Genomic DNA, 141,527 nt, shown 5'->3' with positions numbered 1-141,527 from the left:
ACTTCATCAAACCATTTTACCTGGCTAAAGGCCACAGACAAATATTCTAGCATGCAAGAATTCAGGGAATTTCAATCCTGTGAACGCCTTCCAAAAAAGCATCAGGCAATAAATTCTAGCCAACTGAGAGATTAAATGGAAAAAACTAGATAAAAGGATTGGTTGTGAGTGTTGAATCCACTGTAATGCAAGACAAAAGCTAAAACTGCTTCAGGAACCCACTCTAGTATTCTTGCCTAGAGAATCTCATGGACAGAGGAGCCTGGTGGGTTATAGTCCGTGGGGCCGCAAAGAGTTGGACATGACTTAGCAACTAAGCTACAAATGTTAAAAACCATGAGAATGTAATGAAAGATCAGAATAGGAATGATAGAGATAGAAGAGAGAGCAGAGTAAATATGAGTAGGCAGATATACAACTTCTATAGTTGGAGTATCAAAAATTATTTTTAAATCAAAGAATAAATACATAAAGGAAATTAGTAAGAAAATTAATAATAATAGTATGACTCATGAAAATCAGTTGGTGAAGAGGAAGAGAGAAAAGAGAAAATACACTTTTTTAAATAGTTGTTCTGTCACTAAGTTGTGTCTGATTCTGCAACCCCATGGACTGCAGCACGCCACACTCCCCTGTCCTTCACCATCTCCCAGAGTTTGCTCAGATTCACATTCACTGAGTCAGTGATGTGACACCTTCTAACCTGGGGGGCTCATCTCCTGGTGTCATATCTTTTTGCCTTTTCGTACAGTTCATGGAGTTCTCACGGTAAGAATGCTGGAGTGCTTTTCCATTCCCTCCTCCAGTGGACACGTTTTGTCAGAACCCTTCACTATGACCTGTCCATCTTGAGTGGCCCTGCACAGCATGGCTCAGAGCTTTATTGCGTTACACAGGCCCCCGCACCACAACAAGGCTGTGATCCATGCAGGGGTTTTTTAAACTGATGTTCAGTTAATTTGCAATATTGTGTTAGTTGCAGGTGTACAGCAAAGTGATTCAATTATACATATATATTCAGATTATTCTCCATTATCGATTATCACAAGATATTGAATATAATTCCCTGTGCCATAGAATAAATTCTTAATGCTTATCTATTTTATGTATAGTAGTGTATGTACTAGTGTATATCTGTTAATCCCATATCCTCGTTTACCCCTTCCCTCCTGCCCTTTTCCCTTGGTAACCATAAGTTTGTTTCTATGTCTGTGAGCCTGTTTCTGTTTTGTATATGGATTCATTAGTATTATTTTTTTGGATTCCACATAAAAGTGATATCATATACAGTAAGTCCCCTACATGAAAACAAGTTCTGTTCCAATTTGTTCATAAATCCAATTAAGTTAGCCTAGGTACTCAACTTGGAGAAGGCAATGGCACCCCATCCAGGATTTTCCAGCCTGGAAAATCCCATGGATGGAGGAGCCTGGTGGGCTGCAGTCCATGGGGTCGCTAAGAGTCAGACACGACTGAGTGACTTCCCTTTCTCTTTTCACTTTCATGCATTGGAGAAGGAATTGGCAACCCACTCCAGTGTTCTTGCCTGGAGAATCCCAGGGATGGGGGAGCCTGGTGGGCTGCCATCTATGGGGTCACACAGAGTTGGACACGACTGAAGTGACTTAGCAGTAGCAGCAGATACTCAACTAACACAACTAGCTATATACTACTGTACTGTAATGGGTTTATAATACTTTTCACACAAATAATAAAAAACACAAAAAACATTTTTAATCTTACAGTACAGTACCTTGAAAAGTACAGTCGTACAGTACAATAGCTGGCATACAGAGACGGGCATCAACTGAACAGGTAAGAAGAGTTACTGATTGAAGGAGGGAGAGAAGGTGGGAGATGGTAGAGTGGAATGATCATCAGCCATAGGGGACAGAGGTCAATCTGCAATTTAACTCACGCTTTACATGATTGGACATGTGATGCACATTCTAATCTTTGAAAGTTTGCAATTTGAAGGTTCATATGTACTTACTGTACTACTTTTTCTCTGACTTACTTGGTATGACATACTCTAGGTCCATCTATGTTGCTGCTATTTTATTCTTTTTACGACTAATATTCCATTCTATATACATATAAACCAGAAAGTATACTATATGAATGATTGCTAGTAGAGGGAGTCAACTCTAAATAATAAAGCACTGAGTAAATTATTTGAAGCTATGGTTATAAAGATAATCAAAAGGACAATAAACAAACTATAAATCTTTTCTATTACCAGAAGAGATACACATAAAAGAGGAAAAAGAAGCACAAATAATATAGCAAAACATGATAATAAAAATTGTTAAAACAAGAGGACAGTATTAAGAAGATAAAACTAGTACCTAACACACCTTTCATATGAATAAATAAAATAACACAAATTTATGGACTGAAAGCAAAAGATTCTCAGATTGGATCACAAAGCAAAACCAAGCTATAAATGATGGATCAATAGATATACCAATGACAGAGTAATTGCTTCATATTGTCTTTCTTCCAACTTGCTTGCACTCCTGCCTTCCTTCCCAGTAATTCAGCACAAAAGCCCATAGATAGAACCCAGCAAGATAGACATCTGCATGGGCTGGGGCTGGGGATTGCTGGAAAGCTGAACAAGATTTTGGAAGTGGAGTGAGATGAGCGTGTCTGCCCAAGGGACAAGTGTGGAGGAGGAAGTAGTGGCCCAGATGGGGTGTCAGAGCCCAAGGAGGGTAAGGAGGGACCTCCCTGCTGCAGGGCGACTGAGCCTGTATTCTGTGGAGCCAAACTGGAGTTGGAGGTAACACTGACAAATTATATATATATATATATACACACACACACATAGGCTTCCCTGGTGGCTTAGTGGTAAAGAATCTGTCTGCCAATGTAGGAGACACAGATTTGATCCCTGAGTTGGAAAGATCCCCTGGAGAAGAGCATGGCAACCCACTCTAATATTCTTGCCTGGGAAATCCCATGGACAGAGGAGCCTGATGGGCTACAGTCCATGGGGTCACAAATAGTCAGATACAACCACCACCAACAACAGCAGCAAAATACATACACATATATGTGTGTGTGTGTGTGTGTACATGTGTGTATATACACATATACATCTAGCTGTAAAATATGTATTGTGTGTTATTTGTCTGCATGAACATACATCCATACATCCATAAGTACACAGATGCATACATACAAACATGCACACATCCTCTACCTTTAACCAATGGGAAGGCCTGGAAGCAGCAACATCCTAGGAACAATGAGAGTACCTACAGTCTGTATCTTTGTTTCTAAGTATCATTAAGAGGACAAAAGTCCTTGAAGAAATGGCTGATACCAGGGCTGGGGTAGAGAGAGTACACGATGAGCCGAAATGCATTGCTGTGCCAGAAACTAAAAAAGTGCTCAAAGAATGATGGAGACGTGTCAGAAGAATACACAGGCTAACCAAAAGGGCGGCTTAATCCCCTTACTGTCAAACTGTCTCAGACTAACCAAGTTTAATGCAAAAGAAAAGCACTATAAAGGATTATAATTATAATAATCATCATAATAATAACAAATAATTATAGCAACAGGATTATCATTCATTGGCTAAATAGAAAATCATGACTCCATAGCGATATAAATAAATGAATAAATAAATGAGGAAGTAAGAAACTCAGCTATTTTCCTTCCAGCAGAATAGCAGCTAATGACCAGAGAAAGAATGATTGAACTAGAAAATCACTATTTGGCAACCGTTACAGGAATAAAGAACTCAGCCAAGAAACATCAATGAATGTGAAAACTAATTGGTAAAAGTTTGATGAGGAATATGATATTTACATAGCCTCGAAGTAACTTGTCACAAAATATTTATTCATTACAAAGAGGAAAAAGAGTAAATCCCCAACCGAGAAATCTGATGGACACCACATTAATCAGTGATCAAAGTTAACATCACAAAAGTGGGCCAACTCGAATTTTGTCCCACCTGATAGAATGTGAATATGAAGAGTATAGTGTCACTTCTTGATATTCCTGACAAAAAAAAAAAAGAAACTTAATCTGATTACAAGGAACATTCTGCACAACTGGTCTGTAATCCTCAAAAGTGAAAATGCCATAAAAATCAAGGAAAGACTGAGGAACTATGACAACTAAATGATCTGCAGAATCTTGGACTGGATCCCTTTGTCATAGAGGACATTACTGGGACAACCAGCAACATTTAAATAGGTCCTATGCTACTCACAGATACAGAGAACAAACTGGTAGTTACCAGTGGTGGGGGGAGCAATATTGGGGTTGGGTAGTGGGAGGTATAAACTATTGTGTGTAAGATAGCTGACATTTCATAATAACTGCAAATGGAAAGTAACCTTCAAGATTGTATGAAAGTGTTTAAAAATTAAAACAAATCAATGAAATAAAATAAATGAGACCTGTGGTTTAGATGGTAATAAGATATTAATAATACATCAAATGTTCATTTTCTAGGGACCCCTCCTAGGCTGTTGGTGGGAATGAAAATTGGTATCACCACTATGCAAAACAGTATGGAGGTTCCTTAAAAAACTGAAAATAGAGCTACCATATGATCCAACAATCCCACTCCTGGGCATATATTCAGAGAAAAACATACTTTGAAAAGATACATGCATCCTGGTGTTCACTGTAGCACGATTTACAATAGCCAAGACAAGAAAGCAACCTAAATGTCCACTGACAGATGAATGGATAAAGATGTGGTATGTATATACAGTGGAATGCTACTAAGCCATAAAAAAGAACAAAACAATGCCAATTGCAGCAACATGGATGGACCTAGAGATTATCACACTAAGTGAAGTGTCGGACAAAAACAAATATCATATGTATCACTTGTACATGTAATCTTAAAAATTATCCAAATAAATTTACTTACAAAACAGAAATAGACTCACAGACTTAGAAAATAAACTTATGGTTACCAAAGAGGAAAGGTAGGAGAAGGCATAAATTAGGAAGTTGAAATTAACATATATGCACTGCTGCTGCTGCTGCTAAGTCACATCAGTCGTGTCTGACTCTGTGCGACCCCATAGACGGCAGCCCCCAGGCTCCCCCGTCCCTGGGACTCTCCAGGCAAGAACACTGGAGTGGGTTGCCATTTCCTTCTCCAATGCATGAAAGTGAAAAGTGAAAGTGAAGTTGCTCAGTCGTGTCTGACTCTTAGCAACCCCATGGACTGCAGCCTACCAGGCTCCTCCATCCATGGGATTTTCCAGGCAAGAGTACTGGAGTGGGGTGCCATTGCCTTCTCCGAACATATATGCACTACTTTATATAAAATGGGTAATCAATAAGAACCTACTGTATAGCACAGGATACTCTACTAAATACTTTGTAATAAGCTATAGGGGAAAAGAATCTGAAAAAGAATAGATATATATATCTGTATATCTAAATAAAGTTGCTGTACAACTGAAAATAATATGACATTGTAAATCAACTATACTGCAATATAAAATTTTAAAAAATTAATGTTAATTTTCTGATTTTAATGGTTGTATTGAGGTTATGATGAGGATGTCCTTGTTTGTCAAATTACACAAAATTCAATAGAAAAGAAAAGAAGTAACTCAGAAATTTGTTGTTCTTCAGTCACTCAGTCGTGTCCAACTCTTTGCAACCCCGGATTGCGGCACACCAGGCTTCTCTGTCCTTCACTAACTCCCAGAGCTTGCTCAAATTCACGTCCATTGAATTGGTGATGCCATCCAACCATCTCATCCTCTGTCGCCCTTTTCTCCTCCTGCCCTCAATCTTCCCTAGCATCAGGGTCTTTTCCAATGAATCGGCTCTTCACATCAGGTGGCCAAAGTATTGGAGCTTCAGCTTCAGCATCAGTCCTTTCAATGAATATTCAGGTCTGATTTCCTTTAGGACTGACTGGTTGGATCTCCTTGCAGTCCAAGGGGCGCTCAGGAGTCTTCTCCAATACCACAGTTCAAAAGCATCAATTCTTCGGTGCTCAGCCTTCTTAATAGTGCAACTCTCATATCTGTACGTGACTACTAGAAAAACCGTAGCTTTGACTATATGGACATCTGTTGACAAAGTGATGTCTCTGCTTTTTAATATGCTATCTAGGTTTGTCATAGCTTTTCTTCCAAGGAGCAAGCATCTTTTAATTTCAGGGCTGCAGTCACTGTCTGCAGTGATTTTGGAACCCAAGAAAACAGTCTCTCACTGTTTCCACTGTTTTCCTATTTGCCATGAAGTGATGAGACTGGATGCCATGATCTTAGTTTTTTGATATTGAGTTTTAAGCCAGCTTTTTCACTCTCCTCTTTCACCTTCATCATGTGGCTCTTTAGTTTCTCCTCACTTTCTGCCATTAGGGTGGTGTCACCTGCATATCTAAGGTTATTGGTATTTCTCCTGGCAATCTTAATTCCAGCTTGTGATTCATTCAGCCTGGCATTTCACAAGATGTACGCTGTATATAGGTTAAATAAGCAGGGCGACAATATACAGGCTTGATGTATTCCTTTCCCAATTTTGAGCCAGTCCATTTTTCCATGTCCAATTCTAACTGTTGCTTCTTGACTTGCATACAGGTTTCTCAGGAGGCAGCTATGGTGGTCTGGTATTCCCATCTCTTTAAGAATTTTCCATTCATAGAAAAAAAAAAAGAATTTTCCACAGTTTGTAGTGCTCCACACAGTCAAAGGCTTTAGTGTAGTCAATGAAACATAAGTAGATGTTTTCCTGGAATTCCCTTGCTTTTTCTATGATCCAACAGATGTTGGCAATTTGATCTCTGGTTCCTCTGCCTTTTCTAAATCGAACTTGTACATTTGAGAGTTCTTGGCTCATGTACTGTTGAAGCCTAACTTGAAGGATTTTGAGCAATTTTGAAATATTGAAAGTCAAAGGATGGGCAAAAGCACATAAGAAAATTTTTCAAAGCAAAATATTGATCTTAATATCAGATAACATTTATATCAATACAAAGACATTAAATGAGAAAATTATTTATATGAATAAAGTTTATAATTCACAAAAAAAAATCTCACAGACACAAATGTTTCTGCACCTTCTAAAAGAGCACCAAAACTTGAGGACAAGCAAAACTAGTGAGATTGGAAAGGCTCTAATTACCTGTCTCAGTCCTCAAAAGTCTAGTAGAGCAGGAAAATACGGCTATGGAGTATCTAAGTAACTTAAATAAGAAGATAGAGCTAATTTATTAGTCTTGGAAAGAGCATATTTCTTCATTTCAAAACCTCAAAAAAATGCATCAAAAAGTATATCATGATAAATAACCACAACAATAATTATGACTAGCATTTCTATAAACCTTAAAAATGTGTCTGGCCCTGTTCTAAGCACTTTACAGATTTCAATTTCTTTAGTCCTCATAACAATTCTATGATGAAACTCGAAGCAGAGACGTTAAATAAGGTCATGCAGCTAGTACATGGTGAACTGGGGTTTGAACTGAGTCAGTCTGGCTCCAAGTCCACATTCTTAGCCAACACCTTAATAAACTCTAAAATGTGGAAGCAATGCAAATGGACATTCTCTCATCATAAGACTGTAAAACTAGAAATTAAGAATAGAGCTAGATAATCCCCCTTAAAAAATTTTTATCCAAGTGGGAATTTATAACCTTCTTAAACAGCTATTGATTTAAAAGGGAAAATAAAAGCAGAACTACTTAGTATCTAAAATGCAACAGTAATAAAATACTACATAGCTGAGATATTGCTAAAACAATATTCTTAGGAAATTTCAAAACCTTAAATATTAACATTCATTAAAGAAAAGATCAAAATACATTACTTGAGCAACCAACTCAAAAAAATTAAAGAACAAACTGAATTTAACGACAGTATATAGAAGAAATTAGTAAAATCAGAAATTAATTAAATGGGACTTCTCTGGTGGTCCAGTGGCTAAGACTCTGCACTCCTAATGCAGGGGGCCCAGGTTCAACCTCTGGTCATGAAAATAGACCCACATCCTAATCCCACATGCTGCAACTAAAGATCCTACATGCCGCCACTAAGACCAACCAAACAACCAAATAAATAAATGAACAAAATAAATATTTATAAAGAAACAAAATCTTTTTTTTAAATTAATTAATTAAATGGAAAAAAGTTATAAAACCTAAACTTAAAAAAAATCCAAGAGCTGATTATTTAGGGGAAAATAGATATACCATTCAGAGAAGGCAATGGCACCCAACTCCAGTACTCTTGCCTGGAAAATCCCATGGACGGAGGAGCCTGGTAGGCTGCAGTCCATGGGGTCGCGGAGAGTCGGACACGACTGAGCAACTTCACTTTCTCTTTTCACTTTCACGCATTGAAGAAGGAAATGGCAACCCACTCCAGTGTTCTTGCCTGGAGAATCCCAGGGACGGGGGAGCCTGGTGGGCTGCCGTCTATGGGGTCGCACAGAGTCGGACATGACTGAAGCGACTTAGCAGCAGCAGCTGCAGCAGAACATTGATTTAAAAACCCAAAAGAGTGCCCATGAAGGGAGTGGGGAGAAAAAGAAAATACAGACCAAATTCTCTTACTTTCAAACACTGAAAATCCTAAGTGAGGTATTACCAACAGAATCTAGCTGAAAGTAGAGTCCACTCTTGTTGTTTAGTCACTCAGTCGTATCCGACTCTTTGTGACCCCATGGACTATAGCCCCCCAGGCTCCTCTGTCCATGGGATTTTCCAGGCAAGGATACTGGAGTGAGTTGCCATTGCCTTCTCTAAGGGATCTTCCCTACCCAGGGATGGAACCCACACCTCTTGTGTCTCCTGCATTGGCAGGCAGAATTTTTACCACTGAGACACCAGGGAAGCCCAAGTTGAATTCATACCAGGGGCAAAAAAAAAAAAATGTTTCAGGGACTTCCCTGGTGGTTCAGTAGCTAAGACCCTGCACTCTAAAAGCCAGGGGCCCAGGTTCAATCTGTGGTCAGGAAACTAGATACCACATACTGCAACTGAGACTGGCACAGCCAAATAAATAAAAATAATGAATATTAAAAAGAATGGTTTAATAATAGGAAATGTACGAATGTAATCATATAAACCAGAGATCAATAAAGGAAAGTGTATGGCTATATCCCAAGAATTCTACATTGGAATTTGACAAAAATTCAACATTCATGCTTTTTAATGATGATATTATCATTTAAATGATAATACCAGTAATAAAATCACGTTCAAAAATTTTGCCACAAAAATTTCTACTTAGAAAACAATCATGGAAGAACTATTCAAATAATTCAATCTAAGAAGATGAGTTAAGAGATATAGCAAATGAAAAACCATTAAATAATTGTTTAAAGGACTAAGGAAAATTCAAAAAGAGTCTCATAGAACTAAATTTATAATATCATAGAACTAAAATTCAAGACAATATCAACATGGTGAAGTGTGGGGAGAGAGAAAAGGGAGAGAGCAGCATGAAATATTTGTCTGATTAGACAGAAAAGATAGATTTTCAGCAGGCTTCCCCAGTGGCTCAGCAGTAAAGAATCCACCTGCAATGCAGGACCCCCAAGAGATGCAGGTTCAACCCCTGGGTCAGGAAGATCCCCTGGAGGAGGGCATGGCAACTCACTCCAGTATTCTTGCCTGGAGAATCCCATGGACAAAGGAGCCTGGCAGGCTACAGTCCATGGGGTCGCAGAGACTCAGACAGGACTTAGCACGCATGCACACATAGATCTTGAGCACCTCATTCTTCTTGTCAGTGTTTCAGCAACTTCCCCACTTTCTTTCTCCCCTGGTGTTGAAGGTAGAGCTCAAAGTTGGGACAGAAAAGTGGAGGAAGTGAGTGCTGAATTGGACGTAGTATTGAACCGCTAATGCCCCAGGCCAGAAAAGTGAAGTCGCTCAGTTGTCTCTGACTCTTTTCAACCCCATGGACTGTAGCCTGCCAGGCTCTTCCATCGATGGGATGTTCCAGGCAAGGATACTGGAGTGGGTTGCCATTTTCTTCTCCAGGGGATCTTCCTGGCCCAGGGATCGAACCCAGTCTCCCGCACTGCAAGCAGACTCTTTACCATCTGAGGCCAGAAACCACCACCCTAATAACAGACACACACACACACACACACACACGTACTCAAAAGAATAGGCTCTCTGCCTCCCAAAATTCTTATCAAAACAAAAGCTTGAGATTTGCTTACAAGCCATCGTCCTGTCTGCCAAAGAGCATGACAGGAGATGTGATCCTCAACATCTCCAAGTCAGAATGGCCCTAGACACTGGCTTTAAAAATGTGAATTCCTGGCTGCATCCCAGACTTATTACATGCAAATGAAGGGGAAGTTTCCCAGTGGACCCTGTGTGCACTGAAGTTCAAGGCTAACCAGCCTAATGCTGCTATCCTTCTAGAAATGGCAATCTCCAATAAGCCACTACCCCTGACCCAAGAGGGTGTCAGAGCCTGAAAAACAGGAACCCTAGAGATCCTTGGAGATCCCTCAGGACACTTCCTCTCCCTGCTGGAGAGGAGAACGAGGCCTAGAGAGGGGGAGTGGCTGGCCAAGGGCCATACAATGAAGTCATGGCAGATTGACCCGTGGACTTGGGTGTCCCGACTAAGAGCTAATTTTCAAAAACAAAATAGGCTTTTCCAAGTTTATAAGATTCACTCCAGTTACATCAGCTGACACTGGCAGGAAAGATGATCAGGAAAGCATCTCAGCAGGCCCTGTAGAGTGCTGTGCTGGGACCAACTGGGGTGGGCTGTGAGCCCCTCCAGCTGCTCCGGCGATACTCGGAGTGCCGAGACATCAGCCCCAGGATGCGTATGTCAACCTCCCTCTGTCTCATTGGCATCTCTCTGCCTCCCTCTTCCTCCTATGCAACTACCACTTTTACAGAGTTTTCATTCTATCCACCTCACATTCAGAATTCACTAAGAAGGATCTCGTTGACTTGGCTAGAGACCATCCTGTATGGAGCACCAGAAGTGGACACGTCTCTCACCCAGGTATCCTCAGAAGCCGTTGGTCTTCCTTATGTCCAGGCAGGTGTTAGCTCTCTCTGGATAAGACCCAGGCTTCCTCACCAAATATGAGTGGCCAGAGGAACAGGGTCATCTGATGCAGTCGGGAACTTGTGCGTTAAGAACCACTGTGACCTCTTTTCTCAGAAGGAAGCTGCAGGCCTGGCACCTGGACTTCACTTCGGTCCATTGTTCCCCTGCCTGTGAGCCCTTAGGCACACAGGACAAAGCTCCAGCTAGAAGGGACAGGTGGCAGAGGGTGGAGGCTTCTCTGGAGCCTTGGGGTAGGATTGCCAAGCTTGGCCAACAAATTACACAACACCCAGTTAAATGTGAATTGAAGAAAAATGATAAGCAACTTTTTAGTATGAGCTGGTCCCATGCAATATTTGAATATATACTTACACTAAAAAAATTATTCACTGCCTATCTGAAATTTAACTGAGCAACTTGCATTTTATCTGGCAATCCTATCTAGGAGAGCAGGAATCCCAGAAGTTTTGCTCACTGTTGAAGCTCAAGTACCTATCACATACAATTCTTGTTGGAATATTCAATTATTGAAGAAGACCTCTCAGAGGTCCCTCCCTCCCCACTAACAGCAAACATATCCTCCAGGGGCCAACTTTGAACAGACAAATTGACTCATTCAATTTATCAAACTGGAGCACTTAGCAAGTGTCAGGATCAGTGCTAAATAAATTGAGATACAGAAATAAACTATGTCTCCTGTCCTCAAAATGATAATTGACCAGTGGGAGCAATCGATCAAAGCAGAGAATTACAATCAAGTGTGATAAATGCTAGACAACAAAGGCCATTGAGCCAGGGCCGGGCAATTTTGCTCACCACCGTATTGCCAAAACTTTTAACACAACAGCCACTCAAGAAATAGTACTGGAATGGAATCACAAAAAGACAAAGATGTGAACTTTATCATGGGGACCACAGAGGCGTGGCGATTAACCGAGGGAATCGTCATGGTGAGAAGGTGGGGTTCACTCGAGGGAGGAGGTATCATTAATGTGGATTATGGTATAGGAACACAGCTGGCAGAGAAAGAAGGAAGAGCATTCCTGACAGAGGGACAGCTTGAACAAGAACACTCCAGTGAGCGAGGAATAATTCAAAGGGCCAAGAGATAAAGTCAGAAAGGTGGAGCACCTTGAACACATGCCCAGCGCGTTTGGACTTTGCCCTATGGATGGTGGATGGTCATTAGACACTTTTGAGTAGGGAAGAGGGCTTAATCAATCCTCCAGCATTAGCACCAGAGTGGAGACAGACTGGACGCCAGAAGGGCAGTGAGGAACAGTGAGAATTAGCCTAAGCTGGAGATGATGGAGGCCCGAACCTGCCAATGATGAAGTGTGTTAGGAAACAAGCCCACAGGGCTACAAACGTGTGCTGGAGAACACGGTGAACACCCTCCTCTGTCCCTGGCCTGTTCCCAAGTGCCCTCTAAGAGGGGAGGTGGCCCATCAGCAGGGGAAACTGGGGAGGAACGGGAGGTGGGAGGCAGCCCAAGACAAACTGCCTTCACTTCACAGCCTCGCTTAAGGAGAGAGCAGCACCCAAGCCATTGCAGGGGGACTGCTAGCCCCCTGGGCTCTTCCCTCCTGCAGCCACAGAGACGAGAAGGCCCTGGCTGACACAGCTCACAGCTCTCTGTGGTCCACAGGTTCACCTTACACTCTGTGGGACCCCCACATGCCCAGCAAGCCATGCTTCCTGCTGAGGACAGGAAGTTCAGTCACAGGGACAGCAGCCCTCAGCTTCCTGGACATGATCCAAAAACAGGCTCCAGAGGGATCATCAAATCCTCCAGCCAGAGGAGGGCACAGGAGGTCAACCGGTTCAGTCCCAGGCCCAGGAACAGGCCTCAGGCCCTAGGCGCATCCCCCACCACCTCTCCAGATGCTTCTCTGGGCGTCCTGCTATTCTATCTTGTCTGCTTCTAGAACTACCAGCCCCTGTATGTATAAGACATAGGGTCTAGAGTGAGACGAACATAGGTTCAAATTCACCCAGATGTGTGACCTTGTGTAAGTTGCCTCACCTCCATGAATGTGTTTTTTTGTTTGATAAATAGCATATATTTTAACAACCATCATGATTTAAATAAAAGATCCCATATACACACACTCAAGACAATGTCTGCATATAGCTGGAATCCCTATAAAAGCCTGGCCCTGGGACTTCCCTGGAGGTCCAGAGGTTAAAAATTTGCCTTCCAATGCGAGGGATGTAGGTCCAATGCCTGGTGGGGGAACTAAGATCCCATATGCCATGGGGCAAATTAGACCTGTGCACCGCAACCGGAGAGCCCATGTGCCACAGCTGTAGAGTCCACATACCACAACTGGAGAATCCACACGGCGCAACAGAAGATCCCGCATGCAACTAAGATCCTGCAACTAAGACCCAGTGCAGCAAAAAAAAAAAAAAATCCTGGCCCTTCCTTTCCTGAATGCCTGGGGAGTGTTCATTTGTAGCCCCAGAGGATAGCCTAACCCTTTCTTTATTCATTCACTCTGCTCGTCTAATCTGTCCCTACTTTCCTGGGGAGATAGATATTAATTTAATGATCGCTTAAACAAAAATAAAATTCTACCAGTAATAAGTACCGTGAAGGAGGGAAACTCACACCCTGGTAGTTACTGTGAACATGTTTTTTTGTTTGATAAATAGCATGTATTTTAACAACCATCATGATTTAAATAAAAGATCCCATATACACAAAATCAAGACAAGGTCTGGCATATAGGGAGCCTGGGGCTGGCTCCCTTGGCACATTCCAGGCCAGGGGGAGTGCTGGCACCTTGCTTTCCTGTTAACTGGTTTCCCAGAAGTTCCAGTTCCCCAAAACAAATGTATTCAGAATAGGGAAATGGGGAGGGGAAACCTGGTTTGTTCCCAGGTCCAATGCTGAACCAGGTTCCCAGAGCCAATCCCTGACCTCAAATAAATAAGGCCCCTGCCAGGCAGCAGCCTCCTCAGCAGCACCAAGCAGCCTGCCCAGGGAAAACGGATGCTGCTACAGCCCCACCATGAAATTCCTCTGCGTCCTGCTTCTGGCCAACTTGGCCGCCACCTCTCTCGCCATCCTTAACGGTGAGTCTGGCTTCCATCAACCTCCCCCTGGCCCCTGGGGTCATTGAGCCATGGCTGGAGAGACCTCAGTGCTCCAAAGGCCTTTCCTTAATCCTTGTGATGTGTTGTGTGAAGAGGTCGGGAGATGCGATCAGAACCAAACATTCACACCTGGATAAACTTAGGGACAGAGGCAGGGGGCTAGGACACATGACCCCAGGAATCCCGCACCCTAGAAAACCTGCGGCTGGGGCCAGAGGGCCAAACGGAACCCAAATCAGGGCAGACTACGGGTCAACAGAGATTCAGATTAGATTCCAGGTTCAGATGATGCTGGAAACCCCCGGTAGAGTCACTACCCCACCATGGAGCTTTCTACTTTCCTCTGTACAGTGAGGCCAACATACGTTCAACAGCTATTTATTGAGCACCTAATGTATGCCAGACACATAGTTCTGGATGCTTGGAATACACTCTCAAAATACAGAGATCTCAGTCATCATTGAGATTACACCCTAGCGGAATAAACCAACAGTAAGCACATTTACGGAGAAGGCGATGGCACCCCACTCCAGTACTCTTGCCTGGAAAATCCCATGGACGGAGGAGCCTGGTAGGCTGCAGTCCATGGGGTCGCTAAGAGTCAGACACGACTGAGCGACTTCACTTTCACTTTCCACTTTCATGCATTGGAGAAGGAAATGGCAACCCACTCCAGTGTTCTTGCCTGGAGAATCCCAGGGACGGGGGAGCCTGGTGGGCTGCTGTCTGTGGGGTCACACAGAGTCGGACACGACTGAAGTGACTTAGCAGCAGCAGCAGCAAGCACATTAAATAAAGGCCAGTGTGTTAGAAGTGCGAAGGAAAACATAAAATATGGTAAGGGAGAGAAGAATGCTGGGGCAAAAGGGGCTGCATAAGAGCATCTCACATGTTAAATGTCTTCAGACCTTCAGAAAATTTAACCGTCTTATTTTTCAGAGCCAGAAGATGAAACCCACCTGGAGGCTCAGCCCACTGATGCCTGTAAGTCTCACACTGGCATCCTTTAAAGTAAGTCAGTGGTGGTAAAAGATTGTTCAGTGAGTGACGAACAACGACAAATTCTCCATCTGAGAAAGAGGTGGAGCAAAGAGAACCCTTTCTGATGTTGAATCTTAATCCTTCCTACAGCACTAACTGGCCAAGCTCTAGGGGCCAGAAGCTCTTTGAACAGCACTTCATGCTGGTTATTCATTGGAGATGGGTATGGGGACTACATCTCACACCTGAATGCTAGCAGGTGAGGAATTTCAGCTCACCCTGAGGTGAGGATGCTTCTGGGGCTCCTCGGTCCCAAGCTCCCTATCCCACAAAAATCTTGAACATTGCAGGATTCTGCTTTGTGGATTATCCATAAATATGGTTTAGTCTCAGGCTAACTTCCTACACACACACACACACACACACACACACAATTTAAGCGGCAAAAGCCAGAGAAGGCAGACTCAAGCAATACCCAAAATTCAGGGAAAAAAAACTGAACCCCCTCCTATGTGCTAGACAATGGGACAGGTATTTACATAATTATCCTCTTTTCATTAGGAAGGTAAATTTGCTAAAAGTGCAGTTCCTAGTCAAAGGCATCCAAAACCAGGTACTTGTGGATTTGGATGCTGGCATGGGACACCAACCCTGCTCTATGATAACTGGGCAATGACTCAACCCTGGTGGCCACCAGTGTTAAGGGAGATAACAGAGCACTCCTCATGTGCTCTTTCTCTGCCCTCACCTCCTCCATCATCTTGTTCCCAGCTGCTCAGTTCATCAGAAACCTCCAGATCTCCAATGAGGACCTTTCTAAGGAGCCTTCCATCTCCAGAGAAGATTTGATTTCCAAAGAGCAAATTGTGATCAGATCTTCCAGGCAACCACAGAATCAGAATCCCAAGCTGCCTCTGTCCATAGTCAAGGAAAAACATCTGAGAAATGCTGCCCTTGGATCAGAAGAGACTACAGAACACACTCCCAGTGATGGTAGGAGATGGGGAACGTGGGAAGGGGCTGGGCAAACAGTAAGCAGCAAAAGGGGGTGGAAGTGGTTAGGTTAGAAAGAGAAAGGAAGCTGTAGCAAAAAGGAATGAGAGAGGAATTGAGAGAGTAGCATTGAAATATATACGGTACCATACATAAAGTGGACAACTAATGGGAAGTTGCTGTACGACACAGGGAGCTCAACCTAGTGCTCTGCGACAGCCTAGAGGGGTGGGATGCAGTGGGAGGTGGGAGGGAGGGAACATATGTGTACCTATGGCTGATTCATGTCGATGTATAGCAGAAGCCAATACAACCTTGTAAAGCAATTATCCCCCAATTAAAAATAAATGAAAAAAATTTTTTTAAGAAATGAGAGTTAAAAGCAAGTCAAAGAACCCATTAGTTGCCTTTGTTGCTGGAGTGTGGGGGAGCAGTGAGGGTGAAGGGCAATAGCTCTACCCTGACTTTTCTCTCCCGTTATTCCCCAGCATCCACCACAGAAGGAAAACTGATGGAGCTCGGTCATAAAATCATGACGAATCTGGAAAACACAGTGAAAGAAACCATAAAATATCTGAAAAGCCTATTCTCTCATGCCTCTGAAGTCGTGAAGCCGTAGTAAGGGGGATGCCCACAGCCCAGGTGGGCCGCCGCAAGTGCCTGCAGCACCCGCACCTCTTGCCCCATCACCATCTTCTCTTAGCTCCTCAAGTCCTTTATTAAAGCATTGCATCCCAAGCCTGGCTCTGTGTTGGCTTTGTAGCACCAGGAAAGAAGGCCCAAGGCCCCCACTCTACCAGGATTCTTCCTTTAGTCTACCCATTCCTTTGATTGTAAACTCCTCCTCCTCCACCGGCTTCCCCAGTGGCTCAGTCAGTAAAGAATCTGTCTGCAATGCAGGAGACCTACGTTCAGTCCCTGGGTGGGGAAGATTTCCTGGAGGTGGGCATGGCAACCCACTCCAGTATTCTTGCCAGGAGAATTCCATAGACAGAGGAGCCTGGCAGGCTATAGTCCATGGGGTTGCAAAGAGTTGGACACAATTGAGCAACTAACACACACTTACTTACTTCCTCCTCAGTTTACAAATGTGTTCAAGTCTCCACATCCCAAAATATTCTTTGTGAAGTCTTGGCCCTTCTCTCCAGCTGCCCCTCCACCTCACACATCACTACCCCCAGACCCCCTCACCCACCATGCCCACCTCACTGGCCTGCAGTCTGCCTTGCCCACCCACCAGCCTGCAGCAACTGCTCTCCCAAAGCCCACTGAGCCCAGTGAACCCTGTGCCTGTTTCACAGTCCTGATGCTCTTCACTCTGTCTGTAGAACTGGACAGAACATTCTAGAATGTTCTTCTCAGGGAGATGCTGCACTGCCCTGGTTCTCCGAGCTCCAGGTTCAGGTCCCTGCACATTCTCTGACTGCATGCTGTGCTCCCAGGCCCCATCCAGGAAGTGCCTTCTCATTCCTTCTTCACTTTTCGTCCTCATCTATACCCTCATCTGCCAAGACTTCTGCTTCAACTCAGGGTGGGCGACTCCATCTATACACACAACAAACATCCACCAAGTGCTTCCTACGTGCCAGATTCACCTACAAATGTGTGCCAATCTCCCTCAACTGCAGCCAGATTTCACTGTCAAGGCATATGGAACTCATTGTGGGGGAAAGAGCATGGGAAAATAAAGTAATAAATCTCTTTTTTCTTGCAACTGGAGAGAAGACTCTTCAGGACAGATAGGATGAGAGGAAGGGAGACGTGAGATAATAGAAAATGTGTATATTGGTCTCTGCCCCTGGTTCTTGGCACAGAGCTCCTGAAACCCTCATAACTTCCTAAGTGATGAGCACATTTAGGAGCATCCCTTATTCTAACATTTGGTCTTTGGCCCCATCTATGACACAGGGCCCCTAAAACCCTTGTAAATTCCTAAGTGATAAGGGCACTAGGAACATCTTTCTTTGTATTGAGGCAGCTCTGGGTGAGCTCCTGGATGGCAAACCATGGTTAGAAGCTGGGAATTTTCAGCCCCTCCCCCCACTTGTCCAGAGTGAGGGCAGGGCCTGGAAATGGAGTTAATAATTGATCATGCCTATGTGAGGAAGCCTCCATAAAATCCCGATAGTGCTGGATTCAGAGAATTTCCAGGTTGGGAACACATCCACGGACCAGAAGGGTGTGCAGCCCAACTCCACAGGGACGGAAGCTCCTGCCATAAGGACCCTCCCAGACCTCGCCCTGTGTATCTCTCCACCTGGCTGTTCATCAGTATCTTGTATTACATCTTTTAATAAGCTGATAAATGTGTTTTCCTGAGCTCAGACATCAGGGCCATTATGTGTTCAGAATCTAGTGCATGGCTATTTGTAGGGGTTTTTTCAGGGCTAGGGTGGAGGCCAAGAAACTCTTAGTGAGAGCTCAGGGTGCAAGAGAAAGATATTGTGGAAATGCCTCATGAGTGCACAGAGGCTCTCTAGTGCTGCTACACCTGCTGCTTGGGGAAGAGCCTGTCTGGTCGGTGCTCCTCTTGAATGTGCTCTTCAGTGGGCAGCTCATGGCAGAACAGGGGCAGAAAGCTAGCTTACTCAGTCAGGGCAGAATACAGTTGGAACACAAGAGGTGATGGCCAGGCATCTCCACGAGTTTCCTCCTGACAGGTGGGGGCACTGAGCTCAGCCAATCAAGTTGCCAATGCTTGCACCGCACATAGGAGAAACTCAGTGGTATCTGAGAGAGTAGCACCTCACCAGGATGCTCTCAGTCCATACCATCTCTTTCCCAACATGTGAATTTAAACTCCAACTGAGAGAAACCTCCAACTGTTACGGAGTCCAAGCTCCCTCTGCTAGCCACATGATAGGCCAATGAATCGGAGACAAGGTGTTGAGTCAGCTCACCAAGAAGACGGCAGACTAATGTTTCAAAATAACCACTTTATCAGGGTCTGGATGCCAGGTTCTTTTGCAGATCAGAGATGGGGGGAGGTGAGGAAACAAACCATGCTGCTGTTGCTGCTGCTGCTAAGTCGCGTCAGTCGTGTCCAACTCTGTGTGACCCCATAGACGGCAGCCCAACAGGCTCCCCTGTCCCTGGGATTCTCCAGGCAAGAACACTGGAGTGGGTTGCCATTTCCTTCTCCAATGCATGAAAGTGGAAAGTGAAAGTGAAGTCGCTCAGTCGTGACTCTTAGCAATCCCATGGACTGTAGCCTACCAGGTTCCTCCGTCCATGGGATTCTCTAGGCAAGAGTACTGGAGTGGGTTGCCATTGCCTTCTCCAAATAAAGGCCATTAATCTTGTAAATATCTCCTAGAATGGCAAGGGGAGGGTGAGGGGAGGGGAGAGGGATGAGTTAGTTTCTTCCTTCCTGCCATCTACAGGTAGACAGGGTTCTGAACAAAGGCACTTTAGTTTAACAGCCAGGCAGAGTGGCCGGATTCTGAGGCAGACCATTACGTATGATTATAATAACAAAAGCAATGGAAAGCAAGTTAAAGAAACAGTTCCATCCTGGAGTCAGAATTGGCTTTTCTCTGCAACACAATGGAGGATTGATTTGGGTGTTAATTTTGCCATAGCGGGATGAGGCCATGCCTACTATGCCTTCTCTCAAAGAGGGGCACTTAAGATATTTTGTCATCCTGCAATACATAGAACTTTAAAATAATTCTGCCGGTAGTCCCAATTTAACTCCGAGGTGACCACATCTATTTCCTGATTAATTCCCCTTTGTGTATGTTTCATCTTCTCAGTGACTATGTGTCCTGACGCTGCAAATTCCTGGGTGTGGGCATGGGCAATACACGCACCACTCAAATAACCGTGTCCGTTTAAAAGTTACCTACCTAATGACACCCACACTGCTCCCACCAAACCACCTGGTCCTTTCCTCCCTCTTGCTGGGCAACTGTCTACACTAGTTTCCTGGGTCCATGCTCCCTCTAGCGGCCTCACTCCACTTTGCATTGTCAAATCTGCCCATTCGTCCTCCTTGATCTAGAAATGAATATTGTGCTCCTTTCTAGTTCTGCCCTTAAAATCATTGAGGTGTGAAAATACTTCCTTTTTCTCTTCATGCATCCCAAGCATACTCTCTAAAAACTCAACATTTTTCTCAAGAAAATCTTCTCTTTTCCCCTAGTTTGAGCAATAGAACTTCCTTCTTTTTCTCCTTCCCCTTACTTGCTGACTTTTCTCACTACGAGACCAAGACTTGTATCTCACATGGACCCCATGCCTGCTTGATTTCCTGAATAAGTCTGATTTCTAGAGACAGAATGTTCCAGGTACAAGATTTGTTCATTTCTCTGTTATCTTTCAGTTTGTGATAATTCCAAATTGAGGTTTTTTTCCACTTTCACACACATTAGCATTTTCTTCATAAGAGGGGTCCTGGTCTTTTTATCAGTATGAGATCCACCACACCTCTGTGGTTAATCCCACAGCAAGTTGAACAATGTCTGAATACACAGGGCCAACTTAATAAAGGTACAACTCCAAGCCAACTTGAAACTGTGTAGCAGGAAATAATTCTAGGAACCTGGGGACAGGCCATAAGCAAAACCCCTCCATGCTTCCTTCTGTGACCCTAAGTGAAACTCATAACAGCATAGATAATCAGGATCTAGGACACTCAATTGAGCTTCACTTACTCATGCTCCTACTAAAGATAAGCACAAATAATCTGAAGTAAAATTAAGTTTTGTGCTCTGTACCCACATGGAACTGTGATCATTTCTTTCCAGCTTCAACTGTACCTATAAAGCTACAGGCCAGAGGTTACTTCAGAGCCTTTTGCCTTTTTAAATCCACTGTACTGGATCCTCATAGGCTTCCCCAGTGGCTCAGTTGTAAAGAATCTGCTTGCAATGAAGGAGACTGAAGAGATGGGAGTTTGATCCCTGAGTCGGGAAGATCCCCTGGAGGAGGCCATGGCAACCCACTCCAGTATTCTTGCCTGGAGAATCCCATGGACAGAGGAGCCTGGCGGGCTACAGAGTCCATAGCGTCACCAAGAGTCAGACATGACTGACATGACTGAACACACAAACACGCAGGTACTGGGTCCCCAAAGGCCAGTCCTTGATTTTACCATCAGGGCCATAGGAAGGCCCATCATGTTGTCATCCCTCCCCACTCTGAATCTGGTCAGTGGAGAAAGCACCCAGAGAACAGAGGGCAGAAGTGAGGCAAAGTATCAGTTTATTAATGACCATACCACAACCCACAGCACTCTGACCTCTCTGGCCAGCTGAGCTCGAGAATACAATTGAGACACAAGACTGAAGGGGGCCTCCTCTCCTTCCTGCCTGCCTAAGCCACTGCCCAGAGAGGGAAACAGCAGACATTCACAGGGGAGAGGCGGGGCGGGGAAGCCTATCCAAGTGTTTATGTTTGCATTAGGAGAGGGCAGCAGAGAAAGAGACAGTGCTATTCAGGAACGTTCCTGTTTACGCATCAACTCCACTCCTGGGTGAAACATGGTCCGAGAAATGTTCTGCCTTACCAGCTGCCATGGAGTCTCATCCCACAGCCACTGAGAGAAAAATTTTTTCATCTTTTATTAGTTTTCTCTTTTTTGTTGAAGCATAGTTGATTTACAATGTTCTGTTAGTTTCTGGTGTGCAGCTAAGTGATTCAGGTTTATATATAAAGATATGTATGTACATCAGTTCAGTTCAGTTGCTCAGTCGTGTCGGACTCTTTGCAACCCCATGAATCACGGCACACCAGGCCTTCCTGTCCATCACCAACTCTCGGAGTTTACCCAAACTCATGTCCATTGAGTTGATGATGCCATCCAGCCATCTCATCCTCTGTCGTCCCCTTCTCCTCCTGCCCCCAATCCCTCCCAGCATCAGGGTCTTTTCCAATGAGTCAACTCTTTGCATCAGGTGGCCAAAGTATTGGAGTTTCAGCTTCAGCATCTGTCCTTCCAATGAACACTCAGGACTGATCTCCTTTAGAATGGACTGGTTGGATCTCCTTGCAGTCTAAGGGACTCTCAAGAGTCTTCTCCAACACCACAGTTCAAAAGCATCAGTTCTTCGGCACTCAGCTCTCTTCACACTCCAACTCTCACATCCATACATGACCACTGTAAAAACCATAGCCTTGATTAGATGGAGGTACATATATACATATATATACAGCAGCTGCTCTTTGCTGGAGCAGCCATGAAGAGATACTCCATGTCCAAGGTAAGAGAAACCCAAGTAAGACAGTAGGCGCTGAGAGAGGGCATCAGAGGGCAGAAAGACTGAAACCACAATCTCAGAAAATTAGCCAATCTGATCACATGGACCACAGCCTTGTCTAACTCAATGAAACTAGGCTATGCCATATAGGGCCACAAAGATGGACAGGTCATGGTGAAGAGGTCTGACAGAATGTGGTCCACTAGAGAAGGGAATGGCAAACCACTTCAGTATTCTTGCCTTGAGAACCCCATAAACAGTATGAAAAGGCAAAAAGATAAGACACTGAAAGATGAACTCCCCAGGTCAGTAGGTGCCCAATATGCTACTGGAGATCAGTGGAGAAATAACTCCAGGAAGAATGAAGGGATGGAGCCAAAGCAAAAACAACACCCAGTTGTCAGTGTGACTGGTGATAGAAGCAAGGTCCGATGCTGTAAAGAGCAATATTGCATAGGAACCTGGAATATTAGGTCCATGAATCAAGGCAAACTGGACTTGGTCAAACAGGAGACGGCAAGAATGAACGTCAACATTCTAGGAATCAGCGAACTAAAATGGACTGGAATGGGTGAATTTAACTCAGATGACCATTATATCTACTACTGCGGGCAGGAATCCCTTAGAAGAAGTGGAGTAGCCATCATGGTCAACAAAAGAGTCCGAAATGCAGTACTTGGATGCAATCTCAAAAACAACAGAATGATCTCTGTTCATTTCCAAGGCAAACCATTCAGTATCACGGTAATCCAAGTCTATGCCCTGACCAGTAACACTGAAGAAGCTGAAGTTGAACGGTTCTATGAAGACCTACAAGACCTTTTAGAACTAACACCAAAAAAAGATGTCCTTTTCATTACAAGGGGACTGGAATGCAAAAGTAGGAAATCAGGAAACACCTGGAGTAACAGGCAAATTTGGCCTTGGAGTACAGAATGAAGCAGGGCAAAGGTTAATAGAATTTTGCCAAGAGAACGCACTGGTCATAGCAAACACCCTCTTCCAACAACACAAGAGAAGACTCTACACATGAACATCACCAGATGGCCAACACCGAAATCAGATTGATTATATTCTTTGCAGCCAAAAATGGAGAAGCTCTATACAGTCAGCAAAAACAAGACCGGGAGCTGACTGTGGCTCAGATCATGAACTCCTTATTGCCAAATTCAGATATTTAAGTGAAGAAAGTGGGAGAACCACTAAACCATTCATGTATGACCTAAATCAAATCCCTTATGATTATACAGTGGAAGTGAGAGAGAGTTTTAAGGGACTAGATCTGATAAACAGAGTGCCTGATAAACTATGGACTGAGGTTCATGACATTGTACAGGAGACAGGGATCAAGACCATCCCCATGGAAAAGAAATGCAAAAAAGCAAAATGGCTGTCTGGGGAGGCCTTACATATAGCTGTGAAAAGAAGAGAAGCAAAAAGCAAAGGAGAAAAGGAAAGATATACCCATTTGAATGCATAGTTCCAAAGAATAGCAAGGAGAGATAGGAAAGCCTTCCTCAATGATCACTGCTAAGAAATAGAGGAAAACAATAGAATGGGAAAGACTAGAGATCTCTTCAAGAAAATTAGAGATGCCAAGGGAACATTTCATCCAAAGATGAGCTCAATAAAGGACAGAAATGGTATGGACCTGACAGATATAGAAGATATTAAGAAGAGGTGGCAAGAATACACAGAAGAACTGTACAAAAAAGGTCTTCATGACCCAGTTAATCACGATGGTGTGATCACTCACCTAGAGCCAGACATCCTGGAATATGATGTCAAGCGGGCCTTAGGACGCATCACTATGAACAAAGCTAGTGGAGGTGATGGAATCCCAGTTGAGCTATTTCAAATCCTAAAATATGATGCTGTGAAAGTGCTGCAGTCAATATGCCAGCAAATTTGGAAAACTCAGCAGTGGCCACAGGACTGGAAAAGGTCCGTTTTCATTCCAATCCCAAAGAAAGGCAATGCCAAAGAATGCTCAACCTACCACACAATTGCACTCATCTCACATGCTAGCAAAGTAATGCTCAAAATTCTCCAAGCCAGGCTTCAGCAATACGTGAACCGGGAACTTCCAGATGTTCAAGCTGGTTTTAGAAAAGGCAGGGGAACCAGAGATCAAATTGCCAACATCCACTGCATCATTGAAAAAGCAAGAGAGTTCCAGAAAAACATCTATTTCTGCTTTATTGACTATGCCAAAGCCTTTGACTGTGTGGATCACAATAAACTGTGGAAAATTCTTCAAGAGATGGGAATACCAGACCACCTGACCTGCCTCTTGAGAAACCTGTATGCAGGTCAGAAAACAACAGTTAGAACTGGACATGGAACAACAGACTGGTTCCAAATAGGAAAAGGAGTACGTCAAGGCTGCATATTGTCACCCTGCTTATTTAACTTATATGCAGAGTACATCATGAGAAACGCTGGGCTGGAGGAAGCACTAGCTGGAATCAAGATTGCCAGGAGAAATATCAGTAACCTCAGATATGTAGATGACACCACCCTTATGGCAGAAAGTGAAGAACTAAAGAGCCTCTTGATGAAAGTGAAAGAGGAGAGTGAAAAAGTTGGCTTAAAGCTCAACATTCAGAAAACGAAGATCATGGCATCCAGTCCCATCACTTCATGGCAAATAGATTGGGTAACAGTGGAAACAGTGACAGACTTTATTTTGGGGAGCTCCAAAATCACTGCAGATGGTGACTGCAGCCATGAAATTAAAAGACGCTTACTCCTTGGAAGGAAAGTTATGACCAACCTAGACAGCATATTCAAAAGCAGAGACATTACTTTGCCAGCTAAAGTCCGTCTAGTCAAGGCTATGGTTTTTCCAGTAGTCACGTATGGATGTGAGAGTTGGACTATAAAGAAAGCTGAGTGCTGAAGAATTGATGCTTTTGAACTGTGGTGTTAGAGAAGACTCTTGAGAGTCCCTTGGACTGCAAGGAGATCCAACCAGTCCATCCTAAAGGAGATCAGTCCTGGGTGTTTGTTGGAAGGACTGATGTTGAAGCTGAAACTCCAATACTTTGGCTACCTGATGCGATGAGCTGACTCATTTGAGAGAATAGCATTGAAATGTGCGTATTATCATATGTGAAACAGATTGCCAGTCCAGGTTCGATGCATGAGACAGGGTGCTCAGGGCTGGTGCACTGGGATGACTCAGAGGGATGGGATGGGGAGGGAGGTGGGAAGGCGGTTCAGGATGGGGAACACATGTACACCCATGGCTGATTCATGTCAATGTATGACAAAACCACTACAATATTGTAAAGTAATTAGCCTCCAATTAAAATAAATAAATTTTTAAAAAAGAAAAGAAAAGACCTTGATGCTGGGAAAGATGGAGGGCAGGAGGAGAAATGGACGACAGAGGATGAGATGGTTGGATGGCATCACTGACTCAATGGACATGAGTTTGGGTGGACTCCGGGAGTTGGTGATGGACAGGGAGGCCTGGAGTGCTGCAGTTCATGGGGTCATAAAGAGTCAGACACGACTGAGTGACTGAACTGAACTGAACTGACTGATAAACATACATATATATCTGTTCTTTTTCATATTCCTTTCCATAACAGTTTATCAAAGGATGTTGATATAGTCCCCTGTGCTTATACAGTAGGACTCTGCTGTGTATGTATTTTATATATAGCATGCATCTGCTAATCCCAAACTCCTAATTTATCCGTCCCCTACCCACTTTCCTCTTAGTAATCATAAGTTTGTTTTTTATGTCTGTGAATCTGTTTCTGTTTTGTAAATAAGTTCATTCATATCCTAATTTAGATTCCACATATAAGTGATACCATACGGTATTTGTCGTCCTCTTTCTGACTTATTTCACTAGGTCCATCCATGCTGCTGAAATGGCATTATTTCATTCTTTGTTTATGGCTGGATAATATTCATTGTGTGTATGTACCACATCTTCTTTATCCATTCATCTGTTGGTAGACAGTTAGATTGCTTCCATGTCTTGGCTATTGTGAATAGTACTGTTATGAACACTGGGGTGCATATATTTTTTCAAATTAGAGTTTCCTCTGGATGTATGCCTAAGAGTGGGATTGCTGGATGGTATGGTAGCTCTATTTTTAGTTTTTCAAGGAATCTCCATGCAACTTTCCATAGCGGTTGCACCAATTTACATTCCTACCAACAGTGTAGGAGGGTTCCCTTTTTTTCACACCTTCTCCAGCATTTGTTATTTGCAGATGATGGCCATTCTGACTGGTGTGAGGTGATACTTCATTGTAGTTTTGATTTGCATTTCTCGAATAATTAGTGATGTTGAGCATCTTCTCATGTGCCTATTGGCCTTCTGTATGTCTTCTTTGGAGAAATCTCTATTTAGATCTTCTGCTCATTTTTTGGTTGGGTTGTTGAACTTTTTTGTTATTGAGTTGTAGGAATTGTTTTTATATTTTGGAAGTTAAGCCTTTGTCGGCCAATCACTTGCAGATGTTTTCTCCATTATGCACATTATGTTTTCATATTTTTTATGGTTTCTTTTGCTGTGGAAAAATTTATAAGTTTGATTAGGTGCCATTTGGTCTTAGAGTGTTTATTTTTGGTTTTATTTTGGTTTTGGTTTTTCTTCTATGGCTTTGGGAGACTGATCTGAGAAAACACTGGTACAATTTATGTCAGAGAAAGTTTTGCTGAGTTCTCTTCTAGGTGTTTTATGGGGTAATCTTATATATTTAGATCTTTAAGTCACTTTGAGTTCATTTTTGTGTATGGTGTGAGGGAGCTGTATTTGTTTTCTAATTACAAATGACCACAAATGTACTGGCTTAAAACAACACAAATTTATCATCTTGTGGTTCTGGAGTTCAGAGGTGCAAGATGGGTCTCACTCAGGCTACAACCAAGATGTCAGCAGAGCCACATTCCTTTTTGAAGGCTCCAGGGGAGAATGCACTTTTATGTCCTTTCCAGCTTCTGGAGGTCACCCACATTCCCCGGGTCATGGCCCCATTCTCTCACTTTCAAACCCAGCAACGTTCAGCCAAGTTCTCATTTTGCTATCAATCTGTTTCTCTGTTCTGAATCCCTCTTCCGCACTTAAGGTGCCTTATGATTTCACTGGATCCACTCAGATAATCTAGGATAATTTTACTGTTTTAAAGCCAGTTGATCAGCAACCTTAATTCCATCTAAATCCTTATTTCCCCTTTGCCACATAATCTCATATATTCACAGGCTCTGAGAAATCTCCAGTTCAAGAATCTCAGCCTCCATCTACAACCTCCTGACAATCCATCTCCTTTACTCTAGAAGCCCACATGTATTCACCTTGTCCAGACCTCCAATCTACTAATTCTGCCATGATTTCCATGTAGCTAATGACTACATTTCCCAGACTTCCTTGCAGCTAGATGTGACCCTGTGACTAGACTGTGGCCAGTAGGGTATAAGCAAATATGACAAAGGCAATTATGGGTGAGGTCCTTGACAAAGGAGTGTGTCCTCCCCTTCTCTCTTCTCCCCTTCCCAATGACTGGAATGAGATGAGGGGTGGGAGTTGGAGCAGCCATCATAAACCACTAAATAGAAACCACAATTAAAAAAAAAAAAAAAGTAGCAAAGACTTCCCTGGTGGTCCAGCAGTTAAGACTCAGGACTCCCAATGCAGGGGACTCAGGTTTGATCACTGGTCAGGGAACTAGATCCCACATGCCACAACTAAAGATCCTGCATGTGGCAACTAAGACCTCACACAGACAAATTGAAAAAAAGAAAAGTTACAAGACAGAAAGAGCCTGAATCTTGACTACTACAGAGCCACCACACTACCCCTGTTTACCTTTTGTTAAAGCTGCAGTATTATGACCTCATTGCCACATCTGAACTAGTATCTTAATATACTTGTCCACTTCATCTTGCTAGCTCACTAAATATAACCTCCATATAATCAATTATTCAAGCCAAAAACCTGAGTCAGTTTTGATTCGTGCTTTTTCTTCATTTCACATCAATAAGGCTTTGAATTCTATCTCCAGGATATATCTTGACTTCCTCCCTCTCTCACCTTCTTCTTAGTTCCACCACCGTGATTCATCACTTAGATGTCAGCAACAGCCTCCTGACTAAACCTCTCTACCTCCACTCTTACCCCTTCCAAGCCACCCTCCCTTCAGCATTTAGACAAGTGATATTTTCAAGATATATATCTAATCAGGCCAGCCAGTCTGCTGCTTAAACACTTAAGTGTTCTCCAGTTGCACTTTCATGTAGAATCCAAACCCTTTCCCTGGGCCAAATGCTCCCAGCTATATCCCCCCCAACCTCATCCCGCCCCACTTTCCTACTCCACACTGCACAGCCATGCTGGCCTCCTTCATGGGACACAGTGTTTTGCCCAGCTCAGAGCTTTCACCCTCATGGCCGCTCCCTCTGCTTAGAACCCCATTCTTCTTGCTCTTTGCTTAGCTGACTCTTGCTCATCCTACAAGTCTCAGCTCAAACATCTCTTCTCAGGGAGAGCTTTCTCAGCTACCAGACTCGGCGCTCAGCCCCATCTCCCTTTCCACCCTTTACTTCTGTCACCCCACCCTGTTTATTCCCTCATTGCATTTACTGTTCTCCGACATTATTTATATACTTGTTTACTTGTGTATATGGTTTCCACCTCAGAAAAATGCAAGCTCCATGAAGTCTGAGAACTTGTCAACCCTTAGCATTCACCATTTTCTCCCTGGTGCCTTGAACAATAATAACTAGACAAACAGTTGGAGTCCAACGAATGAATTGACTTCTTGAGTGAACTGAATGAATGAATGACTGGATGAATGAGTAGTGAATTTAGCCACTCCTTTCCTAGGAAAGAACAAGTAACAAACCAAAAGAAGCTAGATGTGCTCACTCAAAATCCCATCCCCTGGGGAAGAAGGGAGCAAAGTTCTCTAATGGAAAGAGGCACGGGGACAGGACTGCAGATAAGGGTCTCCATCCCTGAGAGTGGTTGGGAAGAAAAGATCCTGGGAAGGGCTGAGAAGCCTTTGCTCAGAGATCCAGTGCTCACTTTCCCAGCCTCTATAGGATTAAGGCAGATACGAGACCACCTTCCCAGAGAACAAGGTGCAGCGTCAAATGTACAGGCTCTGCAGCGCGGAAGCCTGAGGTTGTGTCTTAAGAAGGGCTTCTCAACACATGTACAGATAGTTGTTGTTGTTGTTTAGGCTCTAAGTCTTGTCCAACTCTTTGCGACCCCTTGAACTATAGCCCATGGGGCTCCTCTGTCCATGGGATTTCCCAGGCAAGAATACTGGAGTGGGTTACCATTTCCTACTCCAGGGTATCTTCCCTACCCAGGGATCAAACCTGCATCTCCTGCATTGGCAGGGGAATTCTTTACCATGGAGCCGCCAGGGAAGCCTCTGTACAGGTAGGGGAACCCCAGAATTGGGACTTTCTTTTACTGGGGGTGAGGGAAGAGTCTTTAAAAAGAATATCCCCCACTAGACTTCCTACATAGAATATGCAGTTCCATCACAGGAAGACAGGAGTGGGGACAGAACAACCTCCACAGAGCCTCCTGACTGTACTCCCTCACCCAGTGAGACAGGAAAGCTAAGGCTTCTTTCTGGGTGTCTGGCCCAGGACCAGGACAGACACTGGTTCTCTCCACTGTTGGCTTCATCTCCCCTGTCCCAGAGGCCCTTCTCCTCCAAGGGGAATCATGGAAGCTTCCATTCATAGACTCCAATGCACAGTTTCAGAATAACCTAGGATCCCAAAGAAGAGTCCTTAAAGGTCCAGCTCTGCCCAGACAGCCTGTGGGTACTTCCAGAGACTGAGATCTCCTTACACACATGCAGCTTCTTCCAGGTTTGGGCAGCTCTGCTTATTAGAGGTTCTTTCTCCCAGCCAGCTGAAATCTTTCTTTCACACCAGCATCACTAGATCAGGCTGGTTGTTCCCACGTGACAATCTTTGAAACATCTGAAGGCAAGTATCATTCTAATAATATATGCTGCCATTTAATGATGTTTACCAGGCACTGTGCTAAACATTTTATGTATATTATCTCATTCAATCCTTGCTGCATCCCTATCTTGGAGGAATTATTGGTCCCATTCTGGACATTAGGGAAAAAGCTTGAGAAGTAATCAGCCCAGGGTCACCCGGGTATTGAAAGAATTGGGATCTGTTCCAAGGCCGATCTGACTCCATGCCCCCATTTCTCCTGTTATGCAAAGTCATCCATCCCTAACAGAGTCGTCTTTAGTCCTGGCTAGATGACAACAAATCCTTCAAGCGTTTCTTCTCTGAGAAGCTCAGGGAACCCATCTCCCCATTTGCTCAGAGAACTTCCAGGTTCAATAAAATCCTTGCAATATCTAGCCCCAGACCCTCTTCTGGAGACTGGAGAGTGGAAAGGGAAGCTCTGCTTCTGTGACAGCAGAAAATGGGAGTCTTCCCAAGAGTCCCCCACTGGGCCCCAGTGCCCCCTCAGTCCTCAAACAGCCCTGATGACCCACCAGTTTCCACTACCCCCACTTCCCTTATCACCTATCAACTCCCGTGTCTCCCAGGATTTGTCAGTCTGGCTCCTCCTTATCTCATGACTCTTCTACCCCAAAGGTCCACTCATCTTTAAACAAACCCAACTCCAATTTCCCCTCCTCCGTGAAGCCTTCTCCAGCTCTTTCCCCTTCCTCAGTGCTCCCAAAGCCCTCACTTTTCCTGTTTCCAGCTTCACTGAGATATAACTGACATATAACACTGTATACACTTAAGGTATACAATGTAATGACTTGATATATATATATATATTATGAAATAAGTACCACAATTAGTTAGCACATCCATCATCTCACATTGCTACAATTGTATGTGTGTGTGCATGATAAGAACATCTGAGATCAATTCTCTTAGCAACTTGCAAACAGACAACACAGTATTGCAAACTGCAGTCACCATGCCGTATGTTACATCCCAGAACTTTTTTATCTCACAGCTGGGAGAAGGCACCTTTGGATCCCCTTCATCCATTTTCGCCTCCCCCACCCCTGGCAACAGTTAGCCTACTCTCTGTTTCTATGGATTTGATACAAAGCCCCTGTTTCTGCCTCTACAGCAGCAGTTGCTCTTCTGCATTGCATCACGTCTCCTGCAGCTCTGGCTAGGCTTCTCTGGGGCAGAAAGTGTGGCTTTAATGACTAGGCCCGATACAGAGTAGGTGTTTGCTAACTGGATGCTACTGTCAAATGCAGACTGACATCTTTGATCCTTCAATTGGAAGAACAGTGGTTAGACTGCAGAAAGTCAGAAAGCAGGGCCAACACTGAAGAAGCAGTTGAGATACCAGAAGAGTGAGCCCCTCCACGTGGCCCAGCACCTGGGCACCACCTGGTCTCCAGGAATTGAATGAAAGAATCCAGCCTCAGTGAGTCCCAGGAAGGAAACAGGGTTTGAAGCAAGATCTGCTTCCCCCTGGTGACCATTCCACCTCAGGGCTACGTGCTTGATATTCTCTCCTTCCTGACACAGAGAAGATGCTGGTATGAATTTAAAACCTAATGGCCCTTTCTCCAGGCACAATCTTAACTGTCCCAAATGATTTTGTAACAGAATATTAAAATCAGAATTTCAACTGGGCACCAAGATACAATAGATGACATTTCAAATCATCATATGAAGAATTTCAAAAGAAATGTTTAAGAACTAGTTTCTGACCCCCAGATCAAGGATACAAAAAGAATCAAGGATACAAAAAGGCATCATTTTAGGGAGAGGTGGTATTAGCGAGACAGTAACAAGGAAGTGTGTGTATGCTTAGTCGCTCAATCGTGTCTGACTCTTTGCAACCCCATGGATTGTAGCCCACCAGGCTCCTTCATCCATAGGGATTCTCCAGACAAGAACACTGGAGTGGGTTGCCATGCCCTCCTCCAGGGAATCTTCCCAACTCAGGGATCAAACCCAGGTCTCCTGGATTGCAAGCTGATTCTTTACCATCTGAGCCACCAGAGAAGCCCAAGTCGTTAAGTCGTGTCTGACTCTTTGGGACACCATGGAATAGTCCATGGAATTCTCCAGGCCAGAATACTGGAGTGGGTAGCCTTTCCCTTCTCCAGGGGATCTTCCCAACCCAGGGATCAAACTCAGGTCTCCCGCATTGCAGGCGGATTCTTTACCAGCTGAGCTACCAGGAAGGGATGGGGTTAAACCAGAGTATGTCGTATCTTACAGAAGTAGAATACCAGGCAAGAAGAGAAATTGTAACATGCACTGGACAAACTTAAGAACAGAGCATACATTCTAGAACCCTTCTGTGTTCTCTTTACTGATGCTTAGGAGAAAGGTGAACTATGACCTCCCAGGTCTTCGGGTGGAAAGAATAAGTCTCAGGAATTAATGATTTTAAAAAGAAAAAGAATGCAGAAACAAACAACTATTTTCAGGAAAAGAAGTAACCATAGGAAAGATAATAAATCAGCCTAAAAACATCCAGTTCAGAGACTCCCTTGGTGGTCCAGTGGTTAAGAATCTACCTTCCAATGTAAAAGACATGGGTTCGATCCCCAGCTAAGATCTCACATGCCGCTGGGCAGTTACTGAGCCCGGCACCACAACTAGAGAGAAGCCACAGCAGAGAATTCTGCACACCGCAATGAAGAACCCTCTAGGTACAACTAAGACTGGCACAGCCAAATAAATAAATACATTTTTGAACAGTAATAATAAAGGCACTCAATTCTGTTTCAAAGGTAAAGATCAACCTGAAGCACAGTCTTGAGCTGTTCTGCAGGATCCAAAGCCCCTCAACCACTCAACCAGCAGATTCACTGCAGCCCAGAGAATGAAGATGCTGACCTTGGCTGACCCTCGTGACTTCACTCAATGAGCTGCCTGGATTTTGTCAACTTAGAGCACCCTGTGCCTCATTTTAATGCTAAAATCTCCACTCCAAGGGCCGGAATTGAGGCCATTTTTGAACATGCAACCTATGTTTGAACATGTCACACTGCACATGCATGTCTGGAATTCCACGTCTACATGGATGATCACATTCACCCTTTCGTGAATATGCAGGCATTTTAGCTTAAACTTCCCTGATCCTGCTATTATGGGAGACAACCCTTGAGAACTATCTCCATGTCTCCTTACCTGTCACAAGTAATAATTTCTTCTGCTTTAATCAAAAGTACTTGATGTGTTCATTGGCTAAGCACCCCAAGCAATGGACCCATTGCATCCAGTAACAAAGGGAGGATTTTGCAAGGAGGAAATGCATGGAGGAAGCTGTGCTGTGAACCCCATCCCCTCTGTCCCAGGGAAAGGAAGGGGACCTAGCCCCTTACAGCAAACCTAGAGGATGCTGGCATGGTTACCCCAACAACAGACTACATGGCCCCTAGAGTGGGGGGTGGAAGAATCCTGGGGCATGGATGCCTTCCAGAAGTTTAGAAGGAGAGACAAGGACGAGGGACCAGCCTGTGAGCAGGCTAGCTAAGCTGGTGCCTTGTGACAGCCTGGACTCCCAGAGTTTGCCTGGCCGAGGAAGAACCAAGTTCCTGGTCCTGGGAGAGAAACAGATGTGTCCCCATACATCCATCTTGGGTGCCGCCCAACACAGCTTCCTCAAGGGACAGAGACCCTAGCAGCTGAGGAAGGAGGCTCAAGTTCCCAGGATAAGGAAATACAGGTGGACAGGGCTGCTTGCAAAGCTCTGAGGAGCCAGGAAAGCACCCATGAGAGAATGGTCAGCAGAGAACATCCGAGAGGAAGGGCAGGAACACTGCCAGCTGAGGGAGGAGGAGGCTGAGTGCCAAGCATGTAAAAACTCACCTACCCCTTCCGGTCTGCTCTGCACCACCCCCACCAGGCAGGGCTGGGGCGTGGGGGCGGGGAGGAGGGAGCCGAGAAGCCAGCCACCGGCCTCTTCGCAGCCGCCAACTACAGCAAGGCCCAGAGGTCCACAGAAGAGTGGTGCTAAATAGAATATTATGCTTAGTGAAACGAGTCAGAGAATGACAGATACTAAATGACATCACTCATGTGGAATCTGAAATATAATAAAATGAATCTATATGCAAAACAGAAATAGACTCATAGACATTGAGAATAAATTCATGGTTACCAAAGGGGAGAGGAAAGGAGAGAAGGACAAATTACAAGTATGGGATTAACAGATACACACTACTATACATAAAACAGATAAGCAACAAAGATGTATTGTATAGCACAGAGAATTATACCTAATATCTTGTAACAACCTATAACAATGTAACATGCAAAAAAACCAGAAACAAAACTGAATCACTATGTTGTACACCTGAAACGAATGCAATATTGTAAATCAATTGGACTTCAATTTTTAAAAAAAAAAGACTAAAAGAAAAGCAAGCCAAAAAAAAAAAAAATTAAGTTTCAGGTTTTGGTTCATATATTGATTGATGTGGTCATTGTAATTTCTGAATTGAGCCTGTCTCTTATCTGAGAGCAAGCAGAACAGTTAAAAGGCTTTCCTGGGTTTTCTCCAAGGAGCAAGCAAATAAATTCTCCCTGCCCACCAGCCCAATAAAGTATAAAGGATTGCATCATGAAATCAAACTCATCAGGTATTCAAAATGCAACTTTATTCTTTTATTACACGACAAGTTGTGGGTTTCATATAATATATAGTATATGACATGCACAGTAATACGTGTAATATAGAATATGTACAATGTATAAAGTTAATAGGGGTTACACTCTCCCCTCCAACGGGACTAAATTACAGGGGCCCAGGGTTTCCCCTTCAAAGTCCCTTCAGCCTTCTTTCCTGCAATCCAGAGCACCCCTACTCCCATCCCTTTGTCTCTGTACCATCAGTAGCCTTTCTTTCTAGGCTTCTTGAGAGCCAGTCCTCCCCCACCCATGGGTCCTGAGCACTTCCTCTCCTCCTTGGGGAGGGGGAGAGACCTCCCCTACTGCTCCAGCACAGCCTCCTGGAGCACTCACCACCTCCCTGCCCCTCCAGGCACTCTCACCATCTGTCATGGATTGAAGAGAGTCTCAAAAAAGTTCGTGTCTACCTAGAACCTCAGAATGTGAACATATTTGGAAATAGGGTCTTTGCAGATGTAGTTAATTAATGATCTTGAGGGGAAATTATCCTGGATTTAGGGCGGGTCCCAAATCCAACGACTGATGTCTTTACAGAAAGAGGAGAGGATGCAGGAAGACATACAAGAGGGAAGAAAGCCATGTAAAGAAAGAGGGAGAGACTGGAGTTACATTGCCACAAGCTCAGGAATGCCTGGGGCCATCAGAAGCTGAGCGAGGCAAGGAAGGATTGTCTCCGAGAGACTTCAGAGGGAGCAGGGCCCAGCTGACACCTTGATTCCAGGCTCCTAGCCTCCAGAACCGTAAGAGAATAAATCCCTACTGTTTTAAGCCATCCAGTTACTGGGACACTGTGACAGCAGCCTGAACTAACACACCGTCTCCCCCTGTTCTTCTGGTTGGAGCCGCATTCAAGGGCCAAGCCCTGGCAAGAGGAATGCCAAGGCTTGGGCTGGGGCCCAATGACCTCTGCCAAGCCTGGGACGAGTAGGGGAGGAGGATGGGCTGTGACTTTCAAATGACCCCTTCCATCCTGCTCTTGCTGAGCAGCCCCAGGAGAAACCAGGCATCTGCTTCCCAGCCACCCACCCTCAACAACGCCCCATCCCTCCTACTCCTAGTAACCTACCTCAGTCCAGTCCTGTGGCTGGGGAATTTTCCATCCCACTCCCAAGTCAAAGTCATTAGATTTAATCATTAACAGGGCGGGTGTTAATTAGCAGGACAGGGTGATCATCCATGCTGATGAGGACACAGCTGGCCATCAAGAACAGCTGACCAGACAAGGGTGCAGAGAGCAGGCTCTGGCTAAAAAGGGGCAAGGGGTGTTCTGCAGACCCCTTCCCAAAGCTCCCATTTCTTTTTTTTTTTTAATTTATTTTAATTGGAGGATAATTACTTTACAATATTGTGATGGTTTTTGCCCTACACCAGTATGAATTGGCCATAGGTATACAGGTGTGCCCTGCACCCCAAATCCCCCTCCCACCTCACTCCCCACCCTATCCCTCCAGGTTGTCACGGAGCATCGACTTCAGGTGCCCTGTGAAGCTCCCATTTCTTCATCCCTGCCTTTTCCAGAGTCAAAGGAGAAAACACTAACTAAGATGAGCTCCTTGCTACTCGTGTTCATTTCTCAAGAGCTTGATGGGTGCCAGGCACTGAGCTAGTCACTCCTGTGGACATCACCTCATCCCATCATCACTAGGATAATAGAGGCATTAATACCTGTTGTTTACAGATAAAGAAACCAAGGCCCAGAGAGGGTAAGCATCTTGCCCAACATGGCAGAGCTGGGATCTGAACCCAGGAAATTGTTATCTGAGCAATCAGAGATCACATTGACCTTCTTCTTTCCCCGGATGCCCCTCATTCTTGTACTTTCACTTTGCAATATCTATCATTTATAATTGCTTAGTTACCCTACTCCACCCAGAGCCCTGCTAGGCCGTAAGATGCCAGTGGACAGAGATTGTACTTGTTTTGTGCTCCACTGTATCCCCAGCATGGAACACAATGCCTGGGACACACGAATACCTGATAACAACTTGTTGGAAATATAAATTCAACCTGTTAGAGAGTTGAGGTAGAAGGCGAGAGATTGGGTCTTCTAGACTGGTGATGATCACAGGGCTAAATCATATCTCAGGAGGTCCTGGGGTCCATGCCTCTGTTTCAGATCCGGCTGTGGCCCTGCCATAGCCTTCAAATCTGGGGAAAGTATGGCCTCGGGTTTGAGTCCCTGAGAGAGCTGCTTCTTCTCTCTTGGCCTCAGTTTCCCCTCTTGAGCTCAAGAGGGTGGGTTTGGCTAATCTTTAAGTCTCTTCCATCTCTACCAGTCTTGTGGTTCAAGAAGAGGCAAAGCACTTGGGAAATGAGCATCCCTCAGTTTGAATCACCAGCTCTGGCCCCATTCCCAAGAGTGCCAGCTGCAAGGGGGTGTGCACCCAAGCCTGGCAGAGTTGCAACGATGGGCTTTTTCACAGGCAAACTAGGACCCATGCAGTTGGAGGAGGCTGGGCCTTCTAAGTCATCCCCTGAGAGGCCACACATCTACCCCACTGGTACTGCTGGGGCTCACAAGAAGCTCTGGAAACTTCTCTTGCGGAGATGCCTTCTAGATGGGGCTTGGAGCCCGGGGAACAGACAGTTTCACCGCAGGATGCCCACACCTTGGCTCTAGGTCCAGTTCTGCTCTTCACCTGGTTCCCCTCCTTCTTCATAAGGCACAACCCCTAAAGACTCTCCCTCACTTCCAGAAGAGCAGAGCCACGCCAAAGGAGAAAGATTGGCTCCCCAGTAAGGATTTACAGAGCAGATGCCACACATTCTGAGCTGATTCCAAAAGAATTTCCAGAGATGTTTGAGAAACTGCAGCAAATTGGTGGGAACATATGGCTTCCCAGGGGGACCACTTGGCTAGAGTTCTTACTCCTACGGGTGTGTAAAGTCTCAGCTGAGTGTGTGCAAGTGTGCACACATCATGTTTTCAACGGACAGGAATTCTGCCCTGCCACACTGGCCAGCAGGGAGACACAGAGATAGAGGTAAGGGCTCCACCTCCTGGGTTCTAACCCTAATTCTGAGACTTCCTGCTTGTGTGACAGTGTGTGTGTTCAGTCCCTTCAGTCGTGTCTGACTCTTTACAACCCTATTGGATGGTTGCCCACCAGGCTCCTCTGTCCGTGGAATTTCCCAGGCAAGAATACTGAGTGGGTTGCCATTTCCTTCTCCAAGGGATCTTCCACACCAGGGATCGAACCCGTGTCTCTTATGTCTCCCACAACAGCAGGCGGGTTCTTCACCATTAGCACCACCTGGGAAGCCCTTGTGTATGCGTGTTAGTCGCTCAGTCATATCCAACTCTTTGCAACCCCATGGACTGTAGCCCACCAGGCTCCTCTGTCCAAGGAATTCTCCAGGCAAGAATACTGGAGTGGGTTGCCATTCCTTTCTCCAGGGGATCTTCCCAACCCAGGGATCGAACCCAGGTCTCCTGCATTGCAGGTGGATTCTTTACCATCAGAGCTATCTGGGAAGACCGCCCATGTGATGAGAGCAACCCTAACTCAGAATGACGAAAATTACAACAGGAAGAAACCTGCACAATCACCTGGTCTTCCTCGTTTTACAGATGAGGAAACCAAGCCGTGTGTGTGTGTGTCTCTGTGTGTGTGTGTGTGTGTGTGTTGGGGAGGAGGGCTAGTGATTGCTCCAGGGTGGCCCAGAGAGTTGGAAGCAGGGGGAGGAACTGAACTCTGACCTCCCAAATCCCAACCCAGATAGACCTTCCCAGCATCACCTCTCTACACGCCCTTGCTTTTGAAAAGTAAAATAAAGATCATAATTCTGCCCTCCTTCCTGGTTGGGTGTGGGGATTAGTGAAGTAACATGGGAGAAGGTTAGTGAGGAATGAAGAAGACAGACAAATAAATGCAGAAAGTGCTGAGAGCCACAAAGAGCAGCCCCCATTAAGCCTGAGTCGGAAGGGTGGGAGGTGCAAAGTAATTGCATGGCTGCCACATCCCTGTAACCTTAAATATTTCATGGACCCAGAAGTACACCACGTGGAACAGCCACTGCTCCTCCAGTGGGCCAGTACTGCAGCAGGGACGTGAATGCTTGCACACACACACAAGTACACCTTGCACAGATACGTGCAAGCGGGGAAGGGCTGGGACAGGGCAGGCGCTGACTCTCACTCATTCTAGGAAGGGCTCCAAGAGCAGGCATGGCAACTCCCTGCCCCGTGTGCAAGCGACACACGTTGTCTTCTTCCACCCACAAACAACAGACACCCACAGTCACCCACCCAGCTCTGGGCATTAGAAAGGTCAAAATGACATCACCCAACACCTTCACAGACAGAAACCTTCCAGCTCGTGCGGCAACCCCAGCACCCAAGGCTGCAGCCAGCCACACTCCCCTCCCTGCTCCCCATAAGCACTTGCCCCCGCCATCCCCAGCCTCCTCCCAGAGCCAGAAGCGGGAGCTGCCTCTCCTCCCTCCCGCTCTCTCGCCTCCTCTGCCTCCACCCCAGCACCGGCTGCTCCCAGGACCCCTCGTCCCATGCAACCCCCATCAGCCATCTCTTCAAAGCCTGAGCACTCTGGGCCCTCTCCTGACCTGAAGCTTCCAGGGAAGGGAGTCTGAGAATCTGAAGCTTGAGAAGGGAACACGAAGGGTGGATGTGAGGTTTTGAGAGGAATTTCCACGACCAAACCCAAGTTTGAAGGGCATGTAACAAGCTGGGTGACAGAGCCTGGAGAGGTGACTCCCCTAATTCTGCTGTCTGCCAGGAGATAACACAACAGTAATGGTGTGTGTGTGTGTGTGAAGTTGCTTCAGTGGTATCCGACTCTGAGCAGTTATCGGTTAATTGAGGGCCTCCTACATGCTAGGTACCTTACCTCCTATGATAGTCAATCCTATCATAGAGAAAATTCTGCTCATTTTAAATGGGGAAATCAAGGATCAGTGAGGGGCATCTGAGGGCCTAGATGTGTTGTTGTTGTTCAGTGGCTCAGTCATGTCCAACTCTTTGTGATCCCATGGAGGGCAGCACGTTGGACTGCTCTGTAGAGCTGTGGGAATCCTGACTTCAAGTTCTAGGTTCCAGGGTCCTGGCGGAATAGGCGAGGGGAGGGGAGGGACAGGTCACCTATTTAAAGGACACTTTGGCCTCGGTTCTGTGTATGTGTGGTTAGGAGAGAGGTGAGTGGAAGGAAAGCCAGACAGCACGTCCTGTTGAGCCCCTGTGTCTCCCACCCTATCCTATCCTCTTCGCTTCAGTGCCTGCACATGTACTCCCACCACGGCCACTTGTGCGGAGGAGAGAAGCGACTGGGGGAGGCGGGTATCTGGGGTTCACAACCAGCTGTTTTCTGGGCTGGCCCTGCTACATCAAAGAGAGCACAAAGGGACCATACAATCATAGGTTGGGTGTAGAGGGTCATTCCTGGAGCAACAGCGAAACAGAGGCTAGTTCACAGAAGACAGAGGTCTGGCTGGCCTACTGGGTCCCTTATAACCCCAGCCTTGCCCTGAGAAAACTGAGCCAGGCCTGTGGTGTGTAAAGGGATACGGTTAGGGGGAAGGCCAGAGGTTATTTTGGGAGGTAAGAGGGAAAGGGGCAATGTGAAATCCAGGCCAGGGAAGGACTGCCTGGGAGAGGAGGCAACTGAGGATTTAGGCTGACCCCTTAGAGGGGAGGATGATCCCAGGGTCCCCAGAGGACCAGGCGTCAATCTGTGTAGAAGGAGCCAGTGGTTCGGTTTAAGGTTAAAGAAACAGATCTCTGGCCCAGGCCCCTGCTCAGCCCCTCCCTCAAAACTCCCTGTCCCTGCTCCCTGCGCCCAGTTCTCCTCCTCCCTCAAAGAGGCATCATCCAGCCTTGCCTGCCCCCAGTGCCCAGCACCTCTCTTCCCTCTACTCGGTGGCCCCCCGCCCCTGGCAGAGTGCCCACCAGGTCTGGTGAATATTCCATCTGCCTCACTCATAGTATTGGCATCTTGGTCCTACACCAAACTAGTGAGTCCTTCGCACAGTCTCACCTCCATCTCTTCAATTACGGCAGATCCTTTTCATTACTCTGCCAACAGTGGAACTAGAAACCAAACCCCATCTGTAAACAAGCCACCCCACCAAAGGCGTGTCCCTCTCCACCGGCAAGGAATACTCTCCTCTGGCAGGCCTTCCACCTGCTTTACATCCCCAGAATTTAGCAAGCAGAAAGAGAAACCTATTTCACAAGCATTCCTGGCTCCCCACCGTTTCTCCTCCTACTGAGTCCCAGATGGTCCTCGCTCCCTGAGCCCTCCACCTACTGCCATCAAGACAGAGGCTCCGGGGACCCTCTAAGATCTTCGTTTCCCTCTCCTGCCACAGAGTGAAACCAGACCTGTGCCCAGACCCCAGACCTCCCCTCCAAGCTTTCACCTCCGCGCCAGCGTTTTCCTTTCAATGGAAAGTCCCTCTCCTAGTCTAACTTTAATCCCTCCTGCTGCAAGCCTAGATCCCCTTTCTTTTCTCTTTGAAGCGACCCCTTTAAGATCAGCAAGGAAATCTTCCTCTCGCGTTTGCAGCCTTCTCTCTGGCAGCGCCCCTCCACCTTCCCAGCCCCTCGATTTTGCCCCAGGTTGGAGAAGTTCTTCGAGACCGCTCCGCACCTCCACCCCCCGCCACCTCCCTCCACCCCACTAGAACTCAGGATTCCCCGCCCGAGCCGTGTCTACTGCGACCCGGGCCGGGCCACACCCGCCTCGCCCTTCCGCGGGGCGGTGACCCCCGGCAGCCGGCGGCGCGGCCACGACGGGGTTAAGGCTCCGGGCGGGGGGAGGTGGAGGGGGCCGGGAGGGGCGGCGGCCGAGCCAATCGGCGGCCGCGGAGTCCCCTGGGCCGCGAGCCGGGACCGCTGAGCCGGGAGCCGGGAGCCGGGAGCCGAGCGCGCCGGGCTGGGGCCGGGCCGGAGCGGAGCGGAGAGGCAGCGTGCCCGCCCCAGCCCCGAGTCCGCCGCCTGCCCGCCCGCAGCCGCCGCCCCCGCCATGGAGCAAGACCACAGCCCCCGGAAGATCCAGTTCACCGTCCCGCTTCTGGAGCCGCACCTTGACCCCGAGGCGGCCGAGCAGGTGCGGAGCGGGGCGGGGCGGCAGGGGTCTCGCCCGGCAGAGGACGAGGGACCCCAGACTGTGCGACCCCAGACCCCCGCTCAGTCCTCCCTTAGCGGTGCGCCCCTGCGAGGGCCAGCGCGGTGTTGGGGGGGGGTCTTCTCTCCCCTCCCCCACCGTGGGAGCCCCATCTCCCCATCTGTGCTTCTCCGAGATGGACAGAAGGACGAACGCCTGCCCTCGAAGCCAGTCCTCAACGGAAGTCTTTCCCTTCCTTCCCCAGCCCTGGGGGAGGGGGCTTGCCTGAGGACACGACCCCTCCCCCCCTTCACCAGTCTTGCATCCCCCACCCAGTCAAACCCCGCCAGAGTTTCTGAGCTTGGTGGGGACGCCCAAGGGTGTCGGAGGGGTTAAGGGAGAGGGCAGGTAACCGAGGGAGTTGAAAGAGGAGAAAGAGCCCCCCCAGCCCTGTCCTAACTGGGGGCGACCCTGCTGGAGTCCAAAGAGTGAGGACGAGAAGGGGTTGAGGAGAACTGCGAGGGCTGGGGCTTTGGGGAGAGGAGTGGTCGTGTGTGCAGGCTGGCTCCCCTCTCTGCAAGTCTGGACACGTGGGTCCTTGTTCCCAACTCCTGCCCTTTGGATCGGTAGTGGGGAGGGGGGATGGGGAGGGCATGGGAGAATGGCCTTCGGGAGGCCGAGGGGGGCGCTTTCTAGGGGCTAGGGTCCAAGCCTGAGCGGAGACACGGAGAAGCACTGTGCTGGCCTGGGCTCAAGGGTGGGAGTCCAGGGCCGTGGCCCAGCCTCCCGTCCTGGCCTATTTTTAGCTCAGAGCAGCCTGGCAGAGGCGGCAGTGTATGAGAGTGTGTGAGCAACTGTGTGTGTCAGGGAGAGTGAGCATGTGTGTGGAGACGGTGACCACCCGTGGTGGCTACTACCACCCATTTGCCAAATATTTGCTCTTTGCTCCATCGCTTTTGGTCTTCTCTGTCCGTTTGCCTAGACATCCCTGCTCCTAAAGAATATTCATTTCCCACAAGGTCTCTGCCCTGCTTCCCCACCTGGCTGCAGGGGCTCTGGCTGGGCCTCCCCACCTGAAAAATCTCTGAGCTCTTGGGATGGGCTGGAGAGTGTGTTCTTCCTACTGCTCCAGCTGTTTGGGGAAATAAGGTCTGGATGTGAAGGTTCAGTACACTCCCTGTAACTTTAGCTTTCCAGAGTGTGGGGAGGGGTTAGGGACCTGCATTTCCATCCTCTCCCTGGCCTGGTGGAAGCCACATCTCCAGACCTCAAAGGTGTGACAGCAGGGAGGGAGGGTGGGGAGACTGCAGACCTCCTGAGGATGAGGAGTGTGGACAGCCAGGAGCATGGGGAGCATTCCTTTGGGGTCAGGAAAAAGGCTCTTATGCCAGGAGGCAGGAGACTGGCTAAAATAACTCAGATCCAGGGAAAGGGGCCCAAGAGTGTGAGTGAGCCAGGGGCTTAGGGGTGAGGTTCCAAGCAGAAATGCCTGCCACTGACGCAGCAAGTGCCCATGCCTGACACCTGCCTCTGTTTGGTGTTAGAGGAGGCAGGTGGAGGTGTGTGTTGAGAGGAGGAAGGGGTAGGCCAGCTGGCCTAGAGGTCTGGGGAGCAGGGGAGGAGGAGGAGGCCATGCTATAGAGCCAGAGAAAAGAAGAGGCTGGGACTTCAGCCTGCTTTTCTCTCCTCTTCAGAAATCTGTGTCTGCTCCGCCTGAAATTCTACCTGCAGTCCAACTTCAGCCCCTCTTGCTGTTACCCAAATGTGTAGGCAAAAAACTCCAGGCTTGGCAGGAGCACCTAAGACAGATCGACCTGAGAGGGTGGCAGGGTTGGAAACTCTGAGTTATGGAGCACAGAGTGGCAGGGGATGGAGGGGTGCCCACAGCTACCAGGTCCTTGGCGTAACTGGTTTGGAAATAAATCAGGGGCAAAGGCACCAAGCGTCCTTGAGAGCTAGAATTTGTGATAGGGGCAAGGAAAATGAAAGAGACCGACACTCGTTTCCTAGTAGTTCAGGGACCTGGGAGTACTTCCAGGAGTCTAACTTCCCTCCTCCTGTAGGACATCAAAATTCTCAAGGACTCTGAGCGCTTAGAAATCTTGTCCAAGGCAAGGGATCTGGTTATGGAAGGGACCTGTCCAAGGTCAGAGTCCTCCTGCCCTCCCAAGGCCCTTCCCATCATACTTGAAATGTCCTTCTCAGGCTCCCAACTCCCGCTCATCCCCACCCACCACACCCTCTCCCTGCCTCAGCACCCCTCCCCCAGGGCGGGATGAGTTCTCTCCTAGGAGAATGGCCCCACTCCACATGCAGGAAGCACACTTGCCCACCCGAGGGCCCCCAGCACGTTTGCAGCAGGGATAGCCAGAGGTGGACTCACAAATAACGTCTGTGCGGCACATGCATGTGTGTGTGCACAATCACACACACAGAACTGGTATTGCAGGGACCTTAAAATGTCAGCCCAAACAGACACTGCTGGCTTCTCCTGAGAAAACAGTGCCTACCCCAGCCTACCCCTATTCTACACACCCACTTCTTCTTTGGGGAGCCCCTCAATAGGCTAACCCTGCCCCCTGCTATGGCCGATACCCACTTTCTGGGCAAAGAAAAGGGCACGCGTCTTTCCACTCCCACCCCCGCCCCTTTACCCGACTCCGGTAATGATTCTAAATAATGGACACAGAGAGATAGGGATGTGATCATTCAGTGTCCTCAGCCTACTCCTCTCAGCCCTGGATAATTTTAGCCTCTTTCCTAGTCCCATTAGTCTTCCCTCCCCTCCTCTGCCCTGGAGGGAGTTGCAGGGACTCCAACCCCAAGGTTCCAAACCTCCAGAGAAAGGGGAAAAACTACACGCCCCAAGAGTCCTTGGACTGGCTTCTTCAACAATCAACTTTATTGGCAACAAGACCAAAGAACAGAGGTGGGGGAAGAAGGGCTCAGAGGCCTGGCAGTCAATCAGCTCTTATCTGTTAATTTCTTAGACTGGGACCTGGGAGCCCAGGATAAGATTTTTCAGCTTAGCTTTAGTCCCTGGCCATGGTCCTGCCTCAGGCTCCTCCTCATATGATATTTACCATGACAAGGATTTCTCCAGACCGTTATTTCCTGACAAATCAGAAAGGCAGTGTGTCCAAAGATAGGAAGGAGATGAGGGAGGGAGGGGCACAGGCCAGAAGAAGCCGCCTTCAGATCAGACCTGCCTTCTCTGTGCTGCCCTCCCAGGCTGGGTGGGGCTGGAGAGGTGCTCTCCGCTGGTGCTGGCCCACAACAGGTTCATGTCCTTTTGGGGAGTGGGCTGGGACACTGAGGGGAATGCTTTCTTCCCTCTAGGGTTATTTCTGACCATTGATCCAGGATGGACGGAAGGACAATGGGCCGGAGATCAATGCATTAGCACAGATATAGATGCTGAGATGGAGAGCTGGGCCAGGACCTGGGGAGATGCAGAGACAGAAAGGGGGCTGGGGGGAGCAGCAAAGAGTGGGGGAGGTCTTCTGGGTCCCCGGGGCAGAAGGAGGGCCCAAGAATGTCCCCCAGGGACTGAGGGTTCAGTGTAATGTGGCGTGCTGAGTGGGTGGTGTGGATTATGTTGCTGAGTGTGCGTGGGGCCATGACGCTTCCACACGTACTTGACCTCTTCCCTCAGATCCGGAGGCGCCGCCCCACCCCTGCCACCCTTGTGCTGACCAGTGACCAGTCATCCCCAGGTAAACCCCAGGATGGGTCACTAAAGGGAGTGGGGGCTGCTGAAGACAGCTTGGTGCCAGTGAGAGAAGGTGGGTGCTAGATAGATAGCAGGGCAGGTCTGAGGAGCCAGAGGTCTGGTCGGTCCCGGAGGCATGAAAGTAGCAGCTGGATTAGCAGGGGGGTGTCCTTTGCTTTGGAAAGACTGAGCAGGAGACCACTTGGTTCCTAAGCCCCCCAGCAGTTGGGGTGGTCAGTGGAGCTCTGGTTGCTGCGGCAACAGCCTTCCAGGTTTCTCCAGCAACCGAGAGGCCGCGGCCCCCATCCCCAGAGGCAGTGACAGCTGTGAGGGGGAGGGACCGCCTCCATCAGCTCTTTTCACAGCCCCCAGAGGGGACGGGGAAGGTTAGAAACAGCTTAGGGAGCAGCTGGCATTCTGGTCACCAGTGTCCCCATCCAGGTCTGGAGAGACAGCAAGGTCTCAGAGAATGTCAGGGGCGCTGGCGGGAGAGTGGAAGAGAGATGGTGACGCTCCGAAGCCCAACTGGCAATCTGGATGCCTGAGCCTCCAACTTCCCTCCAACTACTTAAAAGGATTGTCCTGTACAGGACAAGTTTGCCATTCTCTCCTCTGCTCGGTCCAATTCTCGATCCAGGGTAGGGAGAACGGTTGGAAGGAGGCAGAGATGGATATTTCAGGAGGAAAAGAGCAGAAGGACCACAAAGCCTGCCTTCAGGAACCTCCAGGTTTGAGGCAAGGATGTAGATGCAGGCTAACTACAGAGACAAGGACCAGATTAGAAGCAGGAGATAAAGCCAACCTGCAGAGCAGGATGGGGCTGGAGGGAGGAGGCCAGGGCAGCCCATCAGGACCAGCTTCCTAGGGGCAGATGTGAGGGACCAATCACAAGGGAGGTGATTGCAGGGGCTCCTCCCCTTGAGAAGTCAGACTGCCCAGGGCCCCTCTGGATCTCCCATCCCCATCACTTTCTCCTCTCCCTCCTTCCCTCAGAGGTAGATGAAGACCGGATCCCCAACCCACTTCTCAAGGTGAGCTGGCCCCTCCCGCTCAGCCCAGTGCAGAGAACCCCCAGACTTATTAGAGGATTATGCCTCCAGCCACTGCCCCCCACCCGCAGGACCTTTTGTCTCCCCGCTGCTTGTGCCCTTCACATGTTCTTCTTGAGTGGAGGTGCACACTCAGTCCCCTGCATTCCCCCGACAGTCTTCTTGCTCACCATCATGGGCAGGGTAGGGGCTGGGGAAGCAAGAGTTTCCTTCCCCCCACTTTCTGAAGCCCACACCTCCCCAGTCTCCATCTACAAGCATGGCAAGGCGGAGGGGAGGGTGAAAAGGGTGGGCGCCCACCTGTGCCCTGTGCCCTTCACAGCCCACTTTGTCCATGTCTCCACGGCAACGGAAGAAGGCAACGAGGACCACACCCACAATGAAAGGTTCGGAAAACCCTTCCCCGCCACACCTGATGCTGAGCAGTAGCCAGGACGACATCCCTTTGGAAGGATCCTTGGGAAATCATTAAACCTGCCTTTGCGAAAGGAGAGTTGCTGGAGCCTGGGGGACGGGGGAGGTGGGGTGGGGGGGAGGTGCTGCATTCCAGCTCTGCCACGGACTAGCTGGGGAGCCTGGGAGAACCCGCTTAACCTCCAGGGCCCCTGAATACTACCTCACTTTGGCTGTTAAGTAAAGTATGTGAAGTCACAGAGCACAGTGCACAGCGCAGAGAAGGTACCCAAATTTTTCTTGAATCTAAGTGGAGTCTTTTCTCCTGCCCACAGGGAGACTAGGTATCCCAGCAAGTCAGGAGGATCTTTTGTTCTTAAAGGCTCTCCCCTTCCCCTCTCTCAGCTTTGAAGAAAGTACATTTTATTGTCTAGCTTTAGTCCCTCCTTATTGGCCAATGAATGTCCTTCCTTGAACAGGAAAGTCAAACCACACAGGCAGTGTGCACTGGCCCTCTAGTGGGGCTGTCGAAGCTGAGGGTCCACAGAGGAGACAGGGCAGTCTCGTCCAATGCTCTCCCCCTTTCTCTTCGCCCCCAGAGCTCCAGATGATGGTTGAACATCACCTGGGGCAACAGGAGCCGGGAGAGGAGCCTGAAGGAGCCGCTGAGAGCACGGGGACCCAGGAGTCCTGCCCACCTGGGATCACAGACACAGCAGCGGAGTCACGGCCGAGCACCTCTGGGACAACGCACAGTACGTTCAGGCTGGGGAGGGACCAGCCCGGGGAGGCCAGCCTTACTGGCTGTGGGGAGGGGCCTAGCAGTAGCCAGAAACTGTCTTGAGAATATGGATCCTTTGCCTAACCAGCATGTGTTTGCATCTCTTCACCTTTCTTACTGAATGACACCATCCCCTCCCACTTGGACTTCCCAGCTCCCTGATATATGGTGGGTGGCGGGGGGTGCCTGCCAGAATGGAAGCAGCTTTCTGGGCTGGAATTCTGGCTCTGCCACTACACCAGCCCCGAGGCTTTGAGCTACTTACTTAACCTCAGTCAGCTAAGTGATAATGATGGCGCCTATTGCATTGGGTTGTTTGTGAAAATTAAATGAGACTGGTCCTTAGCTCGGCAGCGAACACACACAAAGCATGCAAGAAATGGAAGCTGCATGTCCATGGATCCTTATCCCAGATGTGGGCCAGAAGTCAGAATTTTTCCAGCTTTACCAAGGTGACAATGGAATATACACTGTGTGTTCCATCATACTCCCAGCAGAGTCCCCCTGTAGTCAAACACATGAATATTTCTGCAGGGGAATGAATGGGCAGACTAAGTGGGATACATAAGCTATCAAAAGCCTCCTGTCTGTTCAGGTCAGGTTTAGCCACACATTGAGACCATACCCAAATTTTTAAGCTTTTTTTAGAGGGGTGTTTTTTTTTTTTTTTCCCTGATTGCAGACTTCAAAAAAATAGCGAACTTAAGTAGTCATTGTGACCAGAGAAAACCTTGTGGGTCTTGCCCCCTTGCCCTCAGCTGGTCTTGGGCTCCTCTCAAGGGTTGTTGGAGTATGGGATGGGGTAAGCAGAAGCAGCTCCCTTTCTCCAAGCCCCGGTGAACTCTAGCTGTCCCTGCTGCCACCTGCTCTCCCTCCTCAGAGCCTGCAGAGTCCATCCCTAACACTCAGGAGAGGGGCGGTGAGAAACCCAGCACAAAGGGACCCTCAATCCAATGACCACCGCTGGATTCCCAGGGAGCCAACATGGTAAGACCCCCAGGCTGTGTGCCCAGTCTGCAGGGGAGCAGGCTGTGTGAGGACGGCGAGGGCTGAGATCTAGAGTCAGGGAAAGGCAACAAAGGACCGACTTCCACCTCTGAAAAGCTGTCCCCTATGGCCAGAGGATTTGCATCTCCCCTGATGGACAACTGTGCTTCCCAGGTGGCTCAGTGGTAAAAACTCTGCCTGCCAATGCTTAGGAGAGGCAAGAGACGCAGGTTAGATCAATGGGTCCAGAAGATCCCCTGGAGGAGGAAATGGCAACCCACTCCAGGATTCTTGCCTGGGAAATCTCATAGACAGAAGAGCCTGGTGGGCCATCATCCACGGGGTCACAAACAGTCAGACACGGCTGAGCACGTACACATGGTGGATAAAGAGAAATGGGATTCAGCTGCCGCAGGGGCCACTGAGGTTAGACTCTGAGGACTTCTGGCTCCTGGAATGGATGGTGGAAGTAGACCATGGGTTTTCTGATAAAGGGCATTTGGAACCCAAAGGGAGAGCCTCATCTGTCCAGGCTGGATGACCGCTCCAAGACCGTTCCAAGTGGTCTTGCCTGGAGTGGAGACATGGATGAAATGACCTCATGAGCTCTGACAGTCTCCCCTCCCCTGTGTAGATGGGACAAGGGGCCAGGGGCTGGTATGGGACGTCACACTTAGATGCCTGACTAGTGGGATGGCTGGGCACACCAGCAGGGGAAGGGACCATAGGACCTCAGGCCTCTCACTCACTTTCTCTTTCTACCCGCTTCCCTTGCAACAGGTCTGAGAGTGAGGAGGCGTCTTGGAATCAAGACCGCAGTTGAGAATGCATGGACACTGGATTTTGTTTCTTATTTCCTCACTTTGGGGGAAAAATCTCTTGTTTTTAAAGTGATAAATTTGGTGTTAAGTCCTTGACATTTTCCTTCTTTCCCAGCTTGAAGAATCTTTTCTCCCTCCCCTCTTGTCCTGCCTTCTCTGCAGCCCCCTCCCTTCTGCCCAACTGCCTCCAGGAAGGAGGAGAAAGGGAAGGTGGGCAGGAGCCTTGAGAAGGGAGGTGTTTTTCTCCAGCCCTACCCTTACTTGCTGGGAGAAGAGAGGCCTTGGAACCCTAAGGCCTGGCCAGCTGTGATGGTGCTGTGGGCGCCCTCTGCTGGACAAAGCCGGGAACTGCACCCTGGCCCTTGGCCCTTGGGAAAGAGAGGGTGTGTAGCTTCGATGCCTCCTTGCCTGCCCTCTGAGACTTGGTGATTCCCAAGCTTCAGGATGTGTTCTCTCTGCAGCTGGGAGGAGACCACCACCCAGATTCCAACCTGTTAGCCAAGCTAGATTGAGGCCACGGGGGCCATTCACGAAGAGGCTCTTGCTGGGAACTGGAAAGGTCACCTCTCCCCTTGTCCTTGACACTGAGGGGCCAGGGTAAACGACAGAAGCTGAGCAGAGGTGAATAACCTTTCTCAGACCTCTCCTGCCCACTGCTTCTGACTTTTCCAGGCAGCGGAGGGAAGGCAAGATTCACCCCTCTTTAGAAGAAGTAGTATGCTGGAGAAAATAAAAAGCACTTCAGAAGAGGAAGGTCCCCTTCTGCCAGCCCTGCTGTGCAGCCTCAGGCAGAACCTCACCTCTCTGCTGCTGCTGCTGCTAAGTCGCTTCAGTTGTGTCCGACTCTGTGCGACCCCATAGACAGCAGCCTACCAGGCTCCCCTGTCCTTGGGATTCTCCAGGCAAGAACGCTGGAGTGGGTTGCCATTTCCTTCTCCAATGCATGAAAGTGAAAAGTGAAAGTGAAGTCGCTCAGTTGTGTCCGACTCTAGCAACCCATGGACTGCACCTTCATGCATTGGTGGGCTGCCTGGGCAGGCCTCCATATGTAACAGGGCACACACAGCACCAGGGTTCTGTCAGCTTGAAGAGACTTTGCATGTGAAGACGCCCAGTGCACTTTCACCCGGCAAACAACACACACAGCCAGGCCTGGTCTCCCTTCTTTATTGATCTCTGGCTATAGCAGGGTTCCGAGAGACCGAGGACAGGGGTCAGTCACATGCGTCTCTACCCCTCTCTGGGTGGGGTAGGAGGGACGAGTGGCAGGTCTGAAAGACCGTGGATACGACTTCACACGCACAGGGCCCACTGTACAAATGCATGTCTGGTATTTACAAGGAAGGAGGAGGGCAGTCACTGGACTTGGGCCTTTCCTGGGACAGAGCGGGGCCACAGGAGCCTGAGGAGAGGAAGGGGCGGGGGCCTGCTTGGGCTGCCGGCTGCCTTCCACCCGCCACTCCCCACTTGTCCCAGGAAGGGGCCTCCTGGGCCAGGGCTGGGAGGGGAGGGACCCTCTCTGTCACCCTCCCCATGCGCCCTTGACCCCAACCCAGCTCTCCTGCCTGTGCTCTAGGATGCATCCTGAAGGTGCTCTGCTGGGGAGACCTCAAAGCACTTTACAGACATTGGTCGGATGGGAGCCTCCTGGCCCCAGGGGAGGAGAAGGAGGCGACGGGTTCAGGACTCGGCCAGGGCAGGTGACAAGCCCCAGGGCTGAGACCTGTCCCAAGTCCTTGAGGACCGCCCCCCCTAAGCCCCTGGTGGCTCTGGCTCCTCCTCCCCCAGTCACCATTCCAGAATGGGGGAGAGGGGAGACTGCAGAGTCTGGGCAGGGGTGGGGGTGAAGTAGTGCAGGTCTGGGGTACAGAGGATGCCCCCATTCCCAGGCCCTAGAAAGATGCCATGCCCTGAAGGAGCCCACACCCCACCCTGTGCAGAGCTCTGAAACCCCCAGCTTCCTATCCTGTTCCAGCCCCTCCCAGGGGAGGAAAAGGGGGACCCAGACCTGCCAGCTAAGATCTGGGGTGGGGGCTGAGGAAACCCCCAAAATGTATTGCTTAGAAACTTGGAGGCAAAAAGGATGGGGGAGGGCCCAGGGGGCTGGCATCTCTGACCCTCCCCCCAAGCCCTGGGAAACCTCCAGGAAGCTCCCCTCCAACCAGTCATCTGGCCACGGGGAGAGTCCAGAGGCAGGGGGATGGACACAGTGACCATTGGGAGCCCGAAGTTCCCCAGTCTTGCCACCGGGAGAGTAAAGTGCACCCCAATGGGTGTCGGGTGGGGAGGGGCCCTTCCCCCAACCCCACAATCTCTGGCATTCGTCCTTCGGGTGGGTTTTCTGTTCCTTAACGTCCATGCTCCCTCGGAGCAGATGGGGGAGCAGACCCAAGGGATGGTGCTGATGACATCGAACACTCTGGACTCAGTGAGGACCTAAGGGAACAGAAGACCTCAGTGCTCTGATCTCTGCCTTCATCTCCAGCCTGCCTTACCTTCTTCAGGCCTGCCGCCACTCAGCGCCCAGTGCAGCTGCACAAAAAATGCCCTGCAGGAGGGCACAGGGGGTGCTGGAATGAAGTCACGCCCCACTGAGCTCCGGAGCCTGGGGCCTGGCTGTGCCTCTCCTGACCCTCACTCAGAGCTGCTTCAGCCCCACCCCAAACTGGGGAGCTGCCCCCTCTCTTCCTGGAGGGCCCGGACCAAGAAGCAGGACACCCCCTGTGTCCCACTTAGGTCCCAGCTCGGGCCTCTGTGTTCACTTCCTCCAGGTTCCCGCCTGGAAGGAGAGAGGGAGACCCTCCCCTCTGCTGAAGCCCAGAGATGCCCCTTCCGAGAGGCCTGTGGGACGCCGGCCTCGCCCTCCTGCCCGCCCACTGCCATAGGCTCACCTGGGCCAGGCCCCTCTAGTCCAGATTCCCATTCTGGTTGTGCTCGTCTTCAGCAGGGGAGGCTGGGGCCTCTTCCTCACAAGGGGACAGCTCGTCAATGGACATCTGGTTGGTGATGCCTGCAGGAGAGCGGGAAGGAAGCTGGGACCAGACCGAGCAGTATGTTTTCCCCAAACCCAAGGAATATGTGGAAAGAAGGAAGTGATTCTCACACACCCCCTTCCTTCAAGCTGAGCTACATTCAACCTGTGCCCACCTGGGGAGAGGCTCCCCAGCCTTGCTAAAATGCACAGCCCTCAGCCCCCACATTAAGGAAAAGATGCCTCAGCCAGGGCCACCAGGTTACCACAGCCTCAGGACAGTACCAACAGACTGCACGTGTGCACGGGGCTCCTCGGGTGGTGGAATACTGCTGTCCCTATCTACTCTCAAGCCCCCATTCTAGAACATTCCAGGTGGGTCAGCCTGTGCCTGATCCCTTTTCCCAACTTGGGGAAGGTGTCAGACAAAGGGCTGCTCAAGGGGCTTCGGGAAAATGGACCCATTGCTGCTCAGGCTTCCCTGGTGGGTGGCTCAGGTGGTAAAGAATCCACCTGCAACACGAGAGACCTGGGTTCAATCCCTGGGTTGGGAAGATCCCCTGAAGGAGGGCATAGCAACCCACTCCAGTACTCCTGCCTGGAGAATCCTCATGGACAGAGGAGCCTGCCGGGCTACAGTCCGTGGGGTTGAAAAGACTGAGTGACTAAGCACAGCACAGTTGCTCCATCAGCCGCCCTCCCAACAAGGCCTTATCCTCCCAGTGGACCCACCGCTTGCCGCCCGTTCCTTCCATTTCTGCTTGTTCTCCTGAATGTATTTGGTCCAGGTGGAGCGGAAGCTGACCACGTCAGGGTTGGGGTCTCCCACTTCTACATCCAGAGAAGGCTGGCGCCACTGGAAGCTATAAGCAGGACCCACCCACATTGTGGAGGTGAGACCCCGCCCACCCCAGAATGGTCTTCCCAGCCCTCAAGAGTAGAGGGGATGGAAGCCTCATCCTTCTCTTTTCCCTCTGCTGAGTACCTCCCAGTCCCCACCCCTCTCCATACCTTCCCTTCTGCTAGAAGGAAAATGAAAACAGCATTAGCCAGAAAGGCAATAAAGACAGCTAATAGGAGAGATTAAAATATGGTGGAGGGGGCACAGGTGCAGGCCACACCCTCTGCCCCCATCCTTTCACCCCCACGTGTGACCCACAACAGAGGAGTTGCTGTTTCTCCACCTCCCCCACCAGTCGGTTCTCTCTGTGGGCCCTCTGGTCACCCCGGCCACCCTCACTCACCTGGGCTGGTTTTTAGACTTGGAGTCGTCATCCCCGGTGGGCTGGACACTCTTCTCAGCCACATCGGTGAGCACAGAGAACGTGGGCTCCACAATGAAGTCGATGAAGCCTGCAGTGCAGATAACGCAGGGAGAAGGCTGACCTGGGGAGCCGCACAGAGGACTCAGCCGGCACGCCGGTGCCCCCAGCTGCATGGAACACAGTCACCTGGGGCTCAAGAGTTCCCAGTGGGGGCAACCTTTGCGATGATGTCTGTGTGACCCCAGAGAACTCCACCCCAGCCCTCCATGCTCCAGCATAGCGGCTCGCCTTGACGGGAATGGGGACTGGGAGCCGTCCCGACCCGGCCCAGCCAGCATCCTTGACCTTTCCCAACCCTCTCCTCCCTTCAGGAAGGGACACTCACCAATCTGAGACTGCGCCACAAGGGTGGAAGTGCGGTCACAGAGTGGAGAAAAGGGCAGGCCCAGCTCGGCCTCCTTGTCACCCTGGGGAGCAGACAGAGCAGGGACTTATTTCAGTCTACCCGGTTGGGGTGCAGCTGCGGGTAGAGGGGCTGCCGGGGGAGAAGAGGGAGCTCTGTGCCTTTGACCTGGAAATGAGCAGCATGCAAATGCCACTGCCAACAATGACTGTTAAGCTTTTCGGAGATGACATTCTATCCCATGGGTCTGGGATCAGGTTGGCAGCTGCAGACAGCTAAACAAGGAGCTGGAGGAGGAACGGGGAACTTGGAAAACATGGAGGAGAGAAGGCCCCATGGGCAGGGGCAGACAAAGATGCCCCCTACCTGGCGGAAGAACTCCTCCATGAGGGCCTTGGTCCAGCGGCTGTGAACTGACCACTGCTTGGTGGGGTGGCTGATGTCAGCAGTATGAAGCAGCAGAGAGAGGGCCTTGGACTTGTCAATCCTGTCGGGGCAGGTGGCAAGGGAAGGGAGACTGATTGTTTAGGAAAAGGAAGCCTGGACCATTCCTAACTTCCCATCACACTCTGTCTCTCAGATCTAACATCAAATACCCTCTGAGACAAGATACACATACACGCACACACACACACACACACACACTTACATATGTATAGGAAACAGCCCAAGCTCTCAGAATCAAAGGGCCCGGAATCAAATCCTCACTGTATGTTTCACACACTGTGTGATGTACAGCAAGTTACTTAAAATTTCCATATTTCATTTTCCCCAGTCCTAAGCAGAAATCAAAACAGGATCTGCCACAGAGAGTTGTTCTGAGAATTAAATGACATACAACATATAGGTATTTAGAATAGTGTCTGGCACCTAATAAGTGCTCGGTAGACGTTACCTATAATTATTATTATAATAATTATTATTATGATTCGCCAACAATGACATGCTCTGACCCTGCCCACTCTCCCACACACAGACACCGTACATTAACACACACCTTCAGGACACACACAAACACAGTCTGTTCTCTCTTACATTTATATACTCCCACCCACTTTTTTTTCCCCCACCCACTTTTAAGCAACATTAGATGTAATTACGACATTTGTTCTGTGTTGTTTTTTTTTTAACCTCGCACAACTCTCCCAGTAGCCCTGTTAGAGTGGGGGCTGGCAGTGAGCTGTGGTGGAGGGGGGCATATCATTTTCACTTCTCACACATAGGGAAACGAGTCCAGAGGGCTGAATGATTTTCCATGACATTCCAGAGTATGCCTGTCCTGAAGCTTCCCTGAGGACACCAGTCTCAGACCCCCACCTCAAACGCTCTGCAGTAGTCCAGCTGCCTGAGCTGTCCACACACCCAAAGCCAGGTGTGCATATCCATCACACACACCAGATACCCTCAGATACCTGGAGCCAGGAGAGTTTCTACATCCTGGTAAGTACTTGGCACACCCACTGCCCTATGGATGCCCTCCAATTCACACACCCCTCACTCTGGCCTCTCCCCAGCCACACCCCACCAGATGTCACCTCTCCAGCTGCTGCAAGGCTGTCTTCATGGACTTCACTTGCTGGAAATGGCAGGACATGTCTGTGGCCAACACCATCTCGATGACCAGAGCCCGCAGCTCTCTGAAGGGACAGAACCCGAGGAGTGATCAGCACTGCTAGATAGGAAGCCTAGGAAGCAGGAAGAGGGAGCTGGGGTGAGGGGTCTCCAGGGATGCCCACGCCTGGCTTCTGCTCACACAAACTCATCCTTGGTGAGGTTGATGAAGATGTTCATCTCGTCGTCCTGCATCATTCGGAAAACCGAGCTGATGTGGTGATTCTCCAGCACTGAGCGGTCGTTGTACAGGATGGCGCATTCCGACCTGCAAAGCACAAGGTCACCAAGTCCAGCCCCCTATCCCGCCACCGCTGCCTGCTCCCCGCCCCGTGCCTGCCGCATCCCCACCCCTCACTTGGTCTGGATGTGGAAGCTGTTGGTAGTGCCAGTGTGCTCGTAGTCGTGGATGGCTGCAGCAAAGATGATGGCCAGGACCTCAATCTCCGACAGGCAGTGCTGGGAGAAAGACAGACAATGAGAGGGGGCTGACGCCCTGTCGACTACCCAAAGACCTCCACACACAGGCTGGACCGCTCATCCCAGCCCTTCCATTCTTCACGTCCAGCTCTTGGGCTAAATGCAGTCAGGTTTCTCAGCTCCCAGAACTGCTAAAGACCCTCTTCCATCCCTACTAACAATATTCCCTCTGCATCTGGCCACACAGCCCCAGCGCTGCCCAGAAAGTTACGGTCCACCCAGGAATTCTCTAGAGTGAATAAGTCCAATCCAACTCTGTAAAGACTTTGGGATGCCAAAGAAGAGGACCCAGAGAGAAAAAAGGAAATGAGTGTATCAACTGTAGGCTGGACTCGCCGAGTCTGCAGCCATAAGACCCTGAATCCCAGAAGAGTGACCTCCAGGGCACCTACCACCATCCCTGTGCGGAGCAAGAAGCAGTGGACCGTCTGGGTGACGTCAGCTGCGTGGATCTGGTTGTGGTAAGGGTTCTTGTACTTTCCGTAGCCTGTCTCCAAGGCATCCAGGAAAGTCATCAAAAACACAGTGGGAATCTGCAGTGGGAGAGGGGCAACTGAGATTTGTGGAGGATGTGCAAATGGCAGGCCACCGAGGACAGAGGTCAGTGAGGCCCTTTCATGAAGAGACGGCAGGGCTAGGGGAGCACTGGTCCTGCAGTGAACCGGGCTCGCATCCTGGCTCCACACCCGCTGGCTGCGTGACCTTGGGCAAGCCACGCGCCTCCCTGTGCCTCTGATGCTTAATGGAAGAGTGAAGATACTACCACCTACCTTGAATTTAATGAGATAAGTACAATACAAGGTACTTAGCAAGTGCTCTCCCAAGAGTAGCTATAATTATTATTATTTCCCTGGAGATTTTTAAGAAGAGGAAAGAAAATTTCCTTCCAATCACCCCACCCCATCCCCAAACCAATACCATGGAGAGGGGCTCAGAAGCAGGGGAAAGAATAAGAAGACCCGGAGAGGACCCTCTAGCCAAGGTAGATCACCCCTACCTCTGAGAAGCCTTCCCCCACCCTCTGTCCACCAAACACACACACACACACACACACACACAAGCGCCAGGAGCCAGAGCTCTATCGGGCTCAATGCTGTCTAGGTCTCTGCATATGCCCTGGGGCATGTTCACCTCCTTCAAAGGCCCAAGGCCCCCAGAGGGCAAGGCTGGTGTCTGCACCTGCCCCTGGATCTCTGAGGCTGCGAGGAGAGCAGGGTTCAGGGCTTGGGGAACCCTCTGTAGAGATGAGCAGCAGTGGCGAGACACAGAGGAGGTGCCCTAGTCAGTCAGACCCTAACATCCCCCGCCCCCACCCCTGGAGGGCTGTGCCCCAAATTCAGGGAATTTTAAAGGACTGTTTCCATGACAACTGCCCTTGCTTTTGCGTTGCCATGGAGTCCCTGGAGGAAGTGAAGGGAAGGGGAGGGGCAGGAGAGGGGCCGGGTGCCCAGAAAGGGAATGTGGAGCTTAAAAGAGCTGCTCCAACTGGGGTCTCTACTGGGCAAGGACTCTAGAGCATGAAGACCCCTCTCTCTAACTGCCTTGAGGCAAGGCAATTTGGGGGTGGGCCAAACCCAACCTGAGGTAGTGACTCTTGGGGTCCCCCAGAACCACCCTTCCTTGGTGTCTGGAGGAAGTCTGAGAGCCAGTTTGGAGAAATGTGAGCTGAGAAAAGTCTTAGGAAAAAGAAGACCCTGCTATTCTCTGTCCTGGAGAGGGCAGGATTGCAAAGAAGAAAATGAAACGGCAGAAGAACAGGCCTTAGGGAGGCCTGAAGAGAATCTCAGAGCATCTTACCAAACTTCTGGGAACTCTCTTGAGAGTTTTTGTAAAAGGAGGAGTCAAGGGTCAAGGAAAGGCTCTCACACACCAATACTCTGTTATAGTGAGGTGGAGGCAGAGGGTGGCAGAGGACTTTCCAGAGCCCTCTGGGAGGGCCTTCCTACTGGACTCCTTTAACCACCCCTCAAGCCCCTCCATGGGACATGGCAACCCATGTCTCCAGTATTCTTCCCTGAAAATTTCCATGGATGGAGGAGCACGGTGGGCTACAGTCCATGGGGTGGCAAAGAGTCAGACACAACTGAGCGACTGAGCGACTGAGCACACACCATGCATCCCCCTCAGAACACACACTTTCTTCTCCGATCTAACATCTACTGTCACTCCACCCAAGTGCAGACCTAATATCCCCCTCATCCTCCAACTGTGGTTTCTCCACAAGGAAGTGATTTTTTTCCAGCCCCTGTTCCCCAAAGACGCTCTCTCCTGGCACAGGATCTGAAGAAGATTTCAATCCCATATTCTTCCCGGCCAGCCAAGCTGAAGAGCAATTCTCCAGCCCTACCTAGCCTTGCCAAGAGCTGATCCTTTCCATAAAATTCCTTGGACAGAGCCAGAATGGGAGGGGAGGAGAGGCCACCCCCACCACCACCAAAAAAAAAAAACAAATGTAGAGACATTAGTCCTGCAGAGCACCAGCTGACAGCCTCTGGACCCCAAGCCTCCAGTGTCCACAGGCAGGAGGGCTGAAACAGGGGGCTGAATTGCAGCCAGGCTGGAGAGGACAAGTTAGGGGACAGAGCCAAGGAGGAGAGGAAAGAACCCTGGGCTGGACAGCCACAGGCTAGAACCTTCCTCTGAAAAGCAGTACATGAAGCCAGAGGCTGGGACTGCAGCAAGCGGCGGAAAGGCCAGACTGCGGTGGGCACAGGGTGACTTCCCCAACAGTGAGACCGAGCCAGAGAGCCTGTAGAATGTGCCTGTGGGAGCAGGGTGGTGGGAGTGGGGAACCCTGCCCAGAGGCAGAGGGAGAAGGCTGCCCAACCTTAAAGCGGCTGATGAGGTTGTGCCGAGTCAGCAGCTCAAAAACGATGGTCCTCAGGGCGTGGTCATCTGCTGCCCGGTTCAAGGAAAAGACATCAAAGCACCAAAGGTCCACATTCTATGGAGAAACAAGGAACTAAGCAGGGAGACTCCCAAGACGGACATCCCAGCAGCAGCAAGGGCTGCGGTTAGACTTCAAGGAGGACTTCCCAATGATTACAGACGCATGGGAAGCAGGAAAATAAGTGGTAAACAGGCCTCTTTCTTCCTGGATATCATTCAGTATGGGAGTGACAAGAAGTCAGGAGTTTGCCTCTTAAGTGGGTCAAAGTTGTTTTGAGAACCAAGGAAATGACAATTAAAAAAGGAAGTAAAAATCACCCCAGAGGAGTCTGAAAGTCCTGAGGACTATTCCATCCCCCACCCCCAACCTTCTCCCCGGGATCACCTTGAGACAGTTGAGGACCGCAGTGGAGTAGGTGGGGCCCACAGAGGTGTACGTTCTCCGGAACATCCTGAGGGAGAAGAAGGAAAGGAGCCCCTGAGTGAGGTCTGATCATGGGGTCTGATCAGGCAGGGCTGGGCGGTTGGGTCAGGGGCACATGGGCTGGTGATACAGTGGAGTCCTGGAAGACCCCCCTGGGAAAGAGGGCCACCGGCAGGGGCCGAGGGAGGCAGGACGCGGGGAGCCTCACCGCTCCACGAAGATGCCAGCCTGCACCGCGTGCACGATGCTCCGGAACTTGGGCTTCTCTTCTGCTCGGCGGCCTTTGGCCCGGGTCTGCTGGGTGAAGGTGGAGGCCAGCCAGTCCCGCACCTCCGAAGGCACCGCGTCAGACCGCAGCTCCTGCAGCTCATCCTCCGTGTCCAGGATTTGCCTGAGGCCCCAGAGCGGGAGTCACAGAGGAAAGGCTGCAGGCGCTTCCACGGCCTGGAGACCCTGGGCCCAGCCACACCCCACACCCTGGAAACTCTCACACCAGCCTCTCCCTTCGCTGACCCTCCCTTGTCTTTCTTTTGCTAAGCCTTTTTACTTCTGTTTCTGTATCTGATGTTGCCAATGATGAAACAGGTCACTATGTGAGAGTGAACACCCCAGTTCTGGAAGCATTCAAGCAGCCAGTGGCATGGATATCACCTGTTGAGGATGCTCCAGACCAGCAACACTGTCCAGCAGAAATAAAATGCAAGCCATGTATAACTAAGTTTTCTAGTGCTTGTGTGCATGCTAAGTTGCTTTAGTCACGTCTGACTCTTTGCAACCCCATGGACTGTAGCCCGCCAGGCTCCTCTGTCCATGGGATTCTCCAGGCAAGAATACTGGAGTGGGTTGCCATGCCCTCCTCCAAGAGATCTTCCCAAACCAGGGGTTGAACCCAGGTCTGCTATGTCTTCTGCATTGACAGGCGGGTTCTTCACCACTAGCGCCACCTGGGAAGCTCAAGTTTTCTAGCAGCCATATTCAAAAGGTAAAATCTCTTAAATGATAACTTTCCTTTAACCTAATATGCTCAAAGTACTATCATTTCAACATGCAATCAATATAAAATATATTAATGAGACATTTTACATTCTTTTTTCCAAGTCTTTGAAATCCAGCATGTTTTTCTACATATACACGTACATCTCAGCTCACACTTGCTACATTTGAAGCCCCACTAGCCACGTGTGACCCGGGCAGAGCAGGTCTGGAAGGCCTCTGCCCTGGGAAGAAGGTGAGGACGCGATGAGCTTTAAGGTCCCTGCCAGCTCTGGAAGGGTCTTCTCCTCCTGATAATCTGTGTTTGTCTCTCTCTGCAAGTCTGTTCCTCTGCCTCCTTACCTCTGCTGATAATTCTACCTATAGATCTATCTGTCCTCACTCCCCGCCTCCCTCCTCTGGCCCTGTCACGCGTGTCTATCCCCAGCTTTCTGTCTGACTCCCCATCCCTGGATCACTGTGTCTGGCTGGCATCTTTCTCTTCTGTGTGTGGGTTTTCTCCCCGCCGCTCCGCGTCACCACTCTCACCGAGTCTCATCTATATAGACGGCCTCCAGCAGAGAAGCTGTGTACTCCAGGTTTTTCTTCAGCTCCTCAATGTTTACCTCCCCGTTCTCCAACTGCTTCACCATGTAGCGCAGCCTGTGGGGGGGGGTGGGGGTACAGAGAACCTGCTTAGGCGCCGCTACCTTGTCAAAAGAACAGGATACCTCTAATAGGATGCGTGTTCCAGAAACAGCCACAGCCTTCTATAGCGCATTAATCTTTCTAACAGAATAACAGCAGCTAGCGTTTTTCATCACAGGCCATTGCCACCGCCTGCACTAAGTTTATCTACCCCCCAAAGTTAAACCCCAGGCTCTTCCACAGTCCCCAGCCACCTCTGACCTCTCAATACCTCCCCTTTAGTCAACGTTTCCTGAAAACTCTTGTTTAGATTGCCTGGGGCCCAACAGAATTAGGCAGGTACAAGCCCCTGGGGTGATGTTTTGAGGATGATCTGTTTCAAAGTCTGAATAACCAAGAGATGAAACTGCCTATTTCCCTCCAATAGAGGACTTTGGGAACAACAGCCATCAAAAGGGCCCCCAGCATTCTTTCATTATGTCTCTTGGTTTGAGCAGGGAGGGGGTACATGTCCACAGCCCCTCTGTCCCTGGCAGGGATGGTGAAGACACAGAACAAAAACCAATCTGAATGCTTTCGCCGGGCCTCACTCCATTCAGGCAGAGCTAATGGATTATGATTCCAGAATCCATCAACCGGGACAAAGCGCAAGATTAACCCCTGCCTCCCTGGTGTCACTCCAGAGAGAGCCTCTGGCAAAGGGTGACTGTACCCCTCCCCTACCTCTGCCGTGAGGCAGCTTCCCCCAGAGCCAAAGTGGTGAGGGTGGGCTCAGGGGTCTCAGTGGATGCTTTGCCTGAAGGGACCATCCCTCATATTTTGCAGTCACAAATTCTGGGGGATTAACCGGGTGGTTTCTTAAAAGTCTGCTTTATGACTGCCTGAGACCAGCCCAGGCAGTCATAGGTACACAAAGCTCTTGATTTTAGGTGGTGATTTTAAAGAAAGCGATGAAACATTCCCCTCTGGCTCCTTCTCCCAGCTCTGCCCCACCCCACCTAAAAGCAAGGTGAGGTGAAACAGTGGCCAGCACAATTCCCCACTGAGAGGGGCTTCAGAAACCCAAGGTCACCCTATGAGTCAGGGAGAAGAGTATGAGTCAGGGACCAGAGGCTGAAATTAGCATCGATTCCCAGGGATGCTGGGGGAGGGAGAACAATGGCATTCCTGAACAGAAGCAGCTCTAGAATCCTGGGGTCTCAGCAGCTTTGGAAAAGGGGCGCCCAAAATAGCCAGCCCCAGGAAGCATCACCGGCCAACTCTCACCCCAGGGACCAGCAGTCCTGGCCAAAGACAGGTCTGCATTGCAGATGAGGCAGAAGGGAAAGAGGGAAAATGGCAGGGAAAGAAGCTGGGGGGTGAGGCTCAGCCTCCTCAGTGGGCTATCCAGCCTCCCTGCTGTGCCTTCTCCACGAGAAAAGAGCAGGCTGCTCCACGAGGAAGAGCCCTGGTTCCGTACAGCCCAGCCCCAGCTCAGGCTTCACTAGGGAGGAGGCGTAGAGGCCGACAACATAAAGGCTTTCCAGCCAATGAGCTGGAAAGTGGCGACTGAGAGCCGACCAGGGATCACACAGCCAAGAGGTACCACTGTCTCTAGGGCCCAGGCACAAGCTGGGGCTGCCCTCTCCCGCTCAGTCCCCATGGCCAGGGACCCTCGAGTCTGGGGACACAACCCAGGAAGAAGGAAAGGCCCCTGCTCCGATCTTTTCCCATCCCAGCCCTAATCTTCCACTTCAATCAGCCCTTTTTACAACGGAAAACTCTGCCCACTAGGGGTCAATGCCCACCACCAAAGTTCTGCCTTCTTTCTTGAGCCACCCTGGGAAACACACATCCTAGCACAAGCTCCCGAAGTGAACAGCCAAGCCCACGGGTGCTCATTTGCATGTATTCGCACAATCTCTTAACAATGCTGCCAGCTTTACATTTTAAAAAGTGCTTTCTCCTACGTTATCTCCTTTTATCCTCACAATGGGCCTAGAGGGTGGGAGGGGGGGAAGGCTGTGCAACCTTATTTCCAGTACAGAAACGCAGGATGCCAGCACAGCTCTGGGAGGTAGAAATCCCACATTCAAACTTTTCACTTCCTGGACAAGTCACTACTTCTTTATCAGTGTCTACCAGAGTGTGGCCTATGGACCACTGACATCAGAATCACCTGGGATACTGGTGAAAAAAATTTTTCTGGGTCTCCCCACACACCTACTTAACCAGATTTTCTAAGGTTTGGGTCCAAGGATCTGTGTTTTTAACAAACGTCCCAGATAATTCTAACTCACCCTAAAGTTTGAGAATCTTTATTTTCAACCTTCAATTCCTTCATCTGTAAAATAATGAGGATTATAATAAACTACTTGTGTTGGTCACGTGGGCAGCACTAAACCACCCGTGAAGAGCTGCTGTTCAGCCGCTCAGTCATGTCTGACTCTTTTGTAACCCCATGGACAGCAGCCTGCCAAGATCCTCTGTCCATGGGGTTTTCCAGGCAAGAATCCTGGAGTGGGTTGCTATTTCCTTCTCCAGGGGAACTTCCCAATCCAAGGATCGAACTTGCATCTCCTGCATTGGCAGGCAGATTCTTTACCACAGAGCCATCAGGGAAGCCACCTGGGAAGAGCTGTTAATAAGAGAATTAAATGAAATAATGCATGCAAAAGGCCTGGCATATACAATGAGGCTCTATAAACATATCTGTATTAAAATTAACTGACCAGCATCATGGCTGCCCTACCCAGCTCACACCTCACTCCCTTTGAATCCAGCAAGCACCTGCCTTCTTGATCCCAAGTCCAGGTGAAGAACGGTGAGCCTAATTTGAATGGAGGCTGGTAATTAGGAAGCCCCCTAGCAGAGGAAATGAGAGGATGATAATAACCATGATCTCTCCTTTATAATTACATACCACAATCACCTTATGGGGGTGGTTACATGACTTGTCACACAGCTTGTCCATCTCAATCAGGTTGGCCAGCCTAAAACTCATTCTACTGGAGCCTAACTATGCCCCAAACACCAAAAGTGAGGCTGGACCCCACTGCATCATAGCTCCTTCAGTGTCAGTCATCTGTCCTTCATGGGGTGATGTTGTCTGTGGACACCATCAGACTCACAGGAAACTGGGGGTGTCTCGGTCGCACTCACGATGACTTCTTGTCTGTCCTGGCAGCTGTGCTCAGAGCACACAGCATGTGCTCAGTAAATGTTCACTGAACAAAATAAAAGGGAAAGGGGGCAGATTAATCAGGTGGGGGGCTATCTGCCAGTGCTCACAATTGAGATCTCAGCCTAGGGAGAAGAGTGTGGTTGTAGGCTGGCTTTCAACACACCCCTCCCTCCAAGTTCCTCCCGCCTCCACCTCTCGATCTTGTCCAGAAGTTCTTTTACAGCTCCTGTTGAAATCTGAACCCAACATGATCCAGATACCAGAAGGAGAGGGGAGGGACGGAAAGAAAGATTAAAGAATAAATTTGACAAGCAGGGTGTCCAAGGAGGGAGCCTGGACTCGGGCAGCTGGAAGGATCCAGGTGCTAAACTTCCCCCTCTTGGAGTTACATAACTTTCCCCACGACACTTCCTGGCCTGGTGGGGGGCCTCTCGGATTCCTACGCCCTTTAGAATTAGGATCTCCCCAGACCCACCTCGCTTAAGGGGACCTTGCCATTCGTCTGCTTGGATGGGTAGGATGCTCACCCCTGTCCAGTCCTCATCCAGACCTAAGGAAAACTGGAAGCTTCCTTCCCAAGAGTCCTCCCACTCCACTCCTAGCGCTGGTTCACCATCTCCACTTCTTTCTCCTTGACCTTCTCCACACCATGGGAAAGTCTCAGGTCCTGACCCCTGGAGGCCTCAGTCTCTCCCAGCTCTAAGTAGCCAGCTGGAAAAGGTAGCTTCTGGGTAGTAATAATCCCAATGCCCCCAGACAAGTGCAGCTCTCCAGCCCCCATCAGATGATCTGGTGATTTCCAAAGCCCCTTCCCACTACTTGGAAGTAGTAGTGGGAAGTAGCACCCACACTCCCTGAAAGATCACTGTAAGTAGAGAGCTTAAGACAGAGTAGCCTCAAGCTAAGGGACCGGGAGTTGAAAGAAGAATCCTATCTCCCTTTTGGATTTTTAAGACCAGATGAGGAGATATTGGAGGAATGTGAGGTCTTAAGAATGCTGGGGTTCAGGAGGGAGAGAAAGAGGGAAAATAACTGCTAAGTCACCTGCCACTGCTTAGTCACACATACACACACACACACCTATATGAGACTGTCAAGTCTTGATCCTGCTCTTCCACCAAACTACAAGTAGTAGACCCACAGCAGCCTGTCCTCTGGTCCTCCTCCTCCCCTCTCCCTTCCTCCCTGGAGCCTACCTGAGAATAGGACCCTGGAGGTGACTCCTCTGCACAGGAACAGGGCTGGCCATGGGAATCAAAGTTCTCCACTTCAGAGTATCAAAATGCTGCCCCACAGGCCCCTGGGCCCCTGAGGGGAGTGGTTCCCTTTTAGGCCCCTGACTTCCTTCTCTAGGTCTCAGCAAAAGTGACCGACTGACTGAACAGAGAGAATTTAGGGGAGGGGAACAGGAGGAGCCTAGCTGGAAGGAGTGATGAGGCAGAGACCCAGCCCACAACTGGGTGAGAGGCCGCGGGAAAAGTTTCACATCTGAATCAGACTAAAAACAAGAATTTGTTCTCAGAAGAATCCCAGAAAGGACAGAAATAGCATAAGCCAGCCCCTTGCTCTGAGGAGGTGGGGCTCCTCTTTCGGGGGAAGGAAAGGGTTAGCAGGAGGCTTAAGGGGACAGGGACTGGGAGCCATCCTGATTTGTCCTGAAGAGGAAGTCTGCAGTGGAGTGGAAGGAGCCCTCCAGAGCGTCCCAGCTAGGCGAAAGCAGATTTGGCTGCCTCTCAGGGTCTTTTTTCCGGGTCCACTCTTCAAAATGAGCTTTAACCCACCTGCAAGGACGGAAGCAAGACAGGAAGAGAACTAGAAACTGCAGAAAAGGGGCTTGCTGAAGCTAGGGATCCGGGTATCCTTACCCAGAGACCCGCTCAACAAGGAGGAAAGCCCCCACCCAAGCAGTGACTGAAAGTCAGGAGTTGCTCATCGAAACCGAGAGGCTAGGCGAGTTGAATACTCCCAGCCCCAGTTTTCTCATCTGTCAAACGGGGACTGGGAAATAACCGTGAACTGACTGGAGAGAGGTCTTTCCAGCCCAGAGGGCGAAGTGACGGGACAGCCCACGAAGAGCCTGTGGGACCAAGGCCCCCTCTCTCTCTTCCAGGCTTTGGTCCCGCTCAGGTTAGGAAGTGAAGAACCCGGCCTCTGCGGTGCGGAATAGATGTGCGCAAACAGCCCCAGCCCGCCTTCCGATTGGCTATGGGGTGACGTCACCAACACAAGCGCATGGGGGCTGCGATTGGTCAGCGGAGGGGATGGGCGGGGCTGAGGAGAGCCCGGGTGAAGCCTAGGGCAGCGGGCGAAGAGGGTTCCGCGCAACTATGATCTACTTCATCGACGGTCTAGGGTTGATGTAGGGATGAGGAAAAGCGACTAGAGGGGATGAGTATGACAGAAGAAAGAGAAAAGAAACGGGCTAAGAGCCAGGATTTTATGATGGGAACTCTTGCTTCATCGCCCACCGCACCCCTACCCACCAAAAGCAGGGAGAAACTAAAATACTTTGTCACTGTGCTATAGCCTTGAAGGATTATAACCAAATGAAGTTTGGGAAATTACTGGGACGAGTGGAAGTTGTCTTCAGCAGTAAAGAGGGACGAAGGTTAAATGTCTACAAGGTTGTGTGAACTCTTGGTAGCCATGAAGCAAGTGTTTTTAGAGAGAAAGGACTAGCCCTGGAGTCAGACACCTGGCACTGCCCCTCGGGGATGTGGGACAAGTCATTCGGCCTGCTCTGTAGAAAAGCTCTTTTGGAGAGATAGAGAAGGGGTGGGAGTGGGGGCAGATGGTACACCAGCAAACACCAACTCAGGGCAGTGCCCCCTCCTCACCTGACTCCAGGCTCAGCCCCCAAGCCAAGTAGGCACTAACCCCAACCCTCCTACTGGAAGGTAGAGATTTCTTAGACTAGAAAAGCTCCAGAGAGGATATCTTGTCCATCCCTCTGCTCCCTTGCCCAGTAGAACCAAAACTAGTTGGAGAAATAACAGCTTACCACATCACCCCAAGTACATACATGCTGCATCATCCCAGTGTGCATCCCACCACGCTCATCTCACCAGCCTGTTATTAACTCTTCCTAATTAGAAAGGACATTGATCAACCACCATCCCTTCCTGGGGAGAAAAATTTCACACATACCTACTCACCCACTCATGTACACACATGCTACACTCTACTTCTGTCTGAGTTAAAGAGACTGAGAGCAAGAGCATAGATGTGATGACCCCAGAGTGAATTTTCCTCTAGCCATTAAATGTAGTTTTAAAATAGCAAGCAGCTCAACTATCATGCCTCCCTCCTTGGTCCATCCCCACCCTTCCTCACCTGCCCTGAAGAATAGGAGTTGGGATAAGGGATGAGCAAAGCATAGGTGACTCTGCCCCTGCTCAGAAAAGAGGGGTGTAAGGGGTAGTGGCTGGAGGGCTGTTGAGGAATGGATTAACTGGCTGATCTAAAGGCTTAAAAATCTCAGAAACTGAAAAAAAAAAAATCAAGGAAACCATCTAAATCCAATAGAAAGAGGATATTAATTAAGATCAGGAGATTTTGCCTGCCTTTTAGCACTATGTATGACCTTGAACAAGACACCCTGGGCTCCATTTTCCTTGTCTGTAAAATGGGTAAGTTCAAGCTTCATGCACTTCTCACAGGAGATCATACAAGAGCATTTGGGGAACTATAAAGTGATGTGTATATGTGAAAGATTACCATTTAGTTTTTGTTTTTGTTAATTCAGCAAAGGTTCATTACAAGTGCTCCATGAACAAAGCCCCCTGTGCCCACCCTTGTACCCGAGGCCCCTGAAATAGAAAAGCCTGTATCCCCACCACCACCATTCCAGATGTCAGGGGCTCCTCCCTGGCTCCTTATTCCACAGAGACCAGGGAAGCAGAAACTGGGGACATGCAGAGCACAGATCTCCAGAAACCAGGAAGAGCCAGACCCCCACCTTTCCCAAGCACTGCCACTCCCCTCACTCCCCTGGTTTCACATTGCTATACAGGCAGCCCTGGTTCGGGCAGCTGGCTGGGCACAGTGGCGGAGGTGGCTTCAGAGATAAAAATAGCCCCCCTAGTGACAGAGATAGAGTGCCATCCTTGGAGGCAGCAATCCTCAGGTGGACACGGCAGCAGTGGTGCGAGCTCTCTAGGCACTGGACAGAGGAGCTGGATGGAAGGAGGGTGGAGAGCAGATGGGCAGCACCTGGGAAGGCGGGTGGGTAGTGGGGGAAGGAAAGAAACCCAGCAAGTGGAGCGAGATGGGGGAGGGGCAGGAGAAAGGGGCAGGAAAGGAGATTTGAAAAGTGCTGCAGAAGAATGTCTGGGAAACACTGAGGAACAGGGAAGGGAGTCAACTCACACACACACACACACACGCGCTCGCGTGTGTGTGTGTCTGTGTGTGTGTGTGTGCAGGCAACTCCCCCTCTGCCTCCTGCCTAGAACCGTTTCTAACAGGTGTTCCTAGCAACAGCCCAGCGCAGCTCAGATCAGTGAGGAAGTGGGTAATCTAAGTAGCTAGAGCCTTAGCCCAGAATAACAAGAACCCAGACATCCCAGCTCCCTGCCCAGCACACAGATGAGTCACCTGTCCCTCCAGCTTCAGCCCCTGAAAGACAGAGGAAAGAGGAGGGTGGGCAGGAAGGTGAGGGGAAGACTCAGAACTCTGAACTTTGAACCCAGCTCAGAACTCTGGCTCTGGTTCATTTGTCCACACCTCCTGTCCTTCCCTGCACAATTTAATTCTGCTCATTAACCACCTCCACACGGACCACCCCACCAGCCCTCCAAACCACATCCCAACAGATGTTCCCAGCAGATGTCCTGCTTCTGGGGAACCTAACAGATGTTGAAGGTGGCCTGAGATGGGAGAGTGAGTTGGAAGCTTGGCAAGGGACTGACTGCCACTGCTATGGGAGTAGCTCTAGATTCTGGATCAGCAGGATTTGAGTCTGGTCCCAGCCCTGCCCCCACTTTACCAACTATTTCTGGGCATCAGTTTCCCTCTCTGTAACACATTATGGTTCTCAGATTCAGTGCCTGGGTTGGAGACACTAGGAAAATAGAGTGCCTGAGTAGGAGTTTATCTTTTTTGACTGGCTCACTGCTTCACCCAACTTAGCCCAAAACTGATGCTTTAAAGGAAGAGTGTGGCTTTCTTCTTTATCATAGGGAGGTTACATTCTAACCTCCATGAACTTTGCAGGAAGTTCTCCTGCATGTCTATCTTCAGTCCATCTTGCTTCAGTGAAAAGAACAGCATATTTTCTTGGCATTTCAAAGAATAGAAAGGAAGAGAACAGTCAGGACAAAGAAGTGTTTGGGATGAGTCTGGTGCAATTTGATTTATTATAGTTCTCTCAGACTGGGGTTGCTAAAGCTACTGCTTGTAGACAAGAGGCTGGGGTTTAGGGAGCCTGGCAACACTGTCAGCATGCGTGCACGCTCAACCCAAGAAGTTTCCAAACAAGGTGGGCACAGAGGCGAGAACTAGGAGGATGGTGCCAAGTTAGATGTGCAAGAGCTGATAAACAGGGAAGCAGAGAAGCCAAGGAATAGGAAGGAAAGAAGCTTCTCTGGCCCCCAGGTCCTGCCTGCCAGAGCATCATTAAGCCCCCCTGGAAGGCAAGCTCCCTTCTCAGCCTAAACGGTGCCAACACCAGCTGGCCGCCTAATCATCCCACTGCAGCCACTGTGATTATTTGCAAGTCCGACTTCTCCTTGCAGCTGTGGACTCAACTGACCTGGGGACTTGGCTGAATCCAACATGGTACCACCTGAGCACCTGCTTTCCAGCTTTCCTCCCAGCCCTGAGCCCCCAGGCCTCTCCCTGAATATGTCCTTTTCCCCACCACACCTACTTAGCCACCAAAACCCCATCCCAGCTCCCTCGGTGGACTTCTGCCAGGTCTGGGATGCTGAAGTTATATCCTAACCTGCTCTTTTCTTCCCAGACAGGGAGAAGATGTAGTAGAAGAGGCTGCGGGGAGAGGAGCCACTGTAGGACTGGGGACATGGGGGACAGAGGGGCGAGGGCTCTGGCACTAGGGACCTCCCTGCAGTGGGCGGGTCACAACTCACTTTTCTACTTTTCCCTTCTGAGTAGCCCTTCTTCCCCCTGAAGTCTCCTCTTGGCCTCACTCACTGTTCCCAGGATTCTCTCCCAGTTCTCTTGGACCATTAAGTCTTCATCCCTTAGGGGACAATCTCATTATCTAACAACTTCCAGTCTCCCAGTGGTCTCGCCTGCAGCCCACCTGCTGCCCTGGTTCTGTCCCCCTTTCTGTGCTGCTGTCCTGGGGACAGCTGGAAAATAGCTACTCAACTTCTGTACCTGTGAAAATCAGTCCCATGAGACCCAAAGGCAATTACCTGGCTTTCTCCCTAGAGATGCTGGGAGGATGAGGTCACTGAGAAGACAAAAGAAAGGCCTTGTAGAATACAGGAGTTGAGGCTGGACTCCTAAGGTGGCCTCAAATGTGCCTGCAGCAACCTTGCCCTGAACCATCACAAGGACACCTGGGCCTGGAGAAGCCCCACCCCCGGGGTGGGCAGGGATGTTTCCAGACTCCTGGCCAGGGTGACTGGGGACTAGGAGCACTGAAGGCCAGAATGAGGGGGTAAGCCAAAGGGAATAGGGAGAGAGAGGAAGAGGGACACGAGAGGAGAGCACCATAGTGCCCAGCAGAGAAAGAGAAGCCAGAGAGAGATGGAAACAAAGGAGGGAAAGGGCAGAGGAAAAGATGCAGGAAAAATTAAAGAGGAAAACAGAGGGAGCAGAAAAGCTGAAAACAAGTCCTTGATGATCCCTTTAAAGACACAAATAAGAGGAAAGATCTCTCTCAAGTTTCCTAGTTCCTCCATCCCAGTCTGATGGGGGTGTTTGAAAAAAAAGAAGGGAAGATGTGAGACAACCCCTGGCTTGCATTCAGGAGCTCCCTGCACAGGGGGCAAGTGGAAGGGGTCTAGAGACAGCCACGCTTCCCTCCCCCTGGGTCTCTCACCTGGCCTTCCAGTCCTAGCTTCATCCCCAACCTACTGCACCCTCCTCCTGGCAAAAGTGCTAAGTGCAGCCTCAAATGCGGGATCTCCACCGTCTTTTTAACCAGCCTCCAGGGCAACCAGAGTGGTATTTGGGTTCTAAAGGACTACACAGATTCTTTAAAATAGAATGTGTCATAGCTGATCATATCACCCCGGGCCTAGAGACTTAGGATAAACGCCAGAGGGGAATTTCCCCAATGCTTTTGGAACTCATCAACAGCAGTCCCTAGGCACCCTGCACCCACTACATCTTACAAGGGCAATTGCTCCGTCCACTTCTGGTTTGTCCAATTGAAAAAAAGATGATAGAGAATAAGTCTGTCATCTTTTCTTTTGACCTTAGAAGACCACACCTTTTGTGGGACAGCCCTCCTCCTAGCCCACCCAGCCTCCTATTCTCTAAGCTCAGTCACCTGCCTCACCTCCTCCAACCACTCATCACCGAGACTCTTCCAAATCAGACCCCAGACAGCAGGACTCAAACCTACTGTATCATTCATATTCCTGCCTCTTGAATCTTGATTTTTCTCATCATCCAAGCCAATGACTGCCCATTTATTACTACTCTGCTGCCTCTTCACTCAGCAAGCTTTCCCAGGCTGAAAGAGCATCAGAGTTTATCATTTAAAAACCATTTTCATATGGATGATACCAAATAAAGAATAGGGACACAGAGAGACTATGTGACTTCAAGATCATGCAGCTAGCCTTTGGCAGAGGAGGAATAGGAACTCAAGTCTCCCAATATTCCCTCTGCTCCTCCATTGCCACCACCCTGCCTCCCTGGTCTCTCCCCTGAAGCCACCTATTGTGACCAGAGGTTTGTGAAGTTCTTCCACTGGTCGGAATTTGAATTCCCCCTCTCTCTGCACATCCCCCTCAGTTTACTGCTGGAATTTTCCACACTCAACCATCAAGAGATGCCTCATTCAAGACAAAGTTGATGGGGAAAATAGAAACCTCTGATAGGAGAGGGGATATAAAACCCAGGGAGGAGGGATTCCCTTTGCCAGGGTTGGAAATAAAGGAGGAAGGGGCGATCCAGGGAGGAAGGAACTAAAAACCGTTCCCACCAAGGCCTCAGAGAAATGATGCTCCTTCTTCTCCAGAGGCCCAAGAAGCCACAGTTTATCCTGCAGTCTTCATGGCAGCTCCACAGCCATGTGCAGAGAAAGGACAGCAGCACAAAAAGAGCCACAGAAGCTCATTCCGTGGGGCAGACACAAAATGAGGACAAAAGATAGAAGACATCAATGAGGCATTCAGTCCTTTCCTTCAGCTTCTTTCTCCTGTGCATTTGCTGTCCCCAGGATTGTCCAAAAATCTGAGTGTGTCACAAACACATACGCAGATCACACATATATATCATCCCATTACCTAGACACACTCGCATACACAAAAATATCATCTCATTCATACATAGGACAATTTCAGGTATTCAGGTAAGTGCATATTTATTATCAGACATACTGTTTCTAAACATACAAAGAAACATCATTATGGAGCTCTGACGTCACCAACTGTCCTTGTCACACACATCAGCCTTTACCTAGATACACCAGATACATGCGTATACATGTCAGGCATTCACAGTTTCATTCTGATACATCTTGTTCACATTTCCAGATTGTTTCTGTAACTCCTTCAGTTCCAGGCTCTGTTCGGAGGTTCTCAAACCCCACCACTTTTGAGCATCACCCTCTAAAAACAATAACAAAAACAACCTCTCCTTTTCTCCAATCCCCATGCCTACTCCCCTCCCCCACTGCACACAGGAACACACGCGCCACAGAATCAGAGACGGAACTGGGCTCTGACATATACAGGTATATTCATTCATTTGTTCATTCTTTTGTTTAAGAGCAATTATTGGGTGCCTATTATGTTCTGGGTAGCACACTAGATTCCGATGCAACAAAGATGGGCAAAAATAACCCCCAACTGTGTCCTTGCTCCAGCTCCCCTGAAATGACCTTGAACCATAGCTTAGGACATTGAGTCTAAACCATGGAAGCCTGAGCGTGCACCATGTGGAGAAAGGAAAAGAGAAAGGGATTGTTTTATACTATCCCAAGGAAGAGGGAAGTCTTGTCTGTAAAATTTCAGAAGAAACTGGAGCAAAGAGAAGAGTGAGGCTTGTACTATCCTGGGAGAGAGAGAGAGAATTCATATATGTGCTTGTACTGTGTATAACCCCCCTCCAAAGTAAGCGATGAAGCAGAAACCAGAATGGTTGGATTTTACCACTTGAGAGGGTGTCAGAAAACAAGGAGCAGGGGGCCTCCCCTACTCTCCATTCTCTTTGATGGAGTTGAACCATATGACAGGCTCCATAGGATCAGGGACTGGGTCCATTTTGCCCACCACCATATCCCCAGCACCCAGCACATCATCTGCCCCACAGGAGGCACTCGATTAAGAGTTGTTGAAGGAATGAATGAGCTAAGGATGGCAAACCAGTCTCCACTCATAGTTTTTCTTGTTTTGCAAAAGACACCAAAAAAACCTTTCCATTTCTACTGGCCCTCCCCCACATTCCTCAAGGCTCTCTGGTCTCAGAGAAGAGTGGGCAGACTAGCCCAGTCCTTCATCTTAATGTTAGAGATGCCGAAATTTGTCCTGGTTCACCCATTATCCCTGAAGTGCCTGGCTCAGTGTCTCCCATGCCTCAGCTTATAAGTCTGCTTACTTAGGAAAATTTCCCCTAGGTAGAGGTGAAATCTGACAGCTAATATGTTCCAGATTCTGAATTTATCTTTGGCAGAGTGCTAGTATGGAAAATAGAATTCCTGGATACCCTTCCCAAGAAGAAATTGCCCTGCACAATTCTATTCATATGGGCTTTTTTAGCCAGAAGAAAAAACACCAGGCCCAGTTTCCCTGAAGAGACCCTCAATGTCCCAGATTAGAAATTAAAAGGGTAGTTGGGATGGAGGAGATTAGGACATGTTGAGCAGCAGAATATATATATTCCATCTGTTTTCATTTGACTCTGTGTGACCCCATGGACTGCAGTCTGCCAGGCTCCTCTATCCATGGGATTCTCCAGGCAAGAATACTGGAGTGAGTTGTCATTCCCTTCTCCAGGGGATCTTCCCAATCCAGGAATTGAACCTGGAGTCTCCTGCATTGCAGGCAAATTCTTTACTGTCTGAGACACCAGGGAAGCCCATTCAGTATCTAGTCCTGAGATAATCATGCCCATCTCCCTGTTTCCAGACTAAATAGCCCCTTCCCACCTGGGCCTTTTTGGGTACAGGTGGTGATTGGGGTGGGGGTGGAAGTTTTATTTCTATTTAAGGTGAAAATGCCCTCTTTGCTCACCTCTTCAGAAACCACTCCACCCCGAGAGCTATCTCCCTCTCCTACCCAGAAAAATCCTCAATCCTTTGCTTTCCCTTCATCTGACTGGCAAAGCCTCCCCAAGGATTCAAACAGGGCCAAATCCAGTAAGCTATCAACTTCAGATCTACCTTGGTATCAAGATCTTCCTCTGCTTTGAGACTGGGAATCTATCCTTAGTAATTAATATTGAGGAGATGGTACTTCTCTGGATAAGTTGTGACATGTAGCTGGAGCTCTTAAGGACCAGATTGCTGAAGTGAGTGAAAACCAGAACAATCTCATCAATAAGATTAGTGATCCTTGTCCACCATGATCGCCTGCAAGGATGTCTCAGCTAACAGGCTCTGTAGGGGCAGCTGCCTCCACTCCCTTCCTCCCCTGGGTTTCAGTACCGTCTTCTGAGGGTCCTGTTTTCTTGCCATAGACCACTTCTCACCCTAAAGGAGGCAATTGCAATCTGCTTCCAGAAAAGCTCTGTGGTTAGAAAGGTGTGGGAGAGAGTGAAATGGGTAGACCCACCTCTTTTGCAGGGCCCCTTACCTGGAACAGAGGCAAGGGGAAGATATGATGAGCCACTTGTGCTGTGGGAAAGCATCCTGGGATGCTTGGGTTCTCCTATTTCTAGACCCTGAGGTCCCTTCTTTGCCTTTCAACCACTTCCCTACCTACCTTTCTTGCCAGCTCAGTTACCATCAACAGAGCAGGGTTTTCTATCAAGAATCACCTGGGTGCTCCTCCCAACAAAAACTGATTCAACCCGATTTTCCATTTCTTCATCCCAGAACCTCATTCCAAGGATTCACAGAGCCCGCAAGTTGCACTGGCCAGAGGCAGCAAAGGAGAGGACCGAGAAGCACATTTGGATTCCAAGCCTTGTTGCCCAACATGCCTCCATTCTCCCTAAGGCCTTTCTAAGCAGCTGGTATGTAAATCAGACCCACCAGCCCAACATAAAGGTATCATCTTATCACCACAGGTAAAGTATTTTTAAAACAACACAATCATAAGCATCTATCCATATTCAATCCCCATCTCTCCCTCTGCCGGAACCTAGAAATGAAAAGCTTCAGTGCTCACAATTGAGAATATTGGGGAGCAACTGCGTGTTGAGGCTGTGTTCCCTGTATTTCCTCACCAAACATCTGCAGTCTCTCTCCTAGGGCCATGGGGAGTCATAGCAGGGAGAGCAGCACTTTCTCTTGTTTTCTGGTTAAGGATCAACAGACTGCAGAGATTATCGGGTGGCAGCTGACAGAGAGATAAACATGGTACATGGCTTGTCTTTGAACCAATCCTCTTCTTCTCTGATAAGCAGGAAGAAAACTTCCTCTCCTTCCCTAGAACTGGAGTATGGGACACCTGAATCTTTCCCTTTCCCATTTATTCCTCTCCACATCCCCTCTTCCTGCAAAAATAAGAAAAGATGCCTTGGTGTGCTTGGAGATCCTTGGGAGACCCTACAGTGACAAAAAGGCTTTGACAGTTACCTTGCCCCAGTCAACCAATCTCCCCTCACCACCACCCCAGCTCCCAGGTTGGGGCTCCACGCCCTCTCCCCCAGGACAGGGTTCCCCCCTTCTCTAGATCCTAGGTGGGTCCCCATCATTAATATGTATACAGAGTGTGTTTCCAGGCCCCAAGAGAGATGAACAGCTCAGGAACGGGGCAACCCCCTCCGCTACCCCCACCCTCTGTAGGATGCAGGAGGCAGAAACTACCAATCCCAGCCGAGATACGTATGACCCACAGGTTGGCACAAGTATCCCCATGCACTGGACCTGCATCTGTGTGCAGTCACTCTACAGACCTCTCTGTGACCCTGGGACACTCATGTACACACATGTGATGTGCCTCACATCTACCCAACCCTGCACATGGATACGTGTGAGTCAGCCTGGCACCTCCTGAAAGCTGCCCGTCCGCAGCCCTGCCAACACCGCAAATATTGTGCCGCCTCTCTGCGCCGCATGTGTCACCCAGGGGGTCAGCAGGCACCTCGTTAGCTCTGCAACTCCTAAACCCGGTCCAAGCGGCCGGCTTGCTGTGCACATGCCTTGCACATGTGGCCTGGCCACGCGTGTCCGGGCAGCTTATGTTCTCGCACCTGCCAACATGTGTGCCCCAGTGAATCCACCGGCCCGGCTCCAGCTACCCCCCGCACTCCTTTCAGGCTCCCTGAGATCCCTTCCCCCATTCCCCCCTGGCCCGGAGACTCACAGAGACCGGAGCTTAATCCACATCTTCTTGCTGGGGGCTGACTTCAGCTCCAGGGGTGAAGGGCAGTCCGACTCTAGCATCTCTGGAGGGCTGCGGGGGGACAGCTCCATGCTCAGCCTCCGTCTACGGAACCGAGGGAGGAGACAGCACCGCGGCTCAGCTCAGCCCCGAGCTGGCAGACCCGCGCCCCCCAGCCCAGCCCCTTCCCACCTGCGGCTGGCAGGGACCAGCCAGGCCGGGGTCTCTAAAGCTCGGCCCAAGCTGGCAGAGCTGCAGTTCCTGCGGCTCCTCCTCTCCCGCTGCCCAGCCGAGCTCTGGGCTCCCAGTCCGAGCTCTCCGCGCCGCCGCCGCGCGCTGCCGGAGCCGCCTCCTCGCTTCTCTCCTCCTCCCCGGGCCGGCTTCCCCTCCCTCTCTCCCCCTCCCTTCTCCTCGGCCTGCCGGCTCGTCTCTCACTCCTCGCAGCCTCTCCTCCCCCTCCCGGAGGAACGCCTGGCAGCCAGGGGCACACGGAGACGGCAGCGCCCAAGGGCGAGCGCACGCACCCAGGCGCCGGGTGCGGGAGGCTGCGTGAGCCTCGCGCGGGTGGATATGAGTGCGTGTTGACAGAGCGCAGCGCAAGCGGCGGGCGGCAGGACTTGGCTGTGGGCGGTGGTGTGGGCTCCCTGGGAGTGTGTTTTGAGTTTCTGTGGATGTGCCTGTCGTTTCATGTATCCCCGCGTGCCTAGCAGCCGGTGCGTCCCAGGCGTGAGGGAGAGGTCGGGGAGGAGTCCTGACACTCGCTAAGTGAAGCCACCTACCCCCAGAATCCAGCCCCAGACGGGACCCTCACACGTGTGCTCCTGCCTTTGAACGGAAAAGTACAGCGTCTGCTCTCAGTGGCCATGGTCACCCACTCCTGTCCCCGGTTCCCTGAGCTGGTCTTCCTGACACTCCTCTCCAGCCTGTGGCCTTCTCTCTGGTGCCTCGAGCAGGGGGTAGTTTCTCCTAAGCCTAACGCTTCCCAGAGAGAATCCACCAGAGCAGGCAGCACCCTGTCTTGACTTGGTTATAGGTAACTCCATAAGGGCCAGGAAATCATTCCTGTCTTATCTCAACCCCTGCAGTAGGTAGCCTTTCCTCTTACTCTGTCTTCTCTGAAAGAAATCCAATGGCTAAAGGCCCAACGCAAAACAGTTTAGCTGCTTAAAACATCTGTAGAATAAATGCTCTGGAATCTGAACTAAAGACTTGTAGCAGGGCAAAGTCTCTTCCATCAAAGTGAGTCCTACCTAGGACTCTGGCAGGAAGTTAGGATTCCTTTAAAGCCTCCTCCTTAATGGCCACCTACTTTGGCATTGGCGGAAATCTTTTGTGAACAGAAAGTGGATGTGTATTCACTAACTAATCCATGATCCACTAACTAATTAGAGAATGTGAGCTTTAATTTCAAGAACTCTGGAGGCTGGAAGGATAAGTGATGAGGAGAAGGTATGGACTCCATTCTAAATAACAAGTGGCAGCTCCCTCCTTCCCAAACAATGGAAGAGAAAAGCACAGAAGTAAAGTGACAGGGTGAAGATTCTCAACATAGAAGGATTGCCTTTTAGGCAGTTAAGTTAGGTCAGGCCTTCAGATCTGACAGGACAGAGAAGTATCAGCAGAATCAGCTTCCTGGAAGTACAGGGGCTGAAGGTGACAGCAAGCCAGAGACAGAGACAAAATCAGAGAGAACACTGGACTTCAGCCGCCCTGTCCATATAACTTTAGCACACACCATTTCCTGTCCTGGCCAGAGAAACCGTCCTAACCAAAACATGCGTGCTTCTGAGATGTGAACCAGATTCCTTCACAATTCGGCCCTCAAAATTGGAGGGCAACCACCTTCTTTGTTATCAACTGAGAAAGAATGGGCTGAAAAAGAATTGTGAAATAAAATTAGAGCTAAAGAGCTCTAATTAGGAAATTAGGGTTAAAGCTAAGGAGCTTCCCAAATTCGGCAGATGTTTCAACCAGAAGAGGTGGGAAAGAGGCTTCCATTAAGAGAGGGATCTCTCAATGTTTCTTCTTTTTTTCCCTCACTGTTTCTTGTCAACACGGTGACATATTTCACCTCTGCCTTCCCAGGCCCCCAACTTCTAACCTATTTTAAGAAAAGGAAAATTCACAGACACACACACACACTATTCATCTAGTCTAATCCCATTTATTTAACAAATGGGAAGGAACTTCCCTGGTGGTCAAGTGGTAAAGAATCCACCTGGCAATGAAGGGGATATAGGTCTGATCCCTGGTCCGGGAAGATTCCACATGCCTCCTGACAACTAAGTCCACGTGCCACAACTGCTGAAGCCTGTGCGCCTGGAGTCTGTGCTCCACAACAAGAGAAGCCACCACAATGAGAAGCCCGTGCACCACACCCAGCGAGTAGCCCTGGCTTGCGGCAACTAGAGAAGGATCCACGCATAGCAACGAAGACCCAGCGCAAAAATAAAATAAGTAATTTTCTTTAAGTGGGAAAACTAAGCCTAGAAAAATTATGTGGTCCCACGGAGATTAAGAGACTGATCACCTACGCACAGAGAGTAACAAAGCCAGGGCCAAGTCTCCTAACCCTTTTCCATTCTATGTTGCTTTCTTTAATCACCAGTCCTGGCTTTTCATCTCAACCTCATCTGTCTTGTTTTAATCCAATCTCATTTCTGCCTTACTCTACCCCTAGAGAGGTAAGAACAGGATATGTCTGCTCCATTCATTGTCTCAAAAGACCACCATTCTTCTCTCCCTGTCTTTCCCCTTGTTCCCCACCCCCAGCTTTCCCAGGCTTCTCCCAACCTCATCCCTCTCTCTTCAGCTTCCAAACTGCCCTGCTCTTGGAGACCCTTCCTCCTCACTCCTCTAACCCCACAACCCCTTCCGACAATCTCTGAGTTTGATAGAGACCAAAAAAAAAAAAAAACCCCGATGCTTTGGCAGCGGGTGAAGGCTGGATGTGATCTGCCTCCTACAGGAATGCTATTTAAAGGGGCGGCCTCACAATCCTCTCCCTCCAAAGTGACAAGAGAAAAGCTTGCTCCTCAATCTCTCCAGAGCTGCAAACTCAGCTCAAGTTAACTTCTGACTTCCTCAACCTGCACCCTGGCCTGCTGCTCCTTTTTCCTATTCAGGTGGGAGGGAGAGGACTTGACAACTGAGGTGTGGGGGCTGAGGGGGGACTCATCTTCGTCTCCTTTGATGACAGGTACTTAGGAGGAGCAGGAGGCCCTGTGGGGCGGAGGACTGGAAGAACACTCTTCCCCCAACCACGTGAGTGACTTCAACCATGTGCCAGCTTCTTCTCAAAGTCAAACTTTGTTGGAAGAGAATTGATCTAGGCAACAGGATGTAAAATTCCAGAACTCTTGTCCCTAGAGGGGACCTCCTTCCCCTCTGGGTGTCCATGCTTAAACCATGGGTGTTCTTTTCCTCCCAGGCCAAAGGGTGAGGCCCCCTTGGCAAGGCCCAGGGATGTCCCCCCACCCCTACCCCCTGCACATGAAGGCTACCCTCACCCACTCAGCCGACTGAACAGCGTGGTGAGGGAAACACTGTCTCTACTGCCCAGAGGAACAGGGTCTCCCCTGCAGGCATCTCACCCCCAGGTCTGGTGGGAGGGCTAATTCTGTCTCATTGCCACAAACAAGTTAATGGAGTTTTTAATGAAAACACTGCACTAATGAAAATGCTGAGGCTAGAACCTACTCTCTGCCTGCGAGACAAAACAATCGGGGTCAGAATTTCTTCTTGATATTCATTCCGCAGTTCCTTTTAGGCCTAAAGTGAGCTGGGGATCTGAGCATAGAAAGCGATTCATCATGGACTGCGTCCCAGACTGTAAGAGGTCAGAGACCCTCCTGGCTGAGGAAGGAAACTGCCTAAAATGCTGCTGCTGCTGCTAAGTCGCTTCAGTTGTGTCCAATTCTGTGCGACCCCATAGATGGCAGCCCACCAGGCTCCCCCATCCCTGGGATTCTCCAGGCAAGAGTACTGGAGTGGGTTGCCATTTCCTTCTCCAATGCATGAAAGTGAAAAGTGAAAGTGAAGTCGCTCAGCTGTGTCCGACTCTTAGCGACTCCATGGACTGCAGCCCACCAGGCTCCTCCACCCATGAGATTTTCCAGGCAGGAGTACTGGAGTGGGGTGCCATTAAATGCTGATGGGTCCTGTTAACTCAGCCACCCTTCACCTCTAGACAGTCACCTTTTGTTAAGGCGGTCAAGGCCACGTGTCCTCACTCTCTTCTATTTTTCTCCATCTAGGGTCTCTGGATTCTAACAACTAACTCTTCCCAGATGAAGAGGCAGTCGGGGCAGGTAGCAAACGTCCAGGACTGAATGTCATCTTTGAGTCCCAGTTCCGAATGTACTGATATGCATGTGACCTTCATTAAGTCATTTAACATCTCTGAATCTGCTTTCTGGCCTGAAATAGGAAAGCCTTCCCTGGCTACCCTGCAGAATTGTCTTAAGGTTGTGAGAGCACTTTGAAAAAGTATATGTGATAGAGAAGTGTGTGTGTGTGATGATATGTTTATAAAAAGATATTATGTCACATGACAAAATTTTATAAAAGGAGAACAGATTTGTGTTGCCAAGGGCTAGGGAAGGGAAAGGGGATTGTGGGAGGGACATAACGGAACAATATGAGGAAGGCCCTGTAGTGATAAAACCATCCTATATCCTGACCATGGTGGCAGATGCCTGAACCTACACATGATAAAGCTGTACAGAACTAAATACACACAGTGAAATGAGTATAAATAAAACTGGAGAAATCTAAATAAGATCAATGAATTATGCCAATGCCAACATCCTGGCAATAGGGACAAGGAGATTTGGAGACTGGGGTTGATAAAGTGCTGTTGGCAACTTGTGATAAAAAATATATATATATAAACATGAAAAAAAAACCTCCTGGTTACAGTGGTATAGGATAGTTTTGCAAGATGCTACCTTTGAGGAAAACTGGTAAAGGTACACAGGATCACCCAATATTATTTCTCAATAAAAACTGTAATTTAAAAAAAGGTATTATATGTCTACTCTCTATTCCCCTGCAGCAACTTGTCTTGCTGTCCTCTGGGACGTTCCTCTTAAGCATTCCTCACGCATATGGAAAAAGGATCTCTTGGCTCCTCAAACAGAGGATTCCAGCAGAGATATGAGTGAGTGCAAGGGGAGCTGCTCAGATACTTCTGAGCTTTCTCTTCTTCATCAACACTTCCCTCAGTCTCAGGAGGTCTGACCCCCAATCACTCCTTAGAACCTAACATTCTTCCCATAGTGAGGAAGGACAATTAGCTGATGCATGGAGCAGGACCCTCCGATGCTTCTATCCTAAAGAGTAGATAATTGTTGCTAAGAAAAACTTGTGTATTAATTATAGGTGCCAAGTTTAATAAGTATTGACTAAGCCTGGGTCTCAAGAAATAATGATCAAACACACACACATCTAAAAACAGCTAACAAATAGCTTTAATGAACTCCGGATGGATTTGCTGAAAACCAAAAATTGCTTCCCTTTTATCCTGAAAGTATAGACATGACCCTAATTAATCAATTGGTTACTTATATTTGCCCATTCCAACCACTCCAGACCTGTGATATATATGATCTGTTGCTCCAGTCCTCCCTGGCACAGAAGTGATGGGTGAGGGGGCCACTGTTTCCTGCCAGGGAGTTAACTAAACCTAGCTTAATGCTATCTTAAATGCCTGGGGCTTTGTGACACTTGAAATTCTAATTAGTGCAGGAAAGGGCTAGGTTGAAACAGCTTGTACTCCCTCAAGTATACCCACTCTCAGGGCCCTGTAACCTAATGAGGTCTGTGAAATTTAAGATCCAGAAGAGAAATCCCTGCCTGGAGCAACAGCTGTACCCAGGATGACAAGGGGATTTGGGTTAAGTTAGTCCCTCCAGTTAGGAGGGAGAATACCCCCAAATGGTATGTGACGGAAACTCGCGTGACACTGGTCCAGTGAGTTGTCCTAGAATTAATCTGGACTGACCCTCTGCTCTGGTTTGTGGCGATGTCAAGGGAAAGAAGGAGGGGTTCGAGTTAGAGATGTGAGAACTTACAGTAGGGCAGGTGAGGTTGAGGGGGGGAGAGTTGGGGCAGTGAAAATCGGGATCCCAAGAGCACTTCCTCATTGCCCCTGCAGGCTGGAGAGCTGGAGGCAGACAAACAGACCCACGACTCCTAAAAGAGCCCCCACAAAGGAAAAAAGGGTTCCTCTGCTACTACTTGGCAGTGCAGTAGGAGCGGGCTGAATGCTTGCTGAACACATTTGGAAAAGGAAGAGAGATAATCGTCCTAATGAATGTGCAGGAGACAATAGCAGCTCCAGTGGGAGGGTTATAAGCTCATTATGGTTTAATATGATGATTGATCATCTCTGCCCGCCAACATTATCCTAGAATAGTGATGAAGGTCGGAGAGACCCACGCCAGTCAGAACTCAAGCTCTAGTCCCCAGGAGATAGAAAACATACTTGAGGGTCACTTTTTTTTTTTTTTTTTTCATTGTAAAAATTCATACACCTGGCCCCAACTCCATAACTCCTTTCCATGAAAAAAGCCCTCCACCCCCTGCCCCAGTTGGCCCCAGTTCTCTATGATTTCTCAGCCCTGGGCTGTTTCTCCATCTCCCTCTTCACCAGTTCCGGCTGATCCTCTCCCTGGTGACCCCACCTCATTCCCACCCTCTGAGAAAATAGCCACAGCTTCCAGTGCAGCGCGGGTTTAGGTAGGTCCAAAGACCTTTCAGTGGGTACTGGCCGACACTCGGTTCAGGTGGAAGGCCCGGGAGACCTCCCGATAGGCATTTCGAAGCAGAACATATGGGAAACAGGACTCCAGCATGTCCAGGGTCAGGAAAGAGGACTCCTCCACCACCTGGAAAAGAAAGGGCCAAGAGAGATGAGGACTCCAGGTAGGGTATCCACTGTGACACGCTGTTCCTCCTCATTTGGTTCCCTGGGCCCTCTGGGGCCCTTAGAGTTACAAGTAAATGGGGTACCAAGGCACTGCCACTTGTTTCACTCTCAGAAAGCAATGTTCCCTTCAGGTCCATTATAATGACCCCTGAGCCCCTCCTCAGGGTTATATGCAGGGCTCAGAAGCAGAAGGCAGGAAAGAATCACTTCTCTAGGGCAGAAAAACTCTCTTCTCTCTCATTCTGGATGCTAAATGAGATGTGAGTGGGCAGCACAGATGCAGGTAAGAATGCATAAACGTGCTAATGACAAAGCTCTGCAGAGAAAAAAACAATTACCACTGCAGGCCAAGCAAGAGGGGCCCGGAACCCACATGGTTTAGGCTCCTCCCTCCCTTAGTACAGTGCTTGGGGAGCAGTATGGATGCTGTATAAAGGAGCAGGCATGATTAATTAGTTTAATTAGAAGGCCTGTGTGCTGTGGAAATCCCTGCAGCCCCCACAGCCAAGCAGAAAGATAGATCAAGATGCCTGGGTAAGACGGAGGGTAGGGGGCAGGGGGATATTACCGTAGAGCCGTACAGCCTAGCCTTGGGCCAGAGGGTTTCCTTCCCTGAAGAAGGAACGGGGTGTCTTTCCTTCCACACTCTCCTCATCCAAGAGGTTGTGGGACTAAAAAACACTCTGGAGAGAAGTGTCCCATATCCTCTGGCATTTCACACAGATGGGCCATCCCAAATATGTCTGGGGTTTCAAGTCCTGAAAATTCACTCAGGAAAGAGATCTACCATCTCTATTCTAATGTTTTTCTCTCTCTGAAGCCCTTTTCAATTTTTAAAATTTGTAAGGTACTGCAATACTCAAACCATGCACACACAGCACACACAACAGCCTCAGAAGAGCAGACATCACAGGCTGAAGGAGAGAAAATCCGCCCGTAAAACTGTAGCTCTGATCTCAGGTTGGATGGTAGAAAGGATTTCTTGCTAAGCAAGATTTTCAAAACCTTAAGCCAGTAAAGAGATAAGATCTCTTTTCCAAGATATGACCCTTGGGTACGGGGAAATGAATGATGGCTTCAAGAAGGATCCACTGGTCCAAGACTTCTATTCTCTGCTCTGTTAAGCACAGAAAATCACAGAGCTCCCAACTGGAGGAAATTCATGGCAGTGGAAACAGCTCGGGAGTGAAAGCCAAGAAACGGGTTCTAGTCCCAAATCTGCCCATGTATTTGGGGGAGACCGTGGATGTTATCTTTGCCTCCCTCTCCTCGGTGTCCTCACCTAGGAATGGTGAGGACTGGACTAACCGCCAGCATCTGATCTGTTTCTGACACTTAGGATTCCATGAGTCTATGAGAGAGTCATTCCTTCCCCCATGAAACCCACACCAGCAAGTCTGACAATAGTGGGGGTGGGCACTGCCCAGGCTTGACAGCCAAGACAGACCCCAGGGAGAGAAGTGCCTGAACAGGATTTGGGGCTACATGAGTAGCCTCTTTACGCAGAATACAGCTCCTTCCCTTCAGTCATTTCCAATTTCTCTGTGGAAACATTTGCATTTAAATTGCTTTGCAGCAGCTAGTCCCTCTGTCTCTTCCCTCCTATAAAAAAAAGTGCCGGGTCCTAGGGCTGTTCCAGCCACTCTGCAGGCCTGTGACGCCACAAGGGGCAGACACCTTGCCACACTTGGGGGGGTGGGGGAAAACGCAAAGCAGAGGGAGGAGTCAGGGCTGAGCAGCTGTACAGAATCCCCTCCAACCCCACAGAGGTGGGAACTGTCCAAGGACATGGAACAGGCGTGCCTAAATCATCCAGAAACTAAACTGAGCAGCAGAGAGAGGGAACATTTGTTTAGCATCTATTACGTACCAGGCACTATTATATAAACTGTCTCATGAACACTCACCCCTCTAGCATAAGGATGTGAAAGTGAAAGTCACTCAGTCCTGTCCATCTCTTGGCGACCCCATGGACTATACAGTCCACTGAATTCTCCAGGCCAGAATACTGGAGCGGATAGCCTTTCCCTTCTCCAGGGGATCTTCCCAACCCAGGGATTGAACCCAGGTCTCCCACGTTGCAGGCGGACTTTTTTACCAGCTGAGTCACAAGGGAAGCCCAAGAACGCTGGAGTGGGTAGCCTATTCCTTCTCCAGCAGATCTTCCTGACCCAGGAATCGGACCAGGGTCTCCTGCATTGCAGGTGTATTCTTAACCAAGAATCCCTGAGCTATCAGGGAAGCCCATCATAAGGATAACTGCCCACTTTTAAGGCTAAAGAATCAGAGTCTCAGAAAGGTTAATTAACTTGCCCCAGGCATGTTGGGTTTCCCAGGTGGCTCAGAAGTAAAGAATTCGCCTGCCACGCAGGAGCCACAGGAGACTTGGGTTCGATCCCTGGGTAGGGAGGATACTCTGGAGGAAGGTATGGCAACCCACTCCAGTATTCTTGCCTGGAGAATTCCATAGACAGAGGAGCCTGGCAGGCTATAGTCCACGGGGTGGCAAAGAGTCAGACACAACTGAAGCGACTTAGCACACACACACACACACACACACACAGGTCATGCTGCTCTGAGACTGTGCTCTGTCGCCCTCCTTAGGCCCTCCTCAGCCTCCCCTGCCCTCTCACCTCCTCACCACACCCCCACAGCCTCATGTCCACATTCTCTTCTCTGCCTCATCATGACCCTTCATCAGCCCAACCTAGGCCTTTTCGAGCTAGAGAAACTGAGACACAGCACTCAGGGCCTGTGTATTCAAAGAAGGAGACCCAGAGTGGGTCCCAGGCACGCTCGCCCCTAATACTCGTGGGCCTGGCCGAGGGTGCAAATGGAAGCCCATATACCACATGATAAAATATTATATTCTTTCTTGCAACATGTCTTCATCCCTCAATATCATGGGGCACTGGCAGGGAATTGGTTCCCACACCACCTGTGGAACCAATTCAGGGGAGATACCAGAATCTGTAGATGCCCAAGTAATTTTTATAAAAAAGCATAGTACCTGCATATAACCTATGATATCCTCCCATATTCTTTAAATCATCTCTAGATTACTTATAATACCTAATACAACATAAACGTTATGTAAACAGTTATAAATACCATGTAAAGGCTATGTAAATAGTTGCTGGTGTGGGCAATTTGAAATTTTGCTTTATGGAACTTTCTGGAATGTTTTTTTTAAATAGTTTCAATCCATGGTTGGTTGAATCCATAGCTGAGAATCTGTGGATATGGAGGGCTGAGTGTACCTTTACAATTTCATGGAAGACAGGTTTGAATTAAGAATTGTTAGACCCCTCAGACCCCTGTACCAGAGCAGGGAAAAGGGAGGGAATCAGCCTCCAGCCCGGCACCCCTTCTCCTCCCACCCCAGTTTGGGGGGTTTGTAGGTACACGTAATCTTCCTGTCTGCACATCTAAACTCTAGCCACACATTCCATGGGCTCTAGAGCACAGTCTGCCTCAGCAGGATGGACTCGCGTGCAGTACAAGCTCTACATGTGGGCTGGAGCTGCTCAGGAAAGAATTCTGAAGCCCGAGAAGTCTTTAGCGGGGGCTCTGAGGAGGGGCACAGGCTCCAGGTGGGCCTGTCCTCTCCCACAGGCCAGAGGAAGGGTCACTTAAACCCAGGGTCCAGAGCAGGAGCCCCTCCTGCCCACCTTTAAGTGCAGAGCTAACCTGGGGAATCAAACTTTAGAACAAGAGTGAGTAAGCACGTTGAAGAGGGAAACAGGATCAAGAGTAAAAGATTTTATAAAAGTTAACTGAGTCAGAGTTCCCAGAACTTTCTACCAAAGAAGGGGAAAGGCCAGAGCTTGGGAAACAGAAGAGATAGCAGGAGCTGCCTGATTTGTGTCCCACCCGGTTCCCTGCCTTACAGCTTTTCAGCTAAAAATCCCTTCCCTCTTCTGGGCTCCCCTCCTCCTCCCCCAGTGGAACTCCCCCAGTTGAACCTTCTTCATGGTTCTCTTAAGGACAAGAAATACAGCGGTAGGAAGTGGCCAAGTAAAATCAAAGATGCATTGGACAGGTAGTTAGGGATGAGGGACATCCCCATCCATGAGCTCATCCCCATGGTGGGGGTGAGCTGTTCCACCATATCACACTCAAGAGCACTGCAGGGAAAGGGGCCCAGTCAGCTAGGGGCCAGGAAGACACTGTCCTGCAGAGAAATCCTCAAAGACTCTACCTTGGGATGACAGGACAAATCTAGAATGTTAACCAGAATGTGAGGATTGGACCCCTTCAGGCAGAATTAAATTCTTAGTTAATGTTCTTGGGTGATAACCACGGTAGGGAGCCAAGGACCCTATAGAGGATCCTCCCTCTGGCCCTTCCTCTATGACCAACTTAGAGCAGATACATACCAAGCGCATGAGCAGAGAAATGGACTCCCGGTTTCTGGTTTTAAGCTTGTCAGTCTCTTGGCCCAGCTGCAGGAGGCTGACAGAAGCCACCTGTAAGGGAAAGATTTGTAAGGAAGCAGATTTTTATGAAGGTCAGAGTAGGACAGCCTCAGGCTACAGGAAGTCATGAGAAGATCAAGGAGGTGAGTTAAGAAGTGCTGGGAGGCTTGGGGTGGAAAAGCGGTGAATCCCCCAGGCTTCAGAGACACTCTGCCTCCAAACTAGCCAGTGCAGACAACAGCCGGTTGCCAGGGATGCTGGAGGAGAGATAGAAAGAGGCGAAGAAAGAAACTGCAACAGAGGCAGGTAATACTGTATGCCAGGAGATTAATCTCTTTTCCGAGGCGGCCTCCAGACGCCACTGTCATTAGACTGTTTACAGCTGACTCCCCACCCGACTAGAGACAGAGCTGGGCCGCTGACTCAGACAGTGCTTTTGGTATTCTCCTTCTGTCAACTCCCGAATGGCTGTCCTCTCCATTCACCTTCAGGTCCCCAGTAGATCAAAGAGAAAGAAAGAAATGTGACTAATTGCATCCCAGACCCAGATTACCTGTATTTAGCAAACAGAGAGGGTAGAAGAGGCTCTACCTTCTTCTGGGGGTGGGGGTGACTCCCTTCTCACCCCATCTTAGAGATCTGGTGTGAATCCTCTTTATATCTCAGATGCTCGGAGCCCATTCTGTCTGGTCTGCTGTCCCAGTTTAAAGAGAGACCCTCTCACTAAGCTTCCAAGTCCCTGACATGTACCTCTTGGGACCAGGGTGTGATTCCCTGGAGAATATGATCTACTGTTTCCTCCTAAAAGGAGATAGATGAGGCTCTAGTTTTTAAATCAGAACCATGCTTTACAAAAGAATAAGCTCCCTTCAAACTGGTGCTCTGTTAAAACCTAGAGGAGTAGGATGGAGTGGGAAGGTGAGAAGAAGGTTCAGTAGGGAGGGGACATATGTACATCTATGGCTAAATCATGTTGATGTATGGCAGAAGCCAACACAATATTGTAAAGTAATTATCCTCCAATTAAAAATAAATTAACTTTTTTAAAAAAAGAATAAGCTCCCTATTGCTGAGAATGCTCAAGCAGTCAGTGGGTACTGGACTACATATCAAAGAGTATGAATGAGATTCCTCCACGGAGGATTTAGAATAGAAAGCTCTGGGACCTCTCTGAACAATGGAAAGAGATTACTTATTCTGTGTTTTTCCAGAGGCAAAGCTTAGATCAATAGTCAGAGTTGCAGGGAGTCAAACTTCAGCTAAAAAAAATTTTTAACAACTTCTTTCAAACAAATTGAACATAACCTATAGTAAAATCAGCTTCCTGACTGTAAGTTCCAGTCCCTAGAAATCTAGACCAGGCGGCTCTCAAAATAAGATCCCAGGATTGGCAGCACCAACATTACCCAGGAACTTGCTAGAAATGCAAGATTTTCCAGCCCCGCCATTAATCTACTGAATCAGAAATTCTCCATGTGATTCTGATTCACAATGAAGTCTGAGAATTTGAAAAAAGTTTGACTTTTTATCAGTATTAGAGTTGAAAGGGGCCTCATAAGATGATAAAATTCAGTGTCTCGAGTCTGTATTTTAACAAACTCCTCAGGATATTGTAATGCACAGCAAGGAAATACATCATGGATTTGGTTTAATATCTCTATTTAATAAATGGGAAAGCTGTGGCCTCAAAAGTTTGGCTTTTCAGAGACCACACGACTTCTCAGTGGCAGATCCAAAACTAAACTCAGATTTGCTAACTCTTAGTCCAGTACTCCTTCCAAGTATCGGGCAGAGGCTGAAATACCAGCTGTTAGGGAATTTAGAAGAAACCCCTGCCTTTCACAAAGCCATCCCTCACTACTTAATGAGCAAGATGGGAGGTTAGACTCCAAGGTCTGCTCAATAATAACTGTCTATGGATTTAAGTCAAACCACTTGCCCCCAGACTTCACAATCGTCCATTCCTTATAACCTAGACCCACTCACCACGAGAAATTCCTTGAGGTGAGTTTCAATGTTCTTGTTGTAGACTGTGAAGAGGGCAGCAGATACCTGGATGATGGCTTTGGTCAAGCAGTGAATATTGTTGCTGTAACCTAGATTATTATTGACAGAGGGGGAGAGAAAGGAAAGGAAATTGAACCATGCCAGGTGACCCCAGCTGGTAACTTGCCATTTTTTCAGTCTGGGCCAGCCCTGCTGCTGCTGCTGCTGCTAAGTCGCTTCAGTCGTGTCCAACTCTGTGCGACCCCAAGACGGCAGCCCACCAGGCTCCTCCCTATGTGACACCAAAGGACTAGGAGCCATTCGAGGATTAGGAGAAAGATAGATAGTCTGATGAAATTTCACCTGAATTTAATTTTACAGATTGTTCATTCTCAAGAGCTTTCTGAAACAGAACTTTGCATCTGAGTCCGAAGTCTGTATTTTCCAGATAGATGTCTCAGTCTCATCTCCCGACCCCAGGACACTAACCTAAACCTACTCCTTACTTACCATCCTTCTCAATGCTGTAGAAGGAGGCAGCATCCATGGCAAGGAGCGGGAGGGAAACGGCCAGAAAGATCAAGAGCAGGCAGGCCACCTTATATTCTTCCTCAGGGGATGACAAATCTGGGAAAAGGAAAAGAGAGTAAGGTCAGTAAACAGGAGCTTTCTTCCATGGGGTCCTACTTCACAGAATTCCTAGGAGGGTCCCATGAGAAAATATCTGTGAAAAGACTTTGTAGAGCATTATAGGCAAGTCATTACTGCTGCTAGTGAGAGGCCTGAGTCCCGGAGGCTTCCACTGGTGACTGAGCAGAGGTTTTGGCAAAGGGCTCAGCTGACACGCAGGCTGAAGGCACTCTGTCAGCTGCCTGATGGAGTGGAGAGACGGGAGGGAGAGCAAAGACTCTCATCAAAACCGAGAGAGAAGAGGGAAAGCCAGTCCGGCAATTCGAAAAGGCTTCATACCAATCCCCTGGTTCCATCCTATTCGGAGTGTGTGCAAGTATGAACGTGCTAATCAGAGGAAATGTGTAATGGAAATATAAGAGACAAGTGTGAGACCGGGGAAGAAGTGAATGGTGTCAAGGTGATTAGAGGGGAGGGAGAGTAAGATCATTCTGGGGAACTGGGACACTATATACCATATAACTAGGCATGAAATCATGTCTGTTTCCCTCACTGTTTCATCTGCATTAATCTTATTTCCCCAACAAGACTGTAAGTTCCTTGGAGCACTTGCTGAGCATCAGACTCACTTAATACTTTTTAGCTGATTGACAGATCAACTGGTTGGAACCTGACTAGAAATCGAAATTGCCTGTGGAAGTATTTTCTGGGGATTAGGGACTGTGCTTTAAGTCTTTCCTTAGCTCCCAGTTTCTACCCTTTGAATTCACAATCCCAAATAAAGACTTCTTTGACACTGACATTTTCCCACCCCAAAATAGGGCCCAAGCCCTCCGTCGCCCCATTCCCCAATGGTACCAGTTTTCAGATTGGCAATGGCAGCCACCAGGGCTGGATCAATGTCACAGTCCACCCCCGCAGCAGATGCCAGCTCAAAGATGCTCAGGGTCACCTGGTGGAGAAGAAAACAACATTCTGGAGAGTACTCCCTGGAGAGAACTACTTGGCAGAAGCTACAGGTGACCCCTGGATCACAGATTTTAAACTTTTGGTGTACTATCATCTTTTCTAGGTATTCCTTTCATAAATCTCCCTAACCTGCAGGAGGGGTTGGGGGGAGGGGGTGGTGGGAAAGCTCAAGGCTTTGGCCTGGCCTTCAGATTCTCCACAGCACAAATTTACTTTTCCAACTTTATTTCCTCAAACACTTCCTACAGGCAATGCAGCCAGAGTGATATATTCACCATCTCTAAGCTACAACTTACTTTCTTCTTTTTTTTTTTTTTTTTTTTTTTACTTTCTTCTTTTCATACTCCGGTTCCTGTGCATCCCTCTTCTGGAGTGTCCTTTCTTCTTGAGAGACCATAGGAAATATATTGGTCCCTGCCCCTGGTTCCTGACACAGGGCTCCTAAAACCCTTATAATTCCCTAAGTAATAAAAATAGCATTTTTTGTTCCTATGCAGCAACTCTGGTTGGGCTCCTGGCCAGCTCCTAGATAGAGGCTGGTCACCAAGAGACCAAGCCTTGATTAGAAGCTGGGAATTTTCAGCTCCACCCTGCGCCCCCGACACACACACCCACTTCTACAGAGAGAGGAGAGGGCCTAGAAATGGAGTTAATCATGCCTATGTGAGGAAGCCTCCATAAAATCCCAACAGTGTAGGGTTTAGAGAGCCTCCAGGTAGGGAACACATCCATGGACCAGGAGGGTGTTCAGCCCAAATGCAGAAAGTCAGAAGCTTATGTCATCAGGACCATCACAGGTCTCGCCCTGTGTATCTTTCCATATGGCTGGTCTGAAAGTAGAAGTGCGTGTTAGGTGCTCAGTCGTGTCTGACTCTTTGGGACACTATGCACTGTAGCCCACCATATCTCCTCAGTCCATGGAATTCTCCAGGCAAGAGTACTGGAGTGGGTGGTCATTCCCTTCTCCAGGGTATCTTCCCAACCCAGGAATCAAACCCAGGTCTCCTGTATTGCAGGCAGATTCTTTACCTCTGAGCCACTGGGAAATCCATATGGCTGTTCTTTTATATCCTTTATCACATCCTTTAATAAACTGGTCAATGTGTTTCCCTGAGTTCTGCGAACAACTCTAGCAAATTAATGGAACCTAAGGAGGTAGATGGAGAAGGCAATGGCACCCCACTCCAGTACTCTTGCCTGGAAAATCCCATGGATGGAGGAGCCTGGTGGGCTGCAGTCCATGGGGTCACTGAGGGTCGGACACAACTGAGCAACTTCACTTTCACTTTTCATTTTCATGCATTGAAGAAGGAAATGGCAACCCACTCCAGTGTTCTTGCCTGGAGAATCCCAGGGACAGGGGAGCCTGGTGGGCTGCTATCTATGGGGTCGCACAGAGTCAGACACGACTGAAGCAACTTAGCAGCAGCAGCAGCAGCAAGGAGGTAGATATTGGAACCTCTGACCTATAGCCAGTTGGTCAGAAGCACAGGTTTGCAACTGGCTTCTGAAGAGGGGGCAGGGGTAGGGACAGACTTGTGGAAGTGAGCCCTAAACATGTATGATCTGACACCAACTCCAGGTTGATAGTGTCAGAACTGAGTTAAGCTGCAGGACATCCAGCTGGTGTCACAGGGAATTGGTGTGGGGACATCCTCCAAACACTTGGTGACCGGAAGTATCAGAAGTGATATGTTCTGTGTGAGAGTAAAGAAGACTCTAAGCAGAGAATCACACAGTAGGGGAGAACTGGGTTTTTCCCTACATGGGAAGGGAAAAAGACAAGTTTTCCCATTTACTTCTCCTCTGCTTATATCCAACTGACACCCACCCTTGAGGCCTACCTTGAATCTCACATTCTCTGTAGAGCCCTCCCTGTTGACTGCAGCTCATGCTCATCTTTCCCTCCTTAACTTGGTACCACTTACTCGGCACTGATCACAGGCAGCACCTGGTATCATCAGTTATCTTCTCAGATTGGAGGCAAGACATTATGGTGTATCTCACCAACGAGATTACAATATGTTTTTAACCTCATGGCATAGAGAGGGGAGAGAAAGTCCTGGAGTGAGAGGATCTGGGTTCAAATCCTAGCACCACCACTTACTGATTGCGTGACCTTGGCTAAAAGTTACTTAACCTCTTGGAGCCTCCATTTTCTCATCTGTAAAACTGGAATAAAAATACTCACCTTACAGAGTTGCTGTGAAGATTAGATCACATATGTAAAAGGACTTCCCTAGTAGCTCAGCTGGTAAAGAATCTGCCTGCAATGCAGGAGACCTGGGTTCAATTCCTGGGTCGGGAAGATCCCCTGGAGAAGGGATAGGCTACCCACTCCAGTATTCTTGCCTGGAGAATTCCATGGACAGAGGAGCCTGGCAGGCTACAGTCCATTAGGTCGCAAAGAGTCTGACTTGACTGACTTCCACTTTCACTTTTTACATATAAGGCATCTACCCCTAATTGGGCTTCCCTGGTGGTTCGACTGGTAAAGAATTCGACTGCAATGCGGAAGACTTGGGTTTGATCCCTGGGTTGGGAAGGTCCCCTGGAGAATGAAAAGGCTACCCACTCCATTATTCTGGCCTGGAGAATTCCATGAACTGTATAGTCCATGGGGTCACAAAGAGTCAGACACGACTGAGCAACTTTCACTTTATTACCCTAATGACTCCCAGCATCACTGAGACCCTTTCACTCTGCTTCCTTTCCCTCAAAGCCAGGAACTCTGCATTCCTTTCATCCTCTCTAGGTTTGAACGCAATGCTAAGCACATAGAAGGCATTCAGTTAATGTTTATTGATTGATTCCTGAATCCCTCATTGTACTTAGAATCAGGTTCCCAAGATGTAGCTCCAAACACCCACACCTACAAAAGTACTTGGACTTTTGAGGTTAAGAAAAAAAGACTTCAAAATGTTCTGAGAGGACAAGGATAACGGTTTCAATAGCAGATAACTAAGTAGAGTATCTTATGCAAAGAACCCCACAGATATAACAGTAAACACACACCACCTACCATGCTAGACACAGAAGGTAAACTTCAGCATTCTGCTCCACCCTGTTTAAATTCCCTACTAACTAAATAACCCTGCTAGTGGCAACCGTGACCTAGGAGATCGGGGATTTGGTCCATAATCTGTGGTTTTCTGGAGGAAGAAGGTGATGGTTGAAGGAAACTTCTTCACCTTTTAACCTTCTCTTCTCATCTTCTTGCCCCTCAGAGGTAGTAACAGAATCTCTGATGGACAGGCCAACCCCATCTCCACACACCTGCTTATCCTCACAGGCAGGCAGAGTCTAAAGCTCAAAGCTGCCAGGAAGATACCAGCTAGACACACTCCTGACAGACCAGAGCATTCCGTCCCAACATCAACAGCTGCCAGAAACCCAGGGCCCGCAGTGAAATCCAAGCCAGGGCCTGAAGGAGCAGCCATCCAGTCAAAAATCACCCCTCATGGCCCGTGACCACTTGGCCCTCATCTGATTTCAGGCAGAGAGTGGGGAAATTTTCACGATTCTTCTGACCTCAAGGTAAGGGAAGTTGTTTTTTCTCTTAGCATCTAACTACTTCCCGTGGGGTCGCAAAGAGTCAGACATGACTGAGCAACTGAACAACATCTTCCTGTTAACCAATTTCTTCCTCTCCAAGACCTCCCTCCATTAATGGAGTCAGTTATAAGAGAAGTGCCCTGCCCTGTGCACTGTGCAGCTGTATTTCCTGCGAAACATAGTTGTTTGCTCCAGGTGATTCAAAAGGCAAGCTGGTGTGAGGAGGGCGAGGGGAAACGGATGTTTAGGTTGGGCTCTGACAGAGGCCCCTCCCCCTTTCCCCATGCCTACAGGAAATGAGGAGCACACAAACCAGACCATTTCAGAGCTGGGAGGAAGACCAGGCCAGAAAAGGAAAGGACAATCTGAGGGCAGGCAGGGTGGGTGAGAATGGAAGAACCAACTTTTACAGAAAGTTCCCAGGCTCCTGACTAAAGAGGGGACTTGTCTGCACATCGTTCAGAATCTAATTTGCACATCTTAGGAGAAAACCTAGAGATACTGTGATCCATGCCCTTACTGCTCTCCCTCCAGTAACGTTCCCCAGCCCCCACAGAATCTCCCCAGGGCTCCCCTACTCTGAACTCTCTTCTCTGACCAAAATTCTTCCCTCCACAAAACCTCCCCAGATATTTTTCTATTGAAAACCTGGCTCTTCTTCCTGTGGTATTCTTCAAAGCCCTCTCCTCCCTTCCAAGATCCTAGCTCTATCCTTTGTCAACAACAGAAATCTCCTGGTTGGATTCCACTTTGCATTCCCCGATACCTTGATATCTGTGTCTGGAGTGACAAACTCCTTCAGGCATTCGATGGGACCCATGAGAAACGGGCAGTGGGAGGAGAAAACCTGGAGGAAAGAAGACAAATGAGTCCAAGGACAGAGGCCAGCACTTCAAACATAGGTGGAAACAAAAAAAAACAAAACAGGGCCTCAGCTTAGAACTTAGCCAACTTTCTGTGTTACTTGCCTCGTCACACGTCCAGATTTCTCCAGCTCATCTGTCCTCAGAGATCTTCCAGGACTTCTACTGGATTAAGCTCCTTTCTCCACAACGCTTGCCAACAGCCCTCTCCACAACTTCTCACACAAGCCCCACCCTGCGCTTTACTCTGTTTATCCTGTGGCAGCCCCCCCGCCCCTACTCACCTCCCGAAGTCCCTCTTGGGCCATGGCCCTGAAACTGAGGATAACTCCAATGATGGTCATGCGCTTCAGCACATTATCAGCCCCTGAGGAGAAAGAAAAGCATGAGAGAAGAGAATGTGGGAAAATGGCTACGGTTTTGCTTCTTCAGACCCAGCCGAGGCCTCATAGCTCCAACAACCCCTTGTGGTCCACAATGCTTTCCCACAGTTCCTTCTCCCTTTAGGGGATGTGCTCACCTGTCAGCTGGGGCAGCAGAGAAGCCATCAAGTCCGCCTTGTTGAAGTTGGATCTGATCTGAACAAGTACATCCATGTTTTCTACCACCAGCTTCTGCAGTCAGAACAGAGACATTAAGCAAGAAAAGATGAGACCCATGGTACATCTCTCCCCAGTCGCCTAGGCCTACCCTGCTTCCCCCGAGGCTGCACCTTCTTCCCGGGGCCTTGCATCCACAGTACCTTCAGCTCCACAATTTGTGAAGTCACATGCCACATCAGGTTTTCACTCAGGAACTTCATGCCGTACGGGCCCAAGAGTTCAGCCAAGGCCCGCATCTCTGGAATAGAGTTGCAGAGGCCCCAGGTAGAACCCAGAGGGCACTGGTGCATTTGCACAATAGCTATAGGATAGTCTGAACATGTCTAATGTTTTTCAGCAAGGAAAGGAAATGGCAAGGAAGGGAAGTAGGGAGCAAATGTGGCCTGAAATCCTGCATTCATGTGACAGGTCTGGCCTGCCTGTGGGACAGTTAACCTTCTACCCACTGGCACTCACACCAAGATGTACCACAAATGATACCTATTTACTTTTCATTCTTACAGGAATCTGGACTTTGCCAAGTCCCTTTACCTGGTACCTGGGCTTTCCTCTTGCTGTACTAGCTGCACTAGCTTTATAAGATGTAAGACCATCTCTGGGCCTCAGCTCCCTTCTCTGTAGAATGAAGAAATTAAAATCCACCCTGAATACCTCACAGAGTTGCTGCTGCTGCTGCTGTTGCTAAGTCGCTTCAGTCATATCCAACTCTGTGCAACCCCATAGACAGCAGCCCACCAGGCTCCCCCGTCCCCGGGATTCTCCAGGCAAGAACACTGGAGTGGGTTGCCATTTCCTTCTCCAATGCATGAAAGTGAAAAGTGAAAGTGAAGTCGCTCAGTCGTGTCTGACTCCTAGCGACCCCATGGACTGCAGCCCACCAGGCTCCTCCGTCCATGGGATTTTCCAGGCAAGAGTACTGGAGTGGGGTGCCATTGCCTTCTCCACACAGAGTTGCTAGGAGAGCATAATCAACAAACATCCCCATTATCCCAGTTGTTTTCCCTCTAAACCCTTCTTTCCTCCCGTCTGCTCCATTACCTTATCCCTCCCTAACCAGCCTGCTTCTGACACTTTGTGGATTAAATAAAGCCTGGCTGGGGAAATCCCATGTTGCAAACCTGAGAGACAAACTCAGACAGGAAAGAGCTCCAGCTTTGATCTCTGGCTATGGACCATCCCAGCAGAGAAAACCATAAAGACCAGAAGTAACAAGAGACGAGGAGAGGAAAGGTGAGTTTAACCTAGTTAATAAGAGTTCAGAGGGAAAGGGAAGTTGAGGCCCCCATACCCAAGGGTTTCAAGGCAGGACCAGTTGATCTCCGCCTCTACCGCTGACAAAAGCAGTGGAGCTGGCCACAGCAGTGGACATGGAGTCTCATGTGGAATAAAATACTAGACATTTTTAGAGTCACCTATTTATAATGGGAACAACTGAGCTGAGAACTAGGAAAGGATTTCCTAACTGGTCACCTTAGATAATGCTAAATGCTGACAGAGAGGCAGAGGGACTGAACTACCCTTTCTGGAGAAAAGACACGCTGATCCACCAGTTTGGATCCACCTTACTCTAGTCCTCTCTAGGCTAGTAACCCTAGGGCCTCCTTCTCTATCCATCTAGCTATTTTTGTAGCAGCATTGCCCCATCACCATGGTAACCCTGGGAAATTGGGGTGGGGGTGGCAGAAGGGGAAATCAACATTGCCTCCTGCTGCTCGTCAGTTGTCAGCAAGACCTAAAGCTGATTTTAGATGCTGCCTACAGCTTGTGGGAGGAGTTGATGAGAAGGGGACATCTGAAGCCTCCAGCAGGTAGGGAGTAGGGTCAGCTCACTGATGGAGTCAGTGTGAGGGCAGGAAGAAGGCAGAGCTGGAGAATAGAGCTGCGTGCTCTGCCCTCCATAACACCCCCTCCAAGGAAGGGGCAGAATGGAGAGGGCAGCATCACCGAAGCATCTACCTGTCTCAGATCCCATGCGGGGTCCATGAGAGGAAGGAGGAAGCAGCTGGATAGTTCATGAATCAGTCAGTCAAACAAATCTATTAAAAAGGATCTGCACTGCTTCAAGCCCTCTTTAAAAAGAGAATAACTTCCCAATTCATTCACGACACACTCATCTGCCTGCCTTGAGACACTAAAGCACTTCTGTACACTGGGAAGCAGCACGACAAAGTGATTAAGCACTGGGTTCTGGAATTTGACTGCCTTGAGATGAAATTCCAGTTCTACCATTTATGAAAGTGCAAACTTAAGCTCCGTCACCTCTGGTGTCTCAGTGTCCTCATTTGTAAAATGGGGGTAATAACAACCTCAAGGCTCTTGTGAGGAGTGAAGGACTTAATAAATGTGAACATTCAGAACCTAGCCCACACTAAACGTCATCGGTTATGGCATCATCATTATTAAATATCAGTTACCTAAAATGTATCCCTCAGGAAGAAGATGCCACAACATGAGATCACTGTTTAATAATTCCAAACATCAAAATGTCCTTACATTTATCCTTTATCCTTCATCATATGTCCTACTCTCTACTCTTTGTGGAAATGGAAAATAACCATTTACTACCCTTTGAGTGCCCCTGCCTGGCTCTTAACTCCCTTCATCCTCTCTCTCCATCATCAACCCCCAAGCCACTTCCCAATTCTGGGTCTCACTTGAAATCTCTCCTATCGTCCCTAAGGCAGAGTCTAGCAGAGATCTAGAAGAGTATAGAATGAGGCTCTGGGAAGGCAGGAGAACACAGATGGGGTCCGTCAGTTGGGATATTGTACCGAGGGGAAAGCTCGGCTCCTTGACAGGAGACCAGACTCTGAGCTCACCAGAGACGTCAGAGAACTCCTCTGCGCTGAAGTTCTGCTCCCCCTCTCTGGGGAGGCTGATGAAGGCCTGCATGGCTGGCGAGAGGATGATGGTCCCGCTGCTCGCCTGTCTAAGCAGGCTTTCTAGGTACCTGCAGGGTTGGCCAAGAGAGCACAGAAGATGAGTGTTCACTCCCTCCCTCCTACCACCACCACTGGGCTCAGGAAGAGGAACTCCACGAAAGGCTGGGGGGTCGGGGGAGAGACTGGGGCGGGGAGGAGGAGACAGCACAGCGCTCTAATAAACATCCCAGGCTGCTGGCTCAGAAACAACTGGCAGTGACATGACTCCGCTTTGCCTCTCACCTGCTGGACATGGGCTGTGCTGTCAAAGGTAATGGTGGACATGCCCCACCACCTTTTCCAGCTACTGCACACCCCGCACTCTTGGCCCTTCTCTGTCGGGTAAGACAAGCCTAAGCTGACAAGACAGAAATTCCTACTAATTGGGCTCCTCCAAAATATACTTAGCCTCAACCTCCTCAATGAGAGACTAAGAGCCTAGGAGCCTGGAAGTGAGTCTCAAGTCAAACCTCCTGGGCAGAGAGAAGCCCAGTGAACACTTGTCATCCAGTCTCCAAATATCCCCTCCTGACCTCTGGGCAAGCTAAGAAGGCTTCCAGCCAATGACAGCAGAGGGCTGGGTAACCCCTGTCACTCACCCAGGCACTAGCTCTAGGGCTAGGTCTTACAGAAGTCACAAGCTAACACGGGTAGGTCAAAACCAGCACTCAACGTGCGGTTTTTTTCCTTTTAATTTGAATTCGCTGTCAAATTTTTTAAACGGAGATTTTATATTAAAAATAATAATTTAGTGAGGCAGCAATCAGATGGTACTAAGTGGTGGCTGCCCCTTTAGAAGGGCATGCCCTTACTACTCAAAGTTCCCACCCAGCCCACAAGACCCATTTCCCTTACCTGCCAGGCCCAGCTTGATGTATGTATTGCAAACCCCATCTCAGGCTTACCCGCCTTCTCAGGGGGTTCTTTGCAGCCTGACTCATACTAAGCTGATATTGGATTAAGAGCGCCACCCAGTGGCTTAGGGAGGTAGGACTCCAGCTCCTTTCCATCCTTAAAACCTCAAAGGAAGTATTGCTGATTCCTGCCCCCTCCAGTTTGGGGGAGGAGGCCCCTTTCCCTATGAAAAACACTCTACTAAACGTAATATGGTCACATTGGAAGATGAGGAGACAGTGCTCTGGAGAGAGGTATGAGACAGAATGGTCTTCAGATGGAGAAGCTGGATGAAAAGAGAAATAAGAGAACTTCAGAAAGAGGAAGAAAGATCATTTGAAATGAAAACAGTAAGAATCCAGAAAAGAAAGGTCAGGAACTGCAGATGAAGAGGAAAAGGGCGGTGAGTGGGTGTCACATGGAAGCTTGGAAAGAACCCTCATGGTGGAGAGAGGACATCTGAGTTTGCCCCAACTTATAGCTCTAGTCCTCGGGCAGAAACAAGCCTCTCTTTGGGGGTCTGTGACCCTAGGAGCTGAAATGCCTGGTCCCAAAGTCCTGCCCTGTAAAGGAAAAAGTGCTAACGAAAAGAGTAAGGCAGAGAGCGAGGATAAGCAACACTGACCAGTTTGTGTAGAGAGTGGTGATAGTCTGCTCCCCACTCGAGTCCAGTGGCTGAGTCTGCTGCAGGAGGGCGTTGCGGATGACTCTGGACACATCTGCACCCAAAAACTGGGCCAGTGACTGTATGAAACTGATGTAGGCTTTGACTCCTGCCAACAGCTCAGAAGGCCTGGCGATCTCCTGGGTTGTAGCATTGTAGCCAGCCAGCCACACAATGGCTCTGGGTGACAAAAACCATAATCACAGCCATAATGTCAAACATAGTTATCACACTTATACTATGTTCTAGGTGCCGCACTACGATTTCACTACACACATTATCTCATGTAAACCTCATAGCAACCCAAAAAGGCAGGTACACTTACCATCCCTATTTTACGGTGAAGAAACTGAGACACAGAGAAGTTCAAGTGACGGAGCCAGGACTTGACTCCAGTAACATTTGATTCTCAGTCACCATGTTCTTCTGCCTCCTCTAGGGAAATTTAGATCAGGTGGTAAAAGATCTAGGGTCCCAAATGCCATCCATCTAACTGTATGAGCTGTCTCATAACCTCCTGTATTCTCAGGGCCAGTGTTTGTCTTTTCTCTTTGGAAAGAATTAGTTCCAGTCACTGTCAGAAATGGAAAACCACACCCAGAAATCCTTAGATGTGCAGTGAATGCTGAGCGGCCATGGGATGCCAGGTGGAGAGACTGAGCCTGGCTGGCACGCAGCTCCAGCCAGCCTTAGAGAAGGAAGCGCTGCCGGCACTGCATTATTTCAGGGGCACATCAGCAACACCGCCTCCCCCTGGACTCCCAGACCCTTCCAAAATACCTTCCCCGGGAACCTGAGAATTCACAGTTGGACTCAGTCCTCGTCCTTCAGACTTTCTTCCCTGTTAAAATGTAAACAGGGTGATCCTGTGTTTAAGAACCCGCCTTGCAATGCAAGGAACACCAGTTCAATCCCTGGTCCGGGAAGATCCCACATGCCGCAGAGCAACAGAGCCCGTGTGCCACAACTAATGAGCTCTCACTCTTTAGTCGTAACGACTGAAGACCGCATGCCTGGAGCCCGTGCCCCGCAACTAGAGAAGCCTTCACACCGGAACAAAGAGTAGCCCCCACCTGCTCCAACTAGAGAAAGCCCACGAGTGGCAATGGAGACCAAAAATTAAATAAATAAACAACTATAAAAACAACGATAATAAAAAATGTAAACAGTAGGAGAAAAAGGAACATCAGACCTTGTCAACACTAGCTTTTGTCAGTCATCAGCACATCAATATGAATGAGTCCATCAGGTCCTCCCTAAAGCCACAGGTGTTTGGGAGTTTTGTTTGTTTTGCTTTTTTGGAAAAATGTTTATGGGGCGGAGGAGGGGATGAGGAGCACCTGCTTCCCGGATGAAAAGGAGAAGGAAAACCATTTGAGGGAAAATACTACAGAAAGGACAGATACAAGCCTAATCTATTTTAGAGTTCTCATTGAGGCCAAACCTTTAGGCCAACTTCGGGGCTTTAGGAGCAAGGGTGTCAATGAAGAAAGAATGAGAGATGTTCAGGAAAAACTAAAATATCACACCTATGCTGCTCCAGGGCCTAGAAACCACTGCCAGTTTCTGAAGGTTCGCACGTGGATGATTATCAAATTGTCATCTTGACATTTTGTATGTGCCTGAGGCACTTCCTTCCATGTAACTAAAGTGTAAGGTATGAAAACAAACTAATTTTACTGTCACCAAGGCAAAAACCTAATTGAAAAAACAAGCCTGCATCTCCTACAATCAAGGTACGGACTCCTAACTATTCTCCCTACTTCTGTCCTTGCCCCTGCTCAGAGCCTGCCGAGCCTCCCTGTCTCACTCAGAATCAAAGCCAAAGTCCTGAGGGTGGCATAGAGGCAGCTGAGCCGTCTGTCTGCCCCTCCTCCAGCCTCTCTGACCTCGCATCCTACCAGTTTCCCCCCTGCTCGCTCATACTGGCCTCCTCCATGCTCGCTGAATATACCAGCATGCTCCCACCTCAGACCCTTCACACTTGCTGCTTCCTCTGCCTAGAATGTCCTTTGCGCAGACAGTCACCCACTTAGCTTTCTCAATTCCTTCAGGGAGTTCGTTCAAATGTCACTTTCTCAAGCAGGCCTTCCCTGGCCACCCTACGTAAAATTCTACCACCACCGCCACCGCTATACCCTTCCTATCTCCTTCTCCTGCCTTTCTAGCGCTTATCATTTTCTAATCTAATACTATATATCCTATGTTCTTATTTTGTCTCTCCCATTAGAAGGAAACTTCATGTGGCCAGGAATCCTTATTCCTTTTGTATACTGCTGTATCAACAGCTTAGGGAACGCTGCCAACAGACAGTAGATGTTCAATAAATACTTGCTGAATGAATGGGTGAATATACTAGTATACATATTGTAAAAAGAAACACAGAAGGCTAGCAGATTACTCATAAAAACGTCTTCCCCTCATTCCCTAATTTGCTGACTATAGTGCCCAATTTCAATACAAGGAATGTTCCTGCAAATTTCGGGGGCAAGAGAATGAGAGGCAAAGTGGGGGGAAGGGAACTTATTTCATTGAGGCCTATATATGTCACTCAAGATTATCTTTAACGCTCTACCGATTCTCAATTACAGATAATTCTCATAACAAGGTAAATATGATTATCTTTACTTTATAGGGTAGGAAATTGAGGCTCAAACAAGATAGACAACCTGCTCTGGTGTCTTAGTGAAGAGCATCAACACAGCTCTGCTGACTGCAGAGGCCCCATTCACTCTACTAAACTATTTCTGGTTGTCTATCAAAACAACCTATAAAGGTTTGGGGTTCTCTTCATTTATTTGTTTTAAATAGAGATGCCTAGGACCTATGCAGGATTAGCTGCTTCAGAATGACCACCAAGATGGAGCTAATGCAACCCAACTTTGAGAACTACCATACTAAGCAAAGAGAAGACAAGGAAAGAGTGATACCTGTTGAATCTGGCCTCCAGATGGCTGCTGAGATACTCAGAAGGGAAGATGGTGTGTTCAAACACAGAGAAGCTCTGTACATGATTCATTGTCAGTGCCAGCTCCGTCAAGTTCAGGTGTAGCTTGTCCATACTGGGTAAAATTAAGAAAGCAAAATGAGCCTCATTACAGGTCTGGCCCTGCCTGCTAGTAGCTGGGGAGGATCTGTCAGGCCCATCACTCCCGGATCCCTTTCATCTTCTCAAAAAACTCATCCTAGAACAGTACACGTTAATGCTGACTTCAAACGCAAAGGAGAAAATACACATTGAATTGCTTTTCCATATCTGCCATTCCCCACCACCACTTCCGCTCCCCTTTGCTGGCATCACTTTCTCTCTTCCCTGCCCTCCCGTCCTTGAGATGGTGCTGGCTGGCCCTTCAGGGTGCAGGGCCTCACTTGGTGACGACGCTGCGGTTTTTCCGGTGGCTCTCCGCTCCTGGCTTGTCCCTCTCAGGCTCTCCTTTTCTGGGAGCCTGCCTCTGCTTCATGGTTTTCTTGTTCTTGGCCTTGCTGATGGTGGTGGCGCAGTGCTTCGGGAGCAGCTTTAGAAGCAAACACACATGAGTGGAAAAATGAGATTCCTTCCTCAAACTGCCGAGTAGTCCACCGGACAGTTACAAGCAGGTCCTTCCACTGTTGCCTTCACTCTTTGCTCGCTCTGCCTTTCTCTCTCTTTCCTTCCATGCATCTCCTTCTCTAGTGGGGGCCTACCTAGCATATGTTCACCTCTGTTACCTTTCATTAAATATCTACCCATGTTTAGCTTCAGAGTTTCAAGATGGCAACTTCCTTCAGGGACCAGATCATCAATTCCCCCATCCACTTCCTGAGAGAAAGTCTTTCCTAGTGGAAAATTTCTAGTAGAAAGAATCTAAGAGCTCCACTCAATTGTGCTTTCAGGGGTCTTCCAACCTAGGAAGATGGTCTGTTTTTTGCTAGTGTGGAACTCCCATCTCACTTGCTATATTCCTTCATAGCCTGTCCCATGGATATGGAACATGGACAGACAGCCCCACTACCACAACCCTCCAAAGACTCAGAGGTCACAACGTGGCCAGCACTCTTTCCACTTCTTTTTTTCTATAATTGTATGTATTTATTTTTGGCTGTGCTGGGTCTTCGTTGCTGCACGGGCTTTTCTCTAGTTGTGGGGAGTGAGGGCTACTCTCTAGCTGTGGTGCTCAGGATTCTCGTTGTGGTGGCGTCTCTTGTTGCAGAGCACAGGCTCTGGAGCACTCAGGCTTCAGTAGTTGTAGGGCATGGGCTCAGTAACTGTGGCTCCTGGGCTCTAGAGCACAGGCTCAATAGCTGTGGCGCATGAGCTTAGCAGCTCTGAGGCACGTGGGATCTTGCCAGACCAGGCATTGAACCCGTGTCTCCTGCATTGGCAGGCAGATTCTTTGCCACTGAGCTACCAGGGAAGCCCCTACTTCTTCTTTTTTTAAAAAAATAAGATACTACATTTCTTGTTACTTAAACATCAATCCTGCATCTCTTCTCTTTAACAAGATACCCCCATTAGCCATACAGAAAATATAAGATAGAATTATATATTCAGATCTCTCCTTCAAGGTAATCACTCTGGAATTCTCTCCATTTAGTCCAATGACACTGAGTATGTGCCGAGCAAGACTGGAAACTCCTCATTTGGAATTACTCTTACAATAGGATAATAGCCATTATTAAGCTGGTTTTCTTACTTTATAGTCACAATTGGTTTTTTTTAAAGTTCAAGTTCCTACTATTTCCAAAAAAAATCAGGTCTACCATGATGGGCAAAGATGTGTCAACCTTGAAATTATGCAAAAGGGTCTGTGGGTAGATTCTGAAAGTAATTCCAAAAAATGTAGCTCCAGGAAGTAATGTGACATCATTAATTATTTATTCAAAATGACAACTTTGGAGGGGCCAATATTCATTTGCAAAAGTTTTGTTGTGTGTGAAAATAATACTCACATTATGTTTTAGTCACCCCTGACCCAGCACTGAGCAAATATCTTTAACTGTGTGCTTTTGCATGTTTAGTAGGTATTCAAGTTGAGTGATGAATATACCCATAATTGTACTTGTTTACATATCTTCTTTGCATTAATTATTTAAATGTCTTTCAAACATGTATTTGTACTTCTTTTTCCCTTAGACTGGAACATTCCCCAAGGGCCAGAACTGTGTACCTTTTCATCCCCAAACCCCAGCACAGGCCTTAGTGCCCAATAAATACCAAATAATAGAGCAGCTAACATCTATGGAGAATTACATACCAAATACTTAACATATTCTATTTCATTTCATCTTTATGCTACTTCTACTAAGAAATTATTTTTATCCACATTTTACATATGAGAAAATGGGACGGTTCAGTAATAATATAACTGGGCATATGTACACACACACACACACGCACACGCTCACACACACAACCTGACTCCCCTCCTACCAAAGTTGCTACAAAGCCTGACTCAAACCCAGGAAGCCTGGGTAGTCTAGGAAACCTGAAGGACTCCAGGGCAACAGCAGAACGAGTCCCTCATTTTCAAATGTTCTATAAATTTAGGTTGAGCTAATCATGACCAGGTGCTATGAGTCAGTCAAGGGAGGGGAGGGGAAAACAACAGACAAAGACATAAAAGCAACCCTGAGGATAAACACAGAGGAGGTGCCTGAATATGTTCAGATAGCTACAGATTAGGGTGCAGATGGACAAAACAGTGAGACAAGACAGGTGATCTGGGGGCCGTTGTTCTAAGTATGTGTACACAGGGCAGAGAGAGGAGGAGAAGAAAATTAGAAAGTTAACTCATCTCTTGAAACTCTTCAGATGAAAGACCAGATTTTGTTGAAGCGCAACTGTTCAAATAAGGGTATTTTTAGGCACTTCTATCAAGTCCCAAGGGAGTAAAGATTAAAGGGATGACACTAAGAAAAGAAGCCTGCCATAAACTCATGCATACAAAAGCCCTAGCCCTACCTGAAAGGCTTAGAGAACTTGGTATTTGAGAAGAAGACAGAGGTAGATAGCGAAGAAGGCACAGCGGAGCAGCAGAGGGGAGACTGAAACAGAGAGAGGGCTGAACCCACCTGCTCACTCAGGTTTCGCTGTTCAGCACAGATCTCCAGGACGCAGTTGCTAGTCTGCTTGGCCAGCTCTTCCAGGAAGGAGTTGCAGTGATGAAGGCCGTGGTTCTTCAGGTGAGGGTACTGAGGGAAAGAGGACCCAAGGAAGAAAGTGTTATCACCAAGACAGCCGTGTCTTCCCCATAATACTGTTCTGACCCCAGCCTGAGCCACCGACTTCTACAGAAGAAGAAAATGAGAGCCAGAGAGAGGACACCCTACACATAAAGCTGAGACATTCAGGGACTTGCACCAGATATCTACGGGGCCAAAAGATACTCAGGTATCTATGGGTACCCTTCCTGGGGCCAAAATCAACCCCTGAAATCGCGTTTTGAGGGAATAATAATAAGACGTGGTTAGAGGGATGACAGGGTTTGGAGCTCAGGACACATACCTCCTCCGGGCACATCTCATGCGTGCAGTGGACAAAGTGAGCACAGATGAGGGGGAAAGCAATGGCATAACGGAACATGGCAGGTTCCTCCAGGGTCACAGCAAACATCTTCTCGAAGGTACGGAGATGAAAGCTATGGAACAGACAAGGAGACTCAGGACCAGGGTTTAGGAGCTGCTTCCTCTGAGGTGGATAGAATATTGATTCTTTCGACAAAAGTTTTTTTTTAAACCTTTTACTTTGTATTGGAGTATAGCCAATTAACAATGTTGTGATAGTTTCAGGTGAACAGCAAAGAGACTCAGCCATACATATACATGTATCCATTCACCCCCACACTCCCCTCCCTAAACAAATATTTATTGATATTCATCCCTCCCTCTTTAAATTCCCTACTCTTAAAGCAGAGAGAAAACCAAGAAACTCAACCCTTTCAGTCTTTTTTTTAACTGGATCCCAGGGCAAGCTAGTAATGTCTCCTTCCCTTTTCTTGTACAAAATTGCTATTCCTTCCCCAGAACCCCTGCATGATTTGGGCCCTGATTTAGAAGCCTCTCAATATGGCACCCCACTCCAGTACTCTTGCCTGGAAAATCCCATGGGCGGAGAAGCCTGGTAGGCTGCAGTCCATGGGGTGGCTGAGAGTCGGACACAACTGAGCGACTTCACTTTCACTTTTCACTTTCATGCATTGGAGAAGGAAGTGGCAACCCACTCCAGTGTTCTTGCCTGGAGAATCCCGGGGATGGGGGAGCCTGGTGGGCTGCCGTCTGTGGGGTCGCACGGAGTCGGACACGACTGAAGTGACTTAGCAGCAGCAATACTACTAATTCACATCCCTCCCAAAATTTGACACTCAGGCTCCAGTAAACTTTCTCAGTAATTCCATGAGACTGATCTTTCCTCAATCCTGTATCCTCTCAACGGCATGCATATTTGCCATTATTATGTCCTTTTCACATGTGGGTATTATACCTTCCTAACCATGAAGAATGCAGACAGCAGAGCCAACATACTGTATTGTATGTTTGATTCCTCAAAGGGTAGAGTTATACACAACAGTGGTCACTGAGTAAAGGCCAAATGATACCTAAGTAAGACAATCATGTGCACTCTCTAAAGGCCCTGTTCCCCAGCCCTCCCAATTATTTTCAGTCATCTCCACTAAACTTCCGCCTTTTCCATTTCTCTTTTAAATCACAAGGTCCAAAAAAAAAGATGCTAAAGAAGTTTACAAAGATAACAGTGAAGAACGGACAATTGATGAATTATCCCAGAGAAGGCAAGACTGTGTGAAGTCCAACTGGCTTCCCTAAAGAAAGCCAGCACAAAAGGGAATCAGCTTCAAATTCCTACCATTTGATAAGAACTGGAATGAAGAAACTGTGGAGTTATAGCATCTGCCTTTAAGGAGATCTCAAAGAAAACAAGTCTTCCCAGTGTCTGGGGGAATTAGAGTGCTCCACAGAAGCCAGGCAAGAGATTAGGTTAATTGATAAAGAGCTCAGGACATACCAGAAAGTAGATAAATCAGAAGTTTCCACCAGCATATTCTCTACTGAGTCCAGCATTCGGGAGTGAAAGACAATGAGGTTCATCACCTTGGCTAAGTCTGGGTTCTCATGCAAGTGCAGGGGAGCCTTAGCCACACTGGTATATGCCTATGGTTGGAGGTGGGAAAGGGGGGAGAAAAACAAGACAAATGAAAAAGACTCCTCAGTCTTGGGACTACAGTTTGACTGGGATTTGTCCCATCCGATCAGGAGTTTTTATTCCATACAGCAGAACTTTGGAGTTAAAAAGAGGAGGAAGGGGAGTTTCCTGGTGGTTCAGTGACTCATTGGTAACGAATCCATCTGCCAATACAGGAGACACAGGTTTGATCCCTGGTCTGGGAAGATCCCACATGCCGCATGCGGAACAACTAAGCCCATGCTCCACAATTATTGAGCCTGTGCTCTAGAGTCTGGGACCCACAACTACTGAAGCCCACGTGCCCAAGAACCCATGCTCTGCAACAAGAGAAGGCACTGCAATGAGAAGCCCACACACCACAACTAGAGAAAAACCCATTCAGCAATGAAGATCCAACACAGCCAAAAAATAAATAAAATTCTAAAAAAGAGAGGGGGGGATTGTGAGTAAGGAAAAACCTTAAGAATGGGGGACCATTCCCAGAAACAAACCTACCTGTAGACGGAACCAGTCTAGTCTCAATCCAGAAAATTCAAATTTCTCTCCATTATCAACTGCGAGAAAAACAGAAGTTTAAAAGGATATAATTAAATAGCACCTCTATCCAATTGCATGAAATGGTAGGTCCTCTTCAAAGTCATCTCGGCTACTCCCTGGCTCAAGAGACCCGTATTTCTAGAGAAAAAAATGTCCGCCTTCACTCTTTCTCCCCCTCTTCCCTCCAGTTACCTTGTTTGAGATTCAGAGAGGAGAGGGTACTGACGAATGAGGACATTATGATGGACTCCTCCTCAGGACACACAGACAGGTTCTAAAAGAGAAGGTGGAGTCAAGGGGGCATAAGTTTCACCAGGAGAGAAACGAGGACCACAGGGCGTGGCCAGTGTATGAAGGTAGAAGGAACTGCCAAGTGTCACAAACAAAAAAGAGCCAAGCAAAACACAGCGGAAACTCCGAGTTCAAAGCTAACATCCAACTGCCCTTTATTTTCTCTCCTGTTAGCATCACTTGGGAGGAAAATTACTAAGATTATTAGTCCTTTTTTTAAATTTTAACAAACATAAAGGAGGAAATTGGGCTTTTGACACACAATCCATAGAGCATTCACTCAAGCATTCAGTCAAGGTGACCCCCAGAGAAAAATGACCAGGGATCACCCCCAAATTTCCAAAGTATCATCAATTAAACATACTTGAATGATGTCACTGAGCACAAGGGCATCAAATCTGGCCAGGTACTGAAGGTGGTACTGCTGAATCACCTTGACGTGTCTTCGGACCAGAGCCCTAACCTCCTCCAACAGGAAGAGCAGTTCTGCAATGCTCCTGCAAAGTTGAGGATGAGAACAGAGGGCAGTGTGAGACTGAAAATATGACCTGAGACAAAGACAGTGGCAACAGGGTGAAACTGAGACCTCCCGAGGTCATCTGATGCACCGCTCCCCGTCCCTTTTCCCAGTCCGTCTAAAGTCAAGATTCTTAACTATGCCAAGAACTAACGAGTCAACGTAGTCCTCAGGCGTCTTCGTCTTGGTGACATTTTCTGTGTGGCGAACCAGCCAAGTGACTTCATCACGAATGAAGGACAGGGCCATGAAAACAAAAAGGGCCTATGGAGGGGACAGAGACTATGAGGATTTTCAACTTTAGAAATGGATTTCAAAGCACAGAGAAAACTACCATGAAAATGTGCTTATAGATACAATTGAGTAGCCATACCAACAATAGTGTCCAACATTAAACACAGAGACCCACAAAAAAAGCATCCTATTAGAATCAGACCTATATATATGTTGACATGAGTTCACAATACCACCTTATCAAATTAAATTTTAGAAATATTTACTAGGTCAATACCACCTTATCAAATTAAATTTTTAAAATATTTACTAGGTCAATACCACCTTATCAAATTAAATTTTAGAAATATTTACTAGGTATTTATGTGGTTTAAAAAAAAAAAGCAAGCTCTGTCTTTAATTAGCTCACACTCAAATAGAGGATAAGGCAAGTATGCAAATAACTATAACATATGATACTATATGATAGTGCCCAAAAGAGAGATACAACAAGTTTTACGGTACTCCAAGATTCAAGGGAACCACACACACAAACAGAACAATAAAACTTAGAAATGCAAAAACTCAGGAATGCCAAATCATGCTTCCCTTCCTCGCTTTCTCTTGCCTTGGGACCCAGTAGTCCTGGTTCATCAGTTAACACAGTCTCCAGCTCCTTCACAGCTATTCGCAGAAACTGGCGCCGTTGAGAGTGGAACTGGCCACTGGGGAAAGAAAGCAGAAGCTAGAGAATACTGCCTCTCCTGCCCTCAAAAATCCTCCAAACACAGAGCAGACAAGATCTACCTTTAGGAAGGGGTGTCAACCAGGAGGAAGGTTCAAGGCCACAGTTAGACTCAGTAAGGAAACACAAGACCCTATGGGGCAACAGCGAGTTCTTGGGTTGAGACAATAAATCTGTACAGAAATAGGGGTGGCTTGGGTGACAGCAAAGGTCAGGAGAGATGCCTATTCCATCCCCTCTGGAAGAGCTCATTCTTTTCCTTTACCTGTTTGCAATTGCATGTTCCTTGCTTTCCTTTATGTCGGCCACTCGCTTGCCATACCTGAGAATTGACACAAGCACAGAAGGGTTGGCCACACCTCTGGTTAGAGTCCTCGTCCCACCTTCCCAGTCCTCGGAGATTCCAAACTACAGTCTGCAGGAAGCATGGACAGCGCTCACCCTCAGGATCTTTCTAAACACTACTTTTAACCCCAGCCTACTAATAAGAGACTCATGTCACTTTAGTTCAGTCAGTTCAGTCACTCAGTTGTGTCCGACTCTTTGCGACCCCATGAACTGCAGCATGCCAGTCCTCCCTGTCCATCACCAACTGCCAGAGTTCACTCAAACCCATGTCCATTGAGTCAGTGATGCCATCCAATCATCTTATTCTCTGTTGTCCCCTTCTCCTCCTGCCCTCAATCTTTCCCAGCATCAGGGTCTTTTCAAATGAGTCAGCTCTTCACATCAGGTGGCCAAAATATTGGAGTTTCAGCTTCAACATCAGTCCTTCCAATGAATACCCAGGGCTGATCTCCTTTAGGATGAACTGGGTGAATCTCTTTACAGTCCAAGGGACTCTCAAGAGTCTTCTCCAACACCACAATTCAAAAGCATCAATTCTTCAGCACTCAGCTTTCTTTATAGTCCAACTCTCACATCCATACATGACTACTGGAAAAACCATAGCCTTGACTAGACGGACCTTTGTTGGCAAAGTAATGTCTCTGTTTTTAAATATGCTGTCTATGTTGGTCATAACTACTCCTTCCAAGGAGTAAGTGTCTTTTAATTTCATGGCTGCAGTCACCATCTGCAGTGATTTTGGAGCCCCCAAAAATAAAGTCTGTCACTGTTTGCATTGTTTCTCCATCTATTTGGCATGAAGTGATGGGACCAGATGCAATGATCTTAGTTTTCTGAATGTTGAGTTTTAAGCCAACTTTTTACACTCCTCTTTCACTTTGATCAAGAGGCTTTTTAGTTCCTCTTCACTTTCTGCCATAAGGGTGGTGTCATCTGCATATCTGAGGTTATTGATATTTCTCCCGGCAATCTTGATTCCAGCTTGTGCTTCATCCAGCCCAGCATTTCTCATGATGTACTCTGCATAGAAGTTAAATAAGCAGGGTGACAATATACAGCCTTGATGTACTCTTTTTCCTATTTGGAATCAGTCTGTTGTTCCATGTCCAGTTCTAACTGTTGCTTCCCGACCTGCATACAGGTTTCTCAAGAGGGAGGTCAGGTGGTCTGGTATTCCCATCTCCTTCAGAATTTTCCACAGTTTATTGTGATCCACACAGTCAAAGGCTTTGGCATAGTCATGCCACTTAAAGATTATCTAGTTCTCATCATTATTTTTCAGATGAAGAAAATAATACCTAGGAAAGAAAAATGGCTTGCCCAAGGTCACATAGGGTTTAAATGAGGAAGTTGAGAATAGATTTCTTGTCCTGTGCTCCTGCCTTGACACCTTCAGGCTAAAAGACTTTTCCAGGTTTGAAGGCAATACAAAGAAGCAGTGCATCAATATGACACAGGCCCTGCTCTCAGGTAAAAGTAGTTATTCCAGCTGGGTCCCTTTCCCACCTCCTCTTAGAATTTAACTTCCTCAATTGTCCTTTGATCACTGTAATCCTCCACTCTCCCCACTGGTTTATTCTCTTCTCCCAACAAGTCTCCCTAAGAATTAGGACCCTCGACTGACCCTGACCATCTACTGAACTCTGCCCATTCCCCTTATACCACCAATCTCCTCCAGAGACACCTTTATTCTTTTTCACCTCACCTTTCACTGACCCTTGAAGCCCATATGACCTCAGACAATAAACAAATTGCTCTCTCTAAGGTCACCATCAACTTCTGGATCACCACATTCAATGGCCTTTTCATTGTTCTTTGTTTATCTGCAATATCTGACTCTCTTAACCATATCTCTTTTTCTCTCCTAGTGGCCTGTGCTCAAACGTCCCACACCACTGTAGGCTCTGTGTTCTCTATGTCCCTTAGATCTGTCTTCTCTTGTCCTGCATCTGTTGCCACCATGTTAGTCGAATTTATTATAATCTTTCATTTCTCTTCTCCAGACCACCTCATTACTGAGCTTAGCACAGAATCAAAGAAATGTAGAGTAGGAAATCATAGTAATCAAATCAGGATTCAACTCCACAGCATTCCTGGTGGGTAGTTGTTTCATCCTCTACCTGGTACAATGGAAAGCAAGACGATTAAGAGTCAAAAAAATCTGGAATGATTTCCTAATTCCATCTCCTATTAACCGAGTGACCTTGAGACTGAGCCTCCATTTTCTCATTTATAAAAGAAGATATTGGGACTTCCGTGGCAGTCTAGGGGTTAAGACTCCGCCCTTCTACTGCAGAGTCTAGATGCAGGTTCAATACCTGGTCAGGGAACTAAGATCCCGTATGCTGTGTGCCATGGCCAGAAAAAAAGAAAGACAATATTAATATATATGCCTGAGTATAAGTAATGTGCAGATCAAATTAGATCATTTATGTCAAAGAATTCCCTAAACAATAAGTCTTACATGTTACTGTTGTTCTGAATGATGAGAAACTAAATACCCTTCAAACATCCCTTCCATTCCCTAGAAGCAGGAATCATTAGAAAGTTTTTCTGCATGTCAGTATCTCCTGTAACTTCTAATTATTAATCTTAGATTTACTCTGTCAAAACTTGCAATGAGTTTTAATGATAATACTCAGTTGTAGAAAGTATGAGGAATAAGTATTCTCATAGACTGTTGATAATACATCTATTTGGAGGACAATTTGGCAAGAGGTATTAAAATTTGAAATATGCACATCCTTTAACCCAGAAAATCCACTTCTAAGAATTTACCCTATAGAAATGTTCACAAAGATACATGTCTAAAGATATGCATTACAACAGTATCTGTAAAGGCTTTTTTAAAAGTGGGGGAGAGGTACAGTTCAAATGTCCATCAATAGTGGATTGGATTAATAAATTATGTTACAACCACATAAGGAAATACTATTTGACTATTAAAAAGATTAAATGTCTACAGACTGATATGCAAAGATATACAAAATACAGTAAGTTTTTTTAAAAAACTTCACAATATAATGTAGAATGTGGATCCATTGCTTTTTATCAATTGCTTATATAAGGCTAAAAATAAACACACCCCTCTATATGTTCATATATATACACAGGCATCTAGAGGACATGCACCAAAATATTTGGGGACATGAGATTGTAGTCAACTCCCTCTTGGTATTTTTTACATTTCTGGTGTTAGTTTTGCAACTACAAAGATAATAAAGGTATTTGACCCCTTCCTTAATCCCTTACCTCCTTCTCATTATAACCCTGTCTCTATTCTTCCCTTCAAGGTCAAACTTTTTAAAAGAGTTACCTACTAAATTCCTTATCTCCTATTTGGTCCTAAGCTCACTGCAATCCAGGTTTTGACCTCAATACTCAATTGAAGTTATCCATATGCAGGTCAGGAAGCAACAAAGAACTGGACATGGAACCACAGACTGGTTCTAAATCGGGAAAGGAGTACGTCAAGGCTATATGTTGTCACCCTGCTTATTTAACTTATATGCAGAGTACATCATGAGAAACGCTGGGCTGAATGAAGCACAAGCTGGAATCAAGAATGCTGGGAGAAATATCAATAACCTCAGATATGCAGATGACACGACCTTTATGTCAGAAAGCGAAGAAGAACTAGAGCCTCTTGAAAGTGAAAGAGGAGAGTGAAAAAGTTGGCTTAAAACTCAACATTCAAAAAACTAAGATCATGGCATCTGGTCCCATCACTTCATGGCAAATAGATGGAGAAACAATAGAAACAGTAACAGACTTAATTTTTGGGGGGCTCCAAAATCACTGCAGATGGTGACTGCAGCCATGAAATTAAAAGACGGTTGCTCCTTGGAAGAAAAGTTATGACCAACCTAGACAGCATATTAAAAAGCAGAGACATTACTTTGCCAGCAAAGGTCCATCTTCTCAAAGCTATGGTTTTTCCAGTAGTCATGTATGGATGTGAGAGTTGGACTATAAAGAAAGCTGAGCACCAAAGAATTGATGCTTTTGAACTGTGGTGTTGGAGGATACTCTTGAGAGTCCCTTGGACTGCAAGAAGCTCCAACCAGTCCACCCTAAAGAAAATCAGCCCTGAATATTCATTGGAAGGACTGATGCTGAAGCTGAAACTCCAATATTTTGGCCACCTGATGAGAAGAGCCAACTCATTTGAAAACACCCTGATGCTGGGAAAGATTGAAGGTGGGAGTAGAAGGGGATGACGGAGGATAAGATGGTTGGATGGCATCACCAACGCGATGGACATGAGTTTGAGGAGGCTCCGGGAGTTGGTGATATACAGGGAGGCCTGGTGTGCTGCAGTCCATGAGGTTGCAAAGAGTCAGACACGACTGAGTGACTGGACTGAACTGAACTGAACAAGAAGGGGACTAAGACCATCTTTACAAATAAATTAAATAAACATTTTCCAGTTCTCATTTGACCTCTCAGTACTGTCAAACGTAGATAACCAGTCCTTTCTTCTTGACATGTCTTCTTTCCTTGTCTCGGTTATTCCTCTCATTGATTTCTCTGCCTCTGCTGGCCCTTACATTTCAATGTCTCAGAGGTTCTATCCCAGTGTTTTCTTACTTCACACATTCTCTGTGAGTAATCTCACCTACGCCCAAGGCTTTGATCACCATTTTGCCAAACTTAATCTGAATCCAAATATCTCTCCTAAATTCCATAACCAAAAGGTAAAAGGTCTAACATACATTTATCTTCAATGTTCTACAAATACTTCAAATTCAAGCTGCTCAAAACTGAATTCACAACCTTTTCCCACAAAATAGCTTTTATCATGTATTCTCTATCTTAAGGAATGCCAAGTATCCATTCCAGAAACTTTGACTTCAACCTCAGTTTCTCCTAATTCACTTCATTAACCTCTGCCTCTAGTTTTCTCCATCTGACTTCTTTTCTTCCCTGCAGCCAGAGTGACTTTTTCTAAAATGCAAATATGGTTGTGTCACTGCCCTGTTTAAAAATCATTCAATGACTCCCTATCCCTTTTAGAATAGGCTCAAATAGAATAGATGCCAGGGCATCCAAGGCCCCAACTTACCTCTCCAAGTTTATCTTGACAACTTCTTCATTTCTGTAACCAGAGCTACATGAATTTCTTAGAAAATGCTATGCTCCCTCTTGCCTTGAAACCTTGACAGTTTCTCTGCCTAAAGTATCTTTCTCTGCCTTAAGCAACTTCCCTGCCTCTCCATCCACGCCCCCACAACTCCTATACACATACACACACACACACACACACATATACAATTCACTTGTTTAATTCTTCAGGTCTGTCCCCAGGTTTTGCTGGATCCTCCAAAGCCAGTTTAAAGCAGTTTGTGTTTATACATCCTAATCCCTTATTATATCACAACAGTTTATCTATTTTTCACTAATTTGCAAGCTCTTTGAGAGCAGAGATTCTGTCTTTGTTTAAAAAGCACATAGATTGCATTACAACATACCAAGCAATTTTCTACATGCTTTATAAATAGTTACTCTTTCATTCCTCCTAACAACCCTAGGAGGTAGGTCATAGGGAAGTACTATCATTATTTATAGATAAATTGAGCCCTGGCATAGAGAAGTTAAGTAACTTGCCCAAGATCACATAGTCAGTCAGGGCAGAGCTGGAATTCAAAGTCAGGTAATCTTGTTTCAGGGTCCATGATCTTAACCTCTATGCTATCTTATTAGTTACTCTATCGAGTGAAGTACTTAGTAAATACTATGTATTCAATAAATATTTCTTTGATAATTAGAACTATTTCTTAATACCTATACTCGGGACACTCATGGAGACTAGAAAAGGATGTTAGGAGGGGCTAAAAATCCCCAAAGATTAGCTTGGCTCTCAGGTCTCACCCTTTCAAACTGCTAAAGAGGTCCTCAGTGACTTTGTGCACCTGGAGCGCATCCTCCCGGATGAGGGTGATGTACAGGGAGCCCTGCAGACACAGCTTCCACAGTTTCTGGCAGTCGGCATTGGAGTTGAGGCACCCATGACAAAGAAGAAACCCAACTGCGGGTGTGTAAAACAGTGCAAAGGAGGATTTTTAGGGCTTGATCTCCATGTGACATGCTGCTGAGTCTAGTCCCACCTCAACCCACAAAAAACTTACTGACAATCCAACGCTCCATCACTTCCACAGACAGGTACTCACAGGCCATCTATGAGAAGGGAGGCAGAGATGCTTTAACGGCTATTTAACTTGGTCTAAAGACTAAGGCGGTCAAGACAAGGGCAATCAAGCTAGAATTTGAGTATCAAACACAACTCTTATCTTACCAGACTGGATCAGGATACTTTGATAAGCTAATACCTGGGAAAACTAGAAGTGGGTTGAGGGGAAAATATTTAAGAGGGGGAAAGGAACTTAAGCTAGAAGTCAGGACAAATGGTTTGACATAACTTCTCTTCAACAGTTCAGGAGAGTAATACTCAAAATCTTATGATTTCCCCCTCCCTTGGATTCTTTCACCATGTAAAATATAAATCACTTGTCTGGTGCTTCTCATACATCTTGTACCATCAGTTCTATTTTTATGACCACATGGCCTATCTTCCTACTAGATGAGAAATTCTTTGCAGCAAGGACCTTGGGCCGATAGTAATTGAATAAAAACATTTGTTAATTAATTGACATCTATGCTCAAGTTCCTACTGAGCTAAATAGGTGCCTAATGAGTCAGTTTCATCCATTCATTCATTCTGTGAATATTTATTAACTTCCTTCTACGGGCAGGCACATCCTAATCCTGATCCAAAGAAAAGCTTCAACCTAACCATGATTTTTTTAGCCACATAAGATGATCAACACAGAAGCATATCCTAGCAGAGGGCTAAAGCACTCTTAGGGCTGATATTTCCTGAAAGGAAGAAGCCTCTACAGAAATGGCCTTGGAAAGAGCATGTTTCCACTGACAAGAGGAAAAGAGAACTCACGGTGTCTGAATTAGCAGGGTTAATCATGGCTGAGGCTGTGCCGATAAGACTCAGAAGCTGGACACTGCGCCACTGCTCGGCCCCTTGGTTCCTTCGGACGAAGAGGCAGTGCAAAGAGAGGAGGGCTTCACTCACGGCCTGTGAGGGGGAAACAAACGAACCCTTAAAGTCAATGATGGGACAACCTACATCTGCCTGAGAAATCCTCCAGCCTCTCAAGAAACTTGCCTTTGTGTGAGGCCCAAACTCCTCTGTCAGCTTCTTCAGAGGGTGGTCATACTCCAAGACCATCTGACCCAGACGGGCAAAACTGGAGTCACTTGAAGAAAGCACAGGGAAAATGCTTACAGCCCTCCATTAAACATGATGTAAACTCTCATGTTTGCATATAGGTTAAAGGTGTGTACATAAGCTGGTACTCTCCACCACCTACAAAGATACTAAACTGTAAATTACATATAAAGATAACCCACTCTAGGCCCTGGGATACTAAGACAAAATCACATGATTTGGGGCTGCTCCATGAAAGTTTCTTCCTTACAAGAAACTGAAATAGGGTTGAACACATGCTAGGTACTCTACAAATTTGTGTTGATTAGTTATTGCTGGACCCAAATCTGTATACAGACCAAAAGTATATATACACACACACACACACATTCAAAGCAAATGTAAGTCACATGCCTAGGTACTCATGTAGGCACATAGGAATATACATCATACATAGAACAATGTTCAACAGCCCACTCTGATCTCTCTGGTCTTCACTTTTTTCAGCCTTTAAATGCTTTTATTTGCACTAACAGAAAGGCAAAGAATTGTACATAATCCAAAATCCATTTATATTTGGCTTCAAATGTATTATCATATATTACTTACCTCTAAAGGCTTTAACTTTACTAATATTATTCCTACTAATATTAAAAAATGTTTTCTTTGCTTTCTGCAATAACCTGAAAAGGAGAGTGGCAGCAGCCCGCCTAGGATTAAAAACTCATTAGAGATAATGCAGACTGGATAGCCCACTAGCAGATATTCAAGAGTTAACTATATATAAAAGTACACGTCTTAGTGTATGCCCTTATAAGTATTCTAAATTGTTTTACTTTGCCTATGTCATCATGTAGATTATAGATTCTCACATGAAAAAGCATGCCATCGGAGGGAGGCGGGTTCAGGATGGGGAACACATGTATGCCTGTGGCAGATTCATTTCGATATATGGCAGAACCAATACAATATTGTAAAGTTTAAAAATAAAATAAAATTTAAAAAAATATTAAAAAAAAAAAGCATGCCATCTACTTCCTTTGTATCCACTTTTACGTCATAGCACCATGTATGAGATTCATCATCTTGTATACATCTCCTTAACTCACCTGTGTCCATGAAGCATCTCATGGGCACAGTTGAACATGCCAATGAGTACCCGTCGATCCTCAATCCGTGACAGAAGTAAAATAACTGAGGTGTAAGTCACTATCAAGTCCAGGTAACTCCGAGTGAAGTCAAAGTTGAGATTCTACAAGGAAAATACATAGAAACCCAAGAACGGCAAGGCCTGTTAAACTCGATTTCCCTAATCATTCCAGACAGTGCTAACCAGACTCTGGAAAGGTCTATTTAGAAGAAGAAATTGGGGACTTCCCTTATGGCCCAGTGGCTAAGACTCTGAGCTCCCAGTGCAGGGGGTCTGAGTTCGATCCCTGGTCAGAGAACTAGATCCTACATGCCACAACTAAGACCTGGTACAGTCACATAAATAAATATATATATTAGGAAAAAAAGAAGAAGAAGAAGAAATTAACAAGACTGCAAATTCAGAAGAAAATGGGAACAAGTTCAGGGGCTAAAAATGAACTCAAAATATAAGAAGGCCAGGAAATTAGAGCTGGTCTAATTAGGTGTTGGATTTTTATGTGAATTTTATGTTTAAAGAAATCACAATACTGATCTGCTTAACATGTAAATGCACTTTAACTTCCACATTTTTACAGAAGTATAGTCCTGAATTAACAGCCATTCATTCATTATACAGTATATATTATATTATAGTCCTGGAGGAACAGCCATTCCTCTAGTCCCATCTCACCCAACACTGTTCCAACAGAGACCATTTCCATGGCTCTAGGATAGAAGAGAATTGCAAAGAATCTTACGATATCAAAATGGCACTGGCAGGCATCAATGGTGTTGAGAAGTTCATATACATGATCCTGGGGGTAGAATTGGAGATGAGAATCAGTGAAGAAGAAAGAGAAGATGACGTGTACTACCGGAATCTGAGGGAAAGGCTGTCTTCCTTGGAGGTCCTAAGGAGCCACTGAATAACACACAGGAGGCTTGCTGAGTTCAGGAAGTTCCTCCTCCATAAGCTGTCGGTGGGCCCCTGGCAGGCTACCCGACCGATGCCCATGACTCCACAGGCACAGGTCCCTGTTACACTGTGCACGCCTTCCCTCATCTTATTGTCCCAGTGCCCTCTTTCTCCACACACACACACACACACACACACGCACGCACAAAAGGTTACAAAATGCAGGTTATCTGATCATTTGTTTCTAAAATACCAAAAATCAGGACCTCCTCCCTTTTTTTTAATTGATCAATCTCAAAATCAGTCTGTTCTTTGATTCTATCTCCTATTCTCTTTAACAAATGGGAATACTACCAAACTTTCTACATGTTTCTACTTACTGATCACCTACCACAATATGTGCTAAGTACTTACTAGGTTATTTGCATATACTTCATTTAACCCTCATTCCAGTGTGAGAGGGATTCTTTTCTTTTCATACCTAATTTTGCCTAAATAATAAGCAGTTTTACTGTGGATACTTCTCTCCTCCCTCACATCAGCACCCACTCTACATTCTGTCCAACCTTCAGGTAGACAAGTTTTTTTTTTTGTTTTTTGTTTTTTTTTTTTTTCAGGTAGACAAGTTTAACAACCTAGTGTGTCCTTTGTTAATTTTCACCCTATTTATATAATCCTGTGCAGGCAGGGAGAAAAAGAGAGACGGTTTTTTTGAAAATCATTTGTGTTAAAAACTTGAGATAATGTCACACTCTTATTACCATTTTACTTTTTTTATTCAATCATACCTGCCAAAAGTCCTCAAGTCTCTGGTAGAGCCCTAATGCACTTCTTTTTAATGGCTGCATAGTAGTCCATGATACAGCCAATTCAGTCCGTCTTTTCCCAACTGATGCCCTAGTCACTGCACATAGATACTGTCAATTCTACTCAAGTTGAACTACTAGATCAAAGAGTATATATGTTTTTATTTTTAAAACACATTGCCAAAAGATTTGGATAGGCTGTTTACAATTAAAAATATAAAAATGGTATGGCTTAGTCCCTTCACTGTTACCTGAAACTCATAACATTGTTAGCCTGCTATACCCCAACACAAAATTAAAAGTTTAAATATATACGTATAAATGACCAATAAGAACATGAAAAGATGTCCAATAACACTAATCATCAGGAAAATGCAAATTAAAATCACAAGAAGATACCACTACATACCCAGTGCAGTGCAGTGCATTGCTCGGTCATGTCTGACTCTTTGCAACCCCACGGGCTACAACCTGCCAGGCTCCTCTGTCCATGGAATTTTCCAGGCAAGAAATACTGGAGTGGATTGGCATTTCCTCCTCCAGGGGATCTTCCTGGCCCAGGGATTGAACCTGCATCTCCTGCATTGGCAGGCAGATTCACACACCCATTAGAATAACTAAAATTCGGGAGTTCCCTGGAGGTCCAGTGGTTAGGACTTGGAACTTTAATTGCAATGGCCCAGGTTCAATCCTGGTCAAGAACCTGAGATTCTGAAAGCCACTCTGCACAGCCAAAAAAAACAAAGAATGACTAGGGACTTCGCTGGAAGTTCAGTGGTTAAGACTTTGCTCCTAATGCAGGGAGCATGAGTTCAATTCCTGGGCAGGGAACTAAGAGCCTACACGCCACACAGCACATGGCCATGAATGACATAAATAACTGAAAGCAAGTTTGATGAGAATGTGGAGCAACAGGAACACGATATATTGTGGATGGGAAGAGAAAATGGAACAATGACTTTGGAGAAGAGTTTGGCAGTTTCTTATAAAATTAAACATAAACATACCATGTGATTTAGCGATTCAACTTCTAGGTTATTTATCCAAATGAAATGAAAAATATGTCCCCACAATTATTTGTACTCAAATGTTTATGGCAACTTATGCATACTGGCCAAAACTGGAGACAATCCAGAAGTCCATCAACAGGGAAATGGATAAACAGATTGTATCCATACAATGAAATAGTGCTCAGCAAAAATAGGAAATGAATTGTAGGTATGTAAAACATAAACAAATCTTAAAAATATTATGCTGAGTGAAAGAAGCCAGACACAAAGGAAAACATGGTGTATAGATCCTAATTACATGTATGAACCTCTAAAAAAGAAAAATCTAAACTGGAATGTAGATCAGTGGTTGCCTGGGAACAGGATAAGTTGGGATTGACTAGAGATAAAAAGGTGCAGAGAACCTTTGTGTTGATGAAAATTATCCATATTTTATGTTGGCTGTTACACAGGTGTATACATTTGTCAAATTTATTAAATGTATGAGAACTTCCCCAAAAGGCTGTATCTAAATTAACATACAGGGAAACTGAGGCTGAGAGCAGTTAAGAAACTCACCACAGATCACAAAGCTAGTAAGGACCAGAATTAGAACCCAGAGCCCACAATCTTCTGTCTATACTACATGACCTCAAGACCTCTGTCAGGTCTATGCTTCCTCCTTTGCTGGGAGGGCCAGTCCACAACTCCTTGCTGCAACCAAATTCCCAAGGGATAATATAACTGAGGTTTGCCTCCAGCCACTCACACAACCAAGGTCACTACCCAGATTTTATACTGTAAAGATAGAATCAGAAAGGAATAGATTTAACATCTGTTGGCCTATTACTCTATTATACACTAAACACTGTGTTAAGTGTTTTCAATGTGTTGTCTAATTTAATTTTTACAAATACCCCATGTAGTAAATCTTACTTCCCATTTTACAGATAAAGAAACTGGGATTCAAAGAGTTTCTTACCAAAGTCATATAGTTTATAAGTGATAAAGCTGAGAGCTGAAACCAGGTCTGTCTGATTCAGAGCCTACCTACTCCACAATACACAATACCTGTATCTCTCTTTCCCTTCCAGCCCTGAATGAGCTGTACTAAACTCCTTGGGCTCAGAAGTTAACCACTGCAGCAACCAGAAGGTATCTTTTGGACTCCTAGTAAAAAACATTTTTATATGCTTCCAGCATTCTTCTACTGTCTCCACCAGTGCCTACCTTCTTCCTAACCATTACTCTCAATTCCAAATGAACAACCTCTGACCTGACCCTCCTTCAGAACTTACGATCTTCTGTGTGCCCCCTTCTATCTTCATTGCATGATCTGATGACCAGCCTGGATTAGCTCCCTAGGACACCCAAGGCAGGGCTCCATACTCTTGTACTAGCTGAAAAAATACTGTAATACCATTACAAACTTACATGGCTCAAATGACTAAAATTTGTATTATTTCTTGAATATATAAATAATGTGTTCATTGTAGAAAAATCAGAAAATACAAACATAATTTTAACTCATTTTTAAAACCACTCATAATCTCACCATACAAAGAAGTTCTAACCTTCTTCATATGCATTTTTGTCTATGTAAATATACATTTTAGGGATAGCTCCTCTGTTAAGCTACATTGTAATTTGCTTTTACACTAAAGAACATGTGAAGAGCATTTTTCCCATGCCAAGTAATATAAATATGTATCATCTTTAGCAGCTGTATAATATTTACTTATAGACACATACTCTGGGCTTTTAATTAAGCCTCTAGTTATTGAATATATCAATTATCTAAAGTTGGCACTATCATAAATAATGCAATAGAAATGCAAGAGAGTACATTCTTATACATATACCTTAGCACTTCTGATTGTCTCCTTGAGATAAATTTCTAGAACTAGAATTATTACATTTAAAAGTATATTTTCTAAGACTTTTAAAACATCATATCAGGTTGCCCTTCAAAAACAAAGCACTAAATATTTTTTATAGTTTATGGCTACAAAATAGTACATATTCATTGTTTAGAACTCAAATAAAATATCATCCATATATTATGCTATCAAACATTGTTAATAATTAGATAAGCTCAAATTGAGAGAAATTCTGAAAAATAATTAGTCTGAACCCTTCAGAAAAGTCAGTGGCAGGAAAGACAAAATAAGACTGGGAATTATTCTAGATTAAAGACTAAAGAGACATGACAACTGAGATATAACATCATGAATTCAATGTATGATCCTTGAGAAAAGTAGAGGAATGTGATTATGGGCTCTAACTATAACATTGTAGCAATTTTACATTTCCTGAGTACAATAGCTGCATTAAGGTTATGTAAGAAAATATTCTTGTTCTTAGCAGATGTATGCTAAAGTATTTATGGAGAGAAATGTCATGGTGCCTGCAACTCAAATGGTTCAAGGGAAAAAAAATAAGATAAGCAAACATGGCAAAATATTAAAAATCAGGAGATCCAGGGGGAACATAGACCAATATTCATTGCACTGTTCTTGAAATTGTTTAGTAGATTTGTAATAAAATTTGGGGGAAAAAAATACTTAAAATTTTAACTCAAAGAATACAAAAATATATAATGTAATAAAGTAAAGCCAATCATAATAATCCAGCTCCAAAATCAGGTATTTTTAACAGCTTAGTGTATAATATCCCAAATCTCTCCTACATATATACTAACACTATGTGTATATAAATTTATGTATCTTTTAAAACAAAAATAAAACTGTATCATACAGTATTCTATAACTCACTTTCGCTTAACAATACAACTTAGACATCCTTCCATATCAATACATCTGATATTTTAAAGAAACAATAATAAGGAACATACATGAACATCCAAACACTGGGTACTTGGGCTAGAGAGAGCTCACCCGAAATTCCATAACATCCACAAATGACTGGTAGTAGTTGGTAAGGTATCGAATTATCTCAGATTTTTCCCGATGTACTGGTCCTAAATGTTGCTGAAAGAAACAAAGTAAGAAGACAAGTGATCAAAGCAACCCAAGAGAACAGGGGTTATACCTAAAGCATCCTTAAAGAGGGTTAAAATACGCAGACAGGGGAAGTTGGAAAATCTCCAAATTCTGAAGTTTCGGAGAGAATATTCCCTATCTAGGCAGGATGGTTTCGTATAATCCTGACTAGATATAGAGTGCTAAACGAGGGGAAATTTCAAGGTCTCTTTCAGCCAAAGTGGTTTACTATTCATATCTAAGTCAAAAGTAGCTGAATGAGAAGATGTCGTAAGTAAGATGGTAAGAAATCTAGGGGTAACAGGTAATAAGGGAGAAGTAAGGCATATGCCACTAGATGCATAACTCTAAGGCAATAACCAAGAAAACACTGAGTGGGAAACAGGAGCAACAATAAAATAGAGGCAACTGCTGCATCAATAGAGCTGTCCTTCTCAGTAAGAACAAAGTGTTCTTGCGAATAGGGTCAGTGTTTTGCTCCAGCTTACCCTTAGGAGAATCTCATCTTATCTCAGAAATCTCAAGACTACCACAACCTCAAGCCCTGTGGTTTAGCTTAGGAAAACTAAAAAAAAAAAAAAAAAAGGCCACTCCATCCTCTGGCAAGTTCAAAGAGAGGCCATCAAAAGACAGCTTGAACTATTCAAGCACAGTTATTTTGGAGAAAGGACAGAAGAGGGACATGATTCTTACCGTGCTGTTTCGGACATCTATGTTGGGAAATTTCTTGTTGATGTACTTGAGAGATGATTCCATGGACTTTTCCAGTAAGAAAGGGGGCTTGGATTTGGGGTCTGAACAAGTCTGCACAGATAAATAACATTATGGTTATCAATCCTTTCTCCTGTTCCTCGGAAACATACCTCTTCCCACATTGTGCATTCTTACACAATCTCTCTTAGGGAAAGGGGATCTGAGTACTAATTATAAAAGAATAAGAGTAGGTCAGGAAAAAGTTCCAGGACATTAAGCCAACCATCAGAAGAGCTAAATAACCTGGGCATCTCATCTTGCTGGATAAAGCTTAACGTCTGCTTGGGCCCGACACAAAGAGGAAGCTCTCTCCACCCCTCAGCCGAAGCCGGAAGGAGTGAGAAAAGCAGCTAGCTGCTCAGGAGTTAGACGTCGTGGGAGAATTAGTGTCATAATTATGTCCATTATATAAGCATCTCATCCCAAGGGCATTTATAGGAGGCATGGAGATGAAACTGTGTCCCAGTGATTTATCATAGAATGCAACAAGGTCCCCCCCCCAAATCCCCCATTTTCTGTCCCAGAAACCCCACTCCCACCCATCTTTATTTCCTAACTTCACTAGGCCCAGCACTAGCCCACCTCTCGTCACCAGCTTCTCCCAATTCCACAGTTCCTATCCTAAACACACATATATAAGACCACAGTGAGACCTGTCTCAGACTTGAAGTAACTCAAAGGTAGTTACTCTTTTTTTTTTTAACCCAAATGTCTTATCTATTTTTTTCCTTTCAGGGAAAGTACTTCCATTTAAAAACTTTTGCCAGACACCCAACTCGATTTCTTCAGAGTGTGGGGGCCAGCACTTAACAATAAGATCCAGAATTCTAGACCCAGACTTTTATCCAGGCAACTCGGAACACAATTATTTCCCATCCCACCGTTACCCCCAGCAGGAAGCAGATGTTCTCTTTGGGGTGAGAATCATACTCAAAAAGGTGGAAGCCCTGAAGACAAGCCTCCCCTTCTGCCTCCCAGCACCAGCTGTCCTATATAATCTGAGGGAATGAAGGCCAGAGAAAAGAGAAGGGAGTCTAACAGCTGGACCTGCCAGTCTCAGGGGTCCCTGCCCTACTGCTGCTGGAATAGTTAGTGCTAGTCCAGTTGCCCACACTTACCTTCTTGATGTTATACATCCGGATGAGGACCCCCTGACCGCGATCATTCAGGATAGTGAGCTTCTCTGCTAATTTATGCTGGTATGCAGAGGTCAAAGACATGATGGCCACTGAGAGAGAGGAGCATCCAGACAGCAATGCTTGACCTCCCCAAACACTTTCAGCTAGGGTGGTGACACCCTCTGGGCGGAGGCACCCAGCCTGGTTGGTGCGCTGGTCTTCCTGTTACCTCTACAATTGGCTCGTGGCTGAAAGTAGTCATTATGCCTCATAGGCCCTCAGAATCTTCTGTACTTCCTCTTGCACACTCAGCAGGGGAGACTTCCTCTTTCTAGCTCTGCAGTATTTTTGGTAAGACTGTGAAATGAGTGGGGTGGGGGAGAGGGTCAGGCTTTCAAGGCTCTTCATAGTCTGGCACCAACCTTTTGGGCCTTAGCCTTCCCCTAGTATCCTATAAGGGGCTTCCCAGGTGGCTCAATGGTAAAGAATCTGCCTGCCAATGCAGGAGACTCGGATTCAATTCCTGGGTTGGGAAGATCCCCTAGAGAAGGAAATGGCAACCCACTCCAGTACTCTTGCCTGGGACATCCCACAGACTGAGGAGCCCAGTGAGCTATAGTCCATGGGGTCGAAAAAGAGTCGGATATCACTTAGCAACTACACAACAACAATGTCCTATATAAAGCTCCGCAGCAGACAAACAAGTACCAACTACCCGAGTCCCATCCACCTTTATACTTTCCCTCTTCTATATCCCCATCAAGAATGCCTGGGCTTCCCAAGCAGCACTAGTGGTAAAGACCCAGCATCCCAATGCAAGAGACATAAGAAATGCAGTTTCGATTCCTGGGTTGGGAAGATCCCTCAGAGAAAGGAATGGCAACCCACTCTAGTATTCCTGCCTGGGAAATCCCATGGACAGAGGAGCCTGGTGGGCTACAGTCTGTAGAGTTGCAAAGAGTCAGATATCACTGAAGTGACTAAGCACACATACACACACACTAGAATGCCTGTTATTCTCTCCTGAACCTTAGGACTATCCACCTGTCAGGGCCCAGATTAAATCCCAACTCCTCCAAACTACCCTATTCAATATCAAACATTATATATAACATGTATTCCTTGTTTTATTGTTAAGTGTATGTCTTATCTCCCCAACTACATCATAAGTTCCTTAATGACAGGAATTCCATCTGATACTCCTTCACATCCCTCATAATGCTCTAGCATAGTGATTCTCAAAGGGTGGTCACATTAGCATCACCTAAAAACTTATCAGACATGCAAATTCTCAGGTCCTAACCCAGACCTTGGAGAAGGCAATGGCAACCCAGTCCAGTACTCTTGCCTGGAAAATCCCATGGATGGAGGAGCCTGGTGGGCTGCAGTGCATGGGGTTGCAAAGAGTTGGACACGACTGAGCGACTTCACTTTCACTTTTCACTTTCATGCACTGGAGAAGGAAATGGCAACCCACTCCAGTATTCTTGCCTGGAGAATTCCATGGACAGGGGAACCTGGCAGACTACCCCCATAGACTTATGGGGGTCACAGAGAGTCGGACACGACTGAGCAACTAACACACACACCCCAGACCTACTAAATCCAAAGCAGGGGTAGGGTCCAGCACTCTGTTTTAACAAGCACTCCAGGTTAACTTCAATGCTCTCTCGGGTTTGAGAATCACCACTTAAGAACAATGATTCTTAAGGGTACTTAAGAGATATCAATCCCTGTCTCCTGAGATTCAGGATTGGTAGGTCCACAGTGGGGTCTAGAAGTCTGAGTTGACAAGTACCCTAGGAGGTTTTGGTGCAAATGGTCCATTGGACACATGTTAAGAAACACTAATCTAGACCACCTCTTAGACACAGTAGCCATTCAATAAATATGCTGATTTATTTGCTGAATTATTAAGACTAAATTAGGGGCTTCCCTGGCGGTCCCATGGTTGAGAATCCACCTTGCAGTGCACAGGACACCCGTTCGATCCCTGATCCAGATTCCGTGTGATGCAAAGCGACTAAGCCCACGCGCCACAGCTACTGAGCCCAAGGGCCTAGAACCAGTTCTCCGCAACAAGGGAAGTCACTGAGACAGAAGCCTGAGCACCGCAACCAGAGTAAGTAGTGGCCCCACTTGCCACAACTAGAAACGCCCGCACGCAGCAACAAAGACCCAGTGCTGCCAAAAAAGAAAATCTATTTTATTAAAAAAAAATAATAATACAATGTCATGAAAAAAGACTAAACTGGGAAACAGGTCCCATGAAGAAGAATGAAATTAACTGAGATTAATGAGGGAAAATTAATGACAGACTTTAAATCTTAGAAGACTAGATAAATTTTAGCACTAAAATATTCTTGCCATTCCAAGTTAGGCCTTATCAAGAAAATCAGCTCCCTTTCAAGTTTATTTCACGGCAGAAAGCAGGATGTCCTCAGAAAATTCTAAATCAAACGGAATTGTCTTCCTATCTACCTCCTTTCCAAAACCTTTTCAAAGAAACAAGAAGACGGAATAAAATTTCAAGTATCTCTAAGGTAGGCGTTGCATTTTCAGAATGTAGAATCTGCCTTCTAGTTTATTTACCGCAGTTGAGTCCCTAGAAGGCTATGGGCCTAGTGGAAGGTGATAGTGGCCCCAGATATCTGAATCACTTGCTGTTACCGAAGAAACTCAGTTTCTCTAAAGAGATCCGTGAGGTTTCTATTGGTCTTTCACCTTGATGGAGGAGAATAAAGGGCAGGCAGAAAGACACCCTAGGTATCTAGGGAGCTGAACAGCAATATAACAGCAGCAGCCTCCCTATAGGTTAATATAGTTCCTATTGGATCTTTCTCACTTGCATTTCTTTCTTTTCTTTTTTTAATTTATTCATTTTGGCTGCACTGGGTCTTCACTGCTGTGCGCAGGCTTTCCCTAGTTGCAGCGAGCGGAGGCTACTCTTCACTGCGGTGCACAGACTTCCCATTGCAGTGGTTCCTCTGGTTGCCAAATATAGGCTTTAGGTGTGCGGGCCTCAGTGGTTGTGACTCTTGGGATCTAGAGTGCAATTGTGCTGCACGGGCTTAGCCGCTTTGCAGCGTGTGGAATCTTCCCAGACCAGGGATCCAACAGGCGTCCCCTGTACTGGCAGGCAGATTCTCGTCCACTGTACCGCGGGGGAAGTCCTCGCACTTGCATTTCTTATCCTCATCTAAAAATGTTACTGAAGACCCTCCATGCCAAGCCAATCGTGTATTCCGCTGTCCCCGAGTATGTCCTAACTTAATGGAGACCGAGTTCTCAGTCTATTTCAGTGTCCTATGCTCATTTTTCATTTCTGCCTTTCCTGTTTATCTATGCTTTCCCTCTTGCTAAACTGAATTCCTAGTTAGTCTTCTGGAGCTAACACAAACAATCCAAAGTCCAGCCCTTGTTGAACTCCTACAGCACTTGGTCTATATCACATATTTTACACCTAAATTAGTTTTCACCTTTTAATTGCCTATTTTGTATTATACTGCCACCTCGGCTGAACTGTAAGACTGTTAGAGCCTGGAGACACTTACTTGACTGTACTTGACATATGGGAAAAGTCTACATTGTGGCATCAGACAGAAATTTGAGCTCAAAGTAACTGAGTACAGTGGACTGAGCCTTAGGACTAGGATCCCAGGTTCTGGAGCCAGGTAATTTGAGTTCACTCTATCACTTAGCAGCTCTGATCCAGGGTCCCTGAGTGCAAAATGGAGATGATATTGATAATAGTTCCTACTTCTTGGGTGTATTGTCTGTATTAAATAAGTTAGTGCATGTAAAGTGATGACTTGGTTATTTAATATGTATCAGGTCCTTCAGTGCTTGACAAGTATTACATCAAATAATATTAATAATGATACTCAAACACTGGTTTTGTAACTTTGGGCTATCCGTCACCACTGAGTTGGTTTCCTAATCTGCACAATGGCAGCAGCCCCTCATACAACTGCACAAGTAATTGTACAACATGGCGTATGTACATATTTGGCTCAAAACCTGGTAGCTGGATTAGGAAGACCAAATATAAATGTTTTTAACATGGAGTGAGCTTATGTTGCTGTCTGCAGAATTCTATTTTGCGCCCACTAAAGAAAAAGGCCAGGTTTAAAGGTGAGACTAATCACGCCAACAGGTAATCTTTAACGCAACTCACTGGAAACATTATGTGGCAGTTTCTGCTGGAAACTGGTGGCACACTTTGAAGGGTAGTTTAATTACCCCAGAGCACAGCCTAGTGACCCTGGCTACAAATCAGAATCCCCTGTGGAACTCTTTTAAAGCCACAGTTAGCCAGATCCCACTCATGAAGATTCCAATCCAATAGTTCTGGGGTGGGGTCAAAAGCTCTGTCACTTTAAAACCACTCAGTGATTCTCATGCACACACGACTGGGATGGAGAATCACTTCTCAAGATTTAACTATGACATCAAAAACTTTGAAACCTCTGAGAAACCACAGTGGGAGTTTCTCAGAGGGAGAAGAGGAATTGGGTAACTCGAACAGAAATTTGCTTCACATCACCTGACTGAAGGGGCCTGTGCTTTCCCTCTTGTCAAACTTCAGCTTATCTGCCTTGTTTTGCCTTACAGAAGGGTTTTCCTCTTCAAGTCACGCTGTCCTTTGGATTTTTGAGAGACACTGTTTCAAGAATGAGGTAGGTCTAAAGAGCCTTTAGACTACATTTAAGTGTCAAGCTAGCATCAAGATTGGAATATGTTTGCTGAGTCTGACATGTACTAAACCAAATGGCCTCCATCATAGTGTTGGTCTCTCTCTGTGGGATATTCAGCTATCAATAATTAGGTGAGTGATAAATGGCAGCCCACTTCAGTATTCTTGCCTGGAGAATCCCATGGACAGAGGAGCATGGTAGGCTACAGTCCATGGGGTTGCAAAGAGTCAGACACGACTGAGCAACTTCACTTTCCTTTCCTTTCCTTTCCCAGGCCACCAATTCTCCAGGCCCATTCTGAAGCACTCTTTGTTTATTAAGACCAGCCTTATCAGTCCAGTCAAACTTCAAACTTTTCTAGGCTGCTAAAAATAAAGGTTTGACAGGGCCTCTGTATCAACCTAGAGGGGTGGGATGGGGAGGGAGATGGGAGGGAGGTTCAAAAGGGAGGGGACATATATATATACCTATGGCTGAGTCATGTTGAGGTTTGACAGAAAACCACAAAATTCTGTAAAGAAGTTATCCTTCTATTAAAAATAAATTAATTTAAAAAATAAGGGTTTGGGGTTATCTGACAACTACATTCAAGTATTAAAGCTCCTTTTCCATATTCTTGAAGAATCTAAAGACAGCTATATAATATTGGACTATATATACTGCAGCCTTTACACTCAGGGAGCCAATGCACCACACAATTAGTTTTCATGGCTCTAATATAATCATTAATATGCACTGTAAGCTTTAAAAAAAAAAAAAAGAAAACCTTGCCTTGGGTTCCTGAAAGGTACCTGAGTTTAACCTGAGTTTAAATCCCTGGACTTAATCACCTAAATGCCCTCAGGAAAATCTGACATTTAACAGTCTAGCTCTGTGCTCTTTGCCTATGCCCTAGGCATGATGCAAATTAGAAATGAAATGGGCTATTCTAGGCACTTTTCTATCCCTACTGCTTATACCAGTCTGCCTTGATCTTTCTCCGCACCAGCCCCCCTAATCAGACTATGCTGTTTCTGCTTTGCAGAAATCTCAGCTGTAGCTGTTGCCTGGAAACTTGGGAGTCCTTGAAGTGCATGTCTGAGTTGCTAAAGACAGCTAGCCATAAGGGAAAGTAGGCCTCCTATTGGCAGTAAAATGCACCAGATTTGAGATAGTGTATTCTTAGTTTGCTTCTAGGAGTCTTCATGTGTTAATATCAATGACTTTAGAGATTTCAGACTGGCGTTCTCATATAAAGTAGCCTGAACCTAAATATCGTAATGTTCTTTCTTCCAAATCCTGCTCCCCAAAAGTGGTTAGGCTGACCTATCTGACAAGTAGTATCTATGTCTGGAAAAGAGTTTCATACAGACAGATTTGGTGGAGAGATGGAAGAGAGCAGTGCTGAACGGTAAAGGAACCAGCTGCCCCAGCCCTGCTTTCTCCAGGACTTTCTAGCTTACGGTGTTAAACTTCATTTTACCCAATACTGTGAGTTTTCTAAGAATCCTGCCAGTTTAGTTAATACTCTATTGAAAGGTAAAAAGAAAAATTATTTAAAACAAGTTATATAATATGTGTACAAATATTAATTTTTGGCCTTTCAAGGCATATAAGAAGTGAATTTGTCCTGTAATCCTGTTATCTAACTAGCTAGGCTAGAGCTTATGTTATCCAAAACTGTCATAGGTAAGACTTGAGATACTCATATCATTTACACCACTCTTTCTCTGAGAACAGAAAATAGACTTATGTCAAGATTACCTGATCTTAAATGTCAATATTTTCTTTACCAACCCATGCTTCCTGCTCTTCGGGCGTCATGGAGTCAGAAGCCTTGAAAGTATGTCCTTATGACCCAAACCACAGGGTGTCAGCCAGCAGGTTACAGTGGCACCTGGCATCATGCAGAAAGGTAAGTTTCCCTGATAACCGTTAAGTCAATGCAGGGAGAAAAATAAACTCAGAATATAAAAGATTAAAGACTTTGTGTTGTTTTTTTTTTTTTTAAGAACAAACTTACCTGAAAGTTCTTAACGTTGGAACATGATACATCTTCAGCATTTTCAGAAAGGAATGGAGGGTGGAATTCAGGCAAAACCTTAATGCCATTTAATAAGAACTTCTTCCTTTTAGAAAAATCCAAAGATAGCTAAAAAGATGGCTAACTGAAAATATAATGCTTGTCATGTGGTTCCAACCAAAAGGCTCAAAGAACATGAGGCTAACTGTGTCAATAGGACTGCTACAGATGATGTTAAGTTTTCTATTTGGAGTGGAGTTTTCTATTTTCTAAGTGGAGGTGGGGTTGAGTTCTATTAACCTTCCCCCAACCCTCCATATTTCATAGCTATGGAAACCTTAGGCAAATGAGGAATGAAAAACAGAAGTTTCCACTCTGCTTCTGTAACTTCTGTCTGCTATATTTCAGACAGCCTTTTAATCTTCCAAAGGTTATTATTTCTCCAACTTCAGAACCAAATGAAAAATTTCTAAAGTTGCCAATCAGATTCCTGATCCTGATGTCTGGAACACAGGTAAGCAAAGTGAGACAGTGAGCTCAAAGTGAAGGCTTGGACTCTGTAGTGCTCTGTAGCCAATAAGTACAGCAGCCTTGCAGTAATTAAGTCTTAATACTCCTCCCACAAAATCCTTCACCAAAGCAATCAAAAGAGTAAATTTGAGAATTTCATCTGTCTCTAGAGAGGCAACCCAGTAAAAAGGAGTCTAATTAAATCTAATAATTAGATTCACATACAGGAATTAACAGATTCTTACCAATACCAAGTCACTTTCCATAGAAAAAAATTACTGGTAAAAACTGAAACTTGTAATCTAAAAGATTAGGATTTATCCTAACTCGAAGGATATCTTTTCTCTAAGATGCAGCATGTTATATTGGAGAACTCACTAGCTTTTCAAGTCAGACCCTAGGTTCATCTATCTGCTCTGGCCTTAAGGAAAGTTGCTGCTCAAACACATCTTCCTCATCTATAAAAGGAATAATATCTACCTCATAAGGTACAATTTGTGCTTCTTCAGTCACTTCAGTCGTGTCCGACTCTTGGACTGCAGCCCGCCAAGCTCCTCTATCCATGGAATTCTCCAGGCTAGAATACTGGAGTGGACTGCTATGTTCTCCTCCAAGGGATCTTCCTGACCCAGGGATCAAACACACATCTCCTGAGTCTTCTGTATTGAAGGTGAATTCTTTACCACTAGCGCCACCTGGGAAGCCCCCATAAGGTACAATAGACTAATATTAAATAAAGATGTGTTATTAAATAAATTAAATTAAATTAAGATGTGTGTTAGAGTAATGCAAGCCCTTTTAAGAGAAAGTCCAAATAGTGTTAATGTCATGATTTAACACAACAGAAATTTCCTTATGTACAATCCAGTGCAAGTGTTCAGTAGGTGGTGATTCAAGAACCCAGGCTCTTCATCTTTTAACTGTCACCTTTCACACCTGGCTCTCCAAGCTGCCACGAAAAGAGAACAGAGAAAGTACAGCTGCCTCTTAAGCACCTCAGCCCAGAAGAGACTATTTCTATTCACATCCCATTGGCAAAAACAAGTCACATGACCAGACCTATGTCAGGGAGGTAGCAATGTAGTCTCTAGCATTTTCCAGCAACAACTATGGAAGGGAGACTCAAATCTCCTGCCAGTTAGCCTTCTCGGCAATAATATAAAAATGCTTGGTACTTGTGTTACTTCTTCCTGCTTTCCTTCTTTCTAGATAACGCACATCATTCTTCTTCATTTGTCCTTAAGACATTTACTCCAAAAATACTGGTTTGTAAAAGGTAAGATAAATCATCTTATAGAAGCTATTGAAATAAAGAATAGAATAGCTCTATTCTAATAGAATATCTTTGAGTGAGATGGCCACTAGATCATGGCAGATACCTAAGCTTCAATTACAAATTTTAAAAGAGCTGTAGTCATGGGCTCTGAGTACTTCCATTCCTTTCCTAAGGCTCCAGTTCAGTTCAGTTGCTCAGTTGTGTCCAACTCTTTGCAACCCCATGGACTGCAGCATGCCAGGCTTCCCTGTCCATCACCAACTCCCAGAGCCTACTCAAACTCATGTCCATTGAGTTGGTGTTGCCATCCAACCATCTCATCCTCTGACATCCCCTTCTACTGCCACCTTTAATCTTTCCCAGCATCAGGGTCTTTTCCAATAAATCAGTTCTTCGCATCAGGTGGCCAAAGTATTGGAATTTGAGCTTCAGCATCAGTCCTTCAAATGAATATTCAGGACTGATTTCCTTTAGGATGGACTGGTTGGATCTCCTCGCAGTCCAAGGGACTCTCAAGAGTCTTCACCAGCACCACAGTTCAAAAGCATCAATTCTTTGGTACTCAGCTTTCTTTATAGTCCAACTCTCACATCCATACATGACTACTGGAAAAACCTAGCTTTGACTAAGACAGACCTTTGTTGGCAAAGTAATGTCTCTGCTTTTCAATATGCTGTCTAGGTTGGTCATAGCTTTTCTTCCAAGGAGCAACCGTCTTTTAATTTCATGGCTGCAGTCACCATCTGCAGTGATTTTGGAGCCCAAAAAATAAAGACTGTCACTGTTTCCACTGTTTCTCCATCTATTTGCCATGAAATGATGGGACCAGATGCCATGATCTTAATTTTCTGAATGTTGAGTTTTAAGCCAACTTTTTCACTCTCTTCTTTCACTTTTATTAAGAGGCTCTTTAGTTCTTCTTCATTTTCTGCCATAAGGGTGGTGTCATCTGCATATCTGAGGTTATTGATATTTCTCCCAGCAGTCTTGATTCCAGCTTGTGCTTCATCCAACCCAGCATTTCGAATGATGTACTCTGCATAGAAGTTAAATAAGCAGGGTGACAACATACAGCCTTGACGTACTCCTTTCCCAATTTGGAACCAGTCTGTTGTTGTCCAGTTCTAACTGTTGCTTCCTGACCTGCATATAGGTTTCTCAGGAGGCAGGTCAGGTGGTCTGATATCCCCATCTCTTTAGGAATTTCCCACAGTTTGTTGTGATCCACACAGTCGAAGGCTTTGGTGTAGTCAATATAGTAGAAGTAGATGTTTTTCTGTAACTCTCCTGCTTCCAGCGGATGTTGGTAATGTGATCTCTGGTTCCTCCGCCTTTTCTAAATCCAGCTTGAACATCTGGAAGTTCACGGTTCACGTACTGTTGAAGCCTGACTTGGAGAATTTTGAGCATTACTTTCCTAAAGCTCCACTTAGGACTTTAATCCATCAAGGACTTGATCACACAAGGTTCTCAATTCTGTGTAAGATTTTCGAGGTATGAAAAATCAATTCCTAAAGCTATGAAGGGGAAGGAACTAGCATACTATACATGAACCAGATCAGGATCCCCAGCCACACAAACTCAAAGGGCACAGCCCAGAGTTAGATGAGCTATCGATGGAGTTACTCACTAGATACACATGGGGAAGGGAAGGTGGAAAGGAATTATGTAAAACAGAAACTAACACAAAACCAGTAATTCCTACCCTCATGGATAGTAGTATCAACTATTTTTGTTAAAGTAACTTTAATCTCCTAGAACTGGTTATTTAGACTAATTCTCTAGTTCTAATTTCCAGCTAACTTTCCTCTTTTGGTCATATTCTACAATGACTCAAGAAACATAAAAAAGAAGACTGGATGATAAACATCCTAACAACCATAAGTCTTGGAAAAGACGTAGAGTAAGTTTTTTAACATCATAGTTTTAACATACATTAACACAGTTTTAACTAGTGGGCTTCCCTGGTGGCTCAGCGGCAAAGAATCTGCCTGCAACAGAGAAACAAGAAGACAGGGGTTCACCCCCTGGGTCAGGAAGATCCCCTGAAGGAGGAAATGGCAACTCACTCCAGTATTCTTGCAGGGGAAATCCCATGGACAGGGCAGCCTGGTGGGCTACAGCCCATGTGATCTCAAAAGAGTCAGACATGATAGATCAACTAAATAACAATAAAATTTTTAATTAATATTACTAACATTATATTCTAAGTCTTCAAAGATTCTTAGACAAGCTTTTCTTCTTTAAGAATAAACAAACCAGGGACTTCCCAGGCAGTCTAGTGGTTAAGACTCTGAGCTTCCACTGCAGTAAGCATGGGTTTGATCCCTGGTCAGGAACTAGGAAGCCCTCGTGCCTCGCAGCACAGCCATGAAAAAAAAACAAGTGTTTTCTCTTCAAAATCCTCCTCCCCTGATGAAAGACCTAATAGCTTTAATCAGACTTTGTTGAAAGAGCTGTCTAGAACTCTATTTGAAATGCTATTAACACACATCAAGCTTAGATCTTCCATAAAAACACTTGTTATCAAACTGACACTATCTCAGTGTTTTCCTTCTACCCTTAGGTCAGAAAAACTGATGGAGAAGTTGTAGATTAAAAGAGCCAGCAGATGGAAGATTTATTAAATTGTTTTTTTTTTAACTTTGGGGAAATCTTAACAGTCAAATTTTAGGTAACAACTCTTGCTGGCATTGCTGGCATCTTAATATGTTTTCAAGATGCCATGACTGAGCAACTGAACTGAACCAATATGTTTTTATTTATTTAAATAAAGAGTATTTTTCCTATGACAAGCTTCATTTGGTTTTTTATTCTTCCTTGTCTTCATATCCTCATTTTTCAACCAAAGGGCTGGACGGCTCATTTGTCTACTTCTCTTAGTAGGGGAACTGCAGTCACCATGTGGTCCATAATGCTATTGCGTAGTTGGATTCTTTATCCCCAGCTTTTTCTCCTATCTCCAAGTCATTTACTATATGACCATCATATCAACCCTTTTCAATCACTTCTCCATATAAATCTTCCAAACTTAAAGGATAGTTTTCATGACAAGCTGAGTTTGGAACTTGCCTCCAAAGCTACCTTTCTAACTCTGCAGAAGTCAGTTTACTCCCATGTTAAATCTGTTTTATTCTTTCTCACTCTGTTAATGGAGAAGACAATGGCACCTCACTCCAGTACTCTTGCCTGGAAAATCCCATGGATGGAGAAGCCTGGTGGGCTGCAGTCCATGGGGTCGCTAAGAGTCGGACACGACTGAGCGACTTCACTTTCACTTTTCCCTTTCATGCATTGGAGAAGGAAATGGCAACCCATTCCAGCGTTCTTGCCTGGAGAATCCCAGGGACGGGGGAGCCTGGTGGGCTGCCGTCTATGGGGTCGCACAGAGTCAGACACAACTGAAGTGACTCAGCAGCAGCAGCACTCTGTTAAACTCAAAATGTAACTCCCTGGACCTCCCTGGTGGCCCAGTGATTAAGAATCCACCTGCCAATGCAGGGCACGCAGGTTCAATCCCCCCATCCGGGAAGATCCCACATGTCTCGGGACAACTAAGCGCATGCGCCATAACTACCGAGCCTGCACACCCTGGGGCCTATGCTCCACAATAAGAGAAGCCATCGCAATGAGAAGCCCATGCACCACAATGAAGAATAGCCCCTACTCGCCACAACTAGAGAAAGCCCACGCGCAGCAATGAAGACCCAGCACAGCCAAAAAGTAACAAAATTAATAAATTAAAATGTCACCCCTTGCCCTTCAACTATTCAAATCCCTGTTCTAGCTTTTTTAAAGTCTAATTCTTAATCCTCACCTCATTTAAACCTTCCCTGTCTCCTACCTCAACCAAACCATACCTTCATGAAGGAAGGCAGAATCACATACTGGCTACACCACTAGTCTAGGGCTGTTGTATCTAGGAGACACTCAAATACTTGGTGCTTTGCTGTTGTTCAGTTGCCCAGTCATGTCTGACACTCCATGATCCCATGGACTGCAGCATGCCAGGCCTCCTTTGCGTATCCCTCACCATCTCCCGAAGTTTGCCCAAGTTTATGTCCATTGCTTTGGTGATGCCATGCAGCCATCTCATCTTCTGATGCCCTCTTCTTCTACCCTCAATCTTTCCCAGCATCAGGGACTTTTCCAATGAGTCAGCTGTTCTCACTGGATAACCAAAATACTGGAGTTTCAGTTTCAGCATCAGTACTTCCAACAAATATGAAGGGTTGATTTCCCTTAAGATTGACTGGTTTAATCTCCTTGCTGTCCAAAGGACTCTCAGGAGTCTTCTCCAGCACCACAGTTCAAAGGCACCAATTCTTCGGCACTCCACCTTCTTTACAGTCCAGGTACGTGAACACTAGTAAGACCATAGCCTTGACCATACAGACCTTTGTCAGCAGAGTAATGTCTCTGCTTTTCAAGACACTGTCTAGGTTTGCCACAGCTTTCTTGCCAAGAAGCAGATGTTTTCTGATTTCATGGCTGCAGTCACTTTATTGGCAGTGATTTTGGAGCCCTTCAGTTTATAGCCCTTCACTTGGTGCTTAAACTGAACCAACACCCAATTTAAAACAGGCCAGAATTAGTTCCTCCTAAGATGTAATTTTTATTGCAGCCAGCTAA

General features: G+C 46.9%; 4 protein-coding genes, 1 long non-coding RNA gene and 1 pseudogene across 19 annotated transcripts; 4 read left to right on the top strand and 2 right to left on the bottom strand.

The window, feature by feature from the left end:
• Positions 1-13,953: 13,953 nt before the first annotated feature.
• LOC102399155 (glycosylation-dependent cell adhesion molecule 1) lies at positions 13,954-16,844 on the top strand. Of its 2 annotated transcripts, XM_006063685.3 has the most exons (4): positions 13,954-14,111; positions 15,072-15,116; positions 15,885-16,106; positions 16,595-16,844. In XM_006063685.3, the coding sequence occupies exons 1-4, from the start codon at positions 14,048-14,050 to the stop codon at positions 16,723-16,725; spliced, it is 462 nt and encodes a 153-aa protein (XP_006063747.2). In that variant the 5' UTR covers positions 13,954-14,047; the 3' UTR covers positions 16,726-16,844. The 2 variants fall into 2 exon arrangements, with proteins under 2 accessions (XP_006063747.2, XP_044797743.1); XM_044941808.1 differs by lacking the exon at positions 15,072-15,116 and having other exon boundaries at positions 13,973-14,111.
• Positions 16,845-41,791: 24,947 nt separating this feature from the next.
• Positions 41,792-49,848, top strand: PPP1R1A (protein phosphatase 1 regulatory inhibitor subunit 1A). Of its 2 annotated transcripts, none has more exons than XM_044941807.2 (7): positions 41,792-42,012; positions 45,665-45,725; positions 46,715-46,752; positions 47,126-47,156; positions 47,763-47,918; positions 48,825-48,931; positions 49,712-49,848. In XM_044941807.2, exons 1-6 carry the CDS (start codon positions 41,929-41,931, stop codon positions 48,899-48,901), a joined length of 447 nt encoding a protein of 148 aa, XP_044797742.1. In that variant the 5' UTR covers positions 41,792-41,928; the 3' UTR covers positions 48,902-48,931; positions 49,712-49,848. The 2 variants fall into 2 exon arrangements, with proteins under 2 accessions (XP_044797742.1, XP_006063748.1); XM_006063686.4 differs by having other exon boundaries at positions 41,795-42,012; positions 47,093-47,156.
• Positions 49,849-50,903: 1,055 nt separating this feature from the next.
• PDE1B (phosphodiesterase 1B) lies at positions 50,904-77,577 on the bottom strand. 8 transcript variants are annotated; one of them, XM_025284316.3, is made up of 17 exons: positions 65,775-66,593; positions 64,526-64,621; positions 63,695-63,738; positions 61,317-61,430; positions 60,004-60,186; positions 59,757-59,823; positions 59,310-59,426; positions 56,875-57,015; positions 56,361-56,461; positions 56,145-56,270; positions 55,927-56,028; positions 54,758-54,878; positions 54,374-54,455; positions 53,968-54,076; positions 53,456-53,586; positions 52,644-52,762; positions 50,904-52,188 (listed from the first exon to the last, which is right to left on the bottom strand). In XM_025284316.3, the coding sequence occupies exons 3-16, from the start codon at positions 63,736-63,738 to the stop codon at positions 52,659-52,661; spliced, it is 1,542 nt and encodes a 513-aa protein (XP_025140101.2). In that variant the 5' UTR covers positions 64,526-64,621; positions 65,775-66,593; the 3' UTR covers positions 50,904-52,188; positions 52,644-52,658. The 8 variants fall into 8 exon arrangements, with proteins under 8 accessions (XP_025140101.2, XP_006063750.2, XP_006063752.2 ...); XM_006063688.4 differs by lacking the exons at positions 63,695-63,738; positions 64,526-64,621; positions 65,775-66,593 and adding exons at positions 77,193-77,315; positions 77,403-77,577; XM_006063690.4 differs by lacking the exons at positions 63,695-63,738; positions 64,526-64,621 and adding an exon at positions 66,600-66,744 and having other exon boundaries at positions 65,775-66,359.
• Positions 74,816-82,082, top strand: LOC123333318. 6 transcript variants are annotated; one of them, XR_006550624.2, is made up of 4 exons: positions 74,816-75,231; positions 75,758-75,897; positions 80,410-80,474; positions 81,467-82,082. It is a non-coding gene; the product is annotated as an uncharacterized LOC123333318 (long non-coding RNA). The 6 variants fall into 6 exon arrangements; XR_006550626.2 differs by lacking the exons at positions 80,410-80,474; positions 81,467-82,082 and adding an exon at positions 77,921-78,412 and having other exon boundaries at positions 75,758-75,951; XR_006550625.2 differs by lacking the exons at positions 80,410-80,474; positions 81,467-82,082 and adding an exon at positions 77,921-78,412 and having other exon boundaries at positions 74,820-75,231.
• A 577-nt stretch (positions 82,083-82,659) lies between these two features.
• NCKAP1L (NCK associated protein 1 like) lies at positions 82,660-128,596 on the bottom strand. Its single transcript, XM_025284315.3, has 31 exons — positions 128,411-128,596; positions 127,233-127,343; positions 126,435-126,527; positions 121,585-121,641; positions 120,805-120,947; positions 119,654-119,744; positions 119,426-119,563; positions 118,602-118,650; positions 118,345-118,501; positions 112,391-112,447; positions 112,009-112,105; positions 111,322-111,431; positions 111,015-111,147; positions 110,552-110,633; positions 110,318-110,376; positions 109,643-109,788; positions 108,128-108,260; positions 107,695-107,814; positions 105,013-105,158; positions 104,574-104,705; positions 101,605-101,823; positions 99,984-100,114; positions 97,305-97,402; positions 97,083-97,176; positions 96,847-96,929; positions 96,466-96,546; positions 92,034-92,127; positions 91,056-91,172; positions 90,546-90,655; positions 88,521-88,610; positions 82,660-84,100 (listed from the first exon to the last, which is right to left on the bottom strand). The coding sequence occupies exons 1-31, from the start codon at positions 128,510-128,512 to the stop codon at positions 83,969-83,971; spliced, it is 3,405 nt and encodes a 1,134-aa protein (XP_025140100.1). The 5' UTR covers positions 128,513-128,596; the 3' UTR covers positions 82,660-83,968.
• Positions 128,597-134,908: 6,312 nt separating this feature from the next.
• On the top strand, positions 134,909-135,408 carry LOC112584618 (annotated as a pseudogene).
• Positions 135,409-141,527: the final 6,119 nt, after the last annotated feature.

The sequence above is a fragment of the Bubalus bubalis genome, chromosome 4 (assembly GCF_019923935.1).
Source record: "Bubalus bubalis isolate 160015118507 breed Murrah chromosome 4, NDDB_SH_1, whole genome shotgun sequence".
Taxonomy (NCBI): domain Eukaryota; kingdom Metazoa; phylum Chordata; class Mammalia; order Artiodactyla; family Bovidae; genus Bubalus; species Bubalus bubalis.
Note: the sequence above shows the minus strand (reverse complement) of the source record. Positions and strands in the feature narration are given on the sequence as shown.

What these genes read in the sequence shown, in the direction of transcription:
- NCKAP1L (XM_025284315.3), bottom strand. Translation starts at nt 128,512, where the DNA reads ATGTCTTTGACCTCTGCATACCAGCATAAATTAGCAGAGAAGCTCACT. An exon ending in TCTGATTTATCTACTTTCTG is followed by an intron (nt 108,261 to 109,642) that starts GTATGTCCTGAG and finishes TCTGTTCCATAG; the next exon opens with CTTTCATCTCCGTACCTTCG. An exon ending in CCCAAGAGGGACTTCGGGAG is followed by an intron (nt 96,547 to 96,846) that starts GTGAGTAGGGGC and finishes TCTTTCCTCCAG; the next exon opens with GTTTTCTCCTCCCACTGCCC.
- LOC102399155 (XM_006063685.3), top strand. Translation starts at nt 14,048, where the DNA reads ATGAAATTCCTCTGCGTCCTGCTTCTGGCCAACTTGGCCGCCACCTCT. An exon ending in CTCTCTCGCCATCCTTAACG is followed by an intron (nt 14,112 to 15,071) that starts GTGAGTCTGGCT and finishes CTTATTTTTCAG; the next exon opens with AGCCAGAAGATGAAACCCAC. An exon ending in GGCTCAGCCCACTGATGCCT is followed by an intron (nt 15,117 to 15,884) that starts GTAAGTCTCACA and finishes TCTTGTTCCCAG; the next exon opens with CTGCTCAGTTCATCAGAAAC.
- PDE1B (XM_006063688.4), bottom strand. Translation starts at nt 77,302, where the DNA reads ATGGAGCTGTCCCCCCGCAGCCCTCCAGAGATGCTAGAGTCGGACTGC. An exon ending in CGGTCCTCAACTGTCTCAAG is followed by an intron (nt 59,427 to 59,756) that starts GTGATCCCGGGG and finishes GTTTCTCCATAG; the next exon opens with AATGTGGACCTTTGGTGCTT. An exon ending in GAAGGAACGGGCGGCAAGCG is followed by an intron (nt 52,763 to 53,455) that starts GTGGGTCCACTG and finishes GCTCTCCTGCAG; the next exon opens with GCATCACCAACCAGATGTCC.
- PPP1R1A (XM_006063686.4), top strand. Translation starts at nt 41,929, where the DNA reads ATGGAGCAAGACCACAGCCCCCGGAAGATCCAGTTCACCGTCCCGCTT. An exon ending in CAGTGACCAGTCATCCCCAG is followed by an intron (nt 45,726 to 46,714) that starts GTAAACCCCAGG and finishes TCCTTCCCTCAG; the next exon opens with AGGTAGATGAAGACCGGATC. An exon ending in TCCCCAACCCACTTCTCAAG is followed by an intron (nt 46,753 to 47,092) that starts GTGAGCTGGCCC and finishes TGCCCTTCACAG; the next exon opens with CCCACTTTGTCCATGTCTCC.